The sequence below is a fragment of the Delphinapterus leucas genome, chromosome 9, assembly GCF_059928025.1.
Source record: "Delphinapterus leucas isolate spDelLeu-1000000601 "Yukka" chromosome 9, BTC_Dleu_Yukka2, whole genome shotgun sequence".
NCBI lineage: Eukaryota > Metazoa > Chordata > Mammalia > Artiodactyla > Monodontidae > Delphinapterus > Delphinapterus leucas.
The window spans coordinates 24944264-25088442 of NC_143137.1; the positions used below are offsets into that span (position 1 = coordinate 24944264).

The following is a 144179-nucleotide window of genomic DNA, read 5'->3' on the forward strand; positions in this document are numbered from 1 at the left end:
ATATAATACCCTCTAGGTCTATTCATGTTGTCACAGATGACAATATTTCATTCTTTTTTATGGCCAAGTAATATTCGTGTGTGTGTGTGTGTGTGTATGTGTGTGTGTGTATACTACATCTTCTTTATCCATTTATCTATTGATGGACACTTAGGGTGCTTCCATATCTTGGCTATTGTAAATTATGTTGCATTGAATGAAGAGGTGCATATATCTTTTCAAATTAGTGTTTTCATTTTCTTTGGATAAATACCCAGGAGTGGAATTGCTGGATTGTGTGGTAGTTTTATTTTTAATTTTTTGAAGAATCCTCACACTTTTCCATAGCGGCTGCACCAATTTACATTCTCACCAACAGTGCATGTGGGTTCCTTTTTTCCATATCCTCACCAACACTTGTTATTTCTTGTCTTTTTGATGATAGCCGTACTGACAGGTGTGAGGTGATATCCCATTGTAGTTTCAATTTGCATTTCCGTGTTGATTAGTGTTTTTGAGCATCCTTTCATGTGCCTGTTGGCCATCTCTATTTCTTTTTTGGAAAAATGTCTACTTGGGTCCTCTGTCAGTTTTTTTATTGGGCTTTTTTTTTTTTTTGGTCTGGGTTGAGTTCTGGCCATTGGTGTTTTTATAAGTTCCCCAGGTGTATATAATGTGCAGTGACTTGGGAATTATTGGCTAAGATTAACTGTTTCACAAACTGTAGTGTGCATGGAACTCAACAGCAGTGTTTGTGAAGATGAAACTTCTCAGTTCCTCCTCTCCCAAGTCTAATTCATCTGGATGGAGTTGAGGAACCCAAACAAGTGTCCTAGTTAATCCTGTTGCAGGTGATTTGTGGACCACACATTGAAAACTCTGTTTTAGGGCATATTAACAAGCACTGATGTTTCTTAAAAAAAAATTAATCCTATGCTTTTATGTTATTTAAAGAAAATCTCAGAATAATAAAATCACAGGGTATAGCATAACACACTGGATAAGAATGAATACTTTATTTTCATATATTAGAATAAGTGATATGGATTAGAAGGATGTTTTTCAGAAGAAAAAGAAAAATCAATGTGAATTGTGTTCTGTTGTTTGCTATCATTTCTTATGTAACAAGTTAAAGACATTTATCTTCTGAATTGGAAAGCAAGTCTTTGCGATGACAGTATGTTAACTTTAAGGACGCCGCTTTGCTAAAGGACTCTGATCTTCGGTAACTAAAGAAAGTGACCTTAGGGAGGCATTAAACCTGGGGAATTGACACTAACAGTTGGGGATTGGTTGTAAGCTCATGCTGAGCAAAATGTCTGTGAGAATGCACTCTACAAGGTTAATAGGCCGATTTTTTTCAAGGTTATATACTAGGAAAAATGTGGATAATTAATACTGCTAGTGCTGAGGGCTGTTTTTTGTTTTTGTTTTTCCATTTCTTATGTGGTTTCAGTAATAAAGAGAGCAAAGACATTCTTATGTTAGCCTCTTTGTTTTGGTGATTTCTGAGTTCCTAATCGATATTTTTTCCTAAGATTTAAAAAAAAAGCACACAGGGAGATAAATATTATGCCTTATTTTCAAGATCCATTTAAATTGATGGACATCTATACTGCTGTTAATGATCCAGTGTAATTTCTTATGGGTGTGGTTTTCCCCATAGCTACTGATGCATTACTGATTAATCACAAAGCCTACTTTGTATTAGTAAACATTTCTGTGTGGGATCATTGGCCCCAAATCCCTTTCCATGGTTGTTTAGGTTGTGTCGTCTTTGGTAGGTTGACTCCTTTTGTTCCAGTTTTTCTCCAAATGTGGAAATATCTTAGGCAATACTTTCTTTCTCTACTTACAACTGCTTCAGCAAAACTGAACAATTACTATTTGCTTTTCATTACAGACATTTACTAGTTAATCAATTGGATCAACATGTCTGCATAGTTTGTGGTATTCTGACTCTGTAGATTAAAGGGTCACCCAATCTGAAGAGACATGTTATGATTTTCAAGTCCTAGTTCTATTGGCGTTCACTTTGAGTCCGTAAGCTCTGTCACTGATACTGGTAACTCAGGTTTACTGTGGCCACAATGACTTCACATTCATTTATTTTGTTGTTAATCACCTTATGTATAGGAAGTTTTATTTGGTTGCTCAACATTTTTTTTAAATATGTTTTTTAAAATTGAAGTCTAGTTAATTTACAAGGTTGTGTTAGTTTCAAGTGTACAGCAAAGTGATTCAGTTATACATATATACACACACATATATTCTTTTTCAGATTCTTTTCCATTATAGGTTATTACAAGATACTGAGTATAGTTCCCTGTGCTATATGGTAGGTCCTTATTGTTTACCTATTTTGTATATAGTAGTATCTGTTAACCCTATACGTTTGTTTGTTTGTTTGTTTTTTTGCGGTACGCGGGCCTCTCACTGTTGTGGCCTCTCCCGTTGCGGAGCACAGGCTCCGGACGCGCAGACTCAGCGGCCATGGCTCACGGGCCCAGCCGCTCCGCGGCATGTGGGACCTTCCCGGACCGGGGCACGAACCCGTGTCCCCTGCATCGTCAGGCAGACTCCCAACCACTGCGCCACCGGGGAAGCCCAATCCTATACGTTTTTAAATTTGGTCTTAAGAGTTGTATGGATCATGCAAGGCAGGGGTCATTATTAATTCCACTGTCCAGATCAGGAGACCATGGCTCAGAGTTTTAAGTGGCATGTGCTGATCAGTCTGTAAGTGCTAGAAATGTCCCTTGAACACAGACCTTCTGACCTGTAGTGACCTTTCCACTCTATCATAACCATCTTTTATTAGAACAGACCAACCAGGCAAAAGAAGATAAAAGAGCAGTGGGAGGGTAGCTGTTACCAAGGAAACCATTACTTTAAATTTTAAAGTATGGATCAGAAAGGAAGTCGATAAAGAGGGCACTTTTTATTACAAGTAGAGAAATAAAACAACCGAGTGAAGATTTGAAAGCTAGCTGGTAGAACTATCATGCAAAAACTTCACACAGCAGCTTGATTATGTAGGACACACCCCTCCCAACTTTCTTCTGCTTCCGGGAGGGGAAAGGAGGTGTAGGGGTTTAGCATGAAAGTCAAAGAGTATTCTGCAGTACAAGTTATATTGCAGGGAAGAATGTGCTGTAAATTCTATGGAGTGGGCCTCAACAAGGAGGAAGATGGGAGAGGGAGTGAGGAATGCAGAAGGAACTTGCACCTCCTGTACCAAGAGGCAGTGCAGGAGGGCCCCGGAAAAAGCAGGCACACAGGCAGTGGCCAGACGTCATGTTGATAGCTGGCAAATACTGCTCTGTTTCCCTCAGTTACCGAAACAGCTTTGACAGAGTCAGTGTACGGTTCGTGGCTGGAATGGTAAAATCACCTGATAACTTACATGGAGGGCTTTTTCCAAAAAGTCAGAAAAATAGCTTTATTTTCTAGAATGATGGATGTGTTTTAGGTTGAAATGCTTTGAAATGTAAGGCCTGTGATAGTCAAGTCAGGGAGACAACCAGGTTCAGATTAATTATGGATTAGAGTTGAGAGTAAGGTAGAATAACTACACCTAGTTGCTCACAGTTTAAACTTTGCAGTGAATCAGAATCCAGTCCCAAGTTTCTGATTCCATGGAACTGGGGTGAGACCTGAAGACTTATTTTCTAACAAGTTCCCTGAGAGGCACTGCTGCTGGTGCCCGTCCAGGGTCCACACACTACGTTTAGACGTCGCCTTGATTGCTTTGGTTTCCAGCAGCAATGGATATTGGTAAAAGGAGAACACAACCAATCACGGTGAAGCTTTTAAAAATTCTCATCAAGGAAGCATACTGCTCAGATGTGGAAAGGCCACCATGTCTGGAGCAACCTGAAATTCCCCTGCTGGCCTCCCCCAGTTCTCTGTTCCTAAGGGACACACTGTGGCCATGAACCTGGCCCTCCAGACTACCATCCTGCCAGACACTAGAAGTTATAGCAGCATTTTGCACGTGCCACAAGTCTTTTAAGTCGCCCCTCTCGAAACATTTCATTTATAATCTGTGAGCTTTCTTTGAAAGGGTGTTGACAAATACCAGGCACTCCTAATTTCTGAAGGCAACTCAGCGTCATCTTCCACTGCATTGAGGAAGATCATAGAATGCTCAGGTGTGCTTTTCAGTATCTCTGTCTCCATCTCTCCATCTCTCCATCTCTCCAAATAACCTGTTTCCGTGCAAATACATGTTCAATTTCAGCACAGTGGTTAATGGCCTGATTAAAATTGACGTTTATCTGTTTTAGAGTTGGTTCTTTTTTCTTTTTTAATGGAATTCAGTTAACCACTCTTATGGTTCTTTTACCCACGAGCTGCACCCAAGAGGCTGTTTTTCACCTGATGGCAACAAATACTCATTATCAGCAAACTACTCTGAAAGATTGTGTAAGGGCTATGCTTTTGAACACAATCCTGCGAATGGGCCGTAGACATTACAAGTCAGTTTCTCCTTCAGGGCTCCTACGCAAGGAGAAAAGGGAATGCCCTCCTGCTTGATTCTGTACTTGAATGTATGCAGAGCTCGACGTGCGAGTCACCTCCTGGAGTTGGCAGCCTCCCTGGTTACAGCAGGACTTAAACAAAAAAACCTGGTCTGGGAAAGTTGCCTCAGATGAAACAATACAGACAATGCTTTACATTAAAAATATGAATATAGTACAGAAGGTAGAAAATAATAACACTAATAGTAAATGCAAGTCCAAGTAAATGTAGACAAAGCTGGTAGCAATGAAGATATTCAGTTATCTAAACGTGACATCTCAAATTAAGTCCTTTTGGGCTTCCCTGGTGGCGCAGTGGTTGAGAGTCCACCTGCCGATGCAGGGGACACGGGTTCGGGCCCCGGTCCGGGAGGATCCCACATGCCGCGGAGCGGCTGGGCCCGTGAGCCATGGCCGCTGAGCCTGCGCGTCCGGAGCCTGTGCTCCGCAACAGGAGAGGCCACAGCACTGAGAGGCCCGCGTACCGAAAACAAACAAACAAACAAAATTAAGTCCTTTTTTAAAAAAGTAAGAAAGTAGTAGCGGAGTGTTTAAGAACTGCGCGCTAGACTTGAGTATCTCTCTTTCGGCTTCTCTCTCTCTTTAGTAACTGCATGTATGACATGTACCAGTCATTATCACTCAGGTGCATTCTTTGGGTGGGGTCACACTCTATTTTAATAAGTCGGCTGCTGCAGGATGTACGTTTATTCCAACAGATGCTTGGGCTCCACTTAGAACACCAGAACGCCGGCACTGCCATTTATCAAATGGCACCCTGGTGATCTCAAAGAGTTAATGAGAATCTCAAACTTCCTACTTGCTCCCCCGCAGGAGAGGCATCTGACTCACGTTGTGCAGTCTAGCAAAGCAGCTGGCACCCCCTGAATTCAGGTCAAGTCTTCCTACTCAGAGCCCCATTCTCACCCGCCGAGTCTCCATTCTTTCCGGTCTTCCTGTCTGCATCTACAGTTTATGGGGCCTCACTGCTGCTCTTCGCCATTCACCTTCACCTGTTGGGACTCTGAACCATCCTCACCATATGTTCCTTTCTCCATTAGTTCAGCCCTGGCTCCAGAGGTGGCCTGGCTCTGATCGCCTTGGCACAAGCATCTGAACACATAGCTAATTCACCTCTAGGACTTATAACCGTAGTTTTTAATGAAAAGAAACAATCTTTTAAGTAAAATGCTGATACTATGGTTTAATACAATGACAAATACAACTGTGTGAATAAATACTAATGCAAATCCCAGTACCCAACATTTAATTTAAAATGTAGGTGTGAGGTATATTATCTCTTGCATCCTTATGAAGCTACATAAAAGATTTCTCTTTAGGAAGTACAGTATCTCCATATTTATTGAATGAAAAGAAATCTCAATACATATTTTGATTATGCTAACGATGTGCATTTTTGTCGTTGCTTAAAAAAAGGTAGAATTTCATTGACAATGCCTTTAAGGATATGCTCTTACACAGACTGATTTTAGAATTAAACAGGTAGTGAATTCCATACTCCAAAATGCCAGTTAGAGAAAAGGTTATTCAACTCTTTAAATTAATTAAGAGAGCGTTTATGGTCTTCCTTTTGCAGATAAATTGATCTCTGAGTCTGTATGACATAATCTATATAGCAAACCTTCTCTAGAAAGTCACTGTATAGAAGATGTAAATGGTTAGACTAGCAGAAGGCAACTCACACTTTCTGTTCCACTAAAATAAAATAATTTCAGCAAGCCGTAATATTAGATGATACCAACGTATTTTAGAAAGAGCATGTTTCATGTTTCTTTAGGCTTGTTATTTGTTACAAATAAGAAGCTACTTTTCTGCTGATGCTAAGTTTTAATTATTTATATTTTCAACCTGTGTTATTTGTCATGCTCTATGAGGTTTTAACATTAAAAAAAATTAGCTTCTTTGGAACATTAACTTGTACATCTGGTCTGGATGCTGGTGCTGATGAAGGGAGAACTTTGGAGTCCCCATCATCTGTCAGGGCAATGAAGATAAAAAGCTTCAAGGCACCGTAAACTTATAACATGGAAGCTGACTGGGAGCTTCTTGCTGTTTCTTTCTGTGTTGCCTTGTTTGCAGGGCCATAATTATAAACTGATTACAGACAGAGAAAAGAGGCTTCCATTGTTCTCCTCGCTGAATAGTAATTACTCTGTGATTGTGTTTCATTGCCATTTTTTGTTGTTCTTGTTAGTCTTTTGGACGTGATTAGGCTATCTTAGATTTCAGTATGGCTTCTGGCAACGAGGAAATGCAAAATAAGGGTAAAATATGTAAGATGTTTATAGTGATTATCTTACTGTATGTTATAAATCATACTGTGGAAAAACTAAGTGTTTACTAGAAACAAAGCATCTTATTTTTCTGTCTGTATTCATTTGTACCATGTTTGATGCTGTTCCCCTTTGCTCTTTGTTCTACTTCTTTCTTCCTTGTCATGTAGGTGGTTCAGAAAAGGCTGTTTCAAAGTTAGAATGCCATATGTTACAAGATTTTGAATACGATCGGGATAACATGAAATCTATTTCCATGTGAAGAGTAGCTTATATTTCATTAAGGCTGCATTTATATCAGCTGAAAAGCAGAGCTATCGACAGTTTTTTCCTCCTGTCTCTGAGCTGATTTATCTTTTTGTTTTAAATTGACCAAATCGACCTGAATGATGTCTCACAGGCATAATCTGTGAACTCATTTCCTGGAGTCTAGGCCTGATTAGTCTAAATGCTTTCTTGGTTTGCTACTAATTGCATGTTTAACTCTATACTTATGCTAAAGCCCATTTAAAGGGTAAAATAGAATTCATTCTTCATGTCCTTTAATGTAATTGTATTTTATTTTACCATTGCAATAGATAGGGAAACCAAATTTTCCTACGTTCTAAGGCCTAAGAGATATTTGAGTGAGTCTGGGAAATGGGAATATTCAGGAAGATTGTAGTATCAGTAGGATGGAAAATGTTGAAAAGCATGTAAAATTTGGAGTACAAGGAATAAGATAAATATAAAGGATATCTGAAAGAGACTTTTGAATGATAGATTAGCCATACATTCTTCAGATGACTTTTGCTGTTTTCGTTGGTTTTGACCAAAGATTCCCTGAAGAAAGTAAATGGAGCAAGTGGATTTTCTAATGTGATACTTTGAAATAGAAAGAATTAGGTGGGGATTTCCCCCTCATCTTTAGTCATTTGTATATGACTCTCAGCTGAGATCTTTTAGCTAAGAGAATGAAATTGATTATAAAAGTTTTAGGAATTTCTTTGAAAATTAGTGAAGCTACTAAGTGAAGCTACTATAGTGAAGCTACTATATTTCAGTAGAATTTACCTTATTTGAAGAAGTTGCGTAATTGAGGTATGATGATCTACAAATATGTACAAGAGATGAAATCGAATACCCAAAAACAGAACTAAAAGGCCTACCAAATTATTAAAGTACACAAGTCTGTGCCACAGCAAGTAAAAGCTGGGGATGATTATGAAGAAGTTAAAGAGCAAAACATAATAAATAGTGAATTATTTAATAAAGAAGATGAGCTACCACTTGGAAAATTGATCAAAGTGAATAGAAAATTCTCTTTGTCAATTTGTAAATATAACAGGAATAAAAGATTTTGATAGGCTGTTTTTTTTAATTAGATTGAGAGGAAAAGATAGCACTTGATTTGATAATATTTTTTCTGTGTTGGGCCTCTCACTGCTGTGGCCTCTCCCGCTGCGGAGCACAGGCTCAGCGGCCATGGCTCACGGGCCCAGCCGCTCCGCAGCATGTGGGATCTTCCCGGACCGGGGCACGAACCCGCGTCTCCTGCATCGGCAGGCGGACTCTCAACCACTGCGCCACCAGGGAAGCCCTTTTCTGTGTTTTTTAAGAGTGAATTTTTACCTTTGAAGAAAGGTAGAATTTTTATTAACAAATTATACAAAGGTAATGTTTCTTAAAGCTAAATGTGTTTACATATTTAATTTCAATTGACTAGTATCCAATAAAAAAGGAATACTGTAGGATTTGGCTGAAGTTATTATTACTTCCTCTCCTCTTTTTGTTGACTCCCAGAAATCTGGGAGGAGGATCATCCCTGGGATAGTAGTTGAAATAAATGGCCATCTAAATTGGCTATTCTTTCCTACATACAACATGCTGATAACATACATTACAGAAGTGAAGGCATGTTAACAAAATATACTCGGGGTGGTGACACCTTGAACATTATCAGCCATTAATATCTCTTTGTGAATCCGTTTATCTTGCTGGTGTCAGGCACTTGTGGTAGGGATGAAGGGACAGGAGCATGGCTATTTAAAGGAGAAACATGATCAAGAACTACAGAAGCAAGAGGAATTGAAAATGAACTTAGTCTCCCTCATAACTTGGTTAGACATAGCCCCTAACTGTGGGGGCAGAAAAGAGCCAATATTGTGAGCAAAACAGCCTTTGCAAATTGAGAAGGATTTACAATTACTCCATCTGTGAACTTAACTGAGAAAGAGTTTAAAACAGTCATGCAGGGCTTCCCTGGTGGCGCAGTGGTTGAGAGTCCGCCTGCCGATGCAGGGGACGCGGGTTCGTGACCCGGTCCGGAAGGATCCCACATGCAGTGGAGCGGCTGGGCCCTTGAGCCATGGCTGCTGAGCCTGCGCGTCCGGAGCCTGTGCTCCACAGCGGGAGGGGCTGTAGCAGTGAGAGACTGGCGTACCACAAAAAAAAAAAACAAAACAGTCATGCAGTTCACAGACACTTTGTCACATTAATCTGATTTTTGCTCAATTAGACCAACACATTCAGTTGATTGACAGAATGTCTATACATGCTAATTATAATAACTGTAGAGAGCTTTTGAGTCTGTTTTACTTATCATATTTATTATTAAGCCATAAGAATGTGGGGTAGAACATAATTGGCTATAGGATTATACTTAGAAAGTAAAGGATAAGAGGTTGCCACAAGAGGTAGCCAGTAGAGGTAGGGCGTAAATCTGTTCATAACTTTTCATTATGTGGCAGAAGAAAGGACCCTTTGATACTGGGATTACTAGCATGGCAGGATGGGAAATAGGGTACATTTACTGAGGTGTTACCATGTGCATGGAAGTAAAATGACACATGAAAATAAACATGGTCCCTGCCTTTGTGGACCATTAGTGACACGATCTTAAAATGAGATAGGATACAGAGATGATTTTAGAAGCAACAAAAAGGAGAGTGCCTTGAGCGGGTTTCGTTTTCCTTGTTTATTTTATAAACAATTGACTTATCTGAAGAAAACCAGAATGTCCATTAATTCAGTGGTAGGTAAAACTAGAAAAGGGGTACTTCGGTTGAAGGGTACTTTAAACTTAAAGGTATAAAATTTATAATTCTAAAGTCCTTACACCCTGTGAAAAAGGACACAAGAAATTGTAGCTTCCATTTGATTGACTACTTGTAACAACACTTTGAGGTAAGTGGTCATTTTCCCCCATTCACCAATAAAGACACTGAGACCAAGAGAGGTTAAGTCATTTGCCATAGATCACAGAGCTAGTAAGTAGAGGAATTTTTATTATAAATTTTGTATTTTTCCTACGGTTCCATGCTACCTCGTAAAAAGACTGGTACAATTAAAAGTCAAAATGTGGTAAACTCTCCTTGGGTTTAGACACAAAGAGACCACGGTTGTTTATCATTTAGGATTATATCCAGCTATAAGTAACAGACAGGGAAAATAACACTGGTTTAAAGAGGCCAGAGTTTTATTTTTCTGTCTGGTAAAATCTGGAGGAGGCAGTCCAGGAATGGTGCAATGGCTCGGCTTTACTCAGGGCTTGAGGACCTAATGCTTCTAGTTTGCTGCTCTGCCATCTCTAGGATGTGGCTCTAATTCCTCCTGGTTCCAGATGGCTGGTGGAGTTCCCATTGTAACACTTGCGCTTTAGGTGTCAGGATGGAGGAAAGTTTGAAAAATGATAGGGACAAGGGCAGATGTCCATGTCTTTATTCTGGTCAACTGTGTGCCCTGATAAAAATCATGAGTTCTAATACTATGGAAAAAGTGGTGAGCTAGTGTTGAGGTACAACTAATGGTCTCTGCCCAGATAGCCTTGATGTGTGGTTGGGCTGAGAGACAACTTGCAGGAGTCAAGATGTGAATGGAAATGAGGAAGTGGGAGCATAAATACTCTTTTAAGAACCTTGACTTTGAAAGAGGGTGGTTTACCAGATGGCTCCCGTACCCGAGTCTGTCTTATTCCTAAAATCATTTGATTGAAAGACTATCAGAAACCTCATTAGTGAGCAGAAATAAATCCACGCATATATGGTCAATTAATTTATGACAAAGGAGCCAAGAATATACAATGGGGAAAGGACAGTCTCTTGGTGCTGGGAAAATTGCAAAATGCAAAGGAATGAAACTGGACCACTATCTTACAGCACAAACAAAAATTAACTCAAAATGGATTAAAGACTTGAACATAAGACCTGAAACCATGAAACTTCTAGAAGAAGACATCAGCAGTAAACTCCTTGAGATGGGTTTTGGCAATGGTTTTTTGAATCTGACACCAAAAGCAAAAGCAACAAAAGCGAAAGTAAATAAGTGGGACTACATCAAACTAAAAACCTTCTGCACAGCAAAGGAAGGCATCAATAAAATGAAAAGGCAACCTACTGAATAGGAGGAAATAATTGCAAATTGTATATCTGTTAAAGGGCTAATATCCAAAATATATAAAGAACTCATACAACTCAATACTAAAAAAAAAGTCTGATTAAAAAATGGGCAGATATGAATAGACATTTTTCCAGAGAAGACATACAGATAGCCAACAGGCGTGTGAAAAGATGCTTAACATCATTAATCATCAGGGAAATGCAAATCAAAACCACAACGAGATAATACTTCACACCTGTTAGAATGGGCATTATCAAAAAGACAAGCAATAACAAGTGTTGGTGAGGATGTGGAGAAAAGAGAATCCTTGTGCACTGTTGGTGGGAATGTAAATAGGTACAACCACAATGGAAAACAGTATGGAGCCTCCCCTCAAAATTAAAAACAGAAATACCATATGATCTATCATGTCCATTCCTGGGTATTTATCCAAAGGAAACGAAAACAGTAATTTGAAAAGATATATGCAGCCCCTTGTTTATTGCAGCATTATTTACAATAGCCAAGAAATGGAAACAATCTAAGTGTCCATCTATGGATAAAGTGATTATAGAATATTATTCAGCCATGAAAAAGGGTGACATCTTGCTGCTTGGGACAGCATGGATGGACCTTAAGGGCACTGTGCTAAGTGAAATAAGTCAGACAGAGAAAGGCAAATACTGTTATGATCTCTCTTAAATGTGGAATCAAAACAGCAACAACAACAAACCAAGTTCACATATAGAGAGAACAGATTGGTGATTGCAAAAGGCAAGGGGTGGGAGATGGGAAAATGGGTGAGTTTTTTGTTTAGTTTAAATAAATCAAATAAAAATTTTTTGAAAAAAGAAAACTCATGTATTAAAAATCGCTTCTCGTACAGAAGCTGAACACACAAGACTGTCATAGGAAGTCAAAGGCCAAATGTTTACCAGGTACTTAGTGCAAGTGAGAAACGTCTATTCAAGGACCTGGTAGCAGGTTTATATCTTAATCTAAATCCATTTGCTCTACGTGGGCACATTCTTTATTGTTTAGACTTGAGTCATAAGGAAAAAACAAGACAGTTTGAATAGACACAGTTTGGAGTCTTGGCTTTACAGCTGACTATGCCTGTGATAACAGGCAGATTTTTAACCTGTCTGAGACTCAGCATCCTCATCTAAAAAAATGGGAAGAATAATGAAACCTGCTTCATGGAGTTATTACAGGGATTATGTGAGAACACATCCGACTTGTCTAGCATGGATGTTGGCTCACAGTAGATCCCAGTAAATCTTACTTCTTCCCCTTAGCTTCTAAAAAGAAGGCTGTTTATGAAAATTTGTACACTTGAGCCATTATGTCTACATGTTTCCTTTATCACATCTCCCTGTTTTCTACTCAAGTCCTAGATGCTAGTAACATAATTTGGGGAGTAAAAATAAACCACTGAGAACAGACTCCAAAAAGCAGATTTGTTAGAAATAAATTTAAAGTGCATCTCAGGCTATGATTTTCACATTGGTTCTAAATATATCAAATTTCTATTTATAATTTTCTTACAAAATGTGTTTTGGTATTTAAAGCGTATGATGAAAGTTTAAAGATGAAAATATTTTCAATTCTTTTTTGCATTTGCATGCATTGAAAGTTTAAAGATGAAAATATTTTCAATTTTTTTTTCGCATTCGCATACAGGGGTAATTAATGGGAGATTCCAATTGGTCATGCTCCATCTTTCCAGTTGAAATCAGAGGTGGTTGCCAGAACAGACCCTTGGTGGTTATAGGGCCAGAATTCCACCTTTGTCTTGGAAAGTTTACTAGGTCCATATAAGAGTCGCACTAAATCATGCACTATAATTTAGTTTATATGTAATGTTGGAGGAAACCCCAGTTTATGCTAGTAAGTTGTTTTTTTTTTTTTAAAGATGTCAAATCTACTTTCTGTTGTAAATTCCTAGTCAAAAGCCACAATTTTTGATCTTGGGCAACTGTGTGTATAAGTTCGGCTTAATGAATACTGATGTTTTATTGATTGTTTAGGAAGGGAAGAAATACAGCCACAGGCGTATTATGAGGGGTTTGAAATGAACACTTACCTCATCTTGGATCTGTTGTTTCAACACTGTCTAATGCAGTTAGTCTCAGACATTCTATTGACTCTATTATGGAAATTATCCTACCAGTCCGAGTGGAGAGAAACAAAACACCCCTACCGATTCCATCTTTTGTGTACATTTACTTGAACATAAAAATAAAAGGCATAACTTTAGTTTATTTGACAAAAGCCTTCCCAGTTGTACTTTATTATATCCCATAATAGTTTCCTAGAGTGGCACTTCATAGAATAGTAAAGCAAAGGGGGTGGACGCTTTATGCACAGCTAATTGGGATTATGTTATTGATGTAAACCCTTCTTTAAAAAGAAACTTGATGCGAGTTGTTTTAACAAACATTGATACTCACCCAAGACGTATTTAGGCACCATACTATGCCCAGTGGGTATTCAGAGGAGGCAGATCCGGCCACCGTCCTTCATGAGGTTTTAGATTATTGGAAGAGAAAATAATATTTAGAAACAAGCTGTAAATCAAGGATGATGACTGAAGGATGAATCCTGGTTATTCATTAAACACAGTCTGCAGCCTCTGTGTTTACTGATTCCTGGTGAGGACTTGAAATGAGGTGGATGGTTTGCATCCCTGAAGGTGTCTGATGGAAGGAGAGGCTGATTGAATTAATTGGAAGGCAACATGAGAGGTCATCTTGTCTGGTCCCTGTCCCAATGAAGGATGGCATAGAAACTCTCCCAGACAGATTGCGACCTGTTTTAATCAGCCACTGGCATTATACCTACGCCTGTGCTGTGACCCCTAAAACTGGGAAGAGAAGTGAAAAACCCAGAGGATGGACCACATTGTACAGAGGCAATGATTGTTTTCCTTTTGCATCTGGGTGGTCCAGTACCACAGAAAGATACCCTAAAATTTCCATTTTAAGGGTATGCATATTATACTCAAAGTACTTCAGGTTTTCTTTTTTTTAATTTTAAATTTAAATTTCTGTTATAAAATCCTTTGCTTTTATATTTTTGGCATTTTCAACCAAAAGACATGGTTCTCTGAATGTTGTTGGTTTCCACTGATACTCCTATTAAGTTGGCGTGAGAGAGAGCCTTACCATAACTCACACCTTCTTGTTCTTCATTTCCTCCCATAATTCATTTAACTAATTCTTTCAAGGCTTTTAGTTCCTCACGGGCAAACTCATTTAGTGATCCCCTCCAGTTTTATTTATCCTCAGTGGAACTCAATTACAAAGGGAGAGAACATGAATCTGAAAAGAGGAAACGTGATAATAAAGGGAAGAGTCATGGAATTAGATGGTTAAGGTTCTATCCCTGGCTCTGCCTCTTCATGAGCTGTCAGACCTGGAAAAATCACTCAGTGTTCCTCTACCCTAGTTTCACCGTTTGTAAAGTAAGAAGATTGGACTAGGTCAGTGAGCTTCAGGTTTTTTTGACTTCACTGCAGATTAATAATTTGTTGTATATGGCAACCCGGTAGACACATGCCTTGCAAGTGAAACAAAAGTTTCAAGAAATAATTCACCCTGTTCCTGTATGTGATGCACTTGATTTCTATCTGTTTTCTTTATTTTAAAGATACGCTGTTTGTGACTTACTACACTGATTTGAAGAACCAGTAATAGGTCGTGTCATGAAGTTGAAAAACAGCAGATAGGATGATTTTTAGGGTTGCTTTAGCGTGAGCATTCCTCTTTTATGAATTGCAAGTTATAGGTCTCTTCTATCACTGGACCTTCGCTATTACTGTCACCCTGCCTTTTGTGCTTCCCCTGCTTCCCTTTCTCATCTAATTCACTCCTGTTTATCCTTTAGATCTTAGTCCTGGTGTCATTCCATGACATCAGGGACTAGGTGAGTTTTGGCTTGCCATTGTATCCAGCTCAGTGCTTAATATATCATACAATGATGAATGATGATAGATAATAAAGAAGATAATAGCAACATCCCCTTATATATTCCTATTTCAACAGACTTCTGCCTTATAGGTATTAACTCATTTAATTATGACAACCCCAGTGGGGTGAGATACTATTATTATCCTCATTTTATAGATGAGGAAACTGAGGCATGAGATATTAGGGGACTTAATCAAAGTCCCATAAATAGTAAATGGTGGTGCTGAGATTTGAACCCAGGCAGATTGGCTGCAGGGTGGTTGTTCCTAATCATTGAAGTACATTGCCTTTATCATGCTTATTGAATGAGTACATGAACATATATCCTGGGCCTATATTGTGATCTCTTTTGTTTGTGTAATTGGAAAAGTGTTGCACATTATAGAAGGTTAAATATTTTATAGCCCTACATAACAAATAATGGTGTCCATTTATTCACTATGTAATGCGCAGATGCTCTACATTATCTCAGTGCTCAAAACAACTATGCAACATAGGTACAAATTCCCATTTTCTGAGTAAAGAATAAGAGACTCAGAGGCAGGGTCTCAAATTTTCGTCTGTCTGATCTCAGGGCCCATGCTTTTTTGCATTTTTCTTGTTTTGTAGAAGAGAGAGGACTTAATCTGGGCCTTCTTGAATGCATAGAGTTTAAATAAGGGGAGAAGAAAATGTTGAGCATTAAAAGTGAATTGAGATTTAGGAAGTATACCATGAATAACCAATTAAAAATCAAATGAAAAAATTCTATTTCATAAAGCTTGAAAACACAAAATATTGAGGTATTACTTAAAAAGAAATGAGCAAGTGACATATATTTCTGAGGATTCCAAAAGAAGATTGGAATAAGTGGAGATCCTATGTCTCCAAATGGGAACACTGAATATTGTAGCTATGTCAAGTCTTCTGCCATTAACTTTAAAAATTGATGCAATTCTAATAAAAGCTTCAGTTTTTGAAACTAGTTTAAATAATTCTAAAGTTTATTTGTGAGAATAATCAAGAATTTTAAAAAATAAGAGTACTGATAGAATTTGTGTGAACAGATGGTACAACCTATAGAACTACAATATTTGTGAAAAAGGGAGTATTGGCATGTTAAGAGACAAGCAGACTAGAGCAGAAATTTCACATTTATATATCTAATAATGTATGCGTCTGATACGTGTTAAAAGTGACTTTATGTAAATTAATGGGGAAAAGAACGTTCATTCAGTAGTCTGGGAGAATAGGTTCACAATTTAGAAAACATAAAGTTAGATCCCTACCTTGCACCAAATATCATCTTGGGTATCGTAGTTAAATGCAAAAACCTGAATCCATTAAGTGAGCTATATATAATACAAGCGCTATAAAAACCATGCTTTCCTACAATACGGGGAAATTCTCACTATAGGTCAAGTGAATATTGCATATTTTAAAAGTATATACAGAGTTATCTTAATTTTTTATAAATAAAGAGAGAAAGAAATGCTGTAAGGCAATAGACCAGTGTGCAAATAGTGGTTAACACGGTGGGCCAATAGATATTCTCTATTTCCTTCTTTATATTGGGTTGGCCAAAAAGTTCCTTTGGCTTTTAAGTAAAAATAAAAGACACATTTTTCATTTTCACCAAGAACCTTATTGAACAACGTATTCACTCTTTTGTTCCAATACCTTCGGCCATTTTCCAGGCAACTTCATAATTCCATCTTCCCAAAACTTTTTATCTTTTTGAGCAAAGAACTGTTCCAGGTGCCTTTTACAGTCTTCCAGGGAATTGAAATTTTTTCCATTAAGGGAATTTTATAAAGACTGAAATAAATGGAAATCTGAAGGTGCAATGTCTGGTGAATATGGCGGATGAGTCAGAACTTCCCAACCAAGCTGTAACAGTTTTTGCCTGGTCATCAAGGAAACATGCGGCCTTGCTTTATCCTGATGGAAGATTATGCGTTTTCTGTTGACTAATTCTGTACACTTTTCATCCAGTGCTGCTTTTAGTTGGTCTCATTGGGAGCAGTACTTGGACTTAACCGTTTGGTTTTCCGGAAGGAGCTCGTAATAGAGGACTCCCTTCCAATCCCACCATATACACAGCATCACCTTCTTCGGATGAAGACCGGCCTTTGGTTTGGTTGGTGGTGGTTCATTTCGCTTGCCCCACGATCTCTTAAGTTCCACATTATTGTGCAGTATCCACTTTTCATCGCCCGTCAAAATCTGTTTCAAAAACGGAGTGTTTTCATTATGTTTAAGTAGAGAATCGCATGCAGAAATACGGTCAAGAAGGTTTTTTTTCACTTAACTTATGTGGAACCCAAACATCAACGAGATGAACATAATCAAGCTGGTGCAATTGATTTTCAGTGCTTGATTCGGATATTTTGAGTATATTGGCTATCTCCTGCGTGGTATAATGTTGATTGTTCTCAATTAATGTCTCTATTTGATCGCTTCCACTTCAACTGGTCTACCTGACATTGTGGAGCATCGTCCAGCGACAAATCTCCAGCACAAAACTTTGCAAACCACTTTTGACATGTTCGATCAGTCATAGCACCTTCTCCGTACACTGCACAAATCTTTTGAGTTTCGGTGGTGTTTTTTTTTTTTTTTTTTTTTGACATTAGAAACCTTTTTTTTGAGTGAGACAAGGCAAACATGGGATGAAAATATTACAGGGTGAAGGAAAGCTGAGGAAACCAATATAATTTCTTTTTCCTCTGTGGAAGAATGAGCAGACCAAATGATGAACTGAAGCCACTCCAAGATTACTATTTATACTTAAGGCAATGTAAAAAGCAAGGTTTTAACCAAAAAGCCTGTATCTGGCGTTAAAAAAAAATTATGTCTTTTGGACGGATCGGTTGCATTTTTACCTTTCTTGAAATAATAAAGCATAATATGCCAAAACATTTCTTTTTTCTTCCATTTTCAATATTAAAATGGCTACACAAAAATTCACCAATTTTGATAAGGTTTTTTTTTTAAACGCACGCTGATGTGACAGCTGTCACATACAATCTAACAAAATTGTTTCGAATGAAGTTAAAGACAACTAAGCACTACTAGAGCCATCTTAGGAAAAAAAACGAATGAACTTGTTGGCCACCCCAATACTTTTCCCCTCACATTTCTACAAAAGCTGTGATTTACTTTTGTAACAGGAAAAAAAAATTTTTTTAAGGCAAGTCCTAAGCCGTATCATAGGGTCTGCAATGACAAGTATAACATATTTTGGGGTGGAAGGTGGGGCATTAGAAATCCTACCCACTGAAGGGGGGATTATGAAGGGAAAATTTGAATCCTTCAATGGAGGAACTTTAATATGCTTTAAAGAGAAAAGCTGTTCTCTTAACTGTGAACTCTACTATTTATCAAGAGTTTTACACACTATTTTCAATCAAAATTTGTCTCTAATGTGTATGATCTAAGATGATTATGTAGAAAAATGCAACTGTTTGAATTTAATCAACGCCTTTTCTTTGGGGACCTAGGGATATACCTATGAAATGACTTTCTCTTCTGAACATCTTTCTTTTAAACTGGTAGTTTTGCCTGAAGATACACTCTTAATCTTATTTGCCACTTACCTTAGGTTTTTCAGTGTTTTAAAAGCCCTAGGACATTGCATGGAAAATGTAACTCCTGAAGGGGACACCTGGCACCTGCCGGGAGCATTTTCCATTTCCTGTCAGGCACAAAGGAGAGAAGTTATTGTGGGCTACTGTAACACTCTTCACTGGTTGATTTACAAGTGCCTCCTGACGTGTCCTCAGGCGGCCAAGAGCCTTCAGTTCTTGGGACTACATTTAAATTACAGAAGAAGATGGAGAGCAGGTGATTTTCAGCGGGAGGACCCTTCTCATTTTCTCTGTCCTGTGTAAATAGGTAAAGCCAAGGCTCAAGTTAGTTGCTTAGTCTAATACGTGTATTTATCCAGGTCCTTGAGAAAGCCTACTATAGAATCTATGAAGCAGGACCTTAGGTGTCGAATTCTCTTTTGAGCTTGATGTTATTTTCCTATAGAAATCCTCTAGACATATAAATATACACACATTCTCACTCTCCAATACTAAAATACCCTTTTTAATTTTTATAAATATAAAGTTATAGGCCTTATTAGCTTGGATTTCACTACAAATATCCAATCATCTTGCTTATGAGTTTCAGCCATTTTATGCCAATTTTATCTCAGGTGTGTGGTTGAATTTCACAAACAAAAATTTTTTCTGTAGTTCAGAAAAATGCTCAAGATGTTATAGAAATGTATTCCCCCCTTTTAGCATTTCAATGTAGATATTGTCATTTGTTAATGACAATATTATTGTCATTATGACAGTATTTATTAGTTACTATTTTTGTAAAAATATGTATTATTTTATAATATTCTTTAATCCCTGCTCCACTGCTCTCTTTAAAGTTTCACACACACACACACAAACACACAATCTTTATACTTAAACTAGGAGACAAAGAAATCATGGATACAATGGCTGAACGTTAAACAGAAGTTCGAAGAAGTGAAAGTTAAGCCCGAGCTGGAAGAATCAGAGAAAACTTCAGGAGGAGAGGAAGTGAAGCAGTAAATGGCAGAGGTTTGGGGTCAGGCCTGACTTGACTGTTTCTGCCATAACTGTGTAAATGATTCAACTTTTTGAGTCTTAGTTCCGTTATCTTTAAAAAAAAAAAAAAAAAAGATGAAAGGAGTAATAATAATTTACGATCAAAGAGAAGCTATCTGTGAAGAGTCCTGCCCATTTTAATTATTTGTGTCCTCCCTCTTCCCTTTCATGTCTTCATAATTGATTTTCCATAAATGATTCTTTTAACCATTGGATAAAAATAAAAAGATAAATGAAAAACATTTCTCCTTTGTGAGGGACCAGATTCGATATATAGCTCAAGTCTAAGAATAATGAAAATGTAGTGACTCAGTTAATCAGTCTGAAAATTCAAGAAGAAAAATCCAGGCTGACATTTTGTTTTCTTTTTTTGTTGTTGTTAGTGCAGAATTTCCAGGTCTTGGTTACTGGATAGTCCTAGCTATTTTGGAGAATTGAGTTTAGTGGTATTTGTTCAGTCACACCCTAATGCAATCTTCAAGTGATCTTAGAAAGTGTAAGAAGGAAACAAATAAAAGAAGCTGCCCTAGAATCTAGAATTTTAGAACTGAAGGGACCCTGATTGATCATCGTGTTCAGTCCTCTAATTTCTACTGAGAAGTAAATAAATGCCAGAGAGATCATGACTTGACCAAGGACACAAGTTCAGCTGGTCACTGTGTTAGAACTGGAACGTAGGTCTTTGAATTCTCAAACCACTGGTCTTAAGGCAGTACCGCATAAGGTATTTCACTCCAAGGTGGCATAAATTATTGCAGTGTTATAAATAAATAATCAACCATATCACTGTTATATGATTACTCTAAACATTTGGACCCTTATTCTTTAAATAACTCAACAAATTTATATAAAGTTTATATTTTGTTAGAGGATACAATACTATAGAATCTTAAAAATCAGTCTTTTTAACTGCCGTAAATGGAACCTTCCTGTTCACCTGATTTTCCAAATTCTGTTAGTGGTACCAGTATTCTACTACCTATCCTCAAAACTGCTGAGTTGTTGATTGCCTCCAACTCCTACTCTCATATTTAATTAGGTATCCAAAGACTGTTAATTTGACATCTGAAATATATTTTCTCTCATTCTTTTTCTTTTCCACTGTTTCAACCTATTGCTGCCCTGCCTCCCAACCTGTATCTCTACCCTCAACTTATGTTTGTTTCAATTTACTTTACACATAATTCCCAGAAATAATTTTAAATACCAGTATTGGCTCTCTGTTTCCAACAAAACAATATTTAGTACTTAAACCTAGCATTTAAGATGCTCTTTGACCTGATCTGAGCTGTTAAATCGAAAATAAAATGATTAACTCTCACTACTGCCGCCGAATTTGAGTTGACATCTTACCTGAAGCTTGGAGGTTGAGAAGGAGACCTCTGGGAAGCAGTGAAGAAAGTTACAGAGTGAACATCTAAGTGAAGTCCCGTGGTTTGAAGATCTCAGGTTATATTCAAGGACCTGAAAGTGGAGAAGAGAGAGGTAGGGTGCTACCAGCAGTTGAGGCTGGAGAGATGGGGACCCTGTCTTGGAAGTCCCTGCGGGCAACCTTTCCAGTTGAAGACCTAGGCTTGGTGAGGTTCAGGAAAGTGTCCCGGGCCTGTTGAGTTGTGCAACTGGGATTTGAATGCAGGTCTGTCTGACTGGCCCGTCCTCTTCTCCCGTGCCGGCAGCCTCCTTTACTCAGTCTGTCCCTTCTGCCTTACAGGGCCCATGTTTTCATCCCTCTGCGGTTTGGGAGGTGCCCACATTTCCTTTGCGTATCCTAGTGCCTAGGAGATATTCCTGAATTACTGAACACGCTAATCTTTCTTTTCCATCCTCCCTCTACTGTGTCCTTGAAACCAAACCAGTTTAAATTCAGTATAAGATGACTTATGTTTGCTAACCTGATAGCGATTACTTTTTAGTGTGAAGTGCAGTTCTTGGCATCATTCTCACGCGTGTAAGAATTTTACCCACTCTGCATCACTACATACATATGCGGTATCGGGAAAGCTCAATGCAGAGTGTGACAGTCTCATCTCTGGTGTATCAGGGAGTAAGGCAAATGGAGTTTTTGTGGAATTCAGAATGACTTTTCAATTTGGTCCTGTATGCGTAAATGTGTTTATTCATAGCAGCTGACAAATTCTCTTCTTCCCTCTTACCATCCTCCTTACAGCAACTGCAAGAAAATGATTGAATTATTTAAAATACTTGCTGCATACTTAAGAAAAAGTCAGGGAGGAGCTAAATAAAGAAATCATTTTTAACCTACAAATTTAGAGTGTGGGATTATTTCTACTACCTCGTAAGACTGTAGTAAAAACTCGAACCAATTGGATGTTTGCTTTCCTGGGAATAAAAGGACTAATTTGACTTACATTTTTTTCCCACTGAATTGACCACTGTTTATTAGATCATCACTGCAGTAACATTATGAGTTTTATAATCATTTCAGGAAAAGGAAAATAGCCCCTAGTATCTCAGTTTACAAAACTAAGCTATCTTCTGAGAAATGAGAAATTCTTAGAAAGCAAAGCTCAAAAACTATGTGTCAGTCAAAGAATTTAAAATTCATGTCAGGTTCATCTTAGGAACTCACATTATAAAATATACAGCACTTTGCAAACTTGAGTAGATTTGCTTTTCGCTAAGAAGGAACAAAACCAAAAAAGATACACTCTGATGTGCAGAAGACCTTAACTGAGGTCCATGTGGTATTGCTCGGACCAATAAGAATTTACTGTGTGTTCCAGGGACAGAGATACTGTCAGGGTTTTAGATTTCATTAATGAAAACATAAAACAATCTTGCTATAAGATTTATGAGGCTGACTTCGTCTCCTACCACACAAACTCTTAGCTATATGTTGTTAATTTTAAGCTATGCACTAAAACACATCACAGCTTTACAATCAGTGTTTTAAATGGATGGCTGACATACAGCCTTTAACAATGTTTAGCACTTTGTAGCAATACAGTAAGGCTAACTTTAGAAACGATAGCATAATGAAATTTTACAGGCAATTAAGTTGATGATTCACTGTCAGCTTCCTAAATTATTCTCTTAGATGATCAAGGGAAGCAGATATAGGAAGTGAGGGGCAAACTCTAGATTCTGTAAAATCTTAAGTGTCATTATGAGTTTGAAGTTTTAGGGAATAGAAAAATACCTTGTCTAAACAGCCTGAAAAGAAATCAGATAATTTCCTTTTAAATTTAGAAATGGTAATAGTGATCAGTCTTTTAGTTTGTCACCACGTACATACATTGATTTATGAAAAATGTCTTATAGTGTCCATTGACTTGTGTGGCAATAGTTACTAGAGAGCCTTATGAACTTTAAAAGAAAGCAAAGTTGTATATATTTAATCTTTACTCAAACTAATTGTAGTTTATAACTAGCAAGGAAATAAATAGTTTGACTAGTGAAAATTTACATATTTTCCTTTAATAAGATGGTGTGGTGTTTCAGAATTAATATAAATCCATTATACATGAAGGTGGAAAAATATTGGGGAGGAATCCAAGGAAGAGTATGTCTATTAAGTTGGGGTATCTATATTAAAAGTATATCAGGAAATTGTTGTATATAACTTTATCTCAGTTATTGAATGGTCAGAAATATCTTACAGACTTCTAGGAGGTTGCAGTAGCATTAAAATAAAATCCTAGTATGTCAAATTCAGAACATTTGGGGATAGAGTAAATTTAAAAATATAAAATATTCATACACACCTAGCTTGTCCATATATCCCATGGATTGTGGAAAATTTCCAAATGCCTTAAGTTCTCATGGTCATTACTTTCTTTGAATCAATTTGGCTTTGGCATTTTCTGCCAATCCTATGACTGCTGACCATACTCCTTTAGTAATGGAGACATGGAATTCCTCTTTTTTCTTTAAAGTGTGTGTGTGTGTGTGTGTGTGTGTGTGTGTGTGTGTGTGTTTGCATGTGAGCATGCAGCAGAAGAGTTTACAGAGCAGCAATACAATCAACATAACCTGGAATATGAGTGCTATAGATTGAATGCTTGTGTTCCCCGCCCCCAACCATATTCCTATGTTGAAACCCTACTCCCTAATATGATGGTATTAGAGGTGGGCCTTTGGGAGGTAATTAGGATCAGATACTGTCTTGAGGGTAGAGCCCTCATGAATGAGATTAGTGCCCTTCTAAGAGTCATAAGAGAGCTTGCTTCCTCTCTGCGTTCTGCCATATTGAGGATGTAAGAAAACAGCCACCTGCAACCCAGAAGAGAGCCTTCACCAGAACATGTCCATGCTGGCATCCTGAGCCTGGAAGTCCAGACTCAGAGCTCTGAGAAATAAATTCCTGTTGTTTACAAGCCACCCAGTCTGTGGCACTTTGTTATAGCGGCCCAAACTGACTAAGACAGATATCTATGTTTTGAAATTACAGAGTATTCATGTCCTCAAGTTGGGAGATTCTGATTCATTAAGTCTGGATGGCACTGCAGAATCTGTACTTAAGAAGATAACTAAGATGGGAACAACTGCTCTGGGATGCCTAGTCTTCCTTTTCAGTTACCAAGTTTAGTGATGCAAAATAAATGAAACACAAGGATTTCTCCATATAGACCTAGGGACCTACCCTCAGTGTAGTTATTTCAGTCTTTTATCATTAAGTTTCCCTGACCATTTGCCTCCTTGTTCATAAGAAACCATGCTGGTCTGCCCAGGACTGTCCAGGTTGTGATCCCACATCCTGAAAAACTCCTCAGTCCTGGACTAACCAGAGCCATTTGTCACCAGATAAGGTCTTTAAAGATATAACTGAATGTTGTTGGTTTCTGTGACCGTTCATCAGTATTTATTTATGAATTGTCTATTTTGTGGTTAAAACTATGGAAAGCTGAAAGTGCTGCTTTCATAGGTTACTTGGTGGTGTTCTGCACATACACAACACTGTCCTAGGATCCCCATATCTGCATGGATCTTAGCTTAGATCACTCAACTAAGACAGGTTGAAAGAGACAGTATACCTTTTGGCACCTCAAAGAGGTTCTTTGTTAGATCTGCCTTCTCTCTTTGTGTTCCTAAGCCTGCCAAATCCTCAATAGGAGGTTTTAAGAAAATAATAGTGTAATTCCCTACAGTGCTAGCCTGGTTTTGGATCTTGTGAGTTTGATATGGAAGCAGACTAAATAGAAATATGGCATGCAATTGGAAATGTGGGTTGGAAGTTAGGTGACAGTAAAGTCCAGAAAGCTAGATGTCTTATGTTTTGGACTCTATAACTAAAATTTTGGATTCCAGTTTCTATTTCTAGACCCTACCAATAGTAATAGTTGAGAATGAATGGATTCTGAGGTTGGGAAAAATAAAAGAGGACTCAGTCTTGGGGAATGGAATGTTGAGTCATCAAAAAAGTCTGAAAAGGTGTGTTGAAAGGGTGGAGCAGAATTTAGCAGCACAAAAGACTGCAGGGAGTAGAGCACCAACAAAGAGCATTTAAAGGGTCTGAGTGGAACAAGTGATTGAGACCAAAGGAAAAATGTTTCAATGATCTGATTAATGAAAATGAATGAATTGACCACTACATTTGTCTAGAAGAAAGTCACTGGTTTTGTCAGAGTGTAAAAACCCAAATATAAGACAACCATCTTAATTCACATCTCTAAATTTAGAGGAAATATGCATTTTTGTGAAGAAAGGAAATATTTGTTGAACTTAAAGACTTTTATTAAAGCTTACTAACTGACATTTATGGGAAGATTTAAAGTGCTTGCTTTTGGTCTCTCCCAGTGGTACCAGATGTATAAGGTTTGTGGGAATGTGGAAATGATAGATCCTTTTCGATCTCCTCAATAAGTCCTCAGTGTCCTATCTGTCGTTTTTTTTTCTTGCGTGTCCAACATTCTTGCCATCTACCCCATTTTCCTGGAGATTGAGAGAATATTGGATTTCAATATCTGAGACCTGGCAGTGGTTCCTGTGTCTGTTTGTGTGTCCTAAGTGAATTTCACCTCCACAAACTGAGTTTCCTTATCCTCAAAATGAGAATGTTGGATTATAACTAATTATACACCATCTAACTTTTAACATCAATTTTATCTTCCATTTTTAATTCTATGTTTCTATTACATGTTAAATGATAAAGGCCAAGCTAAAGGTAATCTCCAATGCCAGTTCTCAGCCCTAAATATACCTAAAAACAGGTACAATTATTCTGAATGACATTCATTTTGAGAGCTTTACATCTTTTATCTAATGTACAGCAAGATGACTATAGGTAACAACACAGTGTTGTATACTTGAAAGTTTCTAAGCAATTGGATCTTAAAAGTTCTCACCACAAGGAATAAAAAAGGCAACTATGTGAGGTGGTGGATATGTTAACTAACCTTATGGCGGTAATCATTTCACAATATATATGTGTATTAAATCATCGTGTTGTATTTATTAAACTTACACAGTGTTATATGTCAATTATATATCAATAAGCTGGAAAAAATTAAACAATAGAAACAAATAAAAAGTTGAGTTCAAGAAGAAAATAAATTGAATGATTCTTCTAAAGATAAGCAGTTTATTTAAGGAAATACTGTCATTTAATATTTACAAAAAGAGCTCCCAAACAGAGCACACTCTAAACAAGGACAGACGTGGGATGGAGGGGGAGATCTTACTTTGGGCCACTTATTAAGTGATGCTGTTGGAGCTAAGGTGGATGAGAAGAACAACAGTGTACACATTTTACTTAAAAGATCAGATCACTACCAAAATGCTAGGTAATTACCAGCATGTACAGTATAATAGAGCTCATAAGGTAGAAATGAAGATAATGAAACTATATGTCTTCTATTTACTTTATATCATTTTGTTGCTAATAAAATACTTTCTGTTCTTTCACAATAAAAAATTCAATACCCAGTTTAAAAACCTGACTCAGTTAGTATAGGACTAAAATAATCAGGAGTAAAATCAAATAGTTTTGTCTCATTTCTGTGTGCCTCAAATGATGAAAATCTTAGCCCTCATGCCAAATTTTTAGTGGAATCTAACCCCAGTTGATGGTTTCCCTTTTCTTTTACAGGCCTAGAGCGAATTGCTCGGGATTCATCTTACGAACAGGAAGGAAAGGTCCAATTTGTAATTGATGCTGTGTATTCCATGGCTTATGCCCTGCACAATATGCACAAAGATCTCTGCCCTGGATACGTTGGCCTTTGCCCACGAATGAGTACCATTGATGGGAAAGAACTACTCGGTTATATTCGGGCTGTAAATTTTAATGGTAAGTCACAACTTTTTTTTTTTAATCTAAATACTTTAGAAGGGACAGGGTGTGTTTTTTTTCCCCTATATATAGCGTATACTCAAGCAGAGTGGAAAGTACAGGATTAGAAGCAGTTCCTCTTTTAATCAGAGTGTGAGTTTTTCCACCTGCTTTTAAATCTCAACCATATTTTTTTTGGTGCTACCATTAATCTGCTGCTGAAGGAAGCAGAAGTTAAAAATAAGCCTCTATCAATCAAAATATCACTATTTCAGAAGTAACTTAGGAGACTCATTTGGAACCACTGACAACAGATTAGATTTCTTTGAAAATGTTTTGTTAATGCCGTTATTAAAGAAGGAATTGTAGACATTTTGTTTTGAAACCTATTTTAAGCATTTTAAACAGTAAGATGACTTGACGAGAGTGGATGATTTGGAGTTGCTGTATATTTTTACATTCTAAGAGTGCCATGTTAAGTTTCTGCATCTTCTTTTTCATTGTATTTCTTTCAATGATTGGGTCAATTTGAAGCAGTGAGCTGCATCGTGTAAGGTAGAACTACATACAATCAAGTGTAGATGAGATTTGCCTACTGCAGAAGCAGAAATGCTGCTTCTGTGAGCGTCACAAGAAATTGGTACAGAATACGCTGGATTCATAGTCTTCGGCTGAGAATAGCCAAATTGCCTGTCTCAAGTGATGGAACTATTGAATTCTGCTGTTCTTTCATGAAAGTTGTAATGGTTGCCGCCCATGACTTTGACCATTATTTTCAAATGAAATGATAGAATGCTCTGAGCTGTCTAATTCTTTCTGTTTGGCTGTAATCCACACAATGGACATGCCTCCAAGCAGGACGCACAGCGCTGCACTGTCCATCATAATACACTCCAGTGACCTCAGCTGCCAGCCTTTCTCAAAACACAAGGTCATCTTCAATTTAGAATTCAAGTGGAAACTTCTTTTGCTTTGTTCAGGCAACATGAGACACAATTTGGTTTACATTCGCATCCTCTTGAATTTCACCAGAATTTTGGTGAAACATTACATAACATAGTTCCTTTTGTTAAGAATATAAATAGGGGAATTTGAAAATAATTTTCTTACAATTATTAAATGGAGCGAAAGAGGAGTGTTACAATACAAGTGTTACAATACGTTATTTACCCTAACATGACGTTGGGGCGCACTTTATTTATCTAAATTGCTAAGAAGTGGGAAGAAGAATGCAAATGAATATATTTTTTCATTAACTGAAGCTCATCTCCAGAAGACAGGGAAGTCTTTTAAAGAAACACTGGATTAAAGTATTCTAAAGTTGAATTATCAATTTCTCTCTTAACCATAGACCTAACCCTTCGTTGATGACTTTAATCTGTAATATAATGATGCTGTTAAAGACTACTGAAAAAGTCATAATGTCTCACGATTATTAAGACAATTTGCCTCTAGAGTCCAATGATTTTTGAGTTCTTCTGTCCACTTTTTATAGTTATATTCCCCTTCTACTTTATCAGACTACTGTTGCTGTGATTGTTTTTTGGACTGCTCCCTTCCATAATTTGCTTCTTTCAATCTACCACGGACACAGAAACACACATAAAATTTCATTAACTTAGTCAAGAGATATTTATTGAGCACATAGAATGTGGTAAGCATTATGATAGGTACTAAAGATATATTACTGCTAAAAAGAGTCAAAACAGACATGTTTCTTGGGGAACTTAGATATCAATCAAATAAGCACACAAAGGTGTAATTATATAATCTGCAATGAGTATTGAAAGAAGAGGTGTGTTGGACTAAAAGTTTATAATAGGGAAATATGTCCCTATTCTAGGGAGTTAGAGACAGCTGGAATCTGGAGATGAGGGTCAGAGACCAAGGGTAAAGCACTAGACAGGACCAGATAGATCATGAGATGTCTTACAGGTCATTCTTAAGATTTGTTCTTCATCTTGAAAGCAGTAGGAACCCACTGAAGCATAATAGAACTGTGTCTGATACAAGAGTAAGTGTACTCTGGATGAGGATCATGGAAAATACATGAATTTTAGTGTGTGAACTTAAAAGAGAATCTCTCTGAACTCCTTGGAGATTTATTTTGCAAATAGCTTGAAATTTTTCTGTGTTCCCAATAGCTGGTAATAATAGTACGGTTATAATAATAGGGTAAGGGACCTGAGCATAGGCAGATTATCATGGGATATATAATTTGATTTTCAGTAATTTTCAGGATGTTTATCAATTTTTTGATTTCATTATTGGCTTACTGTTAGTATTCATTTATTATTAATACCTTGCCTGCTTCTGATAAAAAAAGGCACATAGGGCTATTCAAGTAGAAGTACACCATCAAAACCGTTGAAGGGGGAAGAAACAAATTTAGTAACCAGAATGAAGGACTACGTTAAGTTCTGAGCTTCCTAAGCTGCTAAAATATAAGGGGACATTCAATGGAATATATGTTTCATTACATGAGAGAAGCAAACTTACCTATTTCTAAGGAGAGAATGAATTTTCTTACAGCCTAATAAGCAATGTTATTTAACAAAATTTTACTTGGGAAGCTGGAGGGAAACAAAGGCCTGCCTTTTAGGATTATTTTTATTGCTACCATTTGAACAAAATGCTATTTCTATAAATGTTTTAAATGCAAAGATTTATCAAAAGAAAAACATAAAATGAAGAAGAGTTCAGATTTTTCAGGTACTTAAGTAACAATGTCAATTCCTTACTCTGGTGTGTTCTATAGACAATCAAATATTAATACTGTACATCTTGTATAGAATCAAAGATTTTTCTGTTGCCGTGAGAACCTTATGCACCATAAAGAAAAAGTGTTGGACAGAATTCCAGAGATGTCTCCTTACTTTCTCTATAGTTGAGCAGGGCAGTGTAGGCACAGCGGCATACTAGTCAGGGTTGTTTGACTGTAGGTAACAGAAACCAACTTAAGCTTGCTTTAAGCTAAAAGGAACGATTTATGAGGGTGTGTCAAGAAACCCCATGGCAGACTATAGAAAGGTCTAAGAAAAGAAGTGGTTATAAGTACTAAAACCTCTCAGAAATCCAAATATGCCTCTGTCTGCTTTGTTTGGTTCTCTTTATATTGGTTTTCTCTACGTCTAGGTCCACAGGGTAGGTAGCAGGAGGCCATCTACATTTCTAGAATTTAGTTGCTGTTTGTTCAGGACATGTGCTAAGATTAACATATATGTATTTTAGGTCCCAGTTCTAACTTCTTGGAAACTTGAATCTCATTAGCTAAACTTAGGTTGGATGTCAGACCTGTTCCAAATTATCAGTGGCAAGGATCAACTAAGTACAAACTTAGTTGTCATGAGGCACTCCCAGTGGGTGAAAGCGACATGGGTGAAAGGGACATTTAGGAAGCTTCTATCATTGACTTAGGGGGAAAGTTTAAACAAAGTGAGCAGAGAGGTGAAAACCTGAGAAAAGGGGTGATGCTGTGGTCTCTGAATCTCTTTGCTTCTCTCGGTGGGTGAATTTTTGTAAGGCTAGAGGACACAATTAAAATCATATAGAATTTGTGGGAATCTGAGAGAGGAATCAGTTTTGGAATTATTTAATGCAAACAAACCTTCATGCTGTGATTGAATTCCCTGAATGAAGCAGCTTCCCGAAACTCACAGTGAGGTAGTGGCCTAACCATTTCAATGCTCAGTATTCTAAGAAGCATACCTAAACACATGCCTGATTACAGAGACTGGTATAGAGATGGAATTTAGCAGCACTTCCTTTTCTTTAGAAACCTTATTGATTTTAGGGACTTACTGCAAATTTTCCAAATATCCGATTTTGAGAGTCTCTGAACACTGCAGACGGTTTTAAAGCAAATTTCTTCACGTAAAGTACCTTTAAACTATCTAAAAGAAATAAATACTGCTTAATATTAGGAAATGCATTACAAATTCACTAAGAAGTCAAATAAGACAATGAAAAATATAAGATTCTGTAAAAGCATTTGATTAAAATATAACCCTCATTTCTGCTACAAGTACAAAAACAAACTAGAAATGGAATAAATGTTTAACGTGATAAGCACATCTCTCTCAGCCTATGACTGGTTATATATTTATAGTTATTCCTATTACAGAGATGGATTAGTCCTATTAGCACTATTATTAATATTCTGTAAATTTTAACCAATGTGATAAAACAACAAACAAAAATAAGAGATTACTACTAAAAAGGAAAAAGTATTATGATTATTTTCAAATGATTTGATCTCAAGACAATAAATTGAAAACTAGGAGTACTTACTTTAAGATGATCAAATATAAAATTAATATTAAAACATTAAGAACTTTCCTACATACAATGTTAGAAATCATTGACAATTATGGGAAATGAGACTCTTTTCTTTGCAAAAATATATAGAAAATATCTTTGAATAAATTGAGCCAAAAAATATTAAAGACATATGAAGACAACTTTATTGAGAGACATCCCTTGTTTGTAGACAGAAAAACTAATTAGAGGAAACATGTTAATCTTTTCTGAATTAATCTGTATTCAGGCTTAGTATAGTTCCAACCAAAATGACAAAGGAGTATTTTCTGGAATTTGAAATAATATTTACAATTTTAATTGTGAGAATAAATGAGTAAAAATAACTAAAATGATTTTGAAGAAAAAATATTCCTACCAAACAGTTAACATTTAAGCATAACGTTAATCTATAATAATCAATCCAGCATGGAACTATTACCAGAACAGACATATGGTAAATAGAACCAGATAGAAATAGCCAGAAATATCAATATCTAATAATAAATAAATCAGTTTGTACATGTATTTGTATATACACACATATGAACTTACGATGTAATTAAAGATGAGTTAGAACTCAGTGGGAAAGGAATTTTATTCATTGATTATCAATTTACAGTAAAATCAAGTGATCATGATTTCTCCCTATAAGAGAGTATAATCCATTTGGAATTTATTTTAGAGTTAGGTGAAAAGGAGAAGCAAAAAAAAAAAAAAGAAAATATAGAAGATAGAAGATGGTTCATCTTTTAGATGGAAGGATTATACTAAAATATTCTAAACACTGAGGTCTCTTCCAGCTCTATATTCACTGCAGATTATTTTAAAGATAAAGGTATATTTTTAAAACATAGATGCCTATCAGTGTTCTTACTGTTGTTGTTTTTTTAGTTGTTTATTTTTATTTTTTATGAATCATTCCTTTAGCCCACATACATTTTATTGAGAATCTTACAAAGTAATAAAAGGGCTCTTTGCTAGGCATCAAAAATACAAAGATTAATAAAATGTGGTTCTGTGAGTTTTCAGATGTCATAGCTTAACAGAGGAGAGACACAAACATGTTACCAACAATAATTCAATTTGATAAGTGATATGATAGAGGCATGGGCATGGCATGTACAAACCCAACATGAGGCTGAGATTAGGAAACTTCATAAGGGAGGCTCAAAGAATACAACACAGAGAACAGGTGACATCTGATTTAAATTACAAATAGAAAGTGACATTTCTTTAGGTGGACAAGATGGGAAAAACTATTCATGGCAGACAAAACAGTTTAATAGTAGATGGAAGACAGGCAAGAGTACGCGTTCTGAGAAAGTGAGCATCCACGGTGTAAGAATTCAAAGGAGTGACGTGGGAGCAGCCCGGAGATGAGACCAGCAACGTGAACTTGGGCCTGGTTAGAAATCCCTGCCAAACTCTGAAGTTTGACTGTGACACAGGGAGCTGAGCTTTCTGAGCAGGACGGTGAAGTGCTAGGATTCGTGTTTTAGAAAAACAACTATGACAGCAATTTGCAGACAGGAGGGAGAGACTGAAGACAGGGATGACAAGTTAAGAGACGGTTCCAATCATCTCCAGGAGAGAAGAGTGCCTGAAATGGGAAAATGAAAGTACAAATGGAATGTAAAGAAGTGAAAGAGGGAGGAAGGGAACAGAGAATCATTTCAGTGCTGGCTCTGTTCTAGACACTGTGCTTTGATTAGAAGCCAGAAGGTTTTGAGACATATCTTTACTTCCCCAAATGATCTTTCTTTGTAACTGTTTGTGACAATCCCATTACTAGAGCTAATTCATTATTTTTGTGTGTGCATAAATCATTTTTATTTAGTGTTTTCATTTTTTTAATTTTTTTTGGAGTATAGTTGCTTTGCACTGTTGTGTTAGTTTCTGCTGTACAGCAAAGTGAATCAGTGATACATGTACATTATCCACTCTTTTTTACATTCCCTTCCCATTTAGGTCACCACAGAGTCCTGAGTAGAATGTTTTAGCATATATACCATTGATGAAATTGGCTTGACACTACTTTGTTTTATCCACCTTTATAAGTAGAAAATGAGACATAAAATGCCAATATATGGAAAAACTGACATAAAATGTCAACTGTAGAGTTCATGATGCATAATATCCTTGTGATTAGATATTACTTATTTGGTAAATAGAGATGAAGCAAAGTCAAATGTGATGAAGTGGTTCTATGTTAACCTTAAAGATAAATATTCTTTTTGATAATTACCGTATGTGAAATAAAATTTAGAAAATCATTATTAATAATTTGGAAGTACATTATATAATTTATTCTTGATGATAGAGGTTTGCAAGCCATGAAGTAATTCCTGGAAATATTTTTACATTTAAAAGAAAGTGAACGGCATGTGTAGCCATATTGAATTTGTAGAGATAAATAAACAGACTGATTTGAATTAGGTAATATTTCAGTTTCTGATTAAGGAAACTTCAGGCTGCTTATAAAATATCAATCCTACAAATGAAGCCATCATGAAATTTAGCAGAATAATTATACCGGCCTCTTGTTTTCTGAGTAAGTTGATAAACTGTGGGAGTTTTTTTTTTTTTTTAATCTTTATTGGAGTATAATTGCTTTACAATGTTGTGTTAGTTTCTGCTGTATAACAAAGTGAATCAGCTATATGTATACATATATCCCCATATCCCCTCCCTCTTGCATATCCCTCCCCCCCAACCTATCCCACCCCTCTAGGTGGACACAAAGCACTGAGCTGATCTCCCTGTGCTGTGCGGCTGCTTCCCACTAGCTATCTATTTTACATTTGGTAGTGTATATATGTCAATGCTACTCTCTCACTTCGTCCCAGCTTACCCTTCCCCCTCCCCTTGTCCTCAAGCCCATTCTCTACATCTGCATCTTTATTCCTGTCCTGCCCCTAGGTTCATTAGAACCTTTGTTTTTCAGATTCCATATGTATGTATTAGCATACAGTATTTGTTTTTCTCTTTCTGACTTACTTTACTCTGTATTACAGACTCTAGGTCAGTCTACCTCACTACAAATAACTCAATTTCCTTTCTTTTTATGGCTGAGTAATATTCCATTGTATATATGTGCCACATCTTCTTCATCCATTCATCTGTCGATGGACACTTAGGTTGATTCCATGTCCTGGCTATTGTAAACAGAGCCTGCAGTGAACATTGTGGTACATGAGTCTTTTTGAATTATGCTTTTCTCAGGGTATATGCCCAGTTGTGGGATTGCTGGGTCATATGGTAGTTCTATTTTTAGTTTTTTAAGGAACCTCCATACTGTTCTAAGTTTAATTTCTTTTATAGTCATGAAGAACCAGGGCTTTCACTTCCTCCCTTACTATATAAAGACTTATGTGTGGACCAAGATGGAGCCAGCATCCTTCGAAGCTTCAGGCAAATCAGTGGAGTTGCCTTAGTTCTTCCTTGGATCCCACTCAACTTCACCCACTGTACTGGGTTTCTTTTACTCCTTCTTTATTCTTGTAATTTATGAACTTTATCATGTGCCAAAAATTGGGGATAAATGATAAGCAAACCCCAGAAACAGATGGGGTGCCATAGGCTCACTAACTGTGGGTTAAGTGTGGGCATTGGGTTTAAACGGGGGATGCAGCAGTGAGCCTTGGACGAAGGATGGGGACAGAAATGAAGGAGCAGAGAGGATCTGAGGTGGTGGGGAGTTTCTGCAGGAGTTCACATTTAATGGTCTGTATTTATCGTAGTGATCAGAAACCCAGACTTTATACTCAGAGTTTGAATCCAGTTTCAGCACTCACTACTTTGTGATCTTGGTCAGGTAACAAAACCTCTTTAAATCTTTGTTTCCTCATCTATACAATGGGGATGTTAATAGTATATACATTTTAGAGTTCCTGTGAAATCTAAATATTAGGTGATACTATATAGAAAGTACTTAATAAGTGATATACTGTATTATATGTGGAGGATATTTTATCAATAGAGAATTAATGAAGTTAGTACTTGGATCACCTTATAAAGGTGATGAGATGAGTGGGATGGGACTGAGAGCTTGAAAACAAGACACAAGTTGGAAAAGATGCTTCTTCCAGGGCACCAATCAACAAGGTTTCCCCAGCAGTGTCAGCTTCTTAGATAAAGGAGCAGAAACGTGAATATTTTTACAACCTTCTCAAAGTACATGGCAAAGTATATTACTGCTGATATTGGCATCTAATGAGTCTAGGGTAGATCAAATGGGGCTCATTCTCTCCCTGTTTCTTCTGTTTCCTTCAAAATTATGTACTTTTTTAATGAAAGAAAGTATTTGTTAGAATAGCTCCCATGTTATTAAGGGTAATTATTTTCTAGTGATATTTTGCTTCAGAAAGAATCTACCCGAAAATTATAATGGAGACTTGATTATTATTCTCTTTAAGGTTATTAACTCTTATAATTACATTAAAGTTTAATCAAGAAGTTAGTTTGAAAGTGAAGGATATGAATGAGAAAATTATTTTTAATTCAGGTGCCTAATTGTTACACTTTGGGGATTTGGGTTTTGAATGTATTAAATTTGGTCTTTTGAATGTATTAAAAAAAACGACTATAAAATAACTTTTCTTTAGAACCATATAAACACCTTTGTAGCTAAGTTAAAGGAAAATTATCAAATATAATTTTTTTAAAAACTTATAGAGTGTATTCATAGCATTTATTTGTATATGTCATATACATCCATTCAACAAACATTTATTGAACGTTTGTTATGTACCTGAACTGTGCTATTTGTATTTTGTCCCTCTTCCAGTTCTCACTTCTCCTTTTTCTTACTTCATATTCCTTTAGATATTAAACTTCTTTTCCTCTTCTTTTGTCCTCTTTTCTTGCCCAGTGTTTCTCCACTTGCTCTTGTGATCATTCAGTAATCGAGATAGCAGCAGTGGGTAAGAGTATGAGCTTTTGAGTTGAATCAGAGATGAACTAAAGTTGTAACTCTCGCACTTAGGTGAAGAGACCTTGGAGAAGCCACTTAAATTTTATAAACCTCTATGTTCTCACCTTTGCATGGGAGTAATAATCATACCTACCTTGCAGTGTTATTATGAGCATTTAATGAGATAATTCACAACTCCTGGCAATTGTGAATAATCAATGAATGACAACTATTATTTTTTCCTCTACCCCATGACAAGAGTAAACCTTCTGCATATGTTTACTGGGTTTCAAACATACACACATAAATACCCCCCCAAATACACACTCATTCACATACGTTCCCTTACACACCTTAGATTCCAAAGCATCTGATAAAATTTCTTAAAATCAGTAATATTGTGTTGTCTGAAATTAACTTCTTATTTCTTCAAGGCTTAACTCATCTATTCTCAAGGTTGAATAGGCTTTTTTTTCGCTTTTTCTCTCTTCTCTTTTAATCACCTTCTGAGCCCTTCATTTTTTATTAGCACTTTAGGGTGAGATATAGGAATAAGAGGACGTAAAGCCCATTCTAATCCATTTTGCCTTGAGTAAAATGACCTGATAGGTAAAGAGATGGAGGCTGCTGCTTGAAATAGTGTTCACGGAATGTGTACGGGAATATAATACACCTACTGTGTTAAGAAACTTGTCGGAAACTCACTTAGACGTGGGCTATAAAAGAGACAGCTATGACTTGTGCAAAAAATTTAGCTGAAGGTCATTGTTTGCAACCAGCTGAACTAGAGGAAACTGTTATACCAGTGCACAGCCCACTTGAGTTGTCCATGCCCACAGAACAGAGAAAAGGGGACTCCGCATGACAGAATTATTTAATAGCCATAAGCCCTATCATTTAAAAAAGTAATTCAAATAAAAATGACAATGCACATTTTGGCAGGCAAAAGGGATGTGGTACAAGTCTCCCAGAAGGATATTTATCAATTACTACCTTACTTGTAATCCTTAATCGTGCTTAAGAAAGCTCTAACTTTCCTCCCATCTTATGTTTTTCTTTGCCAGCTGTCTAGGTTATATAGATGTCCCTATGATTTATATTAGCTCACTGAGAAATTCTAACCTGTTTAACAATACAGCCAAAAGGCCATTCCTCCCAGCTCCTTTAAGCTCTCTTAACTTCCTTTTCGTTCTTCCCTGTCCTTATATAAACCACAGGCTTATGTAAGAATGTATATGCCCTCATCTCAATTCCCTCTTTGCTTCAGTCAAAACTTCATGAAATGAAGAACCATGTTTATGGCCTTTTTTTGACTTCTAAAAAAGTATAACATATATATAGAAAAGTGCAATAAGTCTACAGCTCCATGAATTTTTACAAACTGAAAACACCTAACTCAGTATCCAGAACAGCCAATCAAACCCCCAAATCCCCAACTGGCACCTCAAAACCCTACTGTGCTCTTCCAGTCAGTACACATCTCTCTAGGAAGTCACTGTCCTAGCTCTGAACAACACAGACTAGGGTTGCCAGCTTTTGTGCTCATATAAATGAAATTACATAATCTGTACTCATTTATGCCTGGCTTCATTTCACTGTAATTTTTGATAAAGAGGAAGGAAAGCACATTCCCACCATTATCTCTCTCTATTACCATAAGATTCAATTATTTAATTTACTTTATTACATATTAAGAATTTAATTTTTAAAGCCTAATGAATTATTTTATGAAATAATAACATTTAATATCTATTAATGAGGTTTAAAATATATGAAAAATTTTAATACAATACCTACAATTTCTTAGAAAGTGATAAAAAATATTACTTCCAATAATATTCTCATCTTGGTCATGTTCCCGTCATTTAAAAAAAAAAATAGACTGTATCTTTTAGAGCCATTTTAGGTCCACAGCAAAGTTGAGGGGAAAGTACAGAGAGTTCCCATATACCGCCTGACCTCATACACACAGCTTCTCCCACTATCAACATCCTGAATCAGAGTGGTACATGTGTTACAGTTGATTAACCTGCATTGACACAACATTATTATCCGAAGTCCATAGTTTACATTAGGATTCTTGATGTGCATTCTATGGGTTTTGACAAATGTACAATTACATATATATTTCACCTTCCAGGAAACAGCATTCTCATAACTGTTTCAATTTTAATCAACATCATGAAAAAATACTCCTAATCCCATCAGCTTCAGTCCTAGGCACTAAAGAGAAGGAAATTATGCTCTTCCAGCTAGTCCTCTAGGATAATTCCCGAATACCCAAAACATCAGTGTAGAACTTAGCAAAAGGATTTTAGCATGTAATCCTTTTATTTTTACCAGGAAAGAAAACACATTTGCTTTCCTTACTTAGCTATCAATGACAATATGTCAGAGCTGTCACAAATTCTAGAGTCAATAAATTCTAGAGGGCTCAGAGGCATTTGAGAAAACTGCAGTGTTCTTGATTGCACGTTGCATCCATTTCTGGAAATAAGTGACATCTGATTTTTCTATTCCCATGTTTATCTTTTGAAATAATATTGGCCCTCTGTAAAAGAAAAAAAAAAAAGCTTCAGACTGACATTTCAAGAATTAGTTGAGTATATCTTTCTGATCCTACTATATATGCTTTAACCCAAGCCAAGGAGAGAACTGATACTTTTTATACACAGAAACTAGCTTGTGGTGAAGGAGGGGGAAGTCATTTTTCCATTGTTAAACACTGTAATTAACTAGTAGTTTGGGGTGAGAAAGTTTTTCTTTTCTTCTTAAATACGGTCTATCTACATAGGCACAAACTATCAGATATTGTTAAAAAAATAATGAGGTTTTTATTGCAATGTTTGCATAATACTTTCTTTTTATACCTTTACGGGTGTGCTTCATCAGTTTGAACCATCTTAGCCTTTAAAGTTGGCTGTAAATGCAAAATTTACATGATACTACTTTGGGCAATTACATGCTAATATATGAATAAACAAATACGATTTCATATTGGATTTTTTTTCTTTTCAGCATTACTTGAAGTCACCTTTTGGCTTTTGAGCATGATAGCAATCTACTTCACTGGTATTGAAGCAGAAAATAACCAGTTCATAAATTTTCTAGCAACCTCCACACACAAAATGTTTATAGAAATAAAGTAACATATTTAGCAAACTCAAGGATGGTTTCAGCTGAGCACCTTTAAGCCCTGCAACAGATCTAAGTAGAAAGTGAATTTCTAATACCAAGAGCTTTTAAGTGCATGAGTGCACACACACACACAGACACACACACACCCCTCTCTTTCTATAGAAATAGAGGAAGTGGATAAAAACAGTAAAATGATATGATGGAAAGAAAGGATTTGTTTCCTTGCCAATGTCTAGGTAAATTTTCTAACTTTACGGAGACTGAGTAAGAGTAGAAATTTTGAATCGCTTCATATCTCTGAACAGGGACTTGGATAAACCAAATGACATTTGAGCTTGTGTTGACTTTGGCTGGCATTTACCGAAAATGTTTTCAGAGTCAGTTCACAACCTATATTATTTTATTATTTTTTAATCTTAAGAATTGATAAGAACAAGAATCAGAAATGTACAGAGTACTGTGATCAACATCTATCTTCTTTACTACGTTCTTAGACCACCATAATTTCGCCATGATGTGGTTGCAGATTGGTGTAATATGCTATTTTAAAATCTTAGCGATCTACTGCAGATTTTAGACCCTCCGGAAAGGCCCTGTTGTGAGTTTAGGTGTTCTGTGGTCCCGTTTGATAGCCCAGTGGCTGTGCTAGGAGATTCAACCTAACAAAAAATTAACCCTGTGTATTTCAATAGTTCTTTGACATAATTCCTGACTAGCCTATCCATCTCTATCATTTGATTTGAATTAGTGATAAAATATTAAATGCCATTATTCAGTGATAGTTCTCTAAGATTTTAAATACATCCCTCTGTGGATAAGGGAATATGATTACTTAATCACTGTGATTAAAAAGACTTTTCATAGTTTCCTGGCAAAGACAATGATGTCACAAATACAGATAATTCTAGGGTGGGTTCAGATCACTTCACTTAAAATGTACAGCAGGAAGGGTCAAATAAAATTAGCTCTATGCTGTTTAGGAAAAAAAATAATTGCTGAAAACTTCTGTGTATTGTTTGCTGTCCTCATCATAGACTCTGAATTGTCAAAATCCTATTAGAATTTTAGGTAAAAAATAATCTTTTCATTTGGGATTTATATTCAAACAAATGTGTATGTGTAAAGATGATAAGCCTCTAATAATCATTCCCCAAGTTTTCTTATTTTGTATCTCAGTGAAAGATTTCTTTTGATGATAAATTTATCCATATTAAGTCTTTTTAGTGCTAATTACCTTGAATTCCACCGTATTACAATAACAATCCCAGGCATCTTAATGCTTTTCACTTTAAAGTACTTTCATATATATTCTCTCATTAGCCCTAACAGTCTTATGTGGGAGGGCAAGTAAGTAGATGTTATTACGCCATTTGACTACAGAGATGTATAAAAGTTAAGTAATATATTCAAGACTTGCAGTTACTGAATCAAGGAATTGAGACTAGATCCAGAATTTTCAATTCTGTGTTTAGTGCTCCAAGTTTCAAAGGAGCTGAGATAGGATATTGCTTTGAAGGTAGCCTATTAAAATTGCTAAATCTGCATACATTCATCAAGTTATTCATTCAACAGATTACTACATGCCTACTATGTACTAGTCTTTATCAGGAACTGGACCCGCAATGGTGAGTAAAAGACAGTCGGTGCCCTCAGGAAGATGCTGTTAAATAGGGCAAGCAGTCAAGTACCAAACAACTACAAAATGTGAAGTATTACAATGCTAAAGTAGAGAATATGGTGGAAAAGGGAGAGTGGGACTGTAGGGAAGATGGTGAAATCATCACGAAGGTGGTGATATTTAAACTGAGACCCGAATTATGAGATGGATAAGAGCCTAGGAAAAAACTGGTACTAAAGCCTCAAGACGGAATAGAGATTTGTGTCACTATCATGCTAAATGCTTCCCTTCTGTCTCTGGAGTCACAGACCTTTTTACTGAAAAGTATGCTATTTCCTGAAATTCTTGAAATGGCACATTATCTTGTAAACACTTTGTAGAGACCCATGGAAGCCCATGCAGCTATTCTCATAGGATTTATGGTCCAGGTATGTCCTCCATGTGAGCCTGCACCACACCCCACTGTAGTTGGGAAGTACCAACGTTTTTAGAAATGTTTTCTTTGAAGTTCACGCTGTGAACATGATGCTACTGAACGTTGAAGAAATATTTTGTCTTGCAAATACTTCCCAGATTATAACAGCGGCAGCAGGGAAGTATATAGCACAGCAAACTACATCAGATAATAACTAGTCACGTTTTAATTTTCAAAGATTTTAACAACTGCTGTGGGCTTATAGGGGAAATAAACGCTCTGCACTCTGTATCATCGAGTGTTCCCTAACCCCCAAGGAGGAGGAGGTTGATTTGGATGGGTCAGATGTGAAGTTTACCTGCTGTGCTCCTGAGAGGGGTCATCTTCTGGCTAAGAATGAGTGGACAGGGCTATCATTGGAGCAGTCCCTGAAGGAAGAGCGATAGACAGAAGCTGGGATGCTCTCTCTAAACAGGCCAGGCCATCTAGCTTTGGCACTGTGGCTGTGCTTTCTCACATGTGGCCCCTGTCCAAAGATCACTGTTTTAGTCTGAGAAGGCCTGAGGCATGTTGGCTTAGGTTGACTCAAAATTGCGCCCTGCTTGTGTAACTGGTTCATTTTCTTAACTAACGTAGAGACAAGGAACTCTCCATTTTCTCCCCTGGTTTATGAAGTTCCACCACGGAGTTTGAGGCCAAAGTCACAGCTAAGAAGCAAATCAAATCAAATCATAAAGTACTTTCTTTTGCCTTCTTTATGCATGTTTCCTTGGAGGCCTCCATAGGAGGATTGGTTAAACCAAGACAGGACTTGGGTATACCTAGTTTTTCTATCCAAATAATATATTCAATGCAAGTCCTTTAAAGAGTCCCAAATTGAATTTAGGATACAATAAAGTACATACATACATGCATAATGCAAACACACATACATTGATATAGAAGGTTGTAATAGGTATAAGAAATATCATCATAAGACAATCTTTAATTGACCCCTCTCCACTGTAATATAAACCAGAAAATTAAGAATGCAATGATAACAAGAAAAAATAAAGAAGCCACCCAAAACTGAGAAGCAGAGGATGGCTTTTCTGTTGAGTTTTGAAATTACAGTTGAGTGCGATTCTTGCGTTTAAAATCCCAGTTTGGCATTTTATTCAATCACATTGGTTTCACTTCTTTTTTCTGGAATTTTCAATGGAAAATATGAGGCTGATACAAATGCTAACATTTATTGAGTCTGTATGATGTTCCAGGTATATTTCTAAGCATCATTTGTGTACTATCTCATTTAATCCTCAAAACAATCTGAAGAAGTAGGAACAATTTTTATCCCTGTTCCTGCAGATGAGGAAACTGAAACACATATTTAGTTCACTTACCTAGTCAAGTGGTGGAACCAGGGTTTGAGCCCTTGAAGCCTTAGCTCAGAGTTGCACACCGAATTACTATGGTGATTACTGTGATTATGGTAATTACTACGTTATTTAAGGTATACCACCTCTAATGATAAGTGCTATTGCAGAAGCAGGGGAAAACTTGTTAGTGAAAAAACCATGTGTCTAAAAGAGAAAACAAAGAACCTTTATAATTTTGATAGAACACTGGGACTCGCAGAGTCAAGTTAGTTCTCTGTTACTACACAGATAATGTGAAACAAAGTGCAAATAGCAATTGAGCAGCAAAAACCAAAAGAAAGTTGTTTCCAAGAGTTGGAACACAATGAATATAACAAATATGAAGTCAAAGTAAATGTTTTGAAAGCTCATTACAATCATATATGAGTCTTGTATATTAACACCCATGGGTTTCTTGAGGCTGGGAAGTGGACATTAAGCTTCCTGCCAGCCCAGGAATTTTGACTTAGTGAGCTTCATTGAGGAAAAATACACAGACGGTAAAACCAACTAGTTTTAAGTGTACAATTTGATGTGTTTTTTATGAATATATACAATTGTATAACCACCACCACGGTCATGGTCTAGAACATTTTCATCACCTCAAATGCTTCTTCCTACCTCTTTTCAGTCAACTCCTTCCCCACAATATCATTCCCTGGAAGCCAGTGGTCTCCTTTCTGTCAGTATGTTTTTGCTTTCTTAAAAATTAATATGAATGGATCATATATTTTGAAATTTTTGTGTATATTTTTTCCACTTAGCATAAAGGTTTTGAAATTTACCCATGATGTTGTATTCATCAGTAGCTCACTGCCTTTTTTTTTTTTTTGCGGTACGCGGGCCTCTCACTGTTGTGGCCTCTCCCGTTGCAGAGCACAGGCTCCGGACGCGCAGGCTCAGCGGCCATGGCTCACGGGCCCAGCCGCTCCGCGACATGTGGGATCTTCCCGGACCGGGGCACAAACCCGCGTCTCCCGCATCGGCAGGGGGACTCTCAACCACTGCCCTTCCCTTCCCTGCCAGGGAAGCCCTCACTGCCTTTTTATTTTCATGAATACACAATTTGTTCATTCATCAGTTGATGAAATTTGGATTATTTTCAGCTTTTTCCATTATGAAAAGAGCTTCTAGGAATATATAAGTACAACTCTTCGTGAGGAAATACGCTTTTGTTTCTTCTGGGTAAACACTTGGGAATGGGATTGCTGGATTGTATGGGAAGAATATGTTTAACTTTATAAGAAACTGCCACACTTTTTTTCTAAAGTGACTGTACCATTTTGCATCCCTAAGAGCAGTGTATGAGGGTTTTAGTTACTCCATTCCTCTTCAACACTTAATATTGTCAGTCATTTTAATTTTAGCCATACTAGTGGGTATATAGTGATTTCTCATTGTGGCTCTAATCTGCGTTTCTGTGATCACTAATCATCTTTGTATATTTTTTCATATGCTTATTTGCCATTTTTATATCTTCTTTGATTGTCTCTTCAAATCTTTTACTCATCTTAAAAATGAATTGTTTGATTTCTTGTTATTGAGTTGTAAAAGTTCTGTATTCATTCTAAAAACAAGTTATTTTATATATGCATTTGTATATGTATACAAATATATAATTGTGTTATAAAAATATTTTCTCTTTTTATTTTCATAATGTTGTCTTTTGATAAACGTTTTTAATTTTGATGAAGGCCAACTTATCAACATTTTCTTTTTCTGTCCTAGCTAAAAAAAATCGTGTCTAACTCAAGATTATAAAATTTTTCTCCTGGAAGTTTTATATTTTTACTTTTTACATTTAAATGTGATCAATAGAAATGCAATTTTAAAATATGGTATGAAGTAAGGGCTGGTTTCATTTTTTAAAATATGGATATCCAATTGTTCTAACATTTTTTTTTGAAAAGCTACCCATTTCCTGTTGAATAACTTTATACTTTTGCTGAAAGTCATTTGAACACATATGCATGGGTCTATTTCTTGAATTGTGATCTTGTTCTATAAATTTATAAGCTTATGATTATGCTAATACCACACTGTCTTGATTACTATAGCTTTATATTAGGTCTTGAAATAAGGTAGTACATAAATTCTCTTTGTTTTTATTTCAAATATTGCTTTGCTAGTCTATGCCTTTTGCATCTACGTATCAATTTTAAAATCTATTTGTCAATTTCTAAAAAAAAAAAAAAATCTCCTGCTCTGATTTTGATTGGAATTGCATTGCATCTGTAGGTCAGTTTGGAGACAACTGGCATCTTAACTACATTGTCTTCCCGTCTGTGAACATGGTTTTTCTTTCCATTCATTTAGATATTTTTAAATTTCTCTCTACAATGTTTGTAGTTTTCAGTGTAAAGGTATTGCACATATTTTGTTAAATTTGCCTCTAATTATTTCATATGTTAGATAGTCTTGTAAGTGCAGTTATTTTAAAATTTCCATTTCTAAATTATTGCTAGTAGAAAATTGATTTTTATATGTTCACTTTCTATAAAGCAACCTTTATTAACTCATATTTTAGCTATTTTTTTGTAGTTTCCTTAGGCTTTTCTACATACACAATCATGTTGTCTGCAAAAACAGTATTACTTCTTTCTTGCCAATATGTATGTGTTCAATTCTTCTTCCTGCTTTGTAGTATTAGCTAGGACCTTCAGTATAATGTTGAATAAAAGTGGTAAAAGCATGCATCCTTCTCTTTTTCTCTGTCTTAGTTAGAAATAATTCCATCTTTTACCATTTAGATGTGTGCCAACCTGGATAAATATAGAAAATATGAGTGATATAAACTAGCTGCAGAAGAGTATAACATATGATACAATAAAATATTATAAAACATAATATTATATAAACAATACATATTATATACTTTTAAAGACACAAACATGTATATAAAATGAATAAAAACATACATAGGAATGATAAATACCTGGGATAGTGGTTATCTCTGGAAAGCAAGGAGGAGAGGAAGAGGGGTTGGGAAAAGTTCATAATTCTTCAGTTGTATTTGTGTGGTTTTATTAATTGAAATAAAACTGAAGGAAAGAGAAAAGAACAGGTAATATTTACCCAAAGGAAGGAAATAGGAAGAACTTCATAGGTCTTTAATTAGCATCATGAGAAATGTAATCATAAAGAAATTGGAAAGAATACTGTAAATATTTTTGTTGGTGGGTAATGAAAAATAAGATTGGTTAATGTGTTGGCATCAGAATATGGATATTAATGAAATAGAATAGAATAATTTAGATTTGATAGTGTAGGCAAAAGGGAGACATTGTAGTTTCTTGCTGTGTTACTAAGCCTTTATTTCTAGTAAGTTACCATCAAATAGATTATTTGGTCTTGATTATAAAATCTTTATCAAAGCAAAACAGTGAAAACAATAACAACAGCTGACTATAGACAAGTAATCTGTCTCTGGAAAAGTAACATCAACACATATGATTATCCTCTTGTAATCAAGTATAGTCATACTTTGAAGGTTAGCGTTTATCATTTTTTTTCTAATTCACAGGGATTGGGATATTTTGAAACATATGACTCAGTTCTACATTTTTCTTTTGATGTTTTCCATGGTGAGTTTAAAAGTGTATGTACCCCATCTGTTTTAAATAATCACATTAAAACTCATATCATAGTATTTTATGATAAGGGCCTCTTTGCCACTTCAAGAAGTAGCACTTCCTCAGCTTTCTTTAGGGAAATGAATGTGTGCAAATAATAGAATTTTCAGAAGATGTAAATTTACTATCTATTTCCGAGTTGCTAATGAATTAAGTAGAATATATACTGAATATATAAAATATATTCTGAATTGCTTTTTATTTTGAGGATGACATTTAATTTACTCTTTGGAAGGAGAAAAGCACAGGATAAGAGGAACAATCTTGTGAAAATTCAGTTTACAGGAAGAAATTCAATAATCATGAGTTAGGGAGAATAGGTTTATAAGCAGAGGTTTTACTATGGAATAGAATCAAAAAGGAATGAAATTTCACAGCTATGGTTTGCCATTACAAAAGTTAAAAAAGTAGCTTTTCATATTTTATGCTTAGTGTTAATATTAGGGAAAAAACCCCCAAAGCATACAAAGGTAATAATTACCATTAATGAGTATATGCAGTTTAGTGAATGATTTCAGTTTTGGACCATTTATAACTCTTTGTGGAAAATCCAAGTGAAGATGTTTATGAGGCAGCTGGACACACCCACACAAAGGCACACAAAGACACATACACATGAGTTTCAATGCAGAAGAGAGATGGGAATAAATATATCAATATATCACTATATGGACAACAATGGAAACTGTAAATGCTCTGATGACAGGATCCATGTCTTATGTTTTTGTTTTTTCCCATTGCACTTGACCTATAGCAGGGACTGAGAAATGGTTTTTGAATAAATGACATAAAGATCATTGAATCTGTATAGTGAAAAATTCCAAACTCAACAGAGTGAAAAATAACATTGCCAGAGAATTTGTATTTTTTTCTTTCAAATTATGTAGATTCCTAATGTATTTTCTAAATCAGCAGTGTTCTCAAACACTTTGGTCCCAGCATCTTTTTTTTTTTTTTTTTTTGTGGTACGCAGGCCTCTCACTGTTGTGGTCTCTCCCATTGCGGAGCACAGGCTCCGGACGCGCAGGCTCAAAGGCCATGGCTCACGGGCCCAGCCGCTCTGCGGCATGTGGGATCTTCCCGGACCGGGGCACGAACCTGCGTCCCCTGCATCGGCAGGCGGACCCTCAACCACTGTGCCACCAGGGAAGCCCCGGTCCCAGCATCTTTTACACTTAAAATTATTAAGAACCCCCAAAAGCTTTTGTTTATATGCATTGTATCTATTGATTGGCCATATTAGAAATTTAAAGTTAAAAATTTAAACATTTATTTATTCATTTAAAAATAACAATAATAAACTGATTACATGTTGATGTAAATAATATTTTGATGAAAACAACTATTATAAAAGAAGAAAAAAATTTCTGAGAAGAGTAACATTGTTTTACATTTTTACAAATCTCTTTAATTTTATGGATTAATAGAACATAGCCTGCTGTCTCATATCTTTTGCACTAAATCTGTTGCAATATGAAGTTTTAGGTGAAGAATATTAAAAAGAAGTCCGGTCTCACATAGATACATAGTGGCAGGGAAGATTATTTTAATAGCATTTTCACATTATCTTTGATACTACACCAAAACTTGACAAATATTTTTTCATAAAAGATAATTCCAATATAGAATCTGAGACTATAGCAATAAACTTAAAATCCGTTGGTCTATGTGGTTGTTTGATTGAATCTTTTAACTAGGGAAGATTTTGAAATTTTTGGATAATATCGGCTCATTGAGTTTATATATCTGTTTCAAATGTTGGAACATTTTATTGTATACTAGCAAAACATAACGTTTGCTAATATCACCACCAGTATAATCAGAAAAATGATCAGAAAAGCCTGATTAGATTTGTGGAAGATTTAAATTTTCCAAAATATTAATTTTCACTCGAAAGCTCAAGTTTGATCATTGGCCAAAATTTCTAAGTTTTTCTTTAGTTAACAGGTTTATTTTGTTCGTTTTTGTGAAAAAAATCTTCCACACACACAAGTCTTAATAAACGTATTTTATCTATCAGTAGACTTTTCAAGTAAAAATCATGTGCCGTCACAAAGGTGGCTAGTTCGGCTCACAACTGAAATTATTGTTTAATGTTACCCCCGACCCCTCCCCCAAGTCAAGCATCATTTGTCAGTCTGTAACAGAAGTGCTTTACGTGCACTTTACATTTCATCATACAGGATATTAAGAAGATCTTTACTCCAATCAAGATTTTTAAAATCAATAGATTTTACTGCTTCATCAAGGCTATTCTCAAGTGAAACTAGCAATTTTTCTTTAACTGCGAGTGTGTAGCCGTGGAAGATATACTGACACCTAGTATAGTTTAGCTCCTGTGCCTTCTTCATGGTAAGGGGTCAGCAGTTTTACCCACCATCACTTTTTGTTATCATCAGGGCAAATATCAACATGGCGGGAGAGACAGATACAATTTTAATATTACTATGAAAACAGTTTTCACCTGGTGGATCACCTGAAAGGGAACACCAGGGCCCCGTGGGCTACAGTGAGAGACACTCTTCTGAATAATATTTCTCCATAAGTACTGTTGTGTGAAGGAGGAAGTAAAACTATTGTAAAAACGTATAGGCAAACTATACTGTTACAGAAGCAGCTCAAATAATATTTCATTTGAAAATGTCAGTACCCTCACTTGGTATAATTTCTTTAAGGAATACCAAGGTAGAGAAAATGTTACGTTTGGCCATGGCTGGATTTCCTCTCCATTTTCACTCCAGGTATATATATTCTTTCTTCCTTCCTTCCTCCTTCCCCATGCTCCAACTTTCTTTCTTTCTCTTCCTTCCTTCCTTCCTTCTTTCCTTCCTTCCTTCTTTCCTCTCTCTCTCTCCCTCTCTCACTTTCTGTAAGATTATGATTGAAATCTAATTTAGTATAGTTTTAAAAACTTGTCAAAAGTGTCAGTGTAGGTTTTGATATGAAAAGTGAATAACTTTAATAGCACATGCACTGAAAATTAATTTCTGTTCCTGGGACATTACCCTGACATTCAAATATTTAAAAATGAAAATGGCAAAGGTTTTATTGGATCTGCATTACAGTACATTAAACTGTAATGCAGTTTAATGAGAGAGTGATTAATGATTATATACGGGAGAATGATTTTTTAAACTGCCAGTTAGTTGCATCCTTTCACTGAAATTTTACTACATATGTCCCAGGCTCAGTTTTGCACTAGTCCATTTTTTTCATATATTAAAGACTTCATGCTTTATTTTTCAGGGCACTGTTTCATTTAATGTCTGCCATACACTGAATTAAAGGCATCATGGCAGGGACCACGTGATTGAGACAAGTTTTGCTGTGGGCTCCATCCATGGCCGTGGCAATCTGCAGTGGCCCCATATTATTCCAGCAAATTTGTGTTGAATACCTACTATATGCAAGACAGTAGTTCAGCCTCTATGGGAAAAAATAAAGATATGTAAGAGGGCTTCCCTGGTGGCGCAGTGGTTGAGAGTCCGCCTGCCGATGCGGGGGACGCGGGTTCGTGCCCCGGTCCGGGAGGATCTCGCATGCCGCGGAGCGGCTGGGCCCGTGAGCCATGGCCGCTGAGCCTGCGCGTCCGGAGCCTATGCTCCACAGCGGGAGAGGCCACAGCAGTGAGAGGCCCGCGTACCACCAAAAAAAAAAAAAAAAAAAATGATATGTAAGATAAACTCCCATCAGAAAACTTGAAATCTACTGGAGAGTCAAGTTTTATAAATTAAATTATTAAGATATATCAGAACGAATTAGTAACTAGAATTAATAATGAAGGTATACACAGGTAATTGTTTCATAGGAGCCCAGTGCAGGGAAAGATGCATTCTGACTGAGAAACTTAGGGAAAGGAGAAATAGTATTTGGTCAGATCTTATGTGAGTGAGTTATATTTTGCTGGGTGATGATGTGGTTTGTAGATTACATTCCAGGCAGAAAGAAGGGCAAGAGTGTAGACACTGAGGAACAAGATACTCAGCGTGTTTGATTAATGGCGAGTTGGCAGTAGGGCACAGTGGGAGAGGTAGCTGGGAAGGTGGTCTTTTAAGTAGTGGCATGTGTGGTTTCGGTGGAGGCTGTGATTAAAAAGCAGAGGTTCATCTTTGAAATGCTAACCCTAGGTCTTTTTCTCAGATTTATTGAGATAAATTGCATTAGTTTAAGGTGTATAGCATGATCATTTGATATATGTATATATTGCAAAATGATGACCGCAGTTAGGTTAATACATCTGTTGCCTCACATAGTTTTGTCTGTGTGTGTGTTGAGATCTTTAAAATCTCTTTTAAGAAAAAGTTTCAAATATACACTACAGCATTGTTAACTATAGTCGCATTACATCCCCAGAACTTACTCATTTTATAACTGGAAGTTTGTACCCTTTGACCACCTTCACCTGTTTCTCCCCTCCCCTCAGCAACCACCAATCTACTTTCTGTTTCCATGAGTTTGTTTGTTTGTTTGTTTTAGATTCCACATATAAGTAAGAGCTTACATTATTTGCCTTTCTCTTTCTGACTTATTCCACTTAGCACCAAGTTTCATCCATGTTGTCATGTATGGCAGGATCTCGTTTTTAAGGCTGAATAATATTCCATTGTATGTATATACCACATTTTTTTCTATCCTGTCATCCATCAGTAGACACTTAGGTTGTTTCTATGTCTTGGCTATTGCAAATAATGCTGCAGTGAATGTGGAGGGTGCAGACATCTCTTTGAGATAGTGATTTCATTTCCTTCAGATATATACCCAGAAATGGAATTGCTGGATCACTTACTAGTTCTATTTTTAATTTTTTGAGGAACCTCCGTACTACTTTTCACCTAGGTCTTCTTAAAGTCCCCCTTCAAACTGTCCTCCTTCCTTGTTTTTTCAGTCTTTCTGATGGTGTATGGGTTTCTGAGCACATTCAGTGTATATGGTTTCTCCTGACATTCAACCTGCAGATGAGGTTTAAAAATGAGAAAGTAATGTTTACAAATCCTTTACTGGGCCAGTTTCATTGCAGAGGTTTAACTTAAATCCTTGCAGCAGTCCCAGTACGAATAGCAGTAATGCATGCGTTACCTCATTTACTCTTCCTCACCCCTCTCTAAGAAGTCTCAGAATCCCAATTTATGGATGAGGAACTCAGTCTTAAAGAGAAGAAGGTGGCAGAGTTGGGATTTGAATCTACCCTTAACTGTCAAGCTGTACTGCTTCCCACAATCTCGTGGAAGTGGCTCCTATTATTATATTCCTTATTTATAAATAAGGAAACTAAAGCACAGGGAGATTAAATAATGTGCCAGTATTCATTTACTTTCACAAATGGCAAGCTGGGATTTTAGCTTCTATCTGCTGTGCCCCCCAAGCCTTTGCTCTTTTCATGACATCATGCTGTCAGCTTGTGTTGGACTGGTCTGATTTCCTAAGGACATTTAAGTTCTCTCACATTTGGGACTAGATTTGCAAGAAAAAAAAAATCCTGGCCTGATCTTAGGGTAAGCGGAAAGAGAGCAACTGATGCTGGGAAAATTGTGTGCCCTTGCAGGCATATTAAGTGCATCTCTGAAGTAAGCAAAACTATTGTATGACAGTCCTCTCAACAGAAGACCAAATGTTTGGATGCAGATTTCTTCCACTTACAGATAGAGGGTTTTTTTTTTTTCTTTTTTGAAAGTAGTCTAGCAGCCCTGTTAGAATCACCTTGGGAACACTGAACACACACACACAAAACAAATATGTTCCTGGAATTTTGACTCATGAGGTATCAGGTGGTACCCAGTCAACTGTTTTCGAAAAGCTTCTTGGTTAAGGCAGTATAATGCAATGGTAAAAGGCTGGGTCTCCGGAGCCAGACCTCATTGGCTTTTTCCCAGCTATGAAGCTTTGGCAGGTTAGGTAGCCTTTCTGCGCCTTAATTCATCATCTCTATTTGAGTTCCTCATATACTATGATTATTATGTACAATCTGGTTTGAGAGACACTGGTCTAGAAGAAAGATATCAAGAGATGGGTGAGAAAATTCCGTAAATCTAAGGTACTATTTCCCTAGTTTTATGAAGAACAGGATAATTATAACTGAATAAACCCAGGACAATTCTATCGTGGATCACACCTATATTCAGTGTGCACTGTTCAAATATTATAGTAAAACAGCATAAGTTTAAACCTATTATATTAAAATCAGGGTGATGTAGATGTATGGAATACACTGAAGTTCATTCTTAAAATGTTTACAGCACAAGTGCTTAGTAAGCACTTGAATATTGTAATCCAATTGCATGAGGGACGTTTGACCTGATTAAATGAACAACACGACAAATCTTAATTACCTCGCAGCATATATTTGTACACAGTCACATACACAGCTTTTCCTGGCAGTGAATCTCTATTTAGCAACACTTTCATAGACCATTAGGACCTTGGAGCTCCTTAAACCCTGATGAATTGTTCCTTTTTATAGACAAAGACATTGAATCCCAGAAAGGTTAAGATGACTTTCTAAAAACCTAACACCTGGTTAGTTGCCAAATCAAGGCGAGGGGTCAGATTTTAAAATCTTTTGTTCCAGTCCAAACTATAGTAAAACTAGTTTTCATTAGAGTAGTTCCAAGAATTCAGACCATTCACTATGCCAAACTGACTGGGAGTTGCTGAAAAGAAAAACAGGCTGTGGAGTTCTCCAGACCTTAGTTGAAAGGCTCTGTCATTTACTGGATGTGTGGCTGGGGTGTATTACTTAGTTTTACTGAGCTTCAGCTTCCTCTTTTCTGTGAATTCAGATTACAGTAAAATTGACCCTTGCCATTCACGGGTCTAGCACTCATATGTTTCTACACTTGAGAGCAACTTCCAAGTTCCATGATGGGTAGCAAACCATGTGCTTCAGAGCAGTGAATTCCTTAGCTAATGAGTGAGCATAATCAACTATGCAGATTTTCTCTTGAAGCTATACAAATCTCTATTTCTTTATAAAGAAATGAGCCTGAAAAGAAAGTCAGCTGCTGGTAGCCATGCTGAAAAGGAAAATAAATGAGAGGAGATCTAATAAAGCGATGTTTCTTAGCAGATCGAAGGTTGGGGTATACTAAAGGGTAGAATGTCAAATTCTCTACTGAGTCAGATCCAAGATACGACTAGTTCTGCCCTAAGGTCCATATACAGAAACTAGAGAAAGTGCTTCCTAAAACTGTTTTAGTAAATGCTGTCATCTTTACAAAACAACTTCAAGAAAAGCTTTAATGCAAATTGAAATGTAGGTTACACTGTGAAGAGATGAATAGGAAATAATTGAATTAAACATGAATGTGGTTTTAAAGACCAGAAGCTTGCATAAAAAGGTCCATATTTGAAAATTTAGCTATTTGCAAGAGTATTGAATATTTTGCTAACAAATATAAGACTCTACTCTTCTAATAAAGTAGTTATGAGGATCATGTGAGATAAAAAATCTAATACATTTAACATATTGTCTAGTATATGCTATGTCAATATTAATAATAGTAATAATTTCTCAAGTTAATCTGTACAAGTAAAGCTTTACCATTTGGCAAATATGTTTTATACTTGCTATCATTTTCTATATAAAGGATTAATCAATTACCGTTATTGGTTTTATTTATCACTAACTGTTAACTTACCCCATTTTCAACTTCTCGCTTTCATGGCAAAAGTTATTAAGATCTTATATGCTTTACTGGAGGAAGATGTTAATCGGGTGGTAAATATTTAGCCTTACAATTTTTTTTAGCATTTTCGCAAAAATTTTCATTACCCACTATTATGGCTGGTTGACGTGCATGCCTGAAACAACATGAGGTGACAGGACTCCTCTGTCAAAATCACCTGTGGCTAGAGGAATCTTTCAGCACATTTTCATGGTCTTTCAAATGAAGAATTGCTGAGTTCAAGTCAGGAATAATAGAGTTTTCCTTCTGAGCCTATGAAACAAAGAGGTAGTGTAAGTAATTTGTTCAAGGTCATGCAAGGAGTGCTTCTTTGAGTCGAGATTTATAACTTGGGAGCCACATTTTGTGTCAACCATTAACACAAAAGTTCCCTGTTTAGCAGTAAAAGCTTAGGTTAAGAAAGAAACGGTTTTTTTAAGTATGCTTAAAGTACCTGCATTTTATTCAAGCATTTTTATTATTCAAGCGTTTTTAAACAGCCATTGATCTTTTTGGCAAAACTAATTCTGTTTGACTCGATAAGAGTTATATCCCAGTGCATAAAAAATGGCCCACGTTGGGCTTCCCTGGTGGCGCAGTGGTTGAGGGTCCGCCTGCCGATGCAGGGGACACGGGTTCGTGCCCCGGTCCGGGAAGATCCCACATGCCGCGGAGCGGTTGGGCCCGTGAGCCATGGCCGCTGAGCCTGTGCGTCGGGAGGCTGTGCTCCGTGGCGGGAGAGGCCACAACATGAGAGGCCCACGTACAGCAAAAAAAAAAAAAAAAAATGGCCCACGTTAACAGTCACAGGTCATATCAGCTTGTGGCATGGTGTTCAGTGGAGCATCTCCTGTGACTGATACGAGCTCAAGTCTTATGAAGCATCTTTAGTGTTCGGGAGCTAAGTAAACAGCATGCTAATTGTGTGACTGGCTGTTTCATCATCCTTAACGTTGCCTAGCATTTATTTATGTGAGCAGTTTGGAAAGGTGCTTTGGGATCTCTTAGGGTGAATAATGCTATATAAATGTAAGTCACCATAATTATTAAATATTTATAGCTGATATTAAATTAGAGTTAGAAACAAACATTAGTAAGAACTGAAAATATTTATACAAAGGGGTTATGGGAGAATTACCAGTCTAAAAAGGGAATAGTGAGAGGAGATTTCACTAGGAAAATTGAGAGGAAAATTGAAAATGTAAAGCTCTTTGGAAGAATTAATCTAAAACACTAGTGTTAAATGTTAGGTGACTAAACAGGACACCATGATCTTAAAGGAAATATAAGATGCAACGAAGTGAGTATTACTTATTTATTTACACTCTGGTAGGATAAACTTTGCTTTGTGTGAATGGCATGTATCTGTACCAACATGATTTTGAATAACTTCGGAAGGAAACGTCAAGGTGATTCACTCTAATTCCCAACGGCTGCTCCTGCTGTTGACACTATTTATTTTAAAATTTGACATCAGAGTAGAAACAAAAACAAAGTTTATCTTCTATTCCATTAAAACTGTTTGCAAAAGACTTAATTTTGGGGGGCTTCCCTGGTGGCGCAGTGGTTGAGAGTCCGCCTGCCGATGCAGGGGACACGGGTTCGTGCCCGGTCTGGAAGGATCCCACGTGCCGCAGAGCACCTGGGCCCGTGAGCCATGGCCGTTGGGCCTGCGCGTCCGGAGCCTATGCTCCGCAGCGGGAGAGGCCACAGCAGTGAGAGGCCTGCGTACCGCAAAAAAAAAAAAAAAAAAAAAAAAAAAAGACTTAATTTCTGTTTGCAAAGGATGTTGTCAAAACATGCATTGCGGAATAATTAGATGTGATAATGATTATTTATTTTAAAACCAGTGGTTGATATGGAGTATGTCTGCATCGTTCTTTTCTTCCTTTGATGAAGTATTAGGAAAATTGGTCCCCACTGCCCATTTCCCTCCATAGCCTTCTGGAGTCTGGTTACTTCTCTCTTCCTTTTTCTTCCTACCACTGTTTCCTTCAGCTCTGATTTCCACATTGCTAAAGGCTCTGAACATTTGTCTTGTTCATACTAAATGACCTCTTTGAAGCATCTGAAACACTTGACCTTCTTGGAGTTCTTCTTCATCGACCTGTTTAGATCTCTTCTCCTCATCTGTTCCTCTAGTAATTAAGTATTTGTAGTTTGCTTAATGCTCTCCTCTCAGTTTAGAGTTTCTCAGGGTTCTATGCTGGTACCTCTGTTCTTCTTTCTGAGTAACGTCCCACCTTCTGCCCCCGCCCCCCATAACCTTGACCACTCCCATGACTTCAACTACCTCTTTATACAGTTAAGTCCTGTATCTCTGACCAAGACCTTTCACTTATCCAGCTATATTCTGCATGAATCCACTTGGATTTTGAACTCATTAAGTTCAAAATGAAGCTTACCATCTCTCACTTCAAGTTTATTCCTTCACTTGAATTTCTCATCTTAGTGAGTTAAATGGCATTCACTTAGTACTCCAAATCAGAAATCCAGAGCCAGTTTAGATTCCTTTCCCTATGTACAGTTTTTCACCAGTACTGAAATATATTCCAAATCTGTTCTCCCCCTTAGATCTCTCCTACCTTAATTGAAGCTGTTAAGGTTTCTTCCCTGGATTATTGCAACGGCATCCCATTTCCCTCTCTGTAGTTGTCTCTCCTTTCAGTGTATCCTCCATAGAACAGCCAGAGGGCTTGTTTTCAAAGCACTTATCGCATGATATTTTTCTCTCTCTTAAAGTCATGCAGTGGCTCCCTGCGGCTTTCAGCATCAGGGAAAATCCTTCGCTTAGCACATCACATCCTTCCTGAAAAGGTTTTTATTTTCTTTCTACCACATGTGCCCTTTACTCTGGCTATGCCGGACTTGTGATTCTGTAAATGAATCATACCACGTCACATCTTTGTGATGACTCATATGTCATTCCCATTTTCTGGAGAATTCTCCCTCCTGTCTTTGACATGTCACCTTTTCCTCATCCTATTTCCCAACTCAGTTCAAAGGTCACCTCTGGAAAGACTTCCCTGACTTGAGCCCATCCTCATAAGCATTAGATTGGTTTCCATGCTCCTCCTCCATGTCCCTTAGTCAGTAGGTAATACTCACTAAACTGTGGTTGAATTGCTAATTTACTTGTCTGCCTCTACCTAGACTATAATTTTCTTGAGGGCAGGGATCATGACTTATTTGACTTTATATTATCATGGCTTGGTTCAGTGCTAAGTTAAGTACTGTTCAATAAATATTTTCTGAATAGATGAAGAAATTAATGGGCATTGGGAATGGCTCTTTTGTAAGTCTAGCCATTGGTCAAGAAAGGAATGGAAAAATTGAACGCCAGTGAATATTTAGTCTAGAGTTAAATTTAGCATGTGAGCGTTATCATTAGAGGGAAAATGAGAGAGACTATATTTTATTGAAGTGGTACTAAGTTGGGACATAATTCTGAACCTTTAAGAAACTTGACAGCATTGCTGTAATGACAAGATTTTCCAATCAGATAAATCTTTGGATATTTAGAAATATGAGCATGTTTGGTTTCTTACAGGAAAGCTATTTAGAATAGTGACGGACTCTACACTTTTTCATTTCTATTAAGATATTTTGGCATCATGTAGCCTCAGAGGATAAATAGTAGCAAAGGTTAGAAATACTTAAGACACTTTATTCCCTAAATTATAATGAGAGAAGCACAAAGTCATCCAGATTGCAGTTATAGACTCATACTGTTGATGCACATAATGAATGAATGACCTTGTCCAATTACAGGATGGATTGAACATACCAAACATGGAAATGGAAACGCTTTTGCTTGGTTCAGTAGGTTATGTTTACAAAGTCTAGAACATTTCTGATCCCTATTTTAGAGGGTTATGTTTATACAGTTTAAGCAGTTGAAAATTTCAATAGGTGCATAGTTGTAAAGGTGTTGCACATTTTCAGTTAGTGAGAAGAGCCCATAATATGTTCACATACATTCACACATGTTGTAAATTAGGTTAAGTTTCCGATCTAACCCAGCATATTTTGGTGGAGTCCTTCCTGGCCCCTGGTTCCCAAATAGATCACAGAACTGCTGCTGCTGTTACCCATACTGAGTAGAGCAATGCTTGATATGTGAAGATGTTCAGTTTGTGCTGAACCCCAAGTCTTTGGACCCAGAGCTTACATCAGCCTGCTGGAAGAACCTAACATGAACAATCTGTGCACTTCTGTTTAACGTATTATATTCAGATACTGGGCTTTTCTGGTTCTTGAATTGAATTTAGCATTGGCATGGCTTCTTTCACATGCAGGGAAGGAAAGATAGTGCCCACGTGTCCCTGTTTCTGCCTCCAGTTTTTTAGTGATACAGAGAACCCACTCCCTTCAGGTGCACAAATGGGATTCACATGGTCTCCATCTGTCTTTTTATTCAGTGTCTCTCTTTCTTCTTGTGATTAGAGCTTCTGAATTATGGGTACCATCTAAGAAAGGAATCTTTGCATTTTCTTGATTTGGGTATACTGTGAGGATGGGGTCTTTACAATACTAAACAGCTTTTTATTCTGAAAAATATATAATTCATCAGAATCTTGGTAATAACACGGTGTCCTTTGTAGATGAGGAAGATGACAACACTCTGTTTACTTGCTCAATTATTTTCTTAGGAAGAATTCTTAGATGTATAATTGCTACCTTTAAGATTCTTGACAGATGTTATCAAATTGCCCTTCATAGTTATACAGACAGTAGTAGTGGATAAATTTACCTATCTTCCCATACATTCACCAAAATTGGGTATTATTAATTTTTTCATCTTTATCAATACCAGAGGTAAAATTTATTCTATTATTTTATTTTATTTTTTAACATCTTTATTGGAGTATAATTGCTTTACAGTGGTGTGTTAGTTTCTGCTGTATAACAAAGTGAATCAGCTATACGTACACATATATCCTCATATCCCCTCCCTTTTGCGTCTCCCTCCCACCCCTCTGGGTGGTCACAAAGCACCAAGCTGATCTCCCCAGGCAATGCAGCTGCTTCCCACTAGCTATCTGTTTTACATTTGGTAGTGTATATATGTCAATGCTACTCTCTCACTTCTCCCAGCTTACACTTCCCCCTCCCCATGTCCTCAAGAGTCCATTCTCTACATCTGAGTCTTTATTCCTGTCCTGCCCCTAGGTTCATCAGAACCTTTTTTTTTTTTTTTTTTTTTTTTTTTTTTACTTTAGATTCCATATATATGTGTTAGCAGACGGTATTTGTTTTTCTCTTTCTGAGTTACTTCACGTTGTATGACAGACTCTAGGCCCATCCGCCTCACTACAAAAAACTCAATTTCGTTTCTTTTTATGGCTGAGTCATATTCCATTGTATATATGTGCCACTTCTTCTTTCTCCATTCATCTGTCGATGGGAACTTAGGTTGCTCCCGAGTCCTCACTATTGTAAACAGAGCTGCAATGAACATTGTGGTACATGATTCTTTTTGAATTATGGTTTTCTCAGGGTATTTGCCCAGTAGTGGGATTGCTGGGTCATTTGGTAGTTGTATTTTTAGTTTTTTAGTTTTTAAGGAACCTCCACACTGTTCTCCATAGTGGCTGTATCAATTTACATTCCCACCAACAGTGCAAGAGGGTTCCCTTTTCTCCACACCCTCTCCAGCATTTATTTTTTGTAGATTTTTTGATGATGGCCATTCTGACTGGTGTGAGGTGATACCTTATTGTAGTTTTGATTTGCATTTCTCTAATGATTAGTGATGATGAGCATCCTTTCATGTGTTTGTTGGCAATCTGTATATTTTCTTTGGAGAAATGTCTGTTTAGATCTGCGCATTTTTGGACTGGGTTGTTTTTTTGATATTGAGCTGCATGAGCTGCCTGTATATTTTGGAGATTAATCCTTTGTCAGTTACTTTGTTTGCAAAAATTTTCTCCCATTCTGAGGGTTGTCTTTTCGTCTTGTTTATGGTTTCCTTTTGCTATGCAAAAGCTTTTGTTTCATTAGGTCCCATTTGTTTATTTTTGTTTTCCTTTCCATTTCTCTAGGAGGTGGGTCAAAAAGGATCTTGCTGTGATTTATGTCATAAAGTGTTCTACCTGTGTTTTCCTCTAAGAGTTTTATAGTGTCTGGCCTTGCATTTAGGTCTTTAATACATTTTGAGTTCAGTTTTGTGTATGGTGTTAGGGAGTGTTCTAATTTCACTCTTTTACATGTAGCTGTCCAGTTTTCCCAGCACCACTTATTGAAGAGGCTGTCTTTTTCCCATTGTATTTTCTTGCCTCCTTTATCAAAGAAAAGGTGACCATGTGTGTGTGGCTTTATTTCTGGTCTTCCTATCCTGTTCCATTGATCTATATTTCTGTTTTTGTGCCAGTACCATACTGTCTTAATTACTGTAGCTTTGTAGTATAGTCTGAAGTCAGGGAGCCTGATTCATCCAGCTCTGTTTTTCTTTCTCAAGATTGCTTTGGCTCTTCGGGGTCTTTTGTGTTCCCATACAAACTGTGAAATTTTTTGTTCTAGTTCTGTGAAAAATGCCATGGGTAGTTTGATAGGGATTGAGTTGAATCTGTAGATTGCTTAGAGCAGTATAGTCATTTTCACAATGTTGATTTTTCCATTCCAAGAACATGGTATATCTCTCCATCTGTTTGTATCATGTTTAATTTCTTTCATCAGTGTCTTATAATTTTCTGCATACAGGTCTGTTTTCTCCTTAGGTAGGTTTATTCCTAGGTATTTTATTCTTTCTGTTGCAATGGTAAATGGGAGTGTTTCCTTAATTTCTATTTCATATTTTTCATCATTAGTGTATAGGAATGCAAGAGATTTCTGTGCATTAATTTTGTATCCTGCTACTTTACCACATTCATTGATTAGCTCTAGTAGTTTTCTGGTAGCATCTTTAGGATTCTCTATTTATAGTATCATGTCATCTGCAAACAGTGACAGCTTTACTTCTATTTTTCTGTTTCGGATTCCTTTTATTTCTTTTTCTTCTCTGATTGCTGTGTCTAAAACTTCCAAAACTATGTTGAATAATAGTGGTGAGAGTGGGCATCCTTGACTTGTTCCTGATTTTAGAGGAAACGGTTTCAGCTTTTCACCATTGAGAATGATGTTGGGTGTGGGTTTGTCATATATGGCCTTTATTATGTTGAGGTAGTTTCCCTCTATGCCTACTTTCTGGAGAACTTTTATCATAAATGGGTGTTCAATTTTGTCGAAAGCTTTTTCTGCATCTATTGAGATTATCATGTGGTTTTTATCCTTCAGTTTGTTAATATGGTGTATCACATTGATTGATTTGCGTTTATTGAAGAATCCTTGCATTCCTGCGATAAACCCCACTTGATCATGGTGTATGATCCTTTTAATGTGCCATAGGATTCTGTTTGCTAGTATTTTCTTGACGATTTTTGCATCTGTGTTCATCAGTGATATTGGTCTGTAGTTTTCTTTCTTTGTGACAGCTTTGTCTGGTTTTGGTATCAGGGTGATGGTGGCCTCGTAGAATGAGTTTGGGAGTGTTTCTCCCTCTGCTATATTTTGGAAGAGTGAGAAGGACAGGTGTCTAAATGTTTGATAGAATTTGCCTGTGAATACATCTGGTCCTGGGCTTTGGTTTGTTGGAAGATTTTTAATCACAGTTTTAATTTCAGTGTTTATGATTGGTCTGTTTATATTTTCTATTTCTTCCTGGTTCAGTCTCGGAAGGTTGTGCTTTTCTAAGAATTTGTCCATTTCCTCCACGTTGTCCATTTTATTGGCATATAGTTGCTTGTAGTAATCCCTCATGATTCCTTGTATTTCTGCAGTGTCAGTTACTTCTCCCTTTTCATATCTAATTCTGTTGATTTGAGTCATCTCCCTTTTTTTCTTGATGAGTTTGGCTAGTGGTTTATCAATTTTGTTTTTCATGTCAAAGAACCAGCTTTTAGTTTTATTGATCCTTGCTGTTGTTTTCTTTATTTCTTTTTCATTTATTTCTCATCTGATCTTTATGATTTCTTTCCTTCTGCTAACTTTGGGGTTTTTTTGTTTTTCTTTCTCTAATTGCTTTAGGGGTAAGGTTAGGTTACTTATTTGAGATTTTTCTTGTTTCTTGAGGTAGGATCATATTGCTAGAAACTTCCGTCTTAGAACTGCTTTTGCTTCATCCCATAGGTATTGGGTCGTCATGTTTTCATTGTCATTTGCTTCTAGGTACTTTTTGATTTCCTCTTTGGTTTCTTCAGTGATCTCTTAGTTATTTAGTAGTGTATTATTTAGCCTCCATGTGTTTGTAGTTTTTACAGTTTTTTTCCTGTAATTGATATCTAGTCTCATAGCATTGTGGTCAGAAAACATACTTAGTACGATTTCAATTTTCTTAAATTTACCAAGGCTTGATTTGTGACCCAAGGTATGATCTATCCTGGGAATGTTCCATGAGCACTTGAGAAGAAAGTGTATTCTGTTGTTTTTGGATGGAATGTCCTATAACTATCAATTAAGTCCATCTTGTTTAATGTATCATTTAAAGCTTGTGTTTCCTTATTTATTTTCATTTTGGATGATCTGTCCAATGGTGAAAGTGGGGTGTTAAAGTCCCCTACTTTTATTGTGTTACTGTCGATTTTTCCTTTTATGGCTGTTAGCATTTGCCTTAGGTATTGAAGTGCTCCCATGTTGGGTGCATAAATATTTACAATTGTTATAACTTCTTCTTGGATTGATCTCTTGATCATTATGTAGTGTCCTTCTCTGCCTCTTGTAATTATCTTTATTTTAAAGTCCATTTTTTCTGATATGAAAATTGCTACTCCAGCTTTCTTTTGATTTCCTTTTGCATGGTATATCTTTGTCCATCCCCTCACTTTCAGTCTGTATGTGTCCCTAGGTCTGAAGTGGGTCTGTTGTAGACAACATATATACAGGTCTTGTTTTTGTATCCAATCACCCAGTCTATGTCTTTTGGTTGGAGCATTTAATCCATTTGCCTTTAAGGTAATTATCAATATGTTTGTTCCTATTACCATCTTCTTAACTGTTTTGGGTTTGTTATTGTAGGTCTTTTCCTTCTCTTGTGTCTCCTGCCTAGAGAAGTTCCTTTAACATTTGTTGTAAAGGTGGTTCAGTGGTGCTCATTCAATGTGTATTTTGTCAGATGCCATTTTTTGTCACTGACATGAAAATATATATTTGTTCTTTATTAGACATTAGGATTTTTATCTAATAAAAATCTGCTTTTATCTGTGCATCAAATACTCTTTATATATGATGTATTATTCTTTTAATATATTACTAGGTCTAATATTATTTAATTTTTAGTATTTTATTGAGGAATTTTTGCATTCCTATTTATAAATGAGATTTAGTTGTAGGACTTTTTAAAATAAATCTTTTTCCTAGCAAGTCCTTTTTTTAAATCGGAAGAAACACTGCTCATTGCCAAAGATATAGCCTGACATCATAATACATTATATATTATGATGTCAATTCCATGTGTATTATATATAATAATGTGAAGAAAATACTTTAACAAAGTAAAAGCAAGAAAAATCTGTACTCCATTCATCTTTTCTTTTCTCCCATTAGGACAATTCAGTGAGTGTTAGAAATATTCTTTAATAATTCTAATGTTTTTATTTTACTTTGTTCATCACAAAGACATTGCCCTTTATAAGTTAATTAGTGAAGGAGAAAAAAAAGGACAATCACTAAGATAATTTAAACATAATTGATTTAGACTGAGTATGCCTTTAAAATAAACTGGATTATTCTTCACTCTTTATTCTTAAGAAAAATTTTATTTTCCATTTCTTGAGATTTTGGTTTAGAAGAGAGTGATTCATTGGAAACTAGAAAGCTCCTATGTGAAAAGGCATAATTCCTCATTTTAAAAAAAATTAAGGGTGATAAAGCAAAAAGAAAGTACTTTCCTCATACAACTATTTTTCATGTGTAGGTGTGCTATAATATATTTGACCAGGCTTTCAACTAGGCAGAAATTACTAACTCAAATGAACTGCATAAAGTAGGATGAGTCAATTTTTAAAATGTATTTTATAAAGCTCTCTTTATGCTATATTAATACTTTTTATGAAACAGAAGAAAAATATGTTTTCTTCTTTCCTGATTCGTCACTGTAACTAGCTAGAGAGAATGACTTCACGAATATATCTTCCTTTAAGTTAGGGTATGGGTAGTTTTTCCTACTAACTCTCAAAGTGATACTTATACAAGATGTAAAGTTCAGGAGAATAAGAATAATTTGTTCACTGGAGTCTTTGAATTTTTCTTAGATAACTTAGAGATAGTTGCTATTGCTCTGAATAGATACAGAAGACTTAATTACATAATTTCTTAGATTTCTTAATGGGTCTTTTAATTTTTACAACAGGTGTTCTTTTACACCTGGTCTTTTATCATCCTTAATAACCTGCCTGCAGTTTTTCAGTTACATTTTAAATTAGTTTATTTAAAATTATATTAAACATCTAATGTGGTGAAAAAACATATGATGATATTTGTTCTGGCTACACACTAAATTTGGTTAATGACTGTATAAAAGGAATAACTGCTGACACTTTAAACTAATTAGGGTTTTGGTAGTACTTTTATTCTGACGGATTGTCATTATGGTAGCTTCCTAGACTTTATACCCCATGGCAATTCTTCTCATATCAAATAAAGTTAGTTCCCAAATAGGAAATGTACATTATGTCTTACTTAGAGGACACTTTTACAGCGCTGCAGTATAAAAACTTCATTTAAAACAACAAAACCGGGGGACCTTGAAGATGGCGGAAGAGTAAGACGCGGAGATCGCCTTCCTCCCCACGGATACACCAGAAATACATCTACACGTGGAACAACTCCTACAGAACACCTACTGAAGGCTGGCAGAAGACCTCAGACCTCCCAAAAGGCAAGAAACTCCCCACGTACCTGGGTAGGGCAAAAGAAAAAAAGAAAAAACAGAGACAAAAGAATAAGGACGGCACCTGCGCCAGTGGGAGGGAGCTGTGAAGGAGGAAAAGTTTCCACACACTAGGAAGCCCCTCCGCGGGCGGAGACTGCGGGAGGCGGAGGGGGGGGCTTCGGGACCGAGGAGTAGTGCACAGCGACGGGTGCGGAGGGCAAAGCGGGGAGATTCCCGCACAGAGGATCGGTGCCGACCGGCACTCACCAGCCCGAGAGGCTTGTCTGCTCACCCGCCCGGGCGGGCGGGGCTGCGAGCTGAAGCTCGGGTTTCGGTTTTGGACGGAGCGCAGGGAGAGGACTGGGGTTGGCGGCTTGAACAAAGCCTGAAGGGGTTAGTGCACCACGACTAGCCGGGAGGGAGTTCGGGGAAAAGCCTGCACCTGCCGAAGAGGCAAGAGACTTTTTCTTCCCTCTTTGTTTCCTGGTGCGCGAGGAGAGGGGTTTAAGAGCGCTGCTTAAAGGAACTCCAGAGACGGGCGCGAGCCGCGGCTAAAAGCGCGAACCCCAGAGACGGGCGCGAGCCGCGGCAAAAAGCGCGAACCCCAGAGACGGGCGCGAGCCGCGGCTAAAAGCGCGGACCCCAGAGACGGGCGGGAGACGTTAAGGCTGCTGCTGCCGCCACCAAGGGGCCTGTGTGCGAGCACAGGTCACTCTCCACACCCCTCTTCTGCGGAGCCTGTGCAGCCCGCCACTGCCAGGTTCCCGGGAACCAGGGACAACTTCCCCGGGAGAACGCACGGCGGGCCTCAGGCTGGTGCAACGTCACGCCGGCCTCTGCCGCAACGTCACGCCGCCTCTGACGCCGCAGGCCCGCCCCGCACGCAGTGCCCCTCCTTCCCCCCCCTCACCCCCGGCCTGAGTGAGCCTGAGCCCCCGAATCAGCGGCTCCTTTAACCCCGTCCTGTCTGAGCAAAAAACAGACGCCCTCCAGCGACCTACACGCAGAGGCAGGGCCAAATCCAAAGCTGAGCTCCTGTGAGCTGTGAGAACAAAGAAGAGAAAGGGAAATCTTTCCCAGCAGCCTCAGAAGCAGAGGATTAAAGCTCCACAATCAACTTGATATACCCTGCATCTGTGGAATACCTGAATAGACAAGGAATGATCCCAAATTGAAGAGGTGGAATTTAGGAGCGAGATCTATGATTTTTTTCCCTTCTCCTCATTTTGTGAATGTGTACGTGTATGCTTATGTGTGACATCTTGTCTGTATACTCTTGCTTCCACCATTTGTCCTAGGGCTCTATCCGTCCATGGTTTTTAAAAAAAAAAATTTTTTTTTCTCAATAATTAATTTTAATTGTAATAACTTTATTATACTTTACCGTCGTTCCTTCTTTCTTTCTTTCTTTCTTTCCGTCCTTCCCTCCTTTAGACAACGAATCACCCCAAATTGAGGAGGTGGTCTCTGAGAGCAAGATTTATGATTTTTCCCCCTTTACCTCTTTTTGTGAAGGTGTAGGTGTATGCTTCTGTATAAGATTTTCTCTGTATAGCTTTGCTTCCAACATTTGTCCTAAGGTTCTATCCGTCCCTCTTTTTTTTTTTTTTTTCTAAATATTTTTTAATTCAATAACTATATTATACTTTATTTTATTTTTACTGTATCTTCTTTCTTTCTGTCTTTTTTCCTTCTTTCCCTCCTTCCTTCCTTCCTTCCTTCCTCCCTCCCTCCCTCCTTTCTTTCCTTCTTTGCTTCTTTCTTCCTTCCTTCCTTTCCTCCTTTCCTTCTTTCTTTCCTCATACTTCTACTAATTCTCCCTACTTTTTCTCCCTTTTATTCTGAGCCGTGTGGATGAAAGGCTCTTGGTGCTCCAGCCAGGAGTCAGGGCTCTGCCTCTGAGGTAGGAGAGCCAACTTCAGGACACTGGTCAACAAGAGACCTCCCAGCTCCACATAATATTAAACGGTGGAAATCTCCCAGTGACCTCCATCTTAACACCAGCACCCAGCTTCACTCAACGACCAGCAAGCCACAGTGCTAGACAACCTATGCCAAACAACTAGCAAAACAGGAACACAACCCCACCCATTAGCAGAGAGGCTGCCTAAAATCATAATAAGGCCACAGACACCCCAAAACACACCACCAGACGTGAACCTGCCCACTAGAGAGACAAGATCCAGCCTCATCCACCACAACACAGGCACTAGTCCCCTCCACCAGGAAGCGTACACAACCCACTGAAACAACCTTAGCCACTGGAGACAGACATCAAAAACAACGGGAACTACGAACGTGCAGCCTGCAAAAAGGAGACCCCAAACACAGTAAGATAAGCAAAATGAGAAGACAGAAAAACACACAGCAGATGAAGGAGCAAGATAAAAATGCACCAGACCTAACAAATGAAGAGGAAATAGGCAGTCTACCTGAAAAAGAATTCAGAATAATGATAGTAAGGATGATCCGAAATCTTGGAAGTAGAATGGACAAAATGCAAGAAGCAGTTAACAAGGACCTAGAAGAAATAAAGATGAAACAAGCAATGATGAACAATGCAATAAATGAAATTAAAAGTACTCTAGATGGGATCAATAACAGAATAACTGAGGCAGAAGAACGGATAAGTGACCTGGAAGATAAAATAGTGGAAATAACTACTGCAGAGCAGAATAAAGAAAAAAGAATGAAAAGAACTGAGGACAGTCTCAGAGACCTCTGGGACAACATTAAACGCACCAACATTCGAATTATAGGCGTTCCAGAAGAAGAAGAGAAAAAGAAAGGGACTGAGAAAATATTTGAAGAGATTATAGTTGAAAACTTCCCTAATATGGGAAAGGAAATAGTTAATCAAGTCCAGGAAGCACAGAGAGTCCCATACAGGATAAATACAAGGAGAAATACGCCAAGACACATATTAATCAAACTGTCAAAAATTAAATACAAAGAAAGCATATTAAAAGCAGCAAGGGAAAAACAGCAAATAACACACAAGGGAATCCCCATAAGGTTAACAGCTGATCTCTCAGCAGAAACCCTACAAGCCAGAAGGGAGTGGCAGGACATACTGAAAGTGATGAAGGAGAAAAACCTGCAACCAAGGCTACTCTACCCAGCAAGGATCTCATTCAGATTTGATGGAGAAATTAAAACCTTTACAGACAAGCAAAAGCTGAGAGAGTTTAGCACCACCAAACCAGCTTTACAGCAAATGCTAAAGGAACTTCTCTAGACAAGGAACACAAGAGAAGGAAAAGACCTATAATAACGAACCCAAAACAATATAGAAAATGGGAATAGGAACATACATATCGATAATTACCTTAAATGTAAATGGACTAAATGCTCCCACCAAAAGACACAGATTGGCTGAATGGATACAAAAACAAGACCCTTATATATGCTGTCTACAAGAGACCCACTTCAGACCTAGAGACACATACAGACTGAAAATAAGGGGATGGAAAAAGATATTCCATGCAAATGGAAACCAAAAGAAAGCTGGAGTAGCAATTCTCATATCAGACAAAATAGACTTTAAAATAAGGACTATTACAAGAGACAAAGAAGGACACTACATAATGATAAAGGGATCGATCCAAGAAGAAGATATAACAATTGTAAATATTTATGCACCCAACATAGGAGCACCTCAATACATAAGGCAAATACTAACAGCCATAAAAGGGGAGATTGACAGTAACACATTCATAGTAGGGGACTTTAACACCCCACTTTCACCCATGGACAGATCATCCAAAATGAAAATAAATAAGGAAACACAAGCTTTAAATGATACATTAAACAAGATGGACTTAATTGATATTTATAGGACACTCCATCCAAAAACAACAGAATACACATTTTTCTCAAGTGCTCATGGAACATTCTCCAGGATAGACCATATCTTGGGTCACAAATCAAGCCTTGGTAAATTTAAGAAAATTGAAATTGTATCAAGTATCTTTTCTGACCACAACGCCATGAGACTAGATATCAATTACAGGAAAAGATCTGTAAAAAATACAAACACATGGAAGCTAAACAATACACTACTTAATAATGAAGTGATCACTGAAGAAATCAAAGAGGAAATAAAAAAATACCTAGAAACAAATGACAATGGAGACACAACGACCCAAAACCTATGGGATGCAGCAAAAGCAGTTCTAAGGGGGAAGTTTATAGCAATACAAGCCCACCTTAAGAAGCAGGAAACATCTCGAATAAACAACCTAACCTTGCACCTCAAGCAATTAGAGAAAGAAGAACAAAAAAACCCCAAAGCTAGCAGAAGGAAAGAAATCATAAAAATCAGATCAGAAATAAATGAAAAAGAAATGAAGGAAACGATAGCAAAGATCAATAAAACTAAAAGCTGGTTCTTTGAGAAGATAAACAAAATAGATAAACCACTAGCCAGACTCATCAAGAAAAAAAGGGAGAAGACTCAAATCAATAGAATTAGAAATGAAAAAGGAGAAGTAACAACTGACACTGCAGAAATAAAAAAAATCATAAGAGATTACTACAAGCAACTCTATGCCAATAAAATGGACAATCTGGAAGAAATGGACAAATTCTTAGAAATGCACAACCTGCCAAGACTGAATCAGGAAGAAATAGAAAATATGAACAGACCAATCACAAGCACTGAAATTGAAACTGTCATTAAAAATCTTCCAACAAACAAAAGCCCAGGACCAGATGGCTTCACAGGTGAATTCTATCAAACGTTTAGAGAAGAGCTAACACCTATCCTTCTCAAACTCTTCCAAAATATAGCAGAGGGAGGAACACTCCCAAATTCCTTCTACGAGGCCACCATCACCTTGATACCAAAACCAGACAAGGATGTCACAAAGAAAGAAAACTACAGGCCAATATCACTGATGAACATAGATGCAAAAATCCTCAACAAAATACTAGCAAACAGAATCCAACAGCACATTAAAAGGATCATACACCATGATCAAGTGGGGTTTATTCCAGGAATGCAAGGATTCTTCAATATACGCAAATCTATCAATGTGATAAACCATATTAACAAATTGAAAGAGAAAAACCATATGATCATCTCAATAGATGCAGAGAAAGCTTTTGACAAAATTCAACACCCATTTATGCTAAAAACCCTGCAGAAAGTAGGCATAGAGGGAACTTTCCTCAACATAATAAAGGCCATATATGACAAGCCCACAGCAAACATCATCCTCAATGGTGAAAAACTGAAAGCATTTCCACTAAGATCAGGAACAAGACAAGGTTGCCCACTCTCACCACTCTTATTCAACATAGTTTTGGAAGTTTTAGCCACAGCAATCAGAGAAGAAAAGGAAATAAAAGGAATCCAAATCGGAAAAGAAGAAGTAAAGCTGTCACTGTTTGCAGATGACATGATACTATACATAGAGAATCCTAAAGATGCTACCAGAAAACTACTAGAGCTAATCAATGAATTTGGTAAAGTAGCAGGATACAAAGTTAATGCACAGAAATCTCTGGCATTCCTATATACTAATGATGAAAAATCTGAAAGTGAAATCAAGAAAACACTCCCATTTACCATTGCAACAAAAAGAATAAAATATCTAGGAATAAACCTACCTAAGGAGACGAAAGACCTGTATGCAGAAAATTATAAGACACTGATGAAAGAAATTAAAGATGATACAAATAGATGGAGAGATATACCATGTTCTTGGATGGGAAGAATCAACATTGTGAAAATGACTCTACTACCCAAAGCAATCTACAGATTCAATGCAATCCCTATCAAACTACCACTGGCATTTTTCACAGAACTAGAACAAAAAATTTCACAATTTGTATGGAAACACAAAAGACCCCGAATAGCCAAAGCAATCTTGAGAACGAAAAAAGGAGCTGGAGGAATCAGGCTCCCTGACTTCAGACTATACTACAAAGCTACAGTAATCAAGACAGTATGGTACTGGCACAAAAACAGAAATATAGATCAATGGAACAGGATAGAAAGCCCAGCGATAAACCCACGCACATATGGACACCTTATCTTTGATAAAGGTGGCAGGAATGTACAGTGGAGAAAGGACAGCCTCTTCAATAAATGGTGCTGGGAAAACTGGACAGGTACATGTAAAAGTATGAGATTAGATCACTCCCTAACACCATACACAAAAATAAGCTCAAAATGGATTAAAGACCTAAATGTAAGGCCAGAAACTATCAAACTCTTAGAGGAAAACATAGGCAGAACACTCTATGACATAAATCACAGCAAGATCCTTTCTGACCCACCTCCTAGAGTAATGGAAATAAAAACAAAAATAAACAAATGGGACCTAATGAAACTTCAAAGCTTTTGCACAGCAAAGGAAACCATAATCAAGACCAAAAGACAACCCTCACAATGGGAGAAAATATTTGCAAATGAAGCAACTGACAAAGGTTTAATCTCCAAAATTTACAAGCAGCTCATGCAGCTCAATAACAAAAAAACAAACAACCCAATCCAAAAATGGGCAGAAGACCTAAATAGACATTTCTCCAAAGAAGATATACAGAATGCCAACAAACACATGAAAGAATGCTCAACATCATTAATCATTAGAGAAATGCAAATCAAAACTACAATGAGATATCATCTCACACCAGTCAGAATGGCCATCATCAAAAAATCTAGAAACAATAAATGCTGGAGAGGGTGTGGAGAAAAGGGAACACTCTTGCACTGCTGGTGGGAATGTGAATTGGTTCAGCCACTATGGAGAACAGTATGGAGGTTCCTTAAAAAACTACAAATAGAATTACCATATGACCCAGCAATCCCACTACTGGGCATATACCCTGAGGAAACCAAAACTCAAAAAGAGTCATGTACCAAAATGTTCATTGCAGCTCTATTTACAATAGCCCGGAGATGGAAACAACCTAAGCGCCCATCATCGGATGAATGGATAAAGAAGATGTGGCACATATATACAATGGAATATTACTCAGCCATAAAAAGAAACGAAATTGAGCTATTTGTAATGAGGTGGATAGACCTAGAGTCTGTCATACAGAGTGAAGTAAGTCAGAAAGAAAAAGACAAATACCGTATGCTAACGCATATATATGGAATTTAAGGGGAAAAAAAAATGTCATGAAGAACCTAGGGGTAAGACAGGAATAAAGACGCAGACATACTGGAGAACGGACTTGAGGATATGGGGAGGGGGAAGGGTGAGCTTTGACAGGGTGAGAGAGAGTCATGGACATATACACACTAACAAACGTAGTAAGGTAGATAGCTAGGGGGAAGCAGCCGCAAGGCACAGGGATATTAGCTCGGTGCTTTGTGACAGCCTGGAGGGGTGGGATAGGGAGAGTGGGAGGGAGGGAGACGCAAGAGGGAAGACATATGGGAACATATGTATATGTATAACTGATTCACTTTGTTATAAAGCAGAAACTAACACACAATTGTAAAGCAATTATACCCCAATAAAGATGTTTAAAAAAAAAAAAAAAAAAAAAAAAAACAACAAAACCAAAATATTCCATTCTTGAGGTACAAACGATGTACCTAATTGATTACCTAGAGTTATTTTCTATTTTCAGATATTTATTAGAGAAAATGAGAAAATAATATATTCTCGTTGTCTCTGGGAAAGTATTTGTATTCATAATTTACATGAATATATATGCATTTATCACAATGCAATGATTATCATAACGATGGTACGTATCGTAGTGAAATATGCAAATCTGAGTGTTTGTTCCTACTGACTTATTACTGGTATGAAATTGTGTAATATGAGAGTATATTAAATGAAGAAATTTTAAGTAGAAGTTTTGGGATGCCTAGAAATAGTCCATATTGATAATAAAATGTCAGAGAATGCCTAAGTTCAAATGAGAAATTTCTGGAATGGATTTTGTTTCTCTCCTGTTTACTGCCATTGGGAATATCCAGGCAATGTTCTTTCAATTTCTTTCTTTTTTTTTTTTTTAAGATTTTTTCATGTGGACCATTTTTAAAGGCTTTATTGAGTTTCTTACAATCTTGCTTCTGTTTCATGTTTTGGTTTTTTGGCCCCGAAGCACATGGGATCTTAGCTCCCCAACCAGGGATCAAACCTGCAACCCCTGCATTGGAAGGTGAAGACTCAACCACTGGACCACCAGGAAAGTCCCTCAGTTTCTTCTTATAACAAGTTTAGAAAATTAAGGGTTAAAGAAGTGTTGGAAAGGGAAAGGTAGCTGGTGGAAATAGAAGTCGGGGAACCCATAAAGTCATTCTTCAAACTACTGAGATGATTCAAACCCCAGGGTAAATATTTAGGTCAAGTTTAGGTCTATACTTAACCTAGTTACACAGCAAGTTCTCAGGATATCCAGTGGTTCTTTCACATCTTGCTGATAATGGCCAAGGTATCAGACTAATCAAATGTGACCTCAGTGTAATTAATCAATCCATATTAAGCCTTACCATCAGTACCTCAGGAGAGCACACGGTTAAAGAATGATCACATCGTTTTTACCCTCACAAATTTCTTTCCAATTGACAAAGTTAGTTTAATATAAAAAATTAATCTAAAACCTCCATTATTTGAGGTCCCTTTAAACAAATAGTTGTATTTGAAAACATATTCTTAAAATAATTGTTATAATTTAATTAAATTTATAACTTTTAGCCACGTTCATTACTGAAATATTGTGGTGTTTATCAAATGATTATATACAAGAGGAGAGACGTTGTACATCATTATCAAAAGGTGAATTTGATAACTAAATTAACTATGTAGCTACTACCCCCAAATGTGCATAGTTAATAGATAACCTAATCCCTTTTGTGCTCTGTACGTAAAATACCTGTTTCCTTAATTTTCTAATTTAATTAATAACCTGAACATTATACTACTTTTGGTACTTTAGAATAGTATCTTTCTCCATATCGAGCTTCATATTTAAGCAGGAACCAACCATCATACTATTTCTTCCATTTTCTCTTCTCTTTTAAAACTTTTGTGGTATCCTGTCTCCCTCTTGCATGGAGACACAGGTTAATGCCCCTTAGCTACTCCATTTTTCACGCTCAAAAGTTTTCAACAGGGCTTCCCTGGTGGCGCAGTGGTTGGGAGTCCGCCTGCCGATGCAGGGGACACGGGTTCGTGCCCCGGTCTGGGAGGATCCCACATGCCGCGGAGCGGCTGGGCCCATGAGCCATGGCCTCTGAGCCTGCACGTCCAGAGCCTGTGCTCCACAACGGGAGAGGCCACAACAGTGAGAGGCCCGTGTACCAAAAAAAAAAAAAAGTTTTCAACAGTTCTGAATTATTTACAAAAAGATTGATAAATTTCCTGGACTGACATCCAGAATCCTTCATGATCTACCCAAATTCACTTCCAAATTTACTTTCCAATAACTCTAAAATGACTCTTGTATTTCCAATCCAACTGTATATTTACTGTTGCACAAATTGACCTTATAACTTCCCATATCTTGGATCTTGGCTTAGGCATTTTCCAACTTCAAAAGTGCTCTTATTTTGTATTCTGTACCCATGTAAGCCTTAAGGTTTTTTTCAAATCTCTGCTCAAGCTCTATAGCCTTCATTATATTTTCTGCTTCTAAATCAGTGCTTGCCAATACCATTTCTTTGACACATATATGGTTTATGTGTGGATCTATTTCTAATCTTCTCAACTGGTTCCATAAGCCTTAGATCATGATCTGAACTGAATAGAAGAGGCTCAGACATTTCTCTTACATGATTGCTTCCTTATTCGTAAGTCTTTTTACTTTTGATTCAGCTCTCATTTGGTCTAGCTATTCTGTTTTGTTTTTCCTACTGAACTTTCTCAGTAAAAAGATTGTCTTCCTAAACTCTTACATATTTGAGACTATATTTCTCTTCCCTTAGCTTAGCTGGGTATAAAGCCTTGAGTCTCGGACTTCTACTCCAGAACCTTTATATTTGTTACATTGTCTCCTGACATTTAATGTAGTGGAAATATCTTAGAACAATCAGATTTTCTTAACCTTAACTCTCTAGAAGGTCTTGTGTTTTGCCTCAAAGCTTGAGAGACTTTTACTTCCTTATCCTTGTAATTCCAAAAGTAATGGCCCGAGCACGTTTAGGTGTGAGTTGTTAGGGGTCCAGTGGGATTTCAGGGCCCGAATTCTTCTCTCTGAGATCTTGGATGAGGAAAAATCACAAAAGAAACAAGGTCATCACATGAAAACTGATGCATCACTTTCTTTGGGGCTAGTCCAGCACTCGGTATCCCCCAAATGTGGAATTTCTAAACTGGAATGCACAACTTATTGGATGGGGCTTAGTGAAGTTATCTGCTTACTTGGGTCCACATATCCAGCCAGCCACAAGGATGATGGCATCCCCCAAAGCGCCAAGCTCCAGGGGTCCCCTACCACATGGCAGTGGGAAATGAGCACTTGGGCAGGCTTCTTCACTTTTAAGGCACAGGAACCCCCTTCTCCCATTAGTAAAAGAATGTCTTGGGTTCCCTCCAAACAGATGAGTGCCTGCCTTTTCGTGGAGAGCTATGAAGTGGATGAAGAAAGTGGAAATTACCCTTTGCATGCTTAGGTCCCCTCCCCTCTTCTATTTAATATTGAACCTCTTCTTCCATTGGTCATTATTACATTCCTAAAGAGAACCTTGGATTTCTTCCTTAGGAACTCCTAAAATCCTTAGCTTTGATTTTCGTTCTTTGTCCTCCATATTCATCATATTCATTCCGGTCACTTTCACCTCCTTGTCTCTTTTCTTTATATTCTGGAATAGCTTCTCAAGTCTGCTTTGATATTCTTAACAGGATTTTTCTTCATGTCATTTCAGGCGCTTACTATCCTCTAATTTGAATTATAATAGAACGGCCACATATACATTTTTATGGTTCTTTATTTATCTCATCTCCCTTTTCTCTCATACTATTGTCCTTTTATTCATCTTTAAAAATTCATTCCATAAAGTATTCATTAAACATGCATCTTTTACCAGGCATCGTTCTAGATACCAAGATACAACAATGAATATCAATTAATACTTGCTGAATGCTTACTCTGTTCCAGGTACCGTTTTAAATATTTGCTTATATCAACTCATTTAACCTACCCAATTACCCTATCATGTAGGTTTCATAGGTTGGGTTCCCTCAGAGGCAAACCCTTAGGCTAGCATTTGAGTGGGACTAATTTAGGTGGGAAGGGATCTCGGGAAGGACTGGTAAGGGAGTGGAGAACTGAGACAGGGAAGGAAAAGAGGAGAAGAAAGTCATTAGCAGGTGTATGGGCTGTGGTTGCAGAACTCTGGTGTAGAGCTGGCTTCCGTTGTTCCACCAAACAGGTGAGGAAGCTGAGATATTTATCTTCAGACTTTGATTCATCATAGTGTGGAGACCATTTTAACCCCTTGGCACTTCTGGCCTGCCCCACATGTAGACCGGGCATCCTCTCTGGGCCAGAGGATGCTTTTTGGCTGAAGACTGTCGGTGCTGCAATGGGAGGCCATCTGAGGGCACAAGAATCCTAAGTGTTGAGGGAGTGAAGCACTAATACCGTTGGCTACAGTTAGTACCAAATGAGAAAGATGAAGCAAAGGTAAAGCAAAGAGCGGGTAAGTCACACAGCCAGGAGTGGTAGCTCTGGGATTTGAACTGCCCTTGTGCTCAAGTGCTGCAAAGAGCACCTACTTTAAAGCAGGGTAAGGTAACGAAGAGTAAAGGAATTTGCCGTTTCACAGGAAAAGACTTTCTGAAGGGAGCACCTGTGAACAGAAACCTGAATGAGGTGCGGAGGAAGTGAGCACAGGGATAAGCTTAGGAAAGAACCTTCCAGCTTGGAAAGTGTCTGGAGTGTTTAAGGTACAGCAAGGAGACCAGGGCGGCTGGAACAGGGTGAGTGCGGGGAAGAATGACAGGCATCCAAGGGCCATATCACGTAGGGCCCAGAAGCCCACGTATGACTTCCTGTGCTTTCGGCTCCTGTATCATTAATGCTGTTGTTTCTTGTCTCCTGTTGAGTCTATCAGTTTTCTAAGATGTTCATCAAGTTCCTCTACTGAAAGGTTTTCAAAGGTCTTTTCCTATGACTTTGCAGAATCAGGTTCTTTATCCTTGTGGATTTGGAGTGTTCTCCAATGGCACCATGTATTTTTATCTACTTGTTTGTGCATCTGTGTAACAGGGGCAACCTCTCCAGAGCCAGCGTGGGTGTGTTGCTTCTGTGTGATTCTTTCTCTACTCCTTTGCTTGGTCTTTCACAGACAGAAAAGACAGTGGAGGAATGCACAAAGCTCCAAGCCCAAGCCCTGTCCTAGTAGCAAGGAGGCTTTCCTTTTCTGTTACTGCTGTGCGCTGGGATCTTGTCTTCTACTCCCACTGTAAGCCAGCCAGTTGTGGTGCATGTTTCTTCCAGAAGTAAAGGGGAATTAGTGGCAAACAGCATCCCAAGCAGTACTGCAGGCAAGGGCACAGACAGGAGTTCTCTGGCAGGGTCTTGGATCTGTGAAGAGGATCCCTGATGGCGAGGGTGGGGTGGGGTGCAGGACAGTAGTGGCAGATTTAGATTGTTCCTGTTGCTTCAAAAAGCAGCGGCTGTGCATAGACAGCTTCTCAACAATTACTGTCTTCCTGGCATTTCTTAAAATGATATTCACATGCACAATCCGCTTTTCTGTGTGTCTACAGGGGTTCGTGCAATTTCTAATGTGCTAGAGGTGACTTCACCCTTCCTTTCCAAATTTGTGAATTGTGTCAGAATGCAAGCACTAATGTAATTTAGGTGTGATTGTGTTCAAGTGTCTATAAAATAATATTGGTAAGAAACGACTTTCTGTACACCTCACAGCTGGTCTCAACGCCCAGCTACTCAGTTTCAGGTGGTCAAAAATCTATCATGTCTTAAAGGTTATGGAGTCTAGGAAGGCAGACATGAGAGGGAGGACCTTTGGTTCTTTGGCATAATTTCAGGTGAGTAGGCAGTCTCTCTCCTGGGCACCCCACTGGGAATACTTTTAAATCCACTTTAAGCCATTTAAAAATTTGCTTCAGATCCTGGAATTAGCCTTATTGTTAGTACTTTCTTTAGATGATATATTTGCTTTTCACTTTTTCTTAGTGTTCATAGTTATTTTAGTGGGAAAATAGTTAGAAGAGTGTATATGAGAGACATCTACCTAGATGACAGTTTATTTCAGAGTTTTAACTTGTACCAATTTAATAAAGTTTTTTTCATTTAAATTGCTTTAGATTCAAAAACTATATTTAAACACCTATATTATTCTGAGGCAATAAAATTCTGAATCAGATATTGTTTCTGCATTTATATAGCTCTCATATATTAATTTCTGAATAGCAATGGTTAGAGTTCTTTTAAAAGTATGTTCTTAATGTACCCTCATACCTCATACTCCAACCCACAGAATTTTATAGAATATTTTAAATACTGTCTTATTGAACTTATGTATTGATACTCATTAACATTTAATTTTATATATGTCATTGTGTATTTAACTATTTAAATATTTTACTTGAATACATTTAGGTACTAGCTAAAATTACTTGATTTTTGTGATTCAATAATTATATATGTATGTATATATTTCTATAGTTATATTATTAAATAAAATATTTAACATATAAATATATATACATGTTTACTAATAGTATAAATAGTACTTAAAATACTATTTGATAGATTTTATATTATTCAGTTATTGGAACATAATAAAATACTGTGAAATGCTTTGGGGAAATCTTATTTTGTTAAAGAAGAAAAATGAGGTATGGAGAATATATAAATTTATATTTTTAAATGCTTGACAGTATTTTTAATGAACATTTTTTTAAGTGCTTGACAATACTTTTTAAGCCTGGTTTTGAGCCAGAGGGAGAATAAGTGACAGAAAACACTGGTCCTGTGGGGATATGGGTTCACCCTTCATGGGAAGAGGCTTGCAACTCAAAGAGTTGTGGTGGCCAGAACGGGGAATTATTCATCTACACAGACACAGAGATGTGACAGACAAGTACATTTAAATATCCAACATGGTAATTGGATGAGTCTGCCTCCTCAGCTTAAATTCTGAACTTCTAGGTCGTTCCCTGTCTCTATTCAGAAACCAGTGAACCTTCTGCCTCAGCCAGTGCATTAAACAAGGAGCGGGCCGTACTGAGTTCTTCTGTATTCCCCCTTCTCTTAGCCACATTATTAAGCAACATAGGGATTGCGGACCTTTAACAGGGGTCGGGTAAGGCTTGGAAGGGACAGACAGGGCCTCCTGCTGCTGTTCCTGAGGTCCTGAGCATCACCGTCAGGGGCCTACTGCATGTACTTTGCACCCCAAGTTTTAAAGAGAGATGCCCTGGATTGAAATATGCATGGGTCATATGTATTTATGCATGTGATAATTGACAATCTAAATTGAAGGTGGCACAGACAGCAGATCGCTGTCTTTGATTACTGAGTATAATGAGATTACTCTTAGAGAGGCCAACTTTGTTGAAGATGTAAATCGGAGGGGTTGTGACTCGGTTCAATCTGCCTGGCTGTTGATAACTTGTAGACTGTGCTTTGATGCTTTTAGAAGATCTCCAGTCGTCATGAGCGAGCATCTGCTCTTACTTCCTTTACGATTCTTTTTCACAGCTTGTACCTCATCTGCGAGAACCCACAGACTATAGGCTGACATGAGGTACTGTTTCTAGCTACATGTAAGAATGTACATCAGTTTAAGTAACTTTGGCTATCTTTTTATTTCATTTCCTTTTCTTCCCCAAGCCTCATTATATGCTGACATTGATTTTTCACTTCTTTTTAAAGTGCTGCTTACAATTTTGAAGATGGTTACAGGAGACTTGTATGAAAACAACCAAAATCCCCAATCATTTTTTTTCTAAAATAGATGCTTGTTATGCATGTGTGCATATTTCCAGCTTCCCCTTTTCAGGCACATATTTTAAAATGTGCTTTAAGCAAGCGTGTCTTTAAGTTATACACATTTACATTCAAAAAGGAGGCAAAATAAATGAATCATCATGAAGCATCCCCGAGATACACATATTTGTTAGGATAACCAATAGTTGTAATAAGCAACATCAGAATCTCAGTGGGTTAACATGATAAAGGTTGATTTCTTTTTTTTTCCTTATTTGTCATCAATTTTATACACATCAGTGTATACGTTGTCAATCCCAATCGCCCAATTCATAACACCACCATCCCCCCCCCGCACCCCGCAGCTTTCTCCCCTTGGTGTCCATACATTTGTTCTCTACATCTGTGTCTCAACTTCTGCCCTGCAAACCAGTTCATCTGTACCATTTTTCTAGGTTCCACATACATGTGTTAATATACGATATTTGTTTTTCTCTTTCTGACTTACTTCACTCTGTATGACAGTCTCTAGATCCATCCACGTCTCAACAAATGACCCAGTTTCGTTCCTTTTTATGGCTGAGTAATATTCCATTGTATATATGTACCGCAAGTTCTTTATCCATTTGTCTGTCGATGGGCATTTAGGTTGCTTCCATGACCTGGCTATTGTAAATAGTGCTGCAATGAACATTGGGGTGCATGTGTCTTTTTGAATTATGGTTTTCTCTGGGTATATGAAAGATTGATTTCTTTATCGATGCTATGGTCCAGTACAGGTTAGTGAGGCTGAGGGAGGGCACTCTGCTCCATGCATTCATTTAGGGACTCAGATTCCTTTCACACAGTGACTTTGCCATCCCCTAGGGCTTCACGGTTCCCTTCTGGATCTTTGTACCTGTCTAATCAATAAGGGAAGAGAGAAAGCATGGCAGATCCAGCAGGAGGTCTTTCAGAGGCAAGCCTGGAAGGATCATGCAACACTTCTGTGCAAATTTCATTGACCAGAACTGTGGTCATGGCCACACCTCACTGCAAGGGATGCTGGGAAATGTCGTTGCCCACCTAGGAGGAAAGAGATACTGTCTGGGGAACAACAAGCTAGTCTGATTTGTCTCATTAAAGAGAACTCAGTCTAGTGGCTGAGTTGGATCCCTTCCTCTAACCTGAGAGTAGGTCTAGTGAATGAAGGGTAGCTCCTAGCAGAGTAAACATAAGGACACATTCACAAAATCCCCTCCCCCACACACCTGTTCAAACCTGTATACCCTCCTTGTAAATGTGAATTCCTGGAGGCCAGAGGTGGTCTCTTATCTATAGGCCCTTCCTTTAGTAAAATTAACTGTTTTGGTGTTTATTTTTCTTTCTTGTTATCATTCCTGATCACTTGTGTTTTTTACCCTGACCCCAGTTTCTTCAGTGCTCTCACTTTTTGCCCACTGCCCAGAACTTTGCTAGATGTTAGGAGAAAAACAATTTGATTAGATGATTTGCACTGAGATATAGTTAGTTGTAAAATTCTCTTTGACTCCCAAATGTAAAATCCACCTGACATTCTCATTCTTACTCCTTATTCAGATATGTTATAGTGCCCCCTAGACCTCTGTTTTCAGTGTAACTGTACTTGAAGTGGCCCCCACACCTGTGAGTCCAAAGTTGCCCAAGTGTTGCTGTTAATACAAACACTGGTTCCCTTCATCTCTTTCACCTGTTGGTATCCTCTTGTTAAAATGAGGCTCTTTTGGTTTCCCTCTGAGCATTAATAACTGCAAATTCCTGGGCCATTGTTCTGATTCGGTGGCATTCTGACTTCTAGTATCTGTGGGGCTCTTTAATGCTTGGCTTATTCTTTAACCCAGATCTGTTCTTGGAAATCCATTTCCCACCCCTGGTCTGTTCTGGTGGCTGCCAGTCCCAGAGCTGGGGTAACTTTTCAACTGAAGACAGTAGTTAACAACAAAAGGGAGTCATCAATTGATAGAAATTTAAATATCTATTAATGATTTATTTTCTTTACTTTTTGGCTGTGTCGTGTCTTCGTTAAGGACGTGGGCTTCCCTCTAGCTGCAATGCGCAGGCTTCTCTCTAGTTGAGGTGCACGAGCTCAGTAGTTGTGGTATGTGGGCTTAGTTGCCCCATGGCATGTGGGATCTCAGTTCCCTGACCAGGGATCGAACCTGTGTCCCCTGTATTGGAAGGTGGATTCTTTACCACTGGACCACCAGGGAAGTTCCTGATAGAACTTTTAAAATGAAGAAATGTAGATGGTTTCATGAAGGAGGCATAATTGTGAAGAAGATCTCTCCCATGCTCCTTCACACCGTATCCTTGACTACCACCAGAAGTGTTAGATCTGCTTTCATCTGTCACTTACCTAGCCCTAGGTAAGGGCATAGGGAAAGGAGGGTTCTTACAGCTAGCCTTTCAATTTCTGTCTCTTTCTGAGGAGACAGGGAAGCAGTTCTTTTAATAAGGCGGCAAGTGTGCCCAAAGGAGGGCCTACCATCTGGGCAGCCTGACCTAACTTTACTCATCCGTACATCATCCCAATTTCAAACTCCACATCCTTGTGAAAAGGAGGCCTGACTCTTCACACACTTAGGCTACTAGAGACTTTTGCTGGGAAATGAAGGAAGTTCAGGTCCTAAATGTTCCAGGGATCTTCAGATAGATGTCAGAGATCATCGGTCATACCTCATTCTTCCTAAAACTAATTTCAGAAATTCCTCCCTCATTCTAATTTCCTTAGACCCTCATCTCCCCCACCAATCCCAGCCCTTAACCTGTTCCTTCATGCTATGAGGCTGTATCAGGGACCACTAATTGTCCATCAGTTTATTCTTTCTTCATCATGGGCACAGGCTAGACTGTATTTCCCAGCTTCCCTTGTATGTAAATGTTCCCATGCCCTGAGTTCCATCTTCTGCCTGAACTGACCTTTGCCATGTGATGTAATAGATTCACAGTTTCTGGGGATTAGGATGTGGACATCTTTGGGAGGGGACATTATTCAGCCTACAATAAGCACTGTACCAAAAAGCACTGTACCAAAAGTTGGGTGATAGCTCTATTCCTAAGGATTTTAAAGTCCACTTGAGAGAATAATTAATGATGCTGTGATAGAGACAAATCACAAATTATTATTATAATACATTAGAAGACTGCTCAAAACAGACTGAAGACAAGAAGAGAGAAGATATTGTCATGGATGCATTATTCGTTGAGCTTGGTTGATTTAGTGAGAAAAGGTAGCATTAACTACATATAACCAGTGGCAAAGAGTTCGAAAATTATCTTGAAGGCCCTAAGAATCAACAAAGGCTTTTCGGATTGTACAGTGACAGGAATAGCTTGTCATTTAAAAAGATCATCCTCATAGCCCCATGGAGGACTGATTGGAGAGAGAGAAGCCTGGAAGTAAGAAGATCTAAGACGCTCTGACGAGCCTCCAAGCGCGATTATGAGAGCAGTGGCAGGAGAGACGGAGCCTGGGGCATATTCGAGACCAGTACAGGGGTAGACTCTACAGCACTTGGTAATTCTTGGCTAAAGGAAGGAGAAAGAAAATAGGATCTAGGATAGCTCATTTTTTAAGGTGACGGAAGTGTAATAATTAAAATAAGTATAAGAGGAGGAGCAGGTCTGTAGAGAGAAAGTCTATTTTTAGATGTGTTGCATTGAATTTCCCATGGGGCATTCAGGTAGAGGTCCAGTTGCAAATAAAATAAATAAGTGTGGTGCTCAGGAGCAAAGTTAAGGAAATAGTTCAAGTGCAGATTTGATGGTCCGGTGCCTTCTGATGGTTCCTGATACCCAGTCAGAGGCATAATGTTGTCAGATACACATGGATCGGTTACCCACTCCGTCCGAAGGTGCTTCTCCTAAGGAGGCCTTGGGTACCATTTAGCCTTTCAAATCTATGATTATTAAGTTTGGGCCTAGCCCATTCCTCAGAAAAGCAAACAACAAAAAAATCAAAACAACAATAAGCCCTACAAAATGAGGTGAGGATTAGAACTGGAAAAGAAAAGAAGCTCCATTACCGATATTTTCTCTTTAAATGTTGGAGAATGGGGTAGAGGGCAAAAAGAGGAAATATTTGACAGTAGAGTTTAATGAATGTGTGGAAAAGTCTTGTTCACGAGCTTATCTCTAAATGAATGTTCAGTAAATGAAAGTGAATCATCATTCAGAGGGGAGTGCATGACAGGACAAGTCCAAGTAGAGAGAGACGGAAAAAGAATGAGAGGAAGAAAATATATTAGGCCAATTGAATGGATTGTGAAAGTGAATTGATGATGTTGATATTTTGATGGACCTAGGAAACTATCTTTGAAGTCAATTCCGAAGAGGAATTCCAATGACCACAGCACCAAGGAAGTGTTTAAACTTCCAAGGGGTCACAAAAGGACATGTTTCTTTAGATGCATTTATTATAGTAAAATTGGTACAAAAATCTGTTTCATTTCTTTATAACCTTAATATGTTCATTTTTTAAAAGCTTAAAGGAGAAAGCAGTGCTTTACTGCTGGCTGCACTTTTCTAAGGCAAAGCGCAGGGTATGAATGAGAATTGAAAAGATTTTTGATTGTATAGATTTGGGATCAGACCCAAAATTGCATGCCTTTGAGTTTGATCACCATTCAAGCCAAGCTGAGGCTTTTGACATTGTGAAGAAATAGTGACAGATCAAAGGATAAAAAGAAAAATCACTGCAGGTAAAATTCAGTTCACACATTTTAAAGGCAGGTATATCCTATATACCACCGGGGTATAAGGTGAAGCTGTTAGTGCTGATGAGATGGCGGCTCAAGAGAGCAGAAAACATTTTATGTTTGGATGACAGTAGAATGACCAACACACTGATCTTTAATCCCTGTGTTTGCTAGACGGAAAAAGTGAAGGAGGGCAGCAAAACAAACACTCACAAAGCAGTTTACCAAAAAGCCATTTGTAAGCTTGGAGTCTCCTCAAACTTTTCTTAGGAAAATTCTACCCCCATCCAGTGAAAATGTTGTTTCCCTTCATTTATAAAAAAAAAAGAAATACCTTTGGTCAAGGCAGTATTACTATATTATATATATTAAATTCAGTTTTATATAAGATAGTGATATGTTTTTCCTAATTTATACTGTAACCATCCATAGTTTTATGTTTTATCAGTATATTCCTTATAACCAAAAATTACAAAATCTTATAATTTTAAAGGTGGTAGGATGTCTTAAAAATCATTTAGTTATCTTTCTATGTCATCCCTTTTAAATAATCATACAGTGTGACAGTTTGGGTTAAAAATCAAATTTTGCTTTCTTTATAGTCACATATAGTGCCCTTGTCAGGAAGTAATCTGTCATAAGAATGACAATGGCTCTGCTCTCCAGCTACTTATTTCAGAGATAACTTTTGAGGATCAAGTGAGTTAAATGGAGGTAAGGAAGGATGAAAAAGAAGAGAGAAGGAGGGCCTTCAAGATGGCAGAGGAGTAAGACATGGAGATCACCTTCCTCCCCACAAATACATCAAAAATGCATCCACATATGGAACAACTCCTACAGAACACCTACTAAATGCTGGCAAAAGACCTCAGAATTCCCAAAAGGCAGGAAAATCCCAATGTACCTGGGTAAGGCAAAAGAAAAAAGAAAAAACAGAGACAAAAGAATAGGGGTGGGACCTGAACCTCTGGGAGGGAGCTGTGAAGGAGGAAAAGTTTCCATACACTAGAAAGCCCTTTCACTGGCAGAGACGAGGGTTGAGTGGGGAGGAAGCTTCAGAGCCATGGAGGAGAGCGCAGCAACAGGGCTGCAGAGGACAAAGTGGAGAGATTCCCACACAGAGGATCGGTGCCAACCAGCACTCACCAGCCTGAGAGGCTTGTCTGCTCACCCACTGGAGCAGGTGGGAGCTAGGAGCTGAGGCTCAGCCTTCGGAGGCAAGAGACCATTGTTACGGGGTGCACGAGGAGAGGGGATTCAGAGCACCACCTGAAAGAGCTCCAGAGATGGGCGCGAGCTATGGCTATCAGCACGGACACCAGAGATGGGCATGAAATGCTAAGGCTGCTGCTGCAGCCACCAAGAACCCTGTATGCAAGTACAGGGCACTATCCACACCTCCCCTCCCGTGTGCCTGTGCAGTCCACTCCTGCCAGGGTCCCGTGATCCAGAGACAGCTTCACCAGGAGAACACAGGGCGTGCCTCAGGCTGTTGCAATGTCATGCTGGCCTCTGCCGCCACAGGCTCGCTCCACATTCCGTACCCCTCCCTTCCCCCCAGCCTGAGTGAGCCATAGCCCCCTAATCAGCTCTTCCTTTAAACCCCTCCTGTCTGAGTGAAGAACAGATGCCCTCAGGCTACCTACACACAGAGGCGGGGCCAAATCCGAAGCTGAACCCAGGGAGCTGTGTGAACAAAAAAAAGAAAGGGAAATCTTTCCCAGCAGGCTCAGGAGCAGCAGATTAAATCTCCACAATCAACTTGATGGACCCTGCATCTCTGCAACCTGAATAGACAATCATCCCAAAATTGAGGTGGTGGACTTTGGGAGCAACTGTAGACTTGGGGTTTGCTTTCTACATCTAATTTGTTTCTGGTTTTATGTCTATCTTACTTTAGTATTTAGAGCTTATTATCATTGGTAGATTAGTTTATTGATTTGGTTGCTCTCCTCCTTTTTTATATACATATATATTTTTTTTTCCTTTTTCTCTTTTTGTGAGTGGGTATGTTTATACTTCTTTGTGTGATGTTGTCTCTATAGCTTTGCTTTTACCATTTATCCTAGGGTTCTGTATGTTGTTTTTTTTGTTGTTGTTTTTTTGCATACTTTTTAGTGCTTGCTATCACTGGTGGATTTGTTTATTGGTTTGGTTGCTCTCTTCTTTGTTTCTATTTTTTTTATTACTAATTTTTTTATTTTTAATAATTTTTTAAATTTTATTTTATTTATTTTTTAATCTCCCTTTTCTTCTTCTGAGGCATGTGGTGGACAGGGTCTTGGTGCTCCAGCTGGGTGTCAGGCCTGAGCCTCTTAGGTGGGAGAGCTGAGTTCAAGACATTGGTCCACCAGAGATCTCCCAGCTCTATGTAATATCAAACAGTGAAAGCTTTCCCAGAGATCACCATCTCAATGCTAAGACCCAGGTCCACTCAACCACCAGCAAGCTACAGTGCTGGACACCGCATGGCAATCAACTAGCAAGAGAGGAACACAACACCACTCATTAGAGAGAGGCTGCCTAAAATCATACTAAGTTCACAGACACCCCAAAACACAACACCGGATGTGTCCTGCACACCAGAAAGACAAGGTCCAGCCTCATCCACCAGAACACAGGCACCAGATCCCTCCACCAGGAAGCCTACACAACCCACTGAACCAACCTTACCCACTGGGGGCAGACACCAAAAACAACAGGAACTATGAACCTGCAGCCTGCAGAAAGGAGACCCCAAATGCAATAAGTTAAGCAAAATGGGAAGACAGAGAAATATGCAGCAGATGAAGCAGCAAGTTAAAAACTCACCAGACCAAACAAATGAAGAAACAGGCAGTCTACCTGAAAAAGAATTCAAAAAAGAATGATGGTAAAGATGGCCCAAAATCTTGCTAATAGAATGGGGAAAATACAAGAAAAGTTTAACAGGGACCTAGAAGAGCTAAACAGCAAACAAACAATGATGAACAACACAACAAATGAAATTAAAAATTCTCTAGAAGGAATCAACAGCAGAATAACTGAGGCAGAAGAACAGATAAGTGACCTGGAAGATAAAATAGTGGAAATAACTACCACAGAGCAGAATAAAGAAAAAAGAATGAAAGGAATTGAGGACAGTCTCAGAGGTCTCTGGGACAACATTAAACACACCAACATTCGAATTATAGGGGTCCCAGAAGAAGAAAAGTAAAAGAAAGGGACTGAGAAAATATTTGAAGAGATTATAGTTGAAAACTTTCCTAATATGGGAAAGGAAATAGTCAATCAAATCCAGGAAGTGCAGAGAGTCCCATACAGGATAAATCCAAGGAGAAATATGCCAAGACACATATTAAAGTATCAAAAATTGAATACAAAGAAAGCATATTAAAAGCAGCAAGGGAAAAACAACAAATAACATACAAGGGAGTCCCCATAAGGTTAACATCTGATTTCTCAGCAGAAACTCTGCAAGCCAGAAGGGTGTGGCAGGACATATTTAAAATGATGAAGGAGAAAAACCTACAACCAAGATTACTCCACACAGCAAGGATCTCATTCAGATTTGACGAAGAAATTAAAACTTTTACAGACAAGCGAAAGCTAAGAGAATTCACCACCACCAAACCAGCTTTACAACAAATGCTAAAGGAACTTCTCTAGGCAGGAAACACAAAAGAAGGAAAAGAACTATAATAACAAAACCAAAACTATTAAGAAAATGGTAATAGAAATACACATATCGATAATTACCTTAAATGTAAATGGATTAAATACTCCAAACAAAAGACATAGACTGGCTGAATGCATACAAAAACAAGACCCGTATATGCTGTCTAGACGAGACCCACGTCAGACCTAGGGACACCTACAGACTGAAAGTGAGGGGATAGAAAAAGATATTTGATGCAAATGGACATCAAAAGAAAGCTGGAGTAACAATTCTCATATCAGACAAAATAGACTTTAAAATAAAGACTATTACAAGAGACAAAGAAGGACACTACATAATGATCAAGGGATCAATCCAAGAAGAGGATATAACAAATGTAAATATTTATGCACACAAGTTAGGAGCACTTCAATACATAAGGCAAATGCTAACAGCCATAAAAGGGGAAATCGACAGTAACACAATAATAGTAGGGGATCTTAATACCCCACATCCACCAATGGACAGATCATCCAAAATGAAAATAAATAAGGAAACACAAGCTTTAAATGATACATTAAACAAGATGCACTTAACTGATATTTCTAGGACATTCCATCCAAAAACAACAGAATTACTTTCTTCTCCATTGCTCATGGAACATTCTCCAGGATAGCTCATATCTTGGAACACAAAGCAAGCATTGGTAAATTTAAGAAAATTGAAATCATATCAAATATCTTTTTCACCACAAGGCTATGAGACTAGATATCAATTACAGGAAAAATCTGTAAAAAATACAAACACATGGAGGCTAAACAATACGCTACTACTAAATAACCAAGAGATCACTGAAGAAATCAAAGAGGAAATCAAAAAATACCTAGAAACAATTGACAAGGAGAACACAATGACCCAAAACCTATGGGATGCAGCAAAAGCAGTTCTAAGAGTAAAGTTTATAGCAATACCATCCTACCTCAAGTTTATAACAATACAATCCTACCTTAACAAACAAGAAACATCTCAAATAAACAACCTAACCTTACACCTAAAGCAATTAGAGATAGAACAACAACAACAACAAAAACCCAAGGTTAGCAGAAGGAAAGAAATCATAAAGATCAGATCAGAAATAAATGGAAAAGAAATGCAGGAAATGATAGCAAAGATCAATAAAACTAAAAGCTGGTTCTTTGAGAAGATAAACAAAATTGATAACCCATTAGCCAGACTCATCAAGAAAAAAGGGAGAAGACTCAAATCAATAGAATTAGAAATGAAAAAAGAGGGGTAACAACTGAAACTGAAGAAATACAAAGGATCACGAGGGATTATTACAAGCAACTATATGCCAGTAAAATGGACAACCTGGAAGAAATGGACAAAGTCTTAGAAAAGCACAACTTTCTGAGAGTGAACCAGGAAGAAATAGAAAATATAAAGAGACCAATCACAAGCACTGAAATTGAAACTGTGATTAAAAATCTTCCAATAAACAAAAGCCCAGGACCAGATGTATTCACAGGCAAATTCTATCAAACATTTAGAGAAGAGCTAACACCTATCCTTCTCAAATTCTTCCTAAATATAGCAGAGGAAGGAATACTCCAAAACTCATTGTACAAGGCCTCCATCACCCTGATACCAAAGCCAGACAAAGATGTCACAAGAAACCTGCAGGCCAATATCACTGATGAACATAGATGCAACAATCCTCAACAAAATACTAGGAAACAGAATCCAACAGCACATTAGGGATTATACACCCTGATCAAGTGGGGTTTATCTCAGAAATGCAAGGATTCTTCAATATATGCTAATCAGTCAATGTGATACACCATATTAACAAATTCAAGGAGAAGAACTATATGATAATCTCAATAGATGCAGAAAAAGCTTTTGACAAAATTCAACAACCATTTATGATAAAAAACCCTCCAGAAAGTAGGCATAGAGGGAGCTTACCTCAACATAATAAAAGCCATATATGACAAACCCATAGCCAACATCATTCTCAATGGTGAAAAACTGAAACCATTTCCACTAAGAACAGAAACAAGACAAGGTTGCCCACTATCACCACTATTATTCAACATAGTTTTGGAAGTTTTAGCCACAGCATCAGAGAAAAAAAAGAAATAGAAGGAATCCAAATTGGAAAAGAAGAAGTAAAACTGTCACTGTTTGCAGATGACATGATACTATAAATAGAGAATCCTAGAGATGCTACCAGAAAACTACTAGAGCTAATCAATGAATTTGGTCAAGTTGCAGGATACAAAATTAATGTGCAGAAATCTCTTGCATTCCTATACACTAATGATGAAATATCTGAAAGTGAAATTAAGAAAACACTCCCATTTACCATTGCAACAAAAAGAATAAAATACCTAGGAATAAACCTACCTAACGAGACAAAAAACCTCTATGCAGAAAACTATAAGACACTGATGAAAGAAATTAAACATGATACAAACAGATGGAGAGATATACCATGTTCTTGGAATGGAAGAATCAACATTGTGAAAATGACTATACTGTCCAAAGCAATCTACAGATTCAATGTAATCCTTATCAAACTACCAATGGCATTTTTCACAGAACTAGAACAAAAAACTTCATAGTTTGTATGGAAACACAAAATATGCCGAATAGCCAAAGCAATCTTGAGGAAGAAGAATGGAGCTGGAGGAATCAGGCTTCCTGACTTCAGACTATACTACAAAGCTACAGTAATCAAGACAGTCTGGTACTGGCACAAAAACAGAAATATAGATCAGTAGAACAGGATAGAAAGCCCGGAGATAAACCCACACACATAAGGTCACTTTATCTTTGATAAAGGAGGCAAGAATATACAATGGAGAAAAGACACCCTCTTCAATAAGTGGTGCTGGACAACTGGACAGCTACATGTAAAAGAATGAAATTAGAACACTCCCTAACACCATATACAAAACTAAAGTCAAAATGGATTAAAGACCTAAACGTTAAGGCCAGACACTATAAAACTCTTAGAGGAAAACATAGGCAGAACACTCTATGACGTAAATCACAGCAAGATCCTTTTTGACCCACCTCCTAGAAAAATGGAAATAAAAATAAAAATAAATGGGACCTAAAGAAACTTAAAAGCTTTTGCACAGTAAAAGAAACCATAAACAAGATGAAAAGATAACCTTCAGAATGGGAGAAAATATTTGCAAATGAAGCAACTGACAAAGGATTAATCTCCGAAATATACAAGCAGCTCATTCAGGTCAGTATCAAAGAAACAAACAACCCAAACCAAAAATGGGCAGAAACCTAAATAGACATTTCTCCAAAGAAGATATACAGATTGCCAACAAACACATGAAAGGATGTTCAACGTCCGTAATCACTAGAGAAATGCAAATCAAAATTATAATGAGGTATCACCTCACACCGGTCAGAATGGCCATCATCAAAAAATCTACAATCATTAAATACTGGAAAGGGTGTGGAGAAAAGGGAACCCTCTTGCACTGTTGGTGGGAATGTAAATTTATACAGCCACTATGGAGAACAGCATGGAGGTTCCTTAAAAAACTACATATAGAACTACCATATGACCCAGCAATCCCACTACTGGGCATATACCCTGAGAAAACCATAATTCAAAAATAGTCATGTACCACAGTGTTCATTGCAGCACTATTTACAATAGCCAAGACATGGAGACAACCTAAGTGTCCATAAACACGAATGGATAAAGAAGATATGGCACGTATATACAATGGAATATGACTCAGCCATAAAAAGAAACAAAACTGCGTTATTTGTAGTGAGGTGGGTGGACCTAGAGTCTGTCATACAGAGTGAAGTAAGTCAGAAAGAGAAAAACACCGTATGCTAGCACACATATATGGAATCTAAAAAAACACAAATGGTTCTGAATAACATCGGGGCAGGACAGGAATAAATACACAGATGTAGAGAATGGACCTGAGGACACGGGGAGGGGCAAGGGTAAGCTGGGACGAAGTGAGAGAGTGGCCCGGACATATATACACCAGCAAATGTAAAATGGAAAGATAGTGGGAAGCAGCTGCATAGCACAGGGAGATCAGCTCGGTGCTCTGTGTCCACCTAGAGGGGTGGGATATGGAGGATGGGAGGGAGACGCCAGAAGGAGGAGTTGTGGGGATATATGTATGCGTATAGCTGGTTCACTTTGTTATACAACAGAAACTAACACGCCATTGTAAAGCACTTATACTCCAATAAAGATGATGTCACAAAAGAGAAATGTAAAAATTTTCAAATAATTTTTACATTCTCAGAAATTTATGATGGAAAGAACTCTAGGGAAATTTGCTTGGTGAATTATAAGCACAAATGTATAGTTATTATAATTCTAAGAAAATTTGAAAGATTCCATAGTATTTGAAAAGATTTTAATCAGTGATAATGGCTTCTTGGAGGGTGAAAATGATTGTGAAATATTAATGTGCTAACCTATAACTGTAAGTACAATTAAAATTATGCTTAGTTGGAAAAAAAAAAAGAAATGTGAGTCCATATTCCTGAGGGAATAATACATTATGGAGAGATCACTAACAAGTAGCTTTTGCAGTATTCTAGGCAAAACACTGTTAGAGTTTGATACATGTTTGGGGGAAAGATTAAGAAATTTGTTCTTTAGCTCATCAGTCTGAGTTTATACACTGTTGTAATTTGACCCCATCTGTAGCCTCCATTTATTTGCTGCAAATTCATAGTCAAACTGCTCAAATGAATTGATTACATATGCAGTATCCTCACACTCATCTCCTATTAAATATGGAAACTGCATAATGTCACACTCACTACTTGTTATAATCACAAGATACCGCCATACTACAAAATTCATTGAGTTATTTTTTGTCATCTTATTTCACATCTAAACTGCATTTGACTAAGTTGACCAATGATTTATTCGACAAATGCATTTTTCATTCAATAAACACACATTGAGCTTGTACTATGTAACATTCATTGCATTAATATGTTTTACTGGGTATACAAAAAAGACATGAGACTAGTGATTGAAAGAGTTATATAAATAAATGAAGAATTTCAACTGAAATTAATTTTATGAAAATTACTGGGAACTCATTTTCTCAAGAGAATCAACATGTTTATCTCTTGACTCTCATCACATCATATTCTCCTACATCCCTGGCTGCTCTTGACATCTGTCTATCTACCTATTTATCTATCATCTTCCATCCATCTATTCATCTATCTTATTCAAATCACAAAGAGTTCAAAGGTAATAGGGAATAAGAAATTGGAGGCAATGAGTATATAAGTAATGTGAAAGAGAAGAGACTGGGTGAGGGGATTTTAAAAATGTTTTTAAAGAACAGTGGATATTTGATGTACCATAGAGGAAGCAGGGGAAAGGGAAAGATTGAAGATGCAGGAAAAGAAGTTTACTGTTGATAGAATAAAGACATAGGCGAGATGAGAGACTGTTAGTAAGGGCAGAGATGAATGGATGCTTCATTTTATAGAGAAAAACACCTCATATTCTGTAACAAGAGGAAAGATATCAAAGTGCTAAATTTTTATTTTATAACTATAGTAATATGGTATGGTAAAAACATTAATGGGTAACATTAGGCAAATGTTGACTGTAGTAGAATTATAATTTAAATTAATAACAGAGCAAATACAGTAACAAATAGGTTTTAATATATTTGCCTGTTTAAAAGATGAAGCTGGTCTATGAAAGTGTCTCATATTCAACCCTCTCTGCAACAATGCTGTGAACAGCTGAATTCAAAATACTCAAAACGAAACCCACCCACTCCCATTTTAACAAAGATTGCATTGACAGATTAATTTTTTTCAACAATTTTCTCAGTAATTCTTAAATATCTCAGATTTCATTATCAATTCTGAATTTTTTTTTGTATTTGTTGATTGGTCGGTTGGTTAATTAGCTAGGTAACAATAAACTCTATATTTATTTTTTCCTTCTTTTGTTTTATACCTGTTGTTTCCTTCTGTGCGTGCATAAACTTGCATACACACACACAAGCACACACACACACACTGAATCCTTTCCTAATTTCTGAGGTTAGATGTTTGGTCCATTTATTTTCTTTCTTTATCCTTTAATGTATAACACATTTAAAGCTATGTATTTATCTCCAGGTATAGATTTTATTATAACGAGTTTATTTTTATATATAATGTAATTTGTCCTCAAAAGTATTGTCTGTAAATATAATTTTATCTAATCTATGTAACAGTAGTAGTTTAAGGTAGTTTAAGGTAGTTTAAGCATTCTAACTCTTTCATCTCCAAAGGGTTAGAGTACTTTTATGTATTTATTTTTTTGTTTTATCATAATCTAAGAACGTCCCTGAGTGATGTCTGCTTTTTTTCAAATTTATATGCAGCCTAGTTTATGATCATACTTTGCATTTTTTCTAAGGGAATTTAAAGTAATTATTCTTTCTACGGTAAAAACTACCTATATGTGAACATTTATAAACATGCTCATCAGATATGCTTATCAGAGACAAATGGTAATCTCTTAGTAAAGTGATATTTCTTTATGCAACTTTGTTATTTATACATATTAATATATATCTTATTTTTGTTGTATTTTTTGCTTCTTGTATAGGTTCTCAATTCATACAGATTTATGACTATCATCTTTATGATGCTATATATCCTTACTTTAAAGGTACTTTTAATACAAGTAGAATGCATTTTAATTTTGTCTTTTAACTCAATCTGATAATATCTAACTTTTAATTCAGTGATAAACATAGTTTCATTGACCTAACATATGTTTGGTATTATTTGTTTATTATACATCTTTTTATATTTTTGTCATTTTTTTTTGTTTTTTATTATTTCCTTTATTTCTCTCATTGTATGAATCATATTTTTTAAATTAATTTATTTATTTGTTCTTATTTTTGGCTGTGTTGGGTCTTCATTGCTGCGAACGGGCTTTCTCTATTTGTAGCGAGTGGGGGCTACTCTTCATTGCGGTGTGTGGGCTTCTCGTTGTTGTGACTTCTCTTGTTGCGGAGCCTGGGCTCTAGGCATTCAGGCTTAAGTAGTTGTGGCATGTGGGCTCAGTAGCTGTGGCGCGGAGGCTCAGTAGGTGTGGCTCGCAGGCTCTAGAGCACAGGCTCAGTAGTTGTGGCTCACGGGCTTAGTTGCTCCACGGCATGTGGGATCTTCCCAGACCAGGGCTCGAACCCGTGTCTCCTGCATTGGTAGATGGATTCTTAACCACTGCGCCATCAAGGAAGCCCCATGAATCATATTTAATTTTATATTCCCATTGAGTACTAAATTTTATTGGTATGAAATTATTTGACTGTTGAACAAATAGGAGATCTAGATATTTTTAAATTATCAAAGTTAAGGGAAAAATCAGTACTGCTTTCCCCATTACCTGAAAAAGATTTTAATTGTTAATTTTTATTGTACTCTTTTTCAATTAACACAGACCTGTGAATAATATTTTTCAGAAAGGGTATATATGAGGATATCTTTTTTTATTTTGACATATGCTTCCAAGTTTGGGTGAGGTGCAGCCTTCTTTGTATACATTCTGTATATCCTTGCCTGTTAGTATTAAATATTAGATGAATAAAAAATAATAATAAATTTTAAAAAGACATAAAGAGAGAGAAAGAAAGAAGGAAGGAAAGAAGAGAGAGAGGGGAAGAGGGAAGGAGGACAAGGAAAGAAAGGGTATGTTTATGATGTAGAGATACATCCACTCCTTTTCTAGGGGTGTTATAAATTAGGAAGAAGTAAAAATTATGAATGTTGCTTTAAAAAATATCACGTTGGAATTTAGAGAGAAGTAAAGGAAGAGAAAAAATAGAACTTGCTAAAGAAATCAGTAAACACCTTGTATTTCTTGATTTCCTTTTTAAAGACTCAAGATTGCCTTTTATCATAACAGCTGCTGCTTTGAAGGAAAGAAAAATCCACCCACTCTTCAAGTCTCTATTTGTAATTTCCCAGCTCCCTGGAGGCTGGTGAATTGTGTGCATTTTTCCAGAGAAAGATTGCCCAGCTAAGTACTATGGTGGATCGCAGCCTGGGTAAACTTGAACTATTACAAGGCCTTCCCAATAACACACCTCTGTAAGTTCTCTCAGTGGTTCCAAGGCCCTTGTATCTTTCACACATGGCGACTGCCACAGACTATAATAGTGTAATTTCATGGGAACGAACTGAAGGCTTGATGAAATCATTTACAACCTTCTTTATGCCTCCTTTTCCTTTTAGTACCATACCTGAACTGTGCCTCCCGGGTTACTGGTATTTGATTGCAGCAGAATTCCTACGGGATTAAAACCATTCATACTGATGAATACTTTATTGAATAAACTTTGACCACTTAATAAAGTTTAGAAAATAAAATCTATATTTACTTTATGTGAAAAGAATTACTTTCAAAATATGCCTCTTTGTTGCAAGGACCAATAAGTTAAAAATGAGTAATGCCTACTGTGACCATTTATTGACCATGTGCCAAGAATTATGCAAAATGATCAAATATATTATCTCATTTATTGATTTATTTTTCACAGTAACTTTGTAAAGTGCATGTCACCCACTTTATGGGTAAAAAAATATCTGAGGCTCACAGAGGTTAAGTAACTTCCTAAAACCTCCTACCTTTTAAGTGACTAGTCTAGGAATTGGACTCACATCTTTTGACTCCAAAAGCCAGGTATTTACATTCTCTCACAGCATATAATATTGATTATATGTTAATTTTCTTTTGAGGTGGAGAAAAGTAAGATGACCCTAGAGAGTTAAACATTTTCCTTGAAGAAGTAGGGAGTAAGATCCTTTGCTTGGGAAGTGCAGCAAATTATGAAAAAGACTTAAGGCCACCTCCATGAGAAATGTCTTTGAGCATCTGTAAAAAGTTAATAATTGTGGTGAGAGCCCAAAGGAAAGTAGATGGCACAAATGTATGATGGTATTGTCACCAGAATCCTGTAGCTCTCAGTCAAGTCTGGACAGGGAAGAGGTAGAACACATGAACAACAGAGCTGATTCCAGAGACAAACAATTCTAGAGATTGGAAATGGAAAGCAAATGGAAAATCTAAAGTTAGCATCTGGTTACGTCTACCTCTGACTCTCAGTGGCCATGATGCCCTTGCAAAGTAGCCAATGGAGACTACCCTGACAATTCCTGACCTCCACCTCTGACCAGCAGAGGAACTCACCAGCAGAGGCAGAGCTCATCATTGCAAATTCTTTTACCTGATTCATGACAGGTTGTGGAATTTCTGAATCAAAACCCAAAGCCTCTGTGAATCAGATCTTTTCCCCTGTTCCAGAACCTGATTCTGAAATAGTCAGGTGTGAACACATTTGGTCCCTGAAGAATGCATTTTTTTAAACTTCCCTATATGGAGCAAGTTTAGCCTTTCCTCTGGAAAAATAGAAATAAGTCACTGCAATTCTGAAAGGCTTCGCTGTTCAAATTAAGAGATCCACTCAACTATGTTCTTTTGAAAGAGTTATTTCTAGAAATAGAAAACAGTTTTTAGATAATCATAAATTTTTGTTCTCAGCATGGTTTCTATGTAAAGAGATGTTTCCATAAAATTCTTCAGATATTAACCAAAAGAACTGCTAACTTAAGGTCTATTATTAATTTGATTAAATAATTGCTTTGTGAATTTTAATTTTTATAAACATGTAAGTTGGTAATATATACTATGGGGTATAATATATAATATGGGGTAAAATTTTCAGATATTCGATGTCACAATCTTTGAAGTAGAAGTAAAGGCTATATTGAAAATATGTAGAGAAAATTGTATGTAGAGACAGCATGGTTATTGACCTGCTTTATTTTTCTCAATTGTCTCTTTTTGAGAAAACCTGTTCACAGCTGTGTATCTCAGCCAAGTTTGACCTGCTCTCCCAGCATAAAGGGGGGCAACAGTTGGCTGTGTCTATGAACTCTTTTACCCCTGCCACTCATGTCCCTGGACGGCTCACACTAATGGTACATGCAGGTTCCTGTTTGTCCCACCAGCTTCCGAAGCCTGGGCCTGTCAGTCACGCTAAGGCTTTCCATTTCCGGTCCCTAGAATTATTTGTCTCCAGGATCAGGTCTGTTGTTCAGACTTTTGACCTCTTCCCTGTCCAGAATTGGATGAGAGCTATAGGATTCTGGCTCCTCTGGTGTATAATTCTACACCATTATACATTTGTGCCGTGCATCTTCCTTTGGGCTCTCACCACAATTATTAACATTTTATCCATGCCCAAAGACATCTTGGAAGGGGCCTTAAGTCTTTTTCATAATTTGCTGCACTTCCCAAGCGAATGATCTCACTCCCTACTTCTTTAAGGAAAATGTGTAGACTCTCCAGGGTCTCCTGTAGTTACTTTTCTCCACCTCACAAAATTTTTAAAGAAACTATTATCTTTTTCCTTCTCCCCTTGACATGTTTATTGCCGCTCTTCTTTGATGGAGGAGGAGCTCAGTGGCCTTGTTTGGAGAATAACCCCTGCACTCATGTTCATGATCCTTCCTCTTCTCTCTCATGCTTTCCTCTCTCAATTGCTACCATTTCTTTAGTCTCTCCCTCTTCACTGATACTTTGTCTTCTGCCTACAAATGTTCTCAGATATTCTGTCTGTGCATGAGAGTAGAGTGATACTTTAAAACACCCTCAGGGAGAACGAAGTTTCTTGGCTTTTGAAGTTTCTGGGCACAGATGGAATAGAAGATGCATTAGAAGTTTTGGACCAGAGGGAGGAGGTGAGAACCAACATTCCACAGGGGCATTTAAGAAGGGGTTACTGCATCTAGATTTTTTTGATGATGGTCATTCTGACTGGTGTGAGATGATATCTTATTGTAGTTTTGATTTGCATTTCTCTAATGATTAATGATGTTGAGCATTCTTTCATGCGTTTGTTGGCAGTCTGTATATCTTCTTTGGAGAAATGTCTATTTAGATCTTCTGCCCATTTTTGGATTGGGTTGTTTGTTTTTTTGTTATTGAGCTGCATGAGCTGCTTGTAAATTTTGGAGATTAATCCTTTGTCAGTTGCTTCATTTGCAAATATTTTCTCCCATTCTGAGGGTTGTCTTTTGGTCTTGTTTATGGTTTCCTTTGCTGTGCAAAAGCTTTGAAGTTTCATTAGGTCCCAGAAACAATAAATGCTGGAGAGGGTGTGGAGAAAAGGGAACTCTCTTGCACTGCTGGTGGGAATGTGAATTGGTTCAGCCACTATGGAGAACAGTATGGAGGTTCCTTAAAAAACTATAGATGGAACTACCATATGACCCAGCAATCCCGCTACTGGGCATATACCCTGAGAAAACCATAATTCAAAAAGAGTCATGTACCAAAATGTTCATTGCAGCTCTATTTAGAATAGCCAGGAGATGGAAACAACCTAAGTGTCCATCATCGGATGAATGGATAAAGAGGATGTGGCACACATATACAATGGAATATTACTCAGCCATAAAAAGAAATGAAATTGAGCTATTTGTAATGAGGTGGATGGACCTAGAGTCTGTCATACAGAGTGAAGTAAGTCAGAAAGAGAAAGACAAATACCGTATGCTAACACATATGTATGGAATTTAAGAAAAAAAATGTCATGAAGAACCTAGGGGTAAGACAGGAATAAAGACACAGACGTACTAGAGAATGGACTTGAGAATATAGGGAGGGGGAAGGGTGAGCTGTGACAAAGCGAGAGAGAGGCATGGACATATATACACTACCAAACGTAAGGTAGATAGCTAGTGGGAAGCAGCCGCATAGCACAGGGAGATCAGCTCCGTGCTTTGTGACCACCTACAGGGGTGGGGTAGGGAGGGTGGGAGGGAGGGAGACGCAAGAGGGAAGAGATATGGGAACATATGTATGTGTATAACTGATTCACTTTGTTATAAAGCAGAAACTAACACACCATTGTAAAGCAATTATACTCCAATAAAGATGTTAAAAAAAGAAAAAAAAAGAAGGGGGTTACTGCAGAAGTGGGTAGGTCACATCATGAAGTCATACTTTCTAGCAGCTCGCACCTTCGGGACTCTGAGAGAATGACGTGGGCAGACACCACAGGGGAGTAAAAGGTAGTATAGAAAAACTGTAGTTATTACAAGCCTAACTGATCTCTTTCTAAATTTCAGTGCATTTCTGTAGAGGAATAACTTAGCTGTCAAATACACTTCTCTGGGTAACTTCTTTATAACTCCACATAGTTATGGAAAATACTGCTGCCAACATGATTTTTAAATTAGGCCAATTAGACTGAAAAGTCAGGAGTCTAAGACGGACTATATATAAGGAAGGAAAAAAAACTGTTTTAAGAAAGAGATCAGGCTAGCCTTTTCGAAAGGAAAAATAAATACATTTATTAAATTCGAATGCCTAAATTTAAATGTTTCCTCATCTAATTCAATTGTATCACATAGATTATTATTAAACACGTACTGTGTGTCTAGCTATGCTAGAGAATGCAAATGTCTGGCTTAAAGTTAGCCTTCTATAAGTGGATACTGTCATTATTGAATGACTTTTGCTAGTTTTCTGAGTTCCATAAGGTTAGGGCCTGTGCCTTTAACGTTTTGAAACCCCAATCCTAGTGTAGACTAGGGTGTAGAAGACACTAAATAAACGGTTGTTGAAGGAAAGAAAGACCACTAAGATGACATATTTACTGGTACTCCATTTCCCCCAGTACACACAGCTGATGGCAGTCACAGTTTGCTTCTAATGCACACCCCATGTACCATTAGAATACTCATTTTGTTTCCACTTTGCTTACAATTCTGACTCCTCTTTGAAATTCTACAGGTGAATATAGGGACTTTAACTTTTAATTTTTTTAATGTCTAATACATAATAATAGCCATAGCCTCTTTGTAGAGATGAAAGTTAATCTGCCTTTGCTGCTCTGGTGAGACATTGTAGGTTCTTGACTATGGGAGGGTTGTGACGTTAGTAATGTTTGGGGAAGATTTATCAAGTAATTGTGTAGAAACGGATCGTTATGAAGAAAGACTGGTGATAGGACTGCCAGGTAGGCACGCGGTAACAAGGACCAAGGTCTCAGTGTTTTATTGACTTTTACAGTTGATATGGCAGATATTGGGTATGGATGAAGCATCTTGAATAACGGGAGTCTTTGGAAATAAGGATCTGAGGAAAATGCACATAATACTTCTTACAACCAGACTTAGAGTGGTTTGTACTCTCTCTGTCAGTTACTATTCATGTTAGTCTTTTCTTTAGTACGGAGTTTTAGAAAAGACAAAAGATCCTGTATCCTGAGAGAATGTTGACCTACTGTGATGATCAGTTTTATGTGTTAACTTGACTGAGTCACACAAGGAGTCAAGGTATTTGGTCAGACATTATTCTTGGTGTTTCTATGAGGGTATTTTTAGACTTACACTTAAATTGGTAGACTGAGTAAAGCAGATTGCCTTCCCCAATGTTGATGAGCCATATCCAATCATTTGAAGGTCTGACCTTCCCATGAGTAAGAGAGGATTTTTCCTGCCTGAATGCCTCTGAACTGGGACATTGGCTTTTACCTGCCTTAAGACTTGAACTGAAATATTGACTCTTCCTGTATCTTGAGCCTGACAGCCTTTAAACTGGAACTACACCAGTGGCTGTCTTGGGTCTCCAGCTTGCTGACTTGGGACTTGTTGAACTCCATAATTGTTGGCTCATAAGTGCATGAGCCAATTCCTTATAAACCTCTTTCAATATATATATTGAAATACATACATATATATATATATATATATATGTATATACACACACACACACACACACACACACACACACATACACATATCCTATTGGTTCTGTTTCTCTGGAGGGCCCTAACTAATCACCTTCTTTATACATTTTCCCAGTGTAATAGGTGATTTCTCTCAGGTTCACATGGATATTAAAACAAAAAGAAACAACATTTGATATCACTTGCATATTCTTTCTACTAAATATACTGTCAGTGATATTAAAATTAATACCAACCCTTGCAATTTTGTGTTCTCTCCTATCTTAAAATAATGGAACTTTTATCTAAAATTCATTTCCTAGTGATATATTTAATGATTGCTTGGATCTTCTTTACTTGCATTAGGTTTTAGCAAACCAGACAACATGTAAAATAATAAGTAGTTTGAAGTTAACATAGTGAAATTTCCTAAAAGAAATGGTCCTTTGGTTACTTACTGCCATTCCTAAATATGCCAAGATCTTTTTTTTCTTTTTTTTATGATGAATACTTTCATCTTAAAGGTTGAACACTTAAACATTTTGGAGCTCTCCCATATCTTCAGATAGTGGAATCTTAAAAGTTTTGTATGTTTCAATGGCTGTGAATTAAAGTAACATTGATGATAAAATGCTGGTTTTATATATATACATGTACATATACATACATACATACATATACACATACATTCATATATACATACATATGTATATATACATAACATAGGTGTGTCAACACATATATCTGTATGTATTCTCCCTGTAAAGACTTCATGCATGCAAATATACTTAGGTGGAAATAAAGCATACTTTCAAAGAATGACCGATATCGCCAGTTTTCAATATTTAGCAATTATGAAAACAACTACCAGCACAATGACGTTGATTATGATGATAAAACGTGCATATGGGATGGGCAAGTTTACACAACAACAAGGAGATTGGCATCATGGCACATCATAGCTAATGATGTCGTGAGTGTATTTATAAAGAAGAGCAAGTCAGCTTCTCTATGTAGTTATCAGAGAAAATTGAGAAGACTGGAGGTTACTGTCTCAGGGTCTGTGTTAGAAGTATGAAGCAAACATGCAGTAAGAGGCTTGTAGATGACCAGAGAGCCTGATTTAGTTTTTTGTTGTTGGTAACTAGGCAGGAGAGGTCCAGACCTTACTGGATCTGAGGAAGTGGTCATGAATTTCAGAGAAAACACAGGGGAGGTGGTAGTAGGGTTAATAGAGTGGAACTGCCTACGGTCTATGATAATAGCCAACATAAGAAATGGGCGCTTGCATGTGCTGTGTTCAGAGGGTTTTTTCCTGACTCTTGTAATAAAAAAAATTTGACCTGGTTCAGATGAGTGTCTCCAGATGGAAAACTGTTCTTTTATAGACTCTTATTTACAACCTCTCCTTGACATAGGCTCTTAGATGTCCAGTTAGCATCTCAAATTCAAGTTGTGCAAAAAAATTCTTGATGCCTTAAACACAAACTTATTCTATCCCAAGAGTTCCCATTTCAGTGAATGGTACCACATCTATCCTTTGATTCAGCTGAAAGCTGAGGACTCACCTTTTTTTCTTTAAATTTATTTATTTTATTTATTTTTGACTGTGCACGGGCTTTCTCTAGTTGCGGTGAGTGGAGGCTACTCTTTGTTGTGGTGCATGGGCTTCTCGTTGCTGTGGCTTCTCTTGTTGCGGAGCACAGGCTCTAGGCATGCGGGCTTCAGTAGTTGTGGCACGAGGGCTCAGTAGTTGTGGCTCACGGGCTCTAGAGCACAGGCTCAGTAGTTGTGGCACACGGGCTTAGCTGCTCTGCAGCATGTGGGATCTTCCCAGAGCAGGGCTCGAACCCGTGTCCCCTGCATTGGTAGATGGATTCTTAACCACTGCGCCACCACGGAAGCCCGAGGACTCATCTTTAATTCCTCCTTTCCCTCCCTGCTGCTGCTACTACTACCATTGCTATCACTACGCCTACTACTGTCACCACCACTACTGCTGAAACAGTCCCATAACTAGTCTTCCTGCTTTCTTTTTCTACAAGGCATCCGGAGTAAGTTTTTAAAACTAGATCATGCCTGATTGAAACTCTTAATTGATCTTCCAATATACTTGGGAAAAAAGATCTGAACTTGATCTCACTGGCATAGACCTTATCTGCCTTCTGCTATATCTCATCCTTCCCATTCCCACCTGTTTGTTCCAACACCAATGACCTTTCTGTTCCTTGAACGTGCCAAGCCCTTTTCCAGCCTCACTACCCTTTGCACCTGCTGTTCTCTCTGCCTAGAATTCTCTTTTCCTGGTTTGTTACCTGCCTCCTTTTCATTCTTCATGTCCTTATCACTTGCTATTCTTCAACAGACAGCAGAAACCACTCCATTTTTAGCAGGAAGGAATCTCACACGATAGATTAGTGCTTACAGTTTTTTGGGAAGAGCTCCAGATTTTACCTTCAAGGGTGAACCCAAGAACACCACCCCAGAACTGGTCCACCAGCACTGCCTCATCAGGAAGTGGGGGAATCAGGAAACCACTGTCCCTACTTCTGGCTTCAGGTTGTACCGCTGTCACCATGCCACAAGCAGGGCATGGGAGATGGGCTTGTCCAAAACATACCAGGAGATACAGGCAGCCCGCTTATAATGATCACTGTCCTCTGGCAGACTCACTTCTTAGGTTGTCTCAGGGGTCCAGATTCCGTACCCTAGCCTACTTGGTTACTCTGTTTGCTTCTGTCATCTCCAATGGCTGGGATTACGTGGACTATAAGCCATTTTCTACTGCTGGTGGTATTTCCAAGACTAAACAGAAGCATTTCTCACAAAACCTGACCATTTGAACTCAATTCTAGATCTTGTAATAATAAAAATCAAAAGCAGGACTATAGTCTAAGTTTTCCAATACCGCTTTAAACAGGCTACTCAGAAGTCACTGGGAGAGTTTACTAGAAACACAGATTTATTTTTTTAATTCCTTCCTGGAAATAATGAAGTCCTTGGTGAAGCTCAAGAATCTGTTCCTTATAAAAACCACCAGTGTCTCTGGTACATGGTTAGATTTGAGAACCAGGAGACTAGAAGTATCTTGAGGTCCCTTCCATATTTTGTATGATAATTCATAAGTACCTTTTACATATATAAGCAGTGGTATTAACTAAGATAAGAGCTATAAATGGGCCTGCAGTGTGAACTGACAGGTCCACGGTGCTGCTACGGCTCTGCATTGCATGTGGTTGCAATTCAGGGCAGCCCAACCCAACACTCTGAGCCTGCAGCTGGGAGCAACTGTGACTAAACTGATTCCCATACTAGCTGACTCATTTCATTGCTTCCTGTTTCTCTTATTGTAGTTTAAAATGTTTGCCATGGAGAGCCTAGTGCACTGCCCAGTGCATTGCAAGCGCTTGGTAATTACTAGTTATATATACATGTTTATTAAAAGAAGGAAGGGAGGGAGGGAGGAAGGGATAGAGAGAGGGAGCCTGGAGTTCTAGAGGCCCCTTTACCACGCTTATCAAATTATGTAATTTATTTCTCTCAACTTTTTAAACTCTAAAATGTAGAATATGATAACTTTTAAATTATAGGATTCTTAAGAGAATCAGTTGAGCTAACGAATGAGAACATGGTAAGAAATATTTAAAAGTGAGCTCTAAAAAAGATTACTTGGCATTCTTGCATAAATAGGTTTTCTTAAAAATCAGTCATTAATTGCTAGAATGTAGAGGTATGAGGTACTGGATTCTGATACAGTCTTCAGCTTTATTTTCTTTGAATTGAATTCTTGGATTCCTGATTTCCTTTAAGTCCAACATGATTTCTTTCAAACACTGAACATGAAATGGCTTTTTATGTTCATTAGTGGTCCCAATATCGTGCAATTACAGTTCTGTCTGCTCTATACCAACCTCCCGCATATTAAATCGATGTATAAAGTCGAGTGGGTGATTAAAAGGACCCTATGAACTATCTGAACAGAGTGTGCTTTGGTTCTGATGTTCTTCTATTTCATTGTGGACCCAACACCAGTTCAGTTAATGTCCTCTCTCCCCTTATGCAGCGATACTTAGTTACCCTGAACAGATGTCACTGTGCCTGGAAAAAAAATCAGTTTTCCAATAGACACAGATCTTATTTCTCTGAGGAATACTTTCCATCACTCACCGTTGAGCCAGTATTTCTCGTTGCCCTGAAACATATGCATTGCAGCTAGAAGGATACAACCAGCTCAGGCAAGCAAGCCCCCAGAGGGCTTAGGGCACTTCTGGGGCACGCTGGCTCTTTATCTGGAGCCTGGAAGTGATTTTTTGACACACATCGAAGGGAGAACCTCATCAGACACTGAAAATGGCACCCTGGAGTCTGCAAAAACCTTCCAACTGCTTCAGATGCAGAAACATAAAAGTCAAATTCAAAATGTAGTAGAAAAATGAAAGGAAATAGAAGAGGAAAAAGGTGATAAAAAGAAATGTATGACTTGCTTTTCTAGTTAGCCGTCTTTGCAAAGTCATAGGGGGTGTGTTTTGTCCATTGAAGTCTAGAGTCCTTGGGCATCTAATGAAAATATCATGAATTTTCCAGTTGCTTTCCATGTTAAATTTTTGAAAGCAACAGGATTGACATCTGGCATCAATCCAGCAGATACAAAACAGCACGACAGAGCTCTTATAAGCTTATGTTTCTTGAGTTCGATCCTCATAAAAGCGGCACAGTTACACTTGAGGGACAGTATGGAAAATGGCTTTGCCCTGAATTTTGATAGCACTGTTGAATCTTTAAATCTACTGTCATTTCGGTTATTCTATCATTAGTCTTTTCCTCTGAAGTCCTTTGATGGCAATCGTGTTTTACAGATGAACCCATTAATTCACTGGAACTTAAGTGATTAGCTCTGCTTGGCAGTCAGGTGCAGAGTTAAGGTTAGATAAAAGTCCCTCAGGTTCAGGTGATTGCTAAGCCTTGAGGACAGCAACCAGACATTCAGAAAGCATCCACCAGCTTCTCCCACCACATTTAAAAGAAAGTTTATTTACCTTTACAGAAAAAGTGCTTCTGAAGATTTTAAGGATCAGGTTGCTGGGAAATATATGCTTTTCTCCTCAGAAGCTGTGATTATAACTTAGGGAGAATTCCTTGAAGTAAAATGTATTCCAATCTGTGCGATACACACGTAATTAATAATTTGGTAAATATTTATTTGACTTGCTAATGCTCCAGACACTGTGGTAGGCTCCACTGGGGTTACAAAGATATGTAGCCCATAGAATCTGGCCACATTGATCAGTTAATTCATTTCTTCATTGTTTTATCCATTGATTTATGATAGTCAATAACTGATAAATTAAAGAAAAAATAGCTTATCAGGTAAGGCTGGATGTTGTAGGAAGCATCAGATGGATAAAGTATTAACAGGCAGATAAGTCTGGGTCATTCCAGGTATAGAAAAATAACATGACACTTTTCCTTCCCAAATAGATCCCAGAGGTGGAAAAGCATTACTAAACATATACTTAACGTTTAGTGAGCAGCACATACCCTGGTATGCCTGGAGTGTTTTGTGACATGGATGCAACTGAAAAATAATCTTAATATAAGTTAAATACTGATAAAATAATATAAAAGATAAGCATCCCTTTTGTTAATTTTCCTGCAAATTTATGTTTATTTGTTTCGTTTTCCTTCAACGGGGGAAAACAGAACAATTTATTATATCTCAGTCTTTGTAACATACTCCTCTAAATAAAATTACAACAAAGAGCAAGCCACTACATACACTTTAAAGATTCCCCTTCCATTTACTGTAGGAGGAAAACAACTCTTAAGATTAATTGTGAGGGTTCCAGCAGAGTATTGCCTAATTAGAGATGACCAGAGAAGCACCAGCCTTGGAGACTCCTTTAATTTGACAGCCTGGATACTTAGCATGTTTGAGAAGTAGTTCTGCAATCCATTCCATTAGTATCAACCTCTGGAACTTAGCTCAAACAATGGTAGGGCACAAAGGAATAACTTGCTTCTCTGAATTACAAACATTTACTGCATTTGCTTGCATTGTTTTTCACCCTTTTAGTAGATATTCTATTACTAAAATAAAAGAACTGTTTTATGGAAAAATTGCTCTCAGGTGCAGACTGTGGTGAACTTGGGGATCCAGCCATTGCAGTCTTGAGTATAATTTCTACCTGAAGGTTGGGTAAGAGCGTTTTTGAAACGATGTGAGCAGCACTTAAGCACTGCTTCTATTATTTTCATCAAACAGTTTTTAATGCTTCTTTGTTCTTCCGTTGTTGAAGCTTCACATTAGTAACTGCTGATTGATGCTCAGAAGAGAGGAGGATTGTGGGAGATAACTATGGCATACTAATTCCTCTAAATTTGGGGATGGGAAAAAATGCAGAAAGATGTGAGGAAATGTTATAAACATTACAAAAGATAAAAAGAATGATCTGCAGAGGGATGATATGCTGATGTGTTATCCAGACAATAAAAGCTCTTTCCTTCACTGTCAGTTCCTAAGTAGAAACTCCCTTAGTTCTTAAGACCTTTACTAACTTACCTACATCAGTCCCCATCTTCCTCTCCTTCCCTCCAGCCCCATCTCTCCCTGTGCTTCTCTGCCTTCCTGCTCCCAAAGCCTTCCTTCCATCGCCAGCCCTTTTTAACCTCAGAAAGCAGATATGTTCAAGTTTCTTCTCTCATAAAAGAAGAGTAAAAAGAAATAAGGACACCTCCCTTGTGTTAAACAACTAGGTGGGAGGAACTCTTTTCAATGTATACATATGTCAGATTACTACAGTGTGCACTTCAAATATCTTACGATTTTTTAAAAAAATTATACCTCAATAAAGCTGGGGGGAAACCCACAAAACACACCTTCTGTACACCTCCTGCCCAGCTGAGGACTATCTGATCTCTTTCAATCACAGCTTCCTTTAAGGAGCCAGGGCTTCCGGGTTTGGCCACTGCATCCTGTACCAGGATAGGTATTCCTGAGTTTTCTTTTCCTCCAAGGTGGCTCTGTGTGGTGGCATGCCATTGGTACTGATGCTGCCTTTATTTAATATTTTGATATTTTGTTCATGAATTTCTGCCTTAATTTTGGTTTAAATTTTTTTTCATTAATGTAGTATTTATTCTGATTACTGAGTTTTTTGCCCCTTAATATTTGCATCCAATTGAGTGCCTCACTCACCTCACCCTAGTTGTGGCCCTGTGTTTCCACCAGGACATTTGGTCGGTAACTCAGGATAGTTGTATCTACCTTGAGTCAAGTCTCCTCTCACACTGTTGCTCTCCGTTTCTGTGAATGTCATCACGTTTTACCTGGTTGCCAAAGCCAGAAATCTAGGGCATCCTGGACCTGCCTTCACTCTTTCCCTTATCCCCATCTCCTTAACCATGTAATCAACAATCATATTTTGCCTCCTTAGCTCTTTAATATCTTTCTTCAGAGTAAGATAAGACCCTCATAATTTCTTTCCTGAATTGCTATAATCGTCCTCTATTCATTTTGTATCGTTATGTCCCCCCATCCTTCCCTAGTTATATGGTTGCAGCCAGAGAAATCGTTCTAAAATGCAAATCTGGTCATTCCCCTTGACTACTTAAAATCCTTCAGTACCTCTCCACAGCCTAGGATAGAATCCAGAATCCTTAGCAAGACATATAAGAACCTTAATCATTTGGCTCTATTAAACCCTTCATTTCCATCTTCTGCCACTAACCAATTAAGACCTTTGCTGGAGTACTTGCAGGGCCGTAAGTGGGCTATTTCCTTACAGCTTTGAGCCTTCTAGTGTGCTATTCCATCTGCCTGAAATTCTCTTCCTTTAAAATTCAGTTCATAGGTCACCGTCTCCAAGAAGTCTTCCAGCTGTTTACAGTCTGAGCTAGGCATCCATTCCGTCTGCTCCCTATCATTTAGTGCTTCCCTCTCATAGCTTTTATACTACTTACTAGTAAGTCTGCTCGCCATGCCGTGAGCTCCTTGGGGGCAGGGACTATATCTTTTAACCCTTTGTCTCTAGTGCATGATACAGTTCTTGGCACAAAGTGGGTATTTCCCAAATTATAGAAGATATCAGTCTAGCGATCATTTTTCTTTTCTTATTTATAACATAAACAACATTTCCTTTAAAAACATTTTCATATATTACTAACCTTGTATTGGGGTAGTTCATGATGTGTTGTATTGGCCTAGAATTTGTTATCCTTGAATATAGACACCTCAATCCCTCCCTACCCTACCCTACCCGCTCCTGGAGAAGTTACCCCATCCGGCTAATCCTAGTAGGAACAGAGATCCTTAAAAATCATGACTTTTTCTGGGTGGGAGGGAGGGGACGCTGCCCTGCAGATGCTGGACCTGCCGGCGCCAAGGGTGCAGCTGCCCTGCTTGCACCTGTGACACTGGGGCAGAGAGGGAACGGCTACTTCTACACTCAGTGCTCAGAACAGTGGGCACTAAGAATGGTTTGTAGCCATTAGCAAACAAACAAACAAAAATCATGACTTTACATAGGAGATCCATGAGGCAAGACCAGGGGTGCAGGCAGCTAGAGTTCAGCATCAGACAGGACCATAAAAATTGTTTCTCATTCTTAAGCTTAGACCTCCAGATACAAGACTTTATCAAAGCAAGAGACCATTGTTGGCCAGCTTAAATGCCTCTGGCTTAGGAGCTGGACAGAAATTGCATGGACATCTAGTCCAGGCAAGGAACCTAGAGGGGCAAACATATCTCAAGGGTCTGATTGACCCAGATTAATACAATTTAACAGCAAATGTGTGACAGCATCATTAAATCTAACTAAGTTTGCCTAAGCAGAATCCAGATGAGACACAAAGATCTAAAAATAAAATAGTATATTTCAACACTCAGGAGCTTTCTTGATCACTTTAAGGCATGCTAAGAATTTTCCATAGATATGACAGTTACGAGGCAATTAATGGAACACTTTGCAAATCAATTGCAGAAAAAGGAGGAAAAAATGAGTAAGAAACAGCTAAAGTAAAACATGAAACTGCTATAAATATAGATAATAGCTTCCATTAAAAGTGTCTTCCAACATTGGAAAGTTTAATCACAGTTACACTCAAATCGTTGGTTACACTCTATTTCACAGCTCTCCAGCTTGGGAAAATCTATGCAACATTAAACATGATAGGTTCAATGTTTTTTATAATATCTGGTCAGCAGTGGAAAATTTTGTTAGCTAATTTTATTAACAAGTCTTAGTTTCATTTAATTTTAACAATAACAATTAAAAAGCAAGTACAATTTTTTTTAAATCCATAGACAACCTTTAAAATAAGATTAGACTGGCCTATGCAAAAGTAGATCCTAGAATATAGTAGAATTGAATTTCTGGAAAAAAATAATGTGTTTTCCTATTTGAAAAAGACAAGTTTAACTTTTACCTCAAGCCGTACACCAATATAAAATCACAGTGAGATCAGATCAGGGTCTTATGTGTAGTAGCCAACCATAAATCAATTATTTAAAAAATGTAGATAATGCATATCTAATCTGTAGAAGAGGAGGAATTTTTCTAAACTTAAAGGAACTGAGGGAAAAAAATCACATAGGGAAATAATAGATTTAACTAAATAAAAAGCTTAAACACTATGAACAAAGTTAAGGAGAAATGGGGAGAAAGATTTGCTTCAAATACAAAAGAAAACATTAATATATTGAATATCTATAATGGTTATACAAATTTCTAACAACCTCCCTCAAAATCCTAAAATATCAATCAACAAAGAACATATTCAAACAATTCACACAAGAAACTGCACTTGACCATGAAAACAATTAAGCTTTAGAAGTGATCGATTAAACATAACTTGAGGCATCATTTTTCACCTATTGAATTAGAATATATATGCAGGAGAAATATTTTGGGTTGATGAGAGGGCAGAGAGATGAGAGTGCTCCTTTATATGGCTGGCAAAGAATTAAATAGGTTATAAAATAAAGAAAACTTCCTGGAAAATAACTTGCCAGTTATTCTCTTCTTACACTTTGGTTCAGAAGTACCTCTTCCAAGAGTTTTACGCTAACAATCTGAAGTAAAAAGTATCTGTGCGTGAAGATTTCTGTTAAGGCTTTTACTGTTAGAAAAAATACACAAATGGCAGTAAAATGGAATATAATATAGGCATTAATATTACAGTAGTTTAATGAAAAGAGAACATCCTTTTAAGTATAAAATGCAAATCCTATACATGGTGTGATGGATAGGACATACATATACCAAAAGACTGAAAGAAGAATGCTGGTCTGTTAAAATGAGTGTGTATGGTTGGTAGCTTTATTATTAATTACTATTGTTTTCTTGTATTTTTCTCTATCTCCTTGATTTTCCAAAAGGGGCATTTATTATTTTCAAAATCAGGAAAATAAACATTGCTAATAAAAGGATTCGGTTGAAAATGGATCACAAGGGAATAATGTTAATATAACACTTCCTATTATTTACCAACCTTCAATAAATCAGCAGATTCTTTGTACCCATGTTGACAATTTGGTTTCTTGTCTTGTCACTTGTTATTCCAGTCAGTGACTACCGTGATCTTTAGGGGAGATGCCATATCTAATTAACATTAGTGAAGTTTAAGGCAATTATTAAGTTATTTACTTCTCCAGCCAACTCTTCCCTGTTGAGGGCTTGGGTAGTGGAGCAAGGGGAGGGGAACACCATTCTTTGTGATCATTTCATGAGGGGTGGTTAAATAAACCAATCATTAGGCTACAAAAAGAATTTGCCCATAAAGTATGACCTACTAATTTTCTGATCTTGCGTCTGTTTTACAAGGTTGATATTTGGAAGGCGATTATTTTACTTTTGTGGGATTTGACATTTGTTAGGAATCAACTCCTGAAAGAATAAATGCATTTAAAGTAACCTTAACTAAATTCAGAGTTAGTAAGGAACTCTTCCATGGTAGGGAAGAGAAAAATTGCAGCTGGTGTTGTTAGGACAGTGTAAACTCCTATATTCTGCAGTTAGGAGAAGCAATGGAAGTAGTTTTTGAGATTCTGAAATATTCTCAATTTATTGTTCAGGGCCACAGTATTTTCCCATTATGTGCTGCTGGAAGAGTTCACCCTTCCCAGGATGGCATATTGAACACATCTTCCAAGTGGAGAGTTATACTGTGTCCTGAAGACAGACAGCTCCCTTCCCAACACTTTTTTTTTTTTTTTTTTTTAATACAGGTCACCCAATGTTGCCAGCAAAGACATAGGGAGTGGCCTTAGCAGTCACTATCCTTGGTGGGTGACAACTAGAGGCCTTTGGGACTCAATGATGAGGCATTTCCTCACCATTCTGTTTGCCTCTTACTCTACAGCAAGTCTGTGTATCTGTCATTACTACAGAGTTTGATACAATTATAGCAAAACTTCAAAGACTGCAGTGTGAGCATTTAAATGCTGGTTCTCAGGGGTGTCTTCTGACTTTAAAGATACAGAGAGTGTTGGTTAGGCCTCCCACTCCTCTGTCAAGGCCCTCCTCCCAGGGAAAGCCTGACGTCCTCTTGTGATTAGGCAACATGGCCTTTTCCATCCCCGGCTTTCACTTCTGGCCCCATCTCCTCCCAGCCTGTTTCTCCCTCCCTCAGAGTACCAGGGCTTTTGTCTTCTCTCCATCCTACCCCACAACTGCCATGGAGAAAAGCTTCCTACATTCCTTTACCCTCAGATCCAAATATTAGTTCATTTATAGTAAGATTTCCATCATTCTTGGTTCCATTTGCATTTAAAAGGCCCCAAGGGTCTGAGTAGCCTACAGGATTAAATTCTGATAGAGTAGAATTCCTTGGGTTGTCTGGAGAGTCCTGTGGGGATTGGTGCCCCTTCCTATCCAGCTGGCTCTTTTCTTGAACAAGGACGCATAATGAAATTGATCAGCTCCACTCTTACACTCCTGCTCCCATGCTCACCTTCTCCCTTCCCAGTCTCATCTCTACAGGTACACAGGCTGCATCTCAGTGGGCCCAAGTGGGATTTCATTTCTCCAATATTGTCCATAACTGAAGTTTTGGTCCTTCTGGCCAGCGCTAGTAGCAGTAGCAATAAATTCAGAAGCAGCTCCAACACAAGAATTTGTCTTTGCTTTGACTGCCTTATTTACACAATTAGAGCTTATCTTTTATTGTTTCCTCTGGCCAGCTTCTTTATAATAACCTACTTTATAGAGAACCTCCCACCTCACAGTTCCCTGTCCTTGTCATCTTAAACAGAGGAAAACAGACCCCCCCCCCCAAATGATATTCAATCAGTCCAACAACGGCGATAGATACATATATCCTCTCAGAGTTCAGTCATATAGCAAGAGTTTTACTCCTGATAATTCAGAGACTTCTCATATATTTGGTATATACATAACTTGTATGTATATATACAAACACAAAGAAGTATTGAGTTATTATTACAAGTGAAAATACAATCTACAATTGTTAGTGGGATAAATTTGCAGAGGTAGATCTACTTCTGGCCAGTCCCTCCCTTTTTGTAAATATCCTTTCCAGCCACACTACCCCCAATCACACCCCACACACACTCTATTGTCATTCTCTATTTCATTATCTTGAGAGTGATTTTGTTGAGGCCAGAACCATGACTTATCATTCAGTTGGGAAACTGAGGCTATTTGGTTTCGTTCTACCCATAAGTAAATTTTCTTCTATTAGTCATATAAAATAGACCCTGTGCTAAGTATCTTAAACACATTGTCTTGTTCCGTCATCACAGTAACTCATTACTGTAGTTGGCATAGTTCCTATTTTACAGGTAAGGATATCAAAACTAAGGATGGTTGTTACCTGTCTCAGGTCGCTATTGTGCAGCAGGGCTCAGGGAGAATTCTGTAGTCACATGGTCAAGGAATACGCTTTATTGGAGAATCTTACAAGCCAATGTCGGCAAGAGAAGAACATGCTCCTGGAGGCTCAACATCCCACAGAGCAGTGGATAAGGAGCAACCCCGTGCTGGATACAGAGTGGGCTTATGTTCTAGTGGAAGAACATTGCCCTAACTGCTCTCTTCTTACGAGGCCAGGGTATGAGCTTCTTGTTAAGCTAGTGCAGATATATTGTTTTGGATGACAGGTAATCTGCATTTAGTCGTCAGCAATGTGAGAAAACCAGCTGCTCCAAATCTGGGCACCCTGGAACCCAGGGCGAAGTTGTAGCCCCTCTTCTGAGAACACTGTGACCCTAACCCTTGGGAAAAGTGAGGGCTCCAACTCTAGCTATTTTATTGTTCAGGTGATTGAAAGAGCATTTAGGGTTACTTTTTGAAAATTCTGCTTCATACCCCAGTCACACAGGTTGTAAGTGTGTGTGTATTAAATGAATGCAGAATTTAAACCCAGATCTCTGTGACTCCAAAACTGATATGCTATCCATTGCCTATAATACTTAACAACCTTCTATTTTCTTCTTCTTTATCCACAACTTCTGAAACTCTCTTTCATTGCCATCCCGCTCAGCTCTATTTCGCCACAGGACAACCACACATCTGCCCTTAAATCTTTTTTTAAAACCACAGGAAATATTTATTTTAAGTGAAAATATCCTTCTAAATCTTAGAGACTCCTTTTACCTTTTCTCAGTGATACCTAGGGTTCTATTGATCACTGAATAGATGATGAATAGACCTTTCTTGGGAAAGTTTCTTCATCTAAAAGTACTGCTCTCTCTTGCATTTATAGGGCAAGAGAGGAATCATAGTATTCGTTTGCCTTGAGACTCCCATTCTACCACCATCACTAGAAAATTACCCTTCTTTAAAAGTCCATGCAGTCCTTATATATTAATGCCACTCTCCCCCAATTCTTGTTGGCATCATTTATTCCCATTTTAAATATTGATTTTTCTTGATAACTTCAATTGCTAAACATATAACTTCTCCCATTATCTCCTCATTAGTTTTGAAATTAATCTAAGCATCATATTGCAACGATTTTCTTAATCCTAATAAATTTTCCTTCCAACCCTGTTCAGCTACACATTGGCATGGGTATATTTAGGACCTCTGTATTATCTGGTGTGTTTTTTAGGGTTCTCCAGGGAAACAGTACCAATGGTATATATAGAGAGGTTTATTTTAAGGAATTGGCTCACATGATTTCAAGGGCCGGCAGGTCCAAAATCTGTAGGCCAGGCCAGTGAGCAGAGGCCTGGCAGGCTGAAAAGGGTTGAAGTTATAGTCTGGAGTCCAAAGCCAGACTGGAGACAGAATTCCTTTCTTCTCTGGGGAATCTCAGTGTTTCCTCCTAAGGCTTTTTACTGATTGGATAAGATCTGCTCACATCATGATGTGAGCTCACATCACATCTGCTTTACTCAGTCTACTGATTTATACATTAATCACAACTAAAAATTACCTCACAACAACATCTAGACCAGTGTTTGATCAAACAGCTGGACCCCATCCCACAGACCATTCAAGTTGACACAGAAAATTTAATATCCCATTTGGTGTTTGGTATGGTTCTGCCTTTGAGATTATTAATGACACTCTCCTGATTTGATTTTCTTCCTGCTTCAGGGGCCACTCTTCAACTTTCTTGTCTCATTGTTCCTTTTTTTGGATAGCTCCTCTAAATATGGCTACCAAGATTTGATCCTTTGCTTTTCTATTACTCATTCTTTCTTCACAATCCCATATACTCCCAAAGTATCAATATCACCTGTGACCCTTAGATCGTGTTCTCTTTTGCTTTGTTCTCACTTCCTTCTACTCATGAGGGCCCCTTTAATTTTCTGGAAAATATGAATGTATATTTTCAAGACTTACCTTCGTATGACATTTTTAGAGTTCCCACTCCTCATAGGTTTAATTGGCAATTCTTCCTTTGTACTCTAACGGTACTCTAAATATATGTATCAGAGAACCTGCCACAAAGACTTTAATATGTGTCTCCTATTGGATTTAGTGCAGAGAGTTAAAAGGCAGGCTACAGAATGGGACGGGACATTTACAATGTACATAACAATCAAAGTGCTTGTATATAGTCTGGAATACCTATTAAGAAAAAAGTCCTACAAAGCAATGAGAAAAAGGCAGACAACCCAATAGGAAAAAAACCCACAAAACAACCATGTAATTTGAATATATACTTCACAAATTAAAAAAGTTAAAATGATTTTAAATTCCATTAATAATCTAGGAAATTCAAGCTAAAACCACAATAAGGTAGTGATATCTACCTTATCTACCTTTTGAGAATGGCTAAATTTGCACAAACTGAGACTATCAAGTATTGGTAAGGATGTAAAGCTACAAGGATTATTGTATCCTGCTGGCAGGAGTATAGCTGGCTCAACCACTCTGTAAACCAGATAGGCATTTTCTGTTGTGCTTGAAGACATTCATACGGGCCAATCTACCAGTTCCATTCCTAGTTATATACTCAATGGAAATACACATCCATTTGTAGCAGGACATATATAAAAGAATGTTTATAACCATAATGTGCATAATAGCCAAACCAGAAATAACCCAAATGTTCATCAATGCTAGCATAAATACACAAATGATAGTGTCTCCATATAGTGAAATACTATTCAGCAATGAAAACAAATGAATTACACATAACCATAACAGTGAAGGTAATTCTCATAAGCAAAATCAAAAGTAACCAGGTAGATAAACTGATTCCATTATATAAAGTTCAAATGGGGAAATAAGAATGTTTGATTTTATTTATATAAAGTTCCAAAAAAACCAGGCAAAACTAAACTAACAGGTTTAAAAGTGCACATCATGCACATTTAGGTGGAAATGATAAGAAGTAAATCAAGGAAAATATCGTCAAACTGGTTACCTTTAGACAAGAGGATAGATTCGTGATTGGGAGAAGGTACAGAAGGGTCAATGATGGCACACAGGGTGGAGAGCAGTTGTCTGAAACTGGCAGCAGTGCTCTATCTCCTGACCCATGTGGTGATTACCCAGCAATAATTCATTGAAGTCTATGATTAGGCTTTGTTCAGTTTTCTGTATGTGTATTATATTTTATAGTGAAAATCTCTCTATCTATAGATATATAAAGATGAAAACAGGTAGAAGTGAGCTAGTGGAGTTGTAGGGTGATAGGCACCCTGACGGGGACGAGGCAAGCCAGTGATTTCTGGCTCGTTTGTCACATGCTTTGGGGCTGAAGGAATTAGTACCACATTAGTCTGGATGTCATGTATTGTTTTCCACTGAGCTCACAGTAGAGAAAGGTAATCAAGGGTGACAGGAAAGTGCTGAGCTTTTAGACTTCAACAACCTGGGACTAACACAGTCAGGCTAACAAGAATGCACAGAACATAAGGTGCATGGGCTCCCAGTTCTCAAATGAGTAGAAAGAAAAAACCAAGCAGGCTTTCCCAGACATTCTTTATCCACATAATTCTGAGAACCTGCAATGTTGGTCACATTTGACCATGAATCCATCCCTCTTGTCATGGATCCGGTTCCATATTCTGGAAAGCAGCAGAACCTCTCCAGGTCAGACTCTTCAGATGCTGCCCCTGCACAGGGCACTTAGTGGTTTTTTTTTTTGTTTTTTTGGTTTTCTCGGTATGCGGGCCTCTCACTGTTGTGGCCTCTCCCGTTGCAGACCACAGGCTCCGGACACGCAGGCTCAGCGGCCATGGCTCACGGGCCCAGCCGCTCCGCGGTATATGGGACCTTCCTGGACCGGGGCACGAACCCGTGTCCCCTGCATCGGCAGGTGGACTCTCAACCACTGCGCCACCAGGGAAGCCCCTACTTAGTGGTTTTTGATGCCCTGGATGGAGTTGCGGTGCAGTTAAAGTCTGACAGGCCTACAGACAGGGGGACCACCAAGCCACCTTCTCTTGATAACTTCAGTGTGTTGCTTGAGGACGCCTCTGCCCCAGGTGCAGAGCTCTGCCCCTCTCCCTAAACCTCATCTATCAAAGTGAGGAGGGGGATATTCTCTTCCATAGCATCATGTCAGAAAGAAACAAGTCATAGCAAAAATCACTGGGAGCCGAGTGGTAATACACAAAACAGGCCATTTCCCCAAGCTGAGCCCATGTGCCAGGAGAGACTCCAACATCCGTCACCGTCTGCTGACACTACCTCCACTCTCCCTTCAAGAATCAGGTGCTAAGTCCATAATCTCAGCCTAGATCATCCACTCCATTATGGTGGGTGTGCTCAAAAGGACTCCCTTTATTTTTTCTCTCTGATCTTCTCTTTATCTCCTTTCCCTCCATCATTGCCCCACTCCCATCCCTTCTGCTCACCTTCCCTTTATCCACATATACTTACGTGCCAGGCATTGTGCTAGGCAATGTAAAACACGGTAGCAAAAAAATGCAACACGTTCCTTCTTTCATGAAGGTCACAATTTCCTGACTCCTGGCCTTAGTGTGGATTATCTAACAACCTCAGAAATGTTTGAATAACTATCTCACAGAAAAGGGAATGCAGTCCAAATTTATTTTCTTCCAGGGGGACTTTAGTCTACTATTAACTCATAATTCATAGTAAAAAGAGCAATGGGAGAGAAGGACCCGCCCAATTACCTAAAGACCATAAGTCTTTCCAACAAAAGCGACTAATGTCTAGGCCCTTGCCTGGGCCAAAATACCCTGTTTGTGTAACATCTATCATATGTAACATATTTAAACGCTTGGTTTAATTAAGAAAGGAACATTGGCTTCTAAAAAGTAAATACAACACATACTTGACATTTGATAAGTTCTACAGGTGAACAGTTAAGTAGAGATATGAGTGGAGGGAGAGAAGTATCAACAGAAAAGGGAGAAAATGACACCTTAAAGAAGAGAAGAGAAAGGCTTACTAAATTCTGAAATGTTTTCACACTTTATATTGAGAGCTGAAGAGAGTGATTACTTTATCTCTGCCCTTTGAAAGTCTAATTGTTTAACAGAAGCTTCAGCTCTCCAGCTGCTCTCATCTCAGAGACTTCACTGGGGATGAGTCAACCACAGCACCAAACAGGGTCCAATAGGAGATAAGGCGGCAGTACAGACCAGACCAACGTTGACCTAAGGCTGGTTGAGTTTAAATTAGGACCTTGCCTGGGTGTTTTTCAATCCCACAATAACCCAGTTGTGTTGGAGTGGAGAGTCGATAAAACTGAATTAAGCAAACACGGAAATCCAATCTCTCCCCTGGGCAGGAGTCCCTGCTTTTCTTTTCACCATTCTTCTCACCACTGTGGTCTGATCCTTTAGTATATCCTAGGGCAGGGATCACACTCTTTTTCAGTAAAGGGCCAGATATCCCAGCCTTTCAGGCTAGACAATTTTCTTTGCAACTACTCAGCTTTTTCATTGCGGCCCTGAAGCAGCCAGAGATAATATGTAAATGAATGGGTGAGGCTGTGTTGCAACAAAACGTCGTTTACTCCAACCGTGGCAGGCAAGAGGAGTGTGGACCATACTTTGCTGACCCCTGTCCTAGTGACTAAGACTGACAGCCTTGAGTCCCACTTAAAGCTGTCGTTACGACATTTATAAGCTTCACCAAGTCTCAACCTCTCTCGGTAGCTATTTGCTCATCTGTTAATTGGGGATAGTAATGCCTGCCTTACGGTAGCCAGAGAATTAAATCGAATCATTTATAAAAACCGTCCAAACACTACCTGATTCGTATTAAGTCTTCAGTAAAGGGAAGGTGTCTTTAATACTCACTCACTAATTCATTTGTCCCTTCATTCATTCCATGAGTTGGCAGACATTTAGTGAGTGCCTATCATGAGTTACGTATTTGGTAAGGCTGGGATACCAGAATAATGTCTATCCCTAATCTAAGGACTCACATAGTATAGGGGGGAAAATGAACATGTGAATAAGCATTTATAGTGTAAGATCAGTGCTAAGGAAGATACCATAATTCAAAAATGCTTTGAAAAATAGGAAGGGTGCATCTAGTTTAGCTGTGAAGCTTCCTGGCTTTGAATGATGCTCTTTACACTTAGAGCCATTGAAAATTTATTTCTCTGTATTGGGTTTGGGATAGCTCATAAAATCTAAGTAGAACATATTCATAAAGTGGGGGGAATGGAGGATTACCCATGAGAATCGACTAAAAATAATGAATGCAGGGAATGAAGGAGAAAGGGAAAAAATAATCTCCAAGGTTAAAAAAATGTGTCTTTGTGGAATAACTGCCTGGATACTAAACCTTTTTTTTTTTTTTTTTTTGTGGTACGCGGGCCTCTCACTGTTGTGGCCTCTCCCATTGCGGAGCACAGGCTCCGGACGCACAGGCCCAGCGGCCATGGCTCACGGGCCCAGCCGCTCCGCGGCATGTGGGATCCTCCCGGACCAGGGCACGAACCCGTGTCCCCTGCATCGGCAGGCGGACTCCCAACCACTGTGCCACCAGGGAAGCCCCTAAACCATTTTTGATTCGAAATATGGATTTGAGGAAGGGTCATCATTCAAGCTAATGAGCCCCTGAACTTACTATCTGAGAGGGATCTTCCTGTATCTGCCTCTAAGAAGGCAGATGTATGTATCTAGCAATTGAAAGTAAAACACAAGTCAGCATGATGCCTGGAAATCTGTGTTCCTGGGAAAGAGGCAAGGTCCCTGCTCTGTCATAAGTGATTGGTTCAGGAGGAAACTCCTAAAATCTCCAAATCTTTGAATTCCAGCCAAGCTTTTCTTTTCCCTGATAAGGAATAGGTGCTCAGATAAAATGCGTGCACAGTACTTTCCGTCCAGTTTGTAATCTCATGTGAACGTGTCACTGTGAGGGGCGCATCTGTAGCTGCGCGGTCATCGGGAGAGCAGCTCTGGTGGACTCGGCTCCCGTGATGGGCAGATGGCTGCAAGTGGGCAGCAACTTTCAGGGGCTGTGGACATAGATGGTGGACAGCTGTCTGAAGAGGGGCAAAGCTGGTGGAGAAGACAAGCCTGCTGCCACAGAGCAGTAGAGATCACCTTTGGTTAAGTAATGACGTATCTGATGGGGAACCCTAAAATAATGGTGCGGGCATGTTGTCAGGGGCTGGTTGTTCTGCACAAGGATGTGCTGAATATGAGGCATGATCAACATAGGAGTTAAGAAGTCAAAACACCGGCTGCCTAACCTTTTCTTTTCTCTACCTGCTCACTGTTCCTTCAAATATTTCTAAAGTACTTATGTATTAGTTCCAGAATCACTTCTCAGTGAATTCTAAAGATAAGTGAGTTTTTTTCTTGTCCCAAAGCAACCATAGAAGCGAAAGAGGCAAAATATTGTACTGTAACTCAGATGCATGCGTGTTTGTGTGTGTGTGTGTATGTGTGTGTGTGTGTGTGTCTGTGTCTGTCTGTGTGAGGGTTTGTAGGAATTACTAAGGGCAAATTGATAACATAAAGAGGAACAAACATTCCAGGTGTCAGATGTCTGTGCTCTTTTGAAAAGCACTGAGGGTGTTGCTCTTACCATGAACGGTACCTGAATATTAACAAAAAGTTAGAAGTAACAAATATTTACAGAATTGGTTACCCCCTTGCGTCTTCCTAAGCAAAGCACACTGCTAATAATGTTAGTTGGCAGTACACCAGGGCAGATAGACAATGATAAAATGGGTATATTAGGGGCAAATAGCTTACTGACGAGTTCTAAATCTAAAACACCCCTTCCTTAATTAGCTTATTAAATAGATTGTATCGTAAGGCACAGAAGAGCAAGACCTCACTATCAGAAAGAAATAACTGGAAAAATATACACACAAATATTTAATGTATGTATATTTATTGCATTTCCTCAATTCTATTATGATTTATTACAAAATAAATTTGATTAAGAATCATTTTTTTCTGGACCTAATAGGTATTAAAGATACATAACAGCTAAAAAGCAAGTTCCAGTTATTTGGAAACTTCAGTATGTGGCAATAAGTGTTTCTTGATCAAGGAAATGTGTGTTATATATATATTGTTGGCACTCTTGTTGAAGGACGAGCAAACTGGCCAGGCAAGACTAGAGGTGAGCTTATAAACTAAGGAGACAGTCTTCTACTGACAATCTCATTGTCAGTGGGCAATAAATAGCCACCAGTAGGGAACTTGCCAGTGTATAGTAGAGGGTGTGCCACTCATGCTATAAAAAACTTTGGTTCCAGTTCCATTTGTGCCTCTATGTGACCTGAGGCAAGCCTTCTATACAGTAAGTTCCATCTTTAATTAGACCCTCTGAGAAAAATAGCCCCTGGATGTATAGACAGGGTTTTATCACCCTATTTTATACTCTTTCAGCATCTCCTACTTCTCGCTTATAGCAATTATTACAATTATAATTCAGTTATTTGTATAATTATATATTAATTATGCAATCTAGTGTGGATCTCATTCATCACTCCCTCCAGCTTCTACCTCAGTGCCTGGCATATGGTTGATGCTCCCATTATATTTATTGAGCAAAGAAAATTATTTCACTCTCTAGGCACCAGTGTTTCCATTAGTAAGATGAGAACATTATACTAAAAGATCTCAGCAGAGCCCTTTTCACCCTAAAATCCTGTGATTAATTTTATTTTAATGTATCCTCATTTAAAATTTTATATCAGAGGAAATTCTAGGTTTTAATGATAAATTGTTTGTTCATGCATCCAAAAATAATAGTAGGGAAAGATTTCCTCTAATATGCGCATTATATATGGTAATTTTAGAGGTATAAAAATTAGCTAGTGAACTAATTTTTAAAAATGGACTAGCAGAGTGTTCTCCATTGGACTATAAGCCCCTTGAGGGGAGGGATCACGCTTTACTCATCTTTTTGATTCTAGTTTCTAGCATAGACCCTGGCACGCATCTCTATTGAATTAATAAGGGAGGTTGAGTGAATAAAGTAGTAGGAAAATAGAAAGAAACAACCAATGTAATGGAGAGCTTTGTAAGCAGAAGTCTCAGGAATTTGAAGGAAAAACAGGACTAGATAAACGTACGCAGGTGGGAAGCATTAATGAGAATGCTTTACAGAGTATCAGACACAGACATTTCTGATTTTAGAATCAGTTTTCAAATTGTTATTTGAAAAAATCGTATTTTTTATCACCTGCATTTAAGACAGTGGAGGAGACCTAGTGCTTGATGGGAGGCCTCTCTACCCCCACTGTGAGTCAATTTTGAAAAACTCTTTCTATTCCTGAAATTGAGATACTAGATGCAACCATAGCCAGGACCTGAGTATCAGTCAAAAGGAAGGCAGCAGACGCACACTGAAGAGGCATAAAGTTTTCCAGGTGCCTGAGTACCTCTTAATGGAAGATCACTTACAAAATAAATGTTGACGGGTTTTTTTAATCTTTTTTCGGGTTGTGTATTCTAAGGAATGCTCTCAGTTTATCAGAAAGAGGAGACCCACTGGTTTAAAAGTGCCTTAAGAAGTTCAAATAAAGATATTTCCTTCGCACTATATTATTATTTTTCCTCCCCTTGCCTGGAGAATCTTTCAGAATCAACAAATTTTTCCTCCCAACTTCACACAAACGTAGCACTCAATGGCTCTTCAGGGATGAAAAGCTGGATTTACTCAAGAATTTTAATAGGACCAAAGATACTTCAAACTCAGATTCCTCCATGATATTATTTGATTATTTTCCTTGAAATCAGGACACCAGTCTATATCTATTTATCACTATTAACATGTAAAAGATACTACTTAAATATAAAAAACAAAGAGGAAGAGCAGAAATCAATATCTTTTTTTAGATCTATGTAGCTCCTATGCCCAGAAGCAGTTTTCAAAGAGAAGTGATCAAATCACAATGTTAAATATGAAATCTTAGTGTTGAGCGTGTTTGGGTTTCATCAGTGTTGCTGCTTCAAACCAATGACACCCACTAATACCTTTATCGAGGAAAAAATAAATCAGTAAGTCACTTAACTGGTTTGATTTTAATCATCCCTAAATTTCCAAGCCTTATCCTTCCAGGGCGTCCCACTTCCCACATTCATGTCATGACACCCATAGAAAGTGATGACATTTACACGGCTCCCTGGGACAAAAAGAAGAGGCTGTTTGAGCCTGAGGGGATTGGCCTGGAAGTTCCTTTCCTCTTCTCGTACCAGGGCATGGACCTGAAAGCTTGACCCACATCCATCCATGCATTTACAGCACATCAGTGACTTTAGATCTCTGGCTAGCCATGTGACCAGAACTCCGATTCATTTATTTTTTTCTTTTTCAGTTATTTGTCCTGACCCAGGTTTTGCACTCAGTTATGTACTAACCTAATGACAATTGCTAGATGACTTTCACCTATGTAATTTGGGTAAATGTTAAGCGACTGTTCTCTTTGCCATGGTAACTTACTTAGAACAAATGATGTTTCCTCCTGTCTGGGGGTCATGTGACCCTCCTGAGCTTGTCAGTTGCACCTCTCTCCTTTATTGTACTTATTATATTAAATTCTAGTTATTTTTTATTTTTATATTGTGAGTTCTTGGGCACCAGCAACTACATCTCATTATTTCCTTAGTACCTAACAGTTCACAGCACCTGGTAGATTTCCTAGAAATCTACATTTGATTCACTCAGCAGTCTGACTGAACATAACTGATGTGAAGCTGGCACAACTGAGATGCTTTGAATATAGATGCAAACTTATAGTTACAAATTTGGGGACATAAGCACCCACTGCAGGAAGACAATGTACTTCCTTATTTAAATGGAAAGAATCCCAAAGAGATCACAGAAAATGCTGTCACCTACATTTAAGGATTATGACTAGGGAAAAACACACTGCCTTTTATATCCCTCAGTCATTATGACACAGACAACTATAAATCCCTCTGTTGCTATTGATATTTGGGGTTTATCAAATCTCTGGTAAGCAGTACAGTAGAGCTGGAATATGGATTTTGTTGAGTCTGAAGCATGAGTAGGAGAAGGAAGTAAATGGGAAGAGGCCGGCAAGTCGAAAGATGGAATAAGAATCAGAAGAGACTGAACTGTAGTGTTTGAGTTAGGTAGAAATGATGTTCAACCCGAGTGCAGTTTATAATGCACTGAACCAGTTAATAGACTTGAGGACAAAGGTCTATATTGATACATTGAAGTTCTTTGTTCACTGTGCAGTATCAGGGAAGAAAGCTAATAGAATGCCAGCTAAGATTAGGGGAAATATTAATAATATGTAATTCTTCTCCAGAGCATCTCATAAAACCAACGACACTCTGAGTTGCAAAGTATCTTAGAGGTCATGCAGTCTACTTTTCCAGCTAATGTCTCTTTAAACTTTTATGTTTAAGACACACTTCTGAACGTTAGAAATTGGACGGTTTAAAGCACTCAAGATAACTACTCTTTGTGTGACATTGTAGAATGTGTCCCCTGTCCTGCTACATATCATGGCTACCTTGAAGAGACGTACCTTGCAAGACAGCCCTGTATATCCTGCAAGTTCATTATCTCCCCTTTGAGGTCTTTTCCTTAAACTGTCCACAAAGGGCATGAACTCTGCTTCCAACAGCAGGTATAGAGGGAGGCAGAAGTCTGACAGTCTACCCTTGTTGCTTCTTGTGGCCACATGTTGCTCTTGGATGGGTCCTGACCTCTGCCACCGTGATGCCCTTGCTGGTCTGGATGCTGTCACAGCCCAGTGGTACATAGTGCTGTTTACCTGTTACCCATTATTACTATTGTTATCATTATTATTTTAGTGATATTATATCATAAATACTGTTATATTATGAATATATTTATGTGATTATTATATCAATAATTACGATTGTTATTGTATTTCCATTATTATTTGTTCACAGTCCTTTACCTCAATCCCTTGAGGCCTGATGTTTTTTGAAGGTCTTATTGGATTTTTATTTAAAAGGCAATATGGACATATTATGTAATATCCCCAGTGGGGCATAGGGCAGAATCTCATAATTAGATACATTAATATTTTTGCAAATAACCATGTGAATACTCACATAAGTTGGAGTAGATAAAGACAGCCTCTCTCTCCTTATTTCAGGTTAGGATTTGGCAACAACTGAGTTAAACGTATTTTGGTTTTCTACCTTTTTGGATTTGGGAACTGCACATAAAGAGCTGAAATTTTGTGTTATTATTATTGCTATTGTATTTGTTATTCTTTTTGAAAATGACTGTTACAATTTACTATCCTGATTATTCTCTGCCTGGCTCCCAGTTTGCCACTATCTTGCTTAAGCTTGAGGTTCCTGGGTAGAACTTGTTACCTTGGGTGTGATATGCTAGGCTCAGAGTAGAATTGATATATTACCCTCTTGATGTTGATATTAATGCTTTTGTAGCCGAGTCACCACACTATGATTTTCAGTCAACAAAACCTTTATTTCTTTTTCATTTGTATTACTATATAATCTCACGTCCTCTCTCGTTGTTTTTGTCAGCTGGTTTTTGGAAAATAAATTTCTCCCTGTGAAATTGTTTCTCCCCACAAAATTTAATTTTTAAGTCTTGGCCCATTTTCTCAGCCTGATGAGATAATTTTGGATCCTGACTCTGACATCTCAGTATCTGATATTGCCATGCGTCAGATGTAACTTTGATTAGCATGTCTTAATCCAATTTGGTGAGAAAAATATTGAAAAGGACAGTGCCAAGAGCAGAGTTAATGTTGCTCATTAGTGAACATTAGTCAACATTATTTGGAATAGTCATTCAGCCAATTAAAATCCATCAAATTGTATGACAATTTGTATTTCTACCCTTGTCTATAAGAATATCAAAAAGATCTTTTCTGAGGTCTAGTTAAAATCCACATTCCATCTGTCGACAGATATCCCATGGCAAGTACTAGAGTAGCCTGAAAACAGAAGGAATGAAGGTGAATCTCACCTAGTTTAGTCTTTATAAAACCATGTTCCCTCTTAGTGGTTGCTTGCTCTCTCTCAAAGTCATCACAAAATCTGAACGGTAATCTGTCCCTCTGATTATCAAGTCTATAGTCTTTGGTCAAGATATAATAACATATTCCTTCTTTCCACTTGTGAAAATCAGAACATATGCTCATCTCAACTTCCATGGCACCACTTCCATTCTCCATAGATTCTCAAAGATGACTGAAAACAATTCAATGTGAAATACCTTTCTGATATATGTTAAAGATGACCATATCATTTATCATCCAAGTAAAGCTATTTTTAAAAGAGAAGGGAGGTCCATTAATAAGTATGGCAGAAAGGCAGGCATAAACTGGGACTATCTTAGGCAAACCAGGATGTTCACCAGTAAGTGAACATGGCTGAGAGTCTTTGATTCATTCAGAATTAGAAAGCACCTGTTACGGTCTCCTCGCCTGGCAAGCTTCATGCCGGCATTGGCCCTAACCATCTTTAATCAACATTTGTCTTCCACTACAGAAGAGAATAAGTAGAGCAGCACCCCACTCTCTACCCCAAACATTCACTAATCATTCCCTCTGTGAGGAACAAAGACATTGGCCTTTTTCTGGCCCTTCTGGATCTGAATGGCATGTAAAAAAAAAAAAAAAGGAGGAGGAAGATGAGAAGGAGAATATATTTTCTGCCATATATATATATATTTTTTTTCAAGTCAGCTTATTATGTGCTTTTGCATTTCCGACTCTGTATTTTACAAATATTCTCTTCTTAACTCTTTGCCCTTCTATCGAGTGCACAGATTCTCATGAAATTTGATGCCATCACAGATTCCTATTGATCTTTTTAGATATGGCTTCCTGCCCTTTTCTTTTTCCTTTTTAAAAATTATTTGCAGAAGAAAAGCTGAAATTTCCTTTTGTATAGCCTAATAAACCTCCTGAGCTCTTTTTTTTCCATTCCAGAATCTCAGCCATGGTTTCATCCTTCCCTTTATCAAGACTTTTGGAATGCTCCTTTCCTGACTTTTTTACTCTGGCTAAACTTAACATTCCTCTCACTAGCTCTCAGGAGCTTTAAGATGTCATAGACACTTTTTCCTATGGTTTTTGTCATTTTCACACTCCCAATCTACTTGACGGCCAGAATTAATTTGAAAAAATAGCACTTTTCCTCATCGTTTATTCTATGTTTAGCATAATTTATACATTTCTATTAAAAGATCCCTTTTCAGTTTTCTTTTCCTTTCAGCTTCCCAATCCCTGGAGTAGGTAAAAGTACCCAAAGAACCTATTACGAGATGTAAATTTAGAGTAATTTGGAAAATCTTAAGGTATTTATTGTGACATAAAAACCAAGTAGAGTAGGTATGTGGGCATGACATTTTAACAGTCAACAGTGATCTACCAAAACGTATGCTTTGCACACAGAACCCCCCAAAATAGGAAATGGGGCAGGCTTCTGTGACTTGGGAGCTTTCTCTCATTCAAAGGGCACATACTGATTTGAAGCAAGTTGCTAGGGAGCTCCTTTTTTGTTCTTATATTTCTGTGCTGGGGGGGGGATTTTAAGTTTACTCTCTTGGAAGGAGTAGTATGTCAGTAACACTTCGGGCACTGGTCTTCCCACTTCATTAGCTTGCTACTCTGCAGGAATGATGACTGACCAGATAGTGAGGCGGGTCAGACTCACAGCCACCAACCCATCCACTGCCGGGCAGAGACATTACCAGGAAGAGCTGGCACTTGGACTGCCCATTCTCAGGCTCTGCAGGTGTTTGATTTCTTCTTCCTTGAGGTAATGGCTGGAGCAGCATCAGCTTGGGTTGGCTGACCACAGTCCTGTGATGAATCAGGATTCCGTGGGTCCTGGGGCTAGGTTTGGGAAGGCTCAATGTATCCTTCAATCTGGTCTTTACAAAGATGCTTTTAAAACCTGATTGTTTTTAAACAATTGATACTGACCTTTGTACACTTATACTCTACTGGACAGAACCCAGGAAGTGGTGAGGGTTCAGGTAAATTTTAAACAGAAAAGTTCACCTTGGACTTTCCCTGCAAATATTAGAGGGCGCCCTAAAAGCGTTCTTTAGAGGAATGGCATTTTCATATACTTTTGTTAATTTCCTCTTGGAGCCTTAACCAGAAGTTTTAGCAGCTTGATTAGTCAAGGGCATTTTCTGAAAAAAGAATAATTATGGAGGGGTAATTGCACTAAAAGTAATTAAAACATTAGTCAGCCATACTGATTTTAATATTGTAGCAGTGTTGCCTTACTATTCAGGCAGATCAATGGACTTCAATAAAAAGTCTAGAAACGTATCCAAACACCTGTAGTCATTTAGTATATAATAGTGGTGGCATTTCAAATTAGTGGAACACAACATGCATTATTCAAAATATAGTGTTGGGACGAAGTTGGAAACATTTAAATTTAAGTTCAGTTTTTATTGTATTCTGCAAAGTGATGTTCATTTGTAGTAGGGAGTTAAATAATCTCTAGAGTTCATTGGGTGTTTATTATATACCAGGCACTAGAGCATGTACATTACATGGATTATCCCACTTATTGCTTTTAAGTGTCCTACCAGGTAGATGCTACTATTAATCATATTTTATGATGAAGAAATTAAAGCAGAGATCAGATTACCCCTCATATCAGTGGAGGCAGATTAGAGCACAGGGTTAAGGTAAGGGTTAGGCATAGCTTCACAACTCCAAGCCCCAAGCTCATTACACCTTGAAAGAACTACAAGACACCACTGGTGAATATGTATGTGTGGTTTTAGCATAGAGGAGATCTTTCAGAACTTGACACCGAAAACAAAGACCAGGAAGGAAAACATTTAACTACATACAAATTTAAAGCCTCCTATATGTCAGAAATACCATAAATGACATAATGCCATAAATGAAATAAGACAAATCAATAAGAAAATACCATAAATGAAATAAGACAAATCAACTTTAAATATGTATTCCAGAGGATGGATTAATATATTTAATATAGAGAGCTCTTTTACAAAGCTTAATACCTCAGGGAAAAAAATGGACCGTAGAGTTGAAGGCAATACACACAAAAAATGCAAATAGTCCAAAACATGAAAAATGATCAGTCTCATTAGTAACCAAATAATGCAAGTAAGACCAAGGATATTAATTCATAACTTTATTTGAAACAGTGGTAATTTGAAGACTTAACTTTTTAATTTCAGGAAATTTATTAAAAGTAATAGAATTCCATGCAGCCTTTAAAAAAATGTTTTAAGATTATAATGAAATGGCAAAGTACACAATGTGTTGACAAGTAAAAAGGAAGTATTAGGGTCCCAGTTTTGTTCATAAACAAGGCACAGATGTAACAAAAGAATGAAGCCGTGTATGTGATGCACCAAACTGTTGAAAGTGGTCATCTCTAAGTGGAGGGTTTATGGTTGAATAGTTCTCTTTTTTTAATCTTTTCCAAAAATTCTGCAATGTATATCTGTCATATTTATTTTCAGGAAACATATATATATATACACACATACTTTGTGAACTAAGGACTGAAATCCAGGGCCACTTCAGAGTATTATTTTCCTGTTCTAGTTATCTTCAGTTTACAAAACTCAATCACATACACTTTCTCATTTAACAGAAACTCAGCCCCAGGTAGGTTCCCACTACCACTTGTAATAGCTTAATTTTCTATTCCACAGATTTGGGGAATACAATAATTATTTTCCAAAAAAATCATTATTGGAATTCCTGGCCTTCCTTCTTTACTTAAATGTATTCCTCCCCTCCAATTCATTAGAGCACATCATCCATGGCTCCCCTTTTGTAAAGAACCAAAGTATTTTACTACAGTTGATCTAGAAGGCAGCCTTCATATTATACAAAGCAGTCTAGTAACCCAGTGCCCAGGTCTGAAGCATCAGATAGACTGTGGGCAGAGCTAACAGGTGATATGTGTGCTTCAAAGGTATCATCCCCAAACTTCCGGGATTAGATGACACTCTCTTGGGTCTGACAGTTTCCAATTCTGTTCTCTGCTCATCCAGTCGTGCTCATTGGTTCCAGTCGCTAGTTCCTGTCCTTCTTTGTGATTCATTTTACTTCCTCCCTCATGTCCAAGAGCAGACCATTCTCTTTATATTCTCTCTGGTCCCTGGAAAGGCATGCCTTATCCTTTCTGGAATCTGGGTTCACCACGTTTAACTTCCACTGGGAACGGCCTTCTGTGGCTCAGTGAGCCTTAACTCAGCCCATGGCTTGTGAACTGCCTGCTAACATTGTGTGGTCTCGGCCATATTATGCCATCACCTCCATTGAGCTGAATCTCACCTGCGCCTTCCTGCCGGCTTCTCTTTACTTTCCTGCTTTTTTTCTCCTTTTGAGTTCATGCACCCCTTAAAAGCTCTAGTTCCATTCAATTCTTTCTCAGCAGACAGACTAGCCTCCAGGTCATCAAGCTATTGTTTCTTCTCAAAAAATTAATATAACCAATAGCACCTCTTGACTTAATTTTAGGTCGTTGTTTCCTGCCCGAGAGAAAGATCTATAGACAGATCTATAATGAAGATCAGGGAGAAGTTTTTCCCGCTGGCTGCAGGCCTTCCTTCCAGCACCCTTGCTGTCACCCTGTGTAGGTGCTTCTTCTGCTGGTTTTACCCATCTCACCCCGCTCTGGACTGGATGGTTGGTTCACTAATTAAATGACTACATTCAAGGGTTCTGATGCATCCCCAGCTCAGGCACTATTGCATTATGTGTACACATGCATATCAGTTTTATTGAATGTATAATTCCTCACTGTTAGGTTAAGTGGATAGTTCCCCCCTATAGCTAGTGGTCCTGTGGTCGGTGGAGTTCACGAGTTCCGAAATTCATAGATGCTGAGGGTGATAGATGCCTCGAACTATTATCCATGCTCTCTGACTCAAATGTTTATATTCATAAAAACATTAATTGCCCTAATAATTAGTAAATGTTAGAAAATGTTAGTAAAATTCTACTAATACAGTGCAGTTGTTATCTTATTTATAAGGAATTGTGTGTAACATTATTTTGAAAAAAAAAAAAAGTAGAGTTTTACTGCTTAGAAATTATCTCAATGCCACTGGTCTGTTTAATGTCAAGAAAACATTTTAGGCTCATTTTTATTTCCCAAAAGGTTGTTTTTGTTTGTATAGACACAGTCTGACTCAGCCTACATGATTCCATATTAACTACTTGACGTCTTATTTTCCTTATCTAAAAAAATTAGAGATAATACCTCATGGATCTGTCTTGAAGAATAAATAATGGAAATCATTGTAGCAGTCAGTAAATATAAATTGCAGTGTGAGCATACTAAATCACAGCCATACTGCATAGCCACAGTATGGCTTATGCACATAGCCATACCGTGCGCAGAAGCACTTTTCATTTGGGCTCCTTGCTAATGCATTAATCCGTTGGCAAAGGTTAGACCCTGCAACCAATGTCAGATGTGGATGAATTTGTTTCTTTAAGTACACATTGCCTTCAAAGGCAGTGCTACCAAATGTAAAATAGATAGCTAGTGGGAAGCAGCCGCATAGCACAGGGAGATCAGCTCGGTGCTTTATGACCACCTAGAGGGGTGGGATAGGGAGGGTGGGAGGGATATGCAAGAGGGAGGAGATATGGGGAGGTATGTATATGTATAGCTGATTCACTTTGTTATACAGCAGAAACTCACACACCAGTGTAAAGCAATTATACTCCAATAAAGACGTTAGAAAAAAAATTTTTAATAGTAAACACAGCTTGTCTGTGAAAGCAAGCATCTCTAACAACTAAAGGGATCCCCCATCAGTCCCAGCTGTTACCTATGACCCCTTCTCATGGCTGCTCCAAGATAGTGACATGAGGAAGGGTCACAGTTATTAGATCCCTTCCCAACTGGCATGCCATTAGATGCCTGAGGAGATCAAGACTGGTCTTTGACTATGCCCATCCTTCACATCCCTCACTGTCTTGACTGCCAGAGGGGGGACCAGGAATGAGGCATAGTCCCTCACAACTCATTCTGATTATCATGGCCATCATTAGCCCTTATATCACTCTCCAACTCCCCAAAACTTTGGCATTTAATGCCCCTTGGCATCGTATTATGGTTATTATTTCTAGTTTATATTTTGTTACCCCTACCTCCTTCCCAAAAGGAAAGTCAACACTAAAAGTTCAGTGGGCAGTTCCCTGACTTGGATAACTATGTGGTAGACTATTAAGGATCGATTTTAGTATTTATATTACGTTGCCAACAATGGAGAAATAGCTGAACACAATATTTATTTTCTGCAATAGGAGAGAGTACCAAGGTTAGCCCAATTTCTGTGCATTTCTGTAAACATAGTTTTCCTGGCAGGTGAGTTTAATGCTATGTTACTCTCTGGTGCCATGCTTTGGAAATATATCCATCTCGGGGTTCAGCTAAATCACACGTGGATAGATTGATAAATCCTATAGTGATTGAGCAAAAGAAAGTGACTTCTTTAGGTTTGGACCAGCTATTTAGTTTCTGTTTTCTGTACATTTCGGATATTATTTGATAAGTCAAAACACCACCACAGATTCAAATGCCTAATATATATTTACAGTAAGATATTCCAGAAAATGTTATATTATGTGGTCATTGAAGGATAGTATATCAGTCAGGGATAACCCTGGTTCCGGATGAGTAACCAGTAACTGAGACCAAGAAGGATGAGATGTTTAAAATTTTGCATTTTATTTCATAGGATTATGGGATGCAACTGGGATCTTTTCTCATAGGATAGGGGGTTAGTGAATTTCATGGTTAAGAAGTCAGCCAGATGTTCTAATAGACTGAGCTCCAAATATAATATTAAATGAATGAGTGAACGAATATTAAGAGCTTAGGATATTCTGATTGTCTTTATGATAGTATGAAAGTTAGGAAAAGCACATTTAAGCAGAATCAATATTCTGTCTGAAAAACATAAGCCATGTTGCACCCTCCCTTTTACATATCTCCCTTACTTTTCCTTTTTTACCCTCATTTTCTCAGTCTGTTTCTTCAGGTCAGTTTCTGTGTTTGCCAGAGCCCTTTCCTCCTGTCAGTGATAATTAGCATCAGTTCCCTGTGGCTCTTCCCGGATTTTTTTTTTTCACGCGAATAGTCATTTTTTTTCTTGAACGTTTCCTACCGCTTTAAATTCTTCATTAACTGTGATTAAGTTTACCCAAGGCTTAAATACCTGTAAAACTTTCTGAAACTTAATCATTTGACTTGCCTGCTCAGCTTTCCTAGTCTTGCCTAGTTTTAAGACCATTACATCTAAAATTGCGCCTGGGAGATGGTGTGATCACAGAGGGGAAAGGAAATGATGGCATTGTTAGTGAAAGTTTAATGATGAGTTCCGCTGGAAGAATCTCACACTTCAGTGTTCTTTGTGTGTCATGCTGATAAGTGGCTAATAATTTTACATGCCCTCATTTTAGGTTTAATTTATCAAAAACATGGTTTTCAAGTCAACCTAAATACTGGGTACAAACTCAGTCTAGAAGAAAATTAGCCTCACATTGTCCTTTGTAAACTTCGTTGCTTACCTCAGCAAGTCTCTTTGATTTTAATTCTGTAGATGATGATTTTCTTAAACCTGCCGTAATTTTTCTGATGAAGAAGGTAGAACTGAAGGTTGATCTTCAGGATGAAGTATTCCATTTTTTTTTTTCCAATTTTTAGAACCTGAAGCCAGGAGAGGTTAAATGTGCAGAAATGGATAGTAGCAAAGCCAGACCAGAACCAAGGGATTTGTCTGTTTTTGGAGTCTGGCTATACACTGGTTACCAGGGACATTCATTATAACCATAAACCGTCTTGTCATATCAATTGGTCTGAAAACCACTCTTGTCACCTAATGTCAACTCAAGTCCAGATGTAGAGGAAGTATTGGAATACACATACACCTGCTTAGGGCTCTGCTTGTTATTAGAAATGATTATAGAGTTCACTTTAATTCAAATGGATGGTACTTTCTCTTGATTCTAGGGAAAGTTGTAACCCTCTTACAATCCTGCTATATGAACTCTAAGACTATGTATGCCATTGTGACTTTTAAATCCAGCAGTTGTTTATAGTGAGTGTTATAGGGTCTACTGAGAATCATCAAAGGGAATGTTTTGCATCATCTGAGATAGTCCTGGGTCCAGTTATTTCCCCTTCTTCCCCACGATGGATATTACCAAAATAAGCTCTGTTACTACTTCTGAGAAGATAAATGGAAATATAGATTGCTCTTTGATTAGAAAGCAAACAACCCTATTGAACTGAACTATATTAAAATAAATACCAAGCATATTCATGGGTATTCTTGTTACAGACTATTTGCCCTAGAATATTATTTTTAGTTAGTTTTGTTTATATTGAGGTTTTCATATCTAACATAATCCATTTTTTAAAATTGTAAGCCATAGAGGCAGCTGAAAAGTGGACTGCTTTGATATGGGTTAAGTACATTCTCTGATAAGGTTTTGTGCTTTTAGGAACTGTAATTCTTATCTACGTAATCAATGTAATTGTCTCCTTATTTCTGTTGGGGTTTCCTTATTTAATAAAATTTGAGATGAAATTAGTTATTTCATACCATTGGAAAAGAGTTCGATTTTCTTATTTAACAAGTCAACTTATTTGACCATTTCATGATAAGTGATTTGCATCTTTCACTCTGATTGAATTACCTGTTTTGGTTGAGTTCACCCCTCCACCTCCTGTACACACCCCTGCTCCTGGGGTGATTGTGAGGGGTTGCAGTAGAGATAAATGTCATAAAACCACATTGATATCACATGTCTCTCTTGGCCACTTTTGAACCCTTTTGATTCTTACATATTTTAGAGAATTCTCCTTAAAATTCAAAACTCACTATTCCTCAGGGAGTCCTTATTATGCTTCAGGATCCCCACTGAATTGTAGGTGAGGTCAGTGTTGCTGTGACTAATCACTAACTGGGGCACGTGTGTCACTAGGGAGGTGTGTCAAAGCTAAAGTGACTCCCAACCTTGGGAAGAGGGAGGTACATAGAATTGCTCTTAAACCTCTAAAATAAAGAATGTAAGCCCTCATAAGTGGTTCTTCCTCCTTTGTTTCTGTCATCACATCTAGATGTTCACATTTGGGATCCACAGCTTTATACACAGATGAAGATAGTATGATTTACTGAATATGAAATGCACCAAGCTAACGTGGCTTCTAAAAGCCTGAGGCCATCTTCGCACAACCATTTTGAAAGTAATTTGCCAATGAAGTCCTCAGATTATATTGTCACTGTAGGGATAACCCTGGAATAATATAAAACTACGAAAAGTGCTTCAGTAACTATGGTGGGAATACAGTGTTTCCCTGAATTTTCCTTCTAAGGATTATGTCATCCTAATAATCACGCTTTGAACATTACAATCATTGTTCAGCATTTGTTCATTTAAAAGTTTGTTTAAATCCTAGTATTTTTTTCTGTTTGTTATTTGTATGTTTGAGATAATAGAGTTTCAAAATACCTGACTTGTTAGTATCTACCAATCCATCCCTGATCCTGAAGCATAAATGCATGTAGTCATCTGAGAATACAGGCAGGTTGGGCTTTTGGTTTGGGGTCTTCAGCTATCACATTAGTCCTGTTTGACAGTCCCAACATTCCTGCCCTTCTATTTAAAGCTGTGACAGGAACCACATAAAGGAAGGACCACAGACTGCAGAGCAATCGAGGGCGTTACCATTTGAAATGATTAATTCAAATATTGGACAGATGTTTTTGAACAGTGACTCTGTGTGTCAGGCGCTACACTAGGCATGAAGCATTAGAGAGAAACAAATCAGACTAGTTATCATCCTTATGAAAACCAGATAAACAGGGAATAGAGAAAATAAAAAATCGCATCAAGAAATAGGTAGTTTTCAAGTGTGATAAGTGATATGAAGGAAAAGTCGAGCATGACTCCAGAGAGTATAGTCAGAACTAATTCTTCACTGACATTGGCAGGATAAGAAGGTGTTTTCAAAGTTTGGCATGAGATCATGCTGGCTTGGCAGAGAGAGGAAGCAGCATATGTAAAGGTCCTGATACAGAAAACCCCTTCTGTTTTAAAGAGGTGAAGTGAGGTCAGAGACGTAGGATCCAGGTGAGATAAATGGCAAAGGGAGTAAATGATGTAGCTGAAGAATCCAGATTACTCAGGGCTTTGGAAGTGATAGTAAGGCTCTTGAATTTTTTTCCCATGGCTAAGCAATGAGACAGTATTGAGAAATTTTCGGAAAGGGAATAACATGATCTCGGTTTTGAAGAATTTACTTTGCTATGAGGAGAATGCATTGGAAGAGAGTGAAGTAGGGAAAGTGTGAGGAATTTTAGAATCAGGTGTTTTGGTTCATTTGTGTGATAATGGTGGTTTGATTTGGGACGGTAGCAGATGGAGATATACATGAGTGGACAAATTCAAGGTGTTCTTTGCAGGCAGAACTGACCACTTGGAAAATGTGGAGGGTAACAAAGAGAATATTCAATGATAGCTTGCAGGTGCTTGATGTAAGCGACAGTTGATGGTATTGCCATATGCTTAGATGCAAGCCATTTGGGATAGAGTAGAGGGGGATCAGTAGTTCAGTTCTGCACCTGTTAAGTTTGAGATGGCTGTGAAATATCTGAGTGAGAATGTCAAGTGCATAGTCAAATATGTGAATCTGAAATCTGAAGACAGGAACAAGCCGAGTTAGGAATTTGACTATTTTATCAGGGTTTTTTGTTTCAGCAATAAAAGCCAAATCTGACTCATTCACCCAAAAAAATTATTAAAGGATATAGGTAAGTTTACAGACTTTTCAGGAGTACCCATTGGGGATAGGCCCTTTGCAAACTCACCCCACAGAGGTCAGCTAAGAAAGACAGCAATGCTCCTACACTTGGGCAAAGTCATGGTGGCTTACAGTACAGATAGCACCAGCCCGTGCACTGCATGCAGGGGATCGAGCAACTGGCTCTCTTCCTTTGGAGAGTGTTGTTTCATGAAATGCAAGATTAGAGAATGTTTAACGAAGAATTAACGTTACTAATATTACCAATTATAAAAATAACAATTGTAAAATCCTTGCTATGAGATAGGTATAAAGTCAAACATTTTGCATGGATTATATCATGTCATCACCAAAAAATAAAATAAAAAACAACAAAAAACAAAAAACCATGAAAGGGAAATAATTGCTATCCCCATATATAGGTAAGGAAGTTTAAAAGGGTCTCATATCTAGTATGTGGTGGGACTGGGATTCCAACTCACATAAGATCCCAGAGCTCATTTTCTTAAGCAAGGTAGGTGTTAGCATACAACTGAGAGGCCATGGAAAGTAAGAACTGATACGTGTCTCCAGGTTAGACAACGTGGATGCAATTGGTGACCTTTGAAAGGGAAGCTTCAGTATGAAGGGAGAGAGAAAACTAGAGGGCTGAAGAGTAAAGGAAGATGGGGTAGAGTGGAAAGAGCCTTTTTCGGTTACTTTCAAGAAATTTGGCTGAGAAGAGAAATGGAAAGATATGGTAGTAGCTGAAGAAGATCAGAGTATCAAAGGAAGATACCATGTCTTCTCTCTCCCCTCCCCTCCCCCTCCCTCCCCTCCTTCCTTCCCTTCTTCCATCCTTCCTTCCTTCCCCTTCTTCTTTCCCTCCCTCTCACCATCTCTTCTTCTCCCAGTCATAACGTAAACTAATGTACATGTAAAGCCTCGGTCAGAAAGAAGAGGTTAAGGAAGCAGTAAGAGGTGTGATGAACTATGAAGGCAGGGTCCTGAGCAATGACCGCATTGTGTGGAGTGGGGTTGACCTTTAATGGAACAGACACTTTCTCAACTTTAGCTGGAGAGATGGAGAGGGAGGGGTGGGTAAGAGACCTTGAAAATTCAGCTGTGGACTAAAAGCAGGGGCTATGCTTTAGGACTTCTATTTTTTCTAGTGAAGTATAGGATAGGATCATCAGCAGAGGCAAGAGGAAGGTGGGGACAACCCGAGACTTAGTAGAGGGGAGCAGACAGGCAATATTTGTTGAAGACAAATAAGAGAGAGCCAGCTGGCAGAGAAACGTGGAGAGATTTGCAGGCAGTGCTGAAGTCTTTTGAACGTTACTGATCATGAATTTAAAGTGATACTAAGGAGATAAGTTGCATTATCCCTCTCACCCCCAGAAAGATATTTTAAAACTATAATAGATTGAGGACTGAATAAGGCTTGTAGCAGAGAGACATCAGCATCCTCATAGAGAATAACTCTTTCCTTTGGGAAAATGCTTATCTGTTGTGCCATTTTCTGGGCGTGATTCTATGGACCCTGGTCATGACTATCACTGTACAAAACATATGGTTCACGCACTGAAATAGATGCTCCCATTTAAAGGCAAAAACAGAAACACACAGGTAATTATAGTGCAATATATGAAATGTGACTCAGTAGAGAGGGCTGGGTAAGCTTTCTTTCTGAAGTTCTTCCCTCAATTACTTTATCATATATATACTCATATATACTCACTAGCCAAGCATCCAGGCTAGTTCCCTCATCACTTTGAGGAATTCATTTACTTTAAATGTATAGAGGTGTCTTTTGAAGGTACATTAAGTATTTGGCACTCAGTGTAATGTAAACATATGGTTAAATAAATAGTCCCAGCTAATATCCATAGAGGAAGAAGAGTAAGAAAAATAAGTAAATGTTTCCATTGTGTTATTTTTCCATTCCTGAGGGTAATTAAACAAAACATTTTGCCTTGATTTAAGTATTTAGCATAAGAAAACGATCCCTATAAAATACCTGTGAAACTGAAAATACTTGTGAAATCTGTTCACATTTTCATTTACCAAGGATCATCATCAGGGCATAATGCTTTCTTTAACAACCAGTTGTTTATCTTGAGAACTGCATGTTAAACTGGAATAATTCACTGTGTTACCAATTTTTCTTTCCCCACTGTGGGAGTTAGAAGGCATTTGGATATTGGCTGTAACATATCATACTTGTATGGTATATACAGTGTTGCAGAATAAGGAAGATTCAGGCAACAGACAATTCCAAGTGAAGTGCCGGCTATACACAGAAAACCAGTCATTATTTCCATGAGATTTTGATTGAACAGGCTAATTTTCAGAAGGAGAAAAATTATCCTCCTTTGTGGCATGGCTTATCTGCTTAGGGATATATCATCTACGTCCATGGGAAGCACTGCCATATGGCCATGGCATCAGACATTTTTAATTCTTAAAAATTAGATCTTTAGAAAAGCCAAGGGATGATGTGAGTTCTCACACTTTGCCCACATTCCTTCCAAAACTTAACCAGATTATCATGAAAAAAAAAAGAACATTTTTTGGGTGAGGAATAGACTGCTATTAATATAATTGGAATGATTTATGATTAAAAATTTAAATTTCATGACAAAATGTATATCATATTGAACTTTATTCTAAAAATATTATTTATTCTAAAAATAAAGTTCAATCTGATTTATTCTCAAGCAGCCCTTATGGACAAGTTTTGGAATTGTAACATTGTTCCAAGATACCACCTAATGTAAGATTCACAACTGACTTAATAAGTGTATTTCTGGAAAAAGAAAAAAAGAAACAGTACATTAAATGTGCATTATGTTTCTCAACCAATCTCACTTTTCTATAAATTAATTCAATTGATTTCATTTGACTAATTTCTTTTGTATCACAGCCAACATTTGGGTGTAAGCCTTCCTCATATTCATGGTCTACATATTTTACGTGACTTTGACCTTTGGCAGCACAGTGACTAGCTGCTCTCCGAAACCCGTGCTTATAATCATGACCTCTCTACCTGCCTTAGGACTGACAAAATAATTTTGAAGCATATCTAAAAACACCAGTTTTTGTTTGCATTTCCGATTTGGTTGAATTTACAGTTTTGATTTTTCCACAATAGAAGTATGTATTACTGGATATTAAACAGTGTCTTTTGAATACCAACCAGAAGCTTTTGACATTTGCTGAGTTTTAGCCACTAATGAAACTCTATGGGTGTATGGAATTTCTCTTAGTGTTTCAAATCCTATGATATATCTGAAGATATTTGACAGTTTTTATTGTCTTCAGTTATCCTTCTTCATACGTTTTAAGTGATTTTTTAATTTGAATAACTATACATATACACAGACATACATATATACATATACACATATACATACAGTTTTATTTGCTTGTGTATATCTTTCTTTCTGAGAAACTAGCAAGCACTTGATTTTGGACTCGAAAGAAAATATGAGAAGACATTTATTCCCCTACAGTGATACATTGCCTCAAACGATATTAATAATGACAGCTAATATTTACGGAGTACTTCTTGTGTGCCAGGCATAATCTCTAGCATTCTCACCAGCATGAACTCACTTAATCCTCACACGGACCTCCTTGTCACCCCCATTTTATAGATGAGCCCCAGGGAATGAAGTAAGTTCTCCAAGGTCACATAGCTCCCAAGTGATGGAACCAGAACAAGCTTCTGATTCTAGCACCTGTATTCTTGACCATTAGCAATACTGCCTCTAAAAGCAAATTTACTTCCTTCAACTCTACTTTTGTCTTGTTTGGTATAACAACCCTTTGCTTGACTACTAGATCATGACATCATCTTTCTGTTGACATTTTAAATCACAAGTAGAAATAAAAAATTTTGAGTTCAATCGTGTAGTGCTGCCGGTGAAAACACCCTCACTGTGGTGGCGCATGGATGAGCATCAAATACCTTCAACAAAAGGTATTTGTGCAAGTTTCTCCTAATGGTAATTGTAGAACACATACTGATTTAAGAAATGTTAATATGTGGGAAATGTGTGCCTTAGACTCAAAAAAATGCAGTAATAATAATTAAGAGCTACAATTCATTCATTGCTTTCTGTGAGTGGCCAATAATGTTAGTACCTGCCCAATATCCAGTCATCACATCCATTTTAATACAGTCCAGTTTGCCTTTGAGGTAGCAATATGCTCACCTAACCTCAGAATAGAGGTGGTCCTGTGACCATTCTGGCCAGGGAGGTACAGCTGGGAGTCAGAAGCTTAAGGTCTGGGGAGGGGTTTTTTTCCTCCATATAAAAAGGAACATTTTTGCCACAAGAGACATATATTCCAGTTCCTTGAACATGTCTTGCCTTTGTGCTTCAGCTCATGTTGTAAACGCTGTTCATTTCACTTCCCCGAGTCCCACCTACTTTTCTGCCTCAGCTGCAGAATCAGGTTGTGGTGGAAATGTTACCGAATCTAAGCTCATTCTGCTTCTTGCATGACAGACCAGTAAATTGGGAGACAAAGTGTGGGGCAAGGAATGATGACTTTATTTGGAAAGCAAGGAGTCCAAGAAGATGACAGACTAATATCTTAGAGAACCATCCTACCCAAGTCAGAATTCAGGCTTTTATACTGAAAAGGGGTGGGGGTGCGCTTAGTTGTTGCAAACTTCTTGGTGTTGGAATCCTTTGTTCTTGCTGCTGTCCATGTAGGTCAGGTAAACCTCAACAAGACACGTGTTATTCTGTTCTGCAACTTTTTATCTCTATATGAATGGAAAAGTGTTATACCCTTAAGGGTCAGAGCCTTGAGAATGGGCTATCCCGTATATTTCAGGCTATAGGCAACATTCTTAACTTCTAGCGAAAGCAATAGAATACAAAGGTTAAAGTAAAAGAAACAGATCCAATATGGAGTCAGATTTGTTCTTCCCGATTACAGAAAGAGGCCTGGTGAACAAATGATCGTGGGTGTTTTACTTTTTGGTTTTTTTTTTTTTTAACCAAATCAATCATCTTGCTAAACTTTATTTATTTATTTTCTCCCCAACAAAATAGTAATTAAAACCATCTACTTGTCAGGAACGTGAGGATTAAATGGAATAATGTATGAAAGCCGCCTCACATGGCACCTGGCACAAAACAGCAGCTTCTTAAAGACACTTTCTCATGTATACACTCAGCAGAAATGATCTTGCTGTTTCTCCCCTGAGAGTTACTCTGTACCATGCTTATCCCATGTCTCTTACTATTTTTTATGTATTTTGATTAATAGTATCTCTGTCTTCATTTCCAAATAAAGGATGCTTCTTGAAGCCACAGGCCCTTGCTCATAGTATTTATGTTTTTATTGAACTAAAGATATATGTTGTGAGCAGCAACATGGATGGACCTAGAGGTTGTCATACGGAGTGAAGTAAGTCAGACAGAGAAAGAGAAACATCATATGATATCACTTATGTGCAGCATAAGAAGAGAAATGATACAAATGAACTTATTTATAAAACAGAAACAGACTCACACACTTAGAGAATGAATTTATGGTTGCCGGGGGAGGGATCGTTAGGGAGTTTGGGATTGACATGTACGCACTGCTATAT

At 37.8% G+C, this 144179-nt stretch overlaps 1 non-coding gene across 1 annotated transcript; it reads left to right on the forward strand.

Annotated features, from left to right (window-relative positions):
- The first annotated feature begins 110307 nt into the window (after positions 1-110307).
- Positions 110308-110438, forward strand: LOC115801774 (small nucleolar RNA SNORA43). Its single transcript, XR_004022106.1, has one exon. It is a non-coding gene; the product is annotated as a small nucleolar RNA SNORA43 (small nucleolar RNA).
- The last annotated feature ends 33741 nt before the right edge of the window (positions 110439-144179 follow it).